The sequence below is a fragment of the Eretmochelys imbricata genome, chromosome 1 (assembly GCF_965152235.1).
Source record: "Eretmochelys imbricata isolate rEreImb1 chromosome 1, rEreImb1.hap1, whole genome shotgun sequence".
Classification (NCBI taxonomy): Eukaryota; Metazoa; Chordata; order Testudines; family Cheloniidae; genus Eretmochelys; species Eretmochelys imbricata.
In genome coordinates this window covers 245,764,465-245,908,643 of record NC_135572.1, presented here as the reverse complement: position 1 = coordinate 245,908,643, position 144,179 = coordinate 245,764,465, and the positions used below count along the sequence as shown (strand labels likewise).

Genomic DNA, 144,179 nt, shown 5'->3' with positions numbered 1-144,179 from the left:
TCCAGATAAATTTACATCAAGGCTAGACAGCTATGTAGTGGTGGCCCATCAAGGACCCGCAGCATTCACAATGGGCCAGAGAAGAAACTCATCCTGCCCCAGCTAGACCTTCCTGAGGATGTCTCAGCCAGCCAGGGGCCAATGGCCACATCCTGTGATTCAACAGACCATGTGATATGCTCATGTAAGCCTGGACTCCATCTTGGGCCAGTAACTTTCCACAAACGGAGGTTGCGGGCTTTTCTTGGGACAGTAATTTTCCATGCACACAGCAGAGGATATAAAAAGACACCCTGAGACATCTCCATTTTGCCTCTTTCCTTGCCCTAATTCTCTGGACTGTAGATTTACAACTAAAAGGAGCATCTTGAACTATAGACTGAGGATCTTCCAATCTTTTGGAGGTTATCAGAGACTTTACAAGCCAGCAGCCTATTCCATCACTGCTACAAACCTGATATAAGGACTTTGCAATCATTTGTATGTATATAATCTATTAACCAAATTCTGACTCTCTTCTTTTCTTTTCTTAATAAATCTTTACTTAGTTTACTAAGGATTGGCTGATGGCATGATATTCGGGTAAGATCTGAAATACAAATTGACCTGAGGGTATGTGTCTGATCCTCTGGGATTAGTAAGAACCTCACATATGGTGAATTAGGTTTTCAATAACCCCTCACCATACTAAAGCTGTTTATCTGGTTGGGAGCCAAGGGCAGGAATGCCTAAGGGGAACTGTGTTTGGCTTCTGGTTAACTAGTCGAGTACCTCAGAAGCTCTTTTGTTACTGGTTTGGTGAATCTAATTATAGAATAAACCACCAGCTTGGGGTTTCTCTGCCCTATTTCTTGCAGTCTGCCCTGAGTATGGCATTCTCAGCATGGCCCATTTCAGGCACCCAGTTACAAGTCAAACCCTCAGAATCCACAACAAACAGGTCTCTGTCTCCCTTGGCTGGCCATTCTGGCCCTGAAGACAGACAAAAGCCTGCTAAAACAAAAGAAATCCCACAACAACCACAAAACTAAACAAACAAAAAATCAAAACCCCATTCCCACAGCTGAAAGAAATAGAGAGAACAGCAAAGTACACCCACTCTTAGCCTCATTACCAAACACTCCCACAATTCAGAAAGAGAGAGAGAGAGAGAGACACACACTCACTCTCACACACACACACACACACACACACACACACACACCCCCTTCTTTCTTCCAAGTGTGGTGGTGCTTTCCTCCTGGGCTATTTGTGCCATTCTGGATGGTAGGCTAAAGCCTGAGTGCTGCTTACACTCAAGCTGCAAACAGGACCACTCTGCAGTGTGGACATACAGTCTTAGCCTAACTGCAGACCAATCTTAGCCTAATTGTAAGCACCAGACCAATTTTTGAGGAGAAACACCTTGGATCTTACATAGGGTAGCAGCTGAAAGAGTGAGCAGAAAAAGAGACCTTGCAAACACAAATAGCTCCAAAAATCTGAGAACTCAGCACAATACTTTAAAGAGTAAAAAGCATTCAAATATCCATTCAGTTGTTTTTATTATTACTCTCAGTCATGGATGTGAAGTAGTCTATTAAAGACCCGAGAGAAAGAAGATTGACTGAACCATCATGTCAAGTAATGAAGCAGATGGGTCCAAATCCTGTGAAATTCTGTGTCTCTTCCAATTCCCTTTGATTCCATGAGAATTTAGGGTGCTCAGCATCTTCCAAGTTCAGGCTCATAGCTACTGAGAGCTTTTATCAGACACGAAGTAGAAAGACTTCCCATATAAACAGCTTTTCTATGTCAAATATTAACATACAGTATATGGCCCATATCACATTAACACATATACAATGCATAGCAAGATCCCTCCCTTGGACGTGGGAATCTACATCCAGGATTAATAAATTCTAGCACTAACAGAAAATTCTATACTGCTAAGAATGTAAAAAAAAAAAAAGTCATAAGACCTTCAAAAAAACCTCACAAGAAACTTAACTTCAGAGTAGAAGGCCTTTCAGTGATCATTTGGTAATTGAATATCAAAATGTTGTTTGCTGGTAGTGATATTTTTCTTCAATAAGCAAAACAAACTCATTGAGATATTGGAATGATAAATTGAAAGGTGGAACCTTAAATTTCTCTCTCTAAAAGTTCAATGAAAAGCAAACATCTATCAAAAGGTCCTTCTTGAAAATCTCAGCCTTACAACACGTGGTTAATGGATAACAGAGGAGATAAGTATCTCCCCCCATATAAACATCATGCCTTTTACTATCTTTGCCATTTTCTAATTTTGTCTCCTTCCTTTTTCCTTCTACCAGGAGAGCTCAACAAGAAGAAAGCAGCATTTAACAGGCTAAATAGATTGTCAGGGGAACTTACGTAGGTATGGTCTCAGATGCCCTACTGCAGGGGTGGGCAAACTTTTTGGCCTGAGGGCCACATCGGGTTTCCAAAATTTTATGGAGGGCCAGTTAGGGGAGGCTGTCTCCTACAAAATGGCCAGATGTGGCCTGGCCCCCACCTCCTATCCGACCCCCTCCCCTGCTTCTTGCCCCCTGATGACTCCCCCGGGACTCCTGCCCCGTCCAACCCCCCTGTCCCCGATGGCCCTCCCGGGACTCCTGCCCCATCCACCTCCCTCTGCTCCCTGTCCCCTGATCACTCCTGGACCTCCCACCCCTGAATGACCCCTGCTGCCCCATCCAACCCCCCTCTCATTCCTGACTTGCCCCCTGGGACTCCTGCCCTATCCAACACCCCTTCTCCCTGTCCCCTGACCACTCCCCCCACAACTCCCCTGCCCTCTATCCAACCTCCCCTGCTCCCTGCCCCCTTACTGCGCTGCCTGGAGCACCGAGTCAGGCCATGCCTCTGCAACTGCCCAGCCCGATTGCACAGAGGATTGCACCTGCGGTGCGGTGCGCTGAGGCTGCGGGGGAGGAGCCGGGGACTAGCCTCCTGGGCCAGGAGCTCAGGGGCTGGGCAGGAGGGTCCCCTGAGCCGTAGTTTGCCTACCTCTGCCCTACTGTCATGCTCCTTTTGTACTTCCTGGTTTCCGTCATTACTCAATTTGCAAGTCCTAAATACTTTACAGCAAAGAATATTTCAAAATACTTCCAATATGGCTGAAACTAGGAAGCATCTTATAAGCAAGCTTGAGCTCATGATATTTCCAGCCCATTTTCTAGAACATAGAAGTTCTGAAATAGTCTGATAAACATCTGGATTTTGCATCTAGTTCTGAGCCACACTCAGAACCTTGTTTTGAGGTTCACTCACCACTGTTTATGCTAATACTTAACGAAAATATCCAGGCAAAGGACAACAACAACATATCAGAACGTTTCAGAGTAACAGCCGTGTTAGTCTGTATTCGCAAAAAGAAAAGGAGTAGTTGTGGCACCTTAGAGACTAACCAATTTATTTGAGCATAAGCTTTCGTGAGCTACAGCTCACTTCATCGGATGCATACTATGGAAAGTGTAGAAGATCTTTTTATATACACACAAAGCATGAAAAAATATCAGAACTTGTTTCCTGAACTGGATGTTATCAAAACTGCCACCAGGTCTACAAGTGCTAAGACACAGTTCCATAGGAGAAAATAACTAAAAATAGACCAGAATGAGCAACTTGACCCAGCATTGCAAGGCAACAACAAAAAGGAACCAGAATTTAACACATTGTCCAAAGCAGTTAGCAACCAGGCCAACAACCATTATATATTAAATAGAAAACCCTGCTTTATTGCACTATATAGAAGCTGAATAGTTGAAGTCAAATACCAATTTTGCATTTTTTGGGCTGTTTCTTTAACAATCTTATATATTTTATAGTAGATATATTATAATATAAAAAATAATAGGTCAAGTTACATATTTGACCAGAAAACAGGAAGAGGAAGTACTAGATGGATGTGTAATGTGGCTGAGTTAACATCCCTTTCAGCCTTTTTGAGATTTTTTTTTTAAACTATGGAACCCTAATGTTGCAATAAAGAATATACTTCTATTTCATTTCCTAGGGTTGTCTTTTTGATTGGCTGTCTATGACTAATTTAGCATACACACTTAGGCTTTGATGCCCACACCTCACTGAGGTAAATGGGTGTGGCCAGAATGCAGTCTCATGCAGGACCTTATTTCTGTAATCATTTATTGAAAACGTACATAATATGGTAGAATTTTGGATCCAAAATTTTCAGGAAACTTTAAATTATGGGATCTACAATTTTATGAATACCCCAAACTCTCCTGACCTCAATATCAAAGCAATTTTGTATTGGCAGTTTTGCTCTGTGTGTTTCAATCATCGTCATGCAAATTGTTCTGAACAGCATTCCCTGATCCTGCCTAACTACCTGGTCAAGTCAGTCAGTGATGCAAGACCTACAAGAAATCAGGACCTGATACAAAGTCCAATGAAATCAGTTGGAATCTCTCCATTGAGTTCAATGGACTGAGTTCAATAGTTGAGTCTATCCGACGATAGCTAGTTTGAGGGCCAAGCCAGATGAGCTGATATTGATAAAAAATTTATTTATTAACTTACTCAGAATCCAAACTGCTTGGAACCACCAAATTGTGCACAAAAAATTATAGATAATTGTGTGATTTTACTGTTACCCTGTTCACCAGCCCCCCCTTGAATCATCTCTCCTATTGTTATATCTTGTGTCAGGTTTCAAAATACATTATGAAGTCTTTGGGGGTAAGGACAATGTCTTCGTATGTGTTTGAACCTCAACCTAAACAGAGCCTTTTGGCACAACTGCAATTCAAATAATAATTAAAATTTTTTCTTCCCTCTACCTCCATTCTCTTCCTCCTTGAACTATAGTCATGTGAAGTTTCCCATTTTGACCCTATTCTAGTAAGTGTGGCTGAGGGCGGGGGGGTTGTTTTGTTTTTATGATGGAAGGATATTTTTTCCCCACACTCTCATGACTCAAAATTGTCTGAAGGAATTTTTTTTTAAATTACACCTTTAGTCAAGGACTAAACATAAAATATTTCAATCCAAAAAGTGACTTTCAGAAAGTTAAGAACATATGAAATCAGGAGGTTATTATGGAAGTTGTTTAGCAACCACCGTAACTGAGGTTGTTATTAGTAAGTGACAGTAAGCCAGAGTATCCAGAATAATGCAAATCACTATATATCACAGTAGTTACACCAGGAACGTATTTGGTCTAATCAGCCTGCATTTATATAGCATCTTTCATCCCAAAGGATTCCCAAAGCACTTCACAAACTACAGCCAAAGTTTCCTACTTAACTGGTGGCTTTGGGTGCCAAGTCTGAGACACCTTAAATAAACCTGATTTTCAGAAAGTGTTAACACCAACTCTCTGAAAGTCAGGCCTCTTTAAGGTGTCTCAAATTAGAGACTCAAAAATTAAATCATCCAGAATTACTAGTTACTTTAGAAAAATCAGGCCAGAAGGGCCTGATCCTGCAAGTGCACCACCCACAGAAATGCCATTAAAGTCAAAAGGATGTCTGTTCAGAGTGCCTGCCAGATCAACTTTTCATGGATGAATCACTATTTTGAAGGGGTTAAATATGGCAGGTACTTAGCAGTGCATAACAGCTCTATACCACACAAAGAAAAGAATCCATTATCCAATGAAGTAAGTAGAATGCAATTGCCAGCATCAGGGTTAATAGCTATACTCTGGTAAAAAGTGCAGAAAGAGCTTTCAGGAAGTGGTCAGGATCTTGGTTTTAGTCTCATCCACACTATGGCACCTTTTGAATCATTGGCGTCACTTCCTGGAACATCTCAGTTTTCCTTTGAGATCACCCATGAGAGAGAACGAATTATCTTGATCCTATTTATCACACAAGATCCCAGTCTCAGGTGATATAGCCAGGAACATGTCTTCACAAGATGCAAAATAAACAGACCTTCCCTCTCGTGTCTACAGAGAATGGGTTAAAGTTCTAATGTCAGTTCTTGGGGAGACATTTGAATTAATGCTTAATTTCAAGCTAAACTTTCAACGTTCCCACTTGATATGATTCCGTTAACAGTCAAATATTTTCATTCTAAGCCATTTACAATTAAAATTCAAATAGTTTCAGGTATCGTTAGATATTTATGAGAAAAGGAATCCAAAATTAAATATTTTTGTTTTGTCAACAACTCAACTTACAATGCGGCTCTCATTTCCTTTTAATTGTAAGTGAACAATAATATTAATAATACTCAAGACAGATAAAACAGCAATATCATCATTATTCATTTTAATGTTATTATTACACAAAAAGTAAAACAAAAAAAACAACCCCAAACTCTCAATCTCCACTGCCCTCCCCCCCAACTCCTCAAGATATTCTTTCTAATCCCATAAAAGCATCTGTCTTTGATTTCAAGTGGAGTACCTGCTGTGCGGGATGCAATGCAAATCCAATTTGTGTGTAACAAAACCAAATGGGTTGAAATGAACTCTGCATTTTAAAGATGTTTTTGTTTAATCATTGCCATCACTCCTCTTTAATGAATGCATAATCAAGTTAAACTTCAAGCAAAAAAATGGAAACGCTCAGCTCAAGAAAAGAAAAAAATCTTTACAATATCCACTACTGATGATAGTTGTTAGACTTCTCTGTTGGCAGGATTGGAATAGAAAGAACTTCAAATGCATATTATTGTAAGCGGTTTCAAAACACACAATATCAGAAGCAACTCCTATGGGGAAGGAGTGTGGCCTAGTTACTAGAACAGTGGAGCAGGAGCCAGGAGACATGGTTATACTCCTAATTGTGCCACTGAGTCACTTAGGCCCAAATTTTCAAAAGTGACCGCTAATTAGGGGTACCTCAGGGATTTGATTTGATTTTCTAAGGGGAAAATAGTGAGAGTGCTCATGGCTTCCTTGCAATCTACAGTATCTCTTTCCCTAGAGGTGGGCTCGTAACTCATTCATCCTTTGGAAACTGGCTAATTCTTAGGTGGATATCACTCAAACTATCCAATTTTCAGAGTTTTCCACAGGCCACTGAAGGGCAGGGAGATACACTAGAGAGGAGGGAAAGTTTCTGGTCATTGGGGGAATGGGGCTCTTAAAAAAAGAAAGATCCAACCTGCCTGACAGGTTATGCTCTCCCATTCCCTCAGACACCACAGTTCCTCCCATTGTTGGTCCTAGTTTGCCCAGCTTTGGCTCCCAACTCCTCCCTCAGTCTAGGAACCAGCAGTAACAAAGCAGGACATGTTTGAAGGTGGGACAGGGGCAGCAGCTGCGCAGTATGAGAAAGCAGCAGGAGAATCTCTGGCAGCTATGGGGAGAGATGCTTCAGGGCTTGGAGAGTGACAAGACTAGGGCTTAGGAGCTGTGAGAGGAGAGGAAGAGGGAGGAAACGGGGGGAAATTGGGTGGGAGTGACCAGGACCAATTCTGGATTTTGTGGGGCTGTATCTGTAACACCTCTGAGTACTAGTCTTGTTCCCGCCTCACCTGTGACCATGCACTTCTACCCACTGCCTTCTGCAAAATCGATGCCAGCTCCAGCTGCAGTCCCTGCACAGGCTGAGATGACCCTCTGTGCTAGAAGTTCTCCAACATCTGAAGACTCAGCCCAAGAAGCCAAGACTGGAGCCAAAGATTATCCTTCCTCTGAAAAGGAAGCAGGAGAGTCCAATTTGGGAATTTGGTCTCTCCTGCTGACATTGGACTCAAAGGAGGAATTGCTCAGAGGACGAAGGTGGAGGTAGTATGGAGCCCGACAATCAACTGACACAGTGTTACTGACAGGGTAAAAGTCAGAAGCCAATGGCACAGGGCTTTTTTGGCTTACATTCCCATGCTGTGGAACTCCCTAACAGGGTACAAGATTTGCTGAATCCTTGCCATGTTCGGTACACAATGCATTTTAGTCTTTTCACAGAAGGCCTCCCCCCATATAGTGGGGTATGCAAAGAGCTTAGCAGCAGCACTGATATAGAAGATGATAATTAAAACAAGGAAAGACTGGAGGACTTTGGTACTTCATTGGCCAGAACTCACAGCAACTCATCTTGTAACAGCCTCTCGATACCCTGGTGGTGGGTAGTTTTATATAAATGCCCTCTCTGCCTCATATGGAAGGCAGGAAGATCTCGTGGGCCTCTCCTATCGAAGCTGTCACAAACTCATGTCGATAAAATTTTTATACCCCACTGTCATCTCTCTCCATCTCTCTTATTACATATATAGTATTTCAAAGAAATGATATTTCTTGTGAAAAATCTTTGTAATGTGATTTTCATGGTCCTCATTACCATAGTATTGAGCACTTCACAATCTTTAATATAATTGTCCCCACAACAATCCTGAGAGGTGGGGAAGTGCTATTATCCCCTTTCTACTGAGGAAAAATGGGGAACCGAGGCAGAGAGAGACTCAGTGATTTGCCCAAGGTCATGGAGGAAGTCTGTGGCAGAGCCAGAAGTTGAACGCTGGTCTCCTGATGCTGAGGCTAGCGCCCTAACCATGGGAATTCCCCTTCCTCTCTAGTCTGTCAGCTCAACAGCTCTGGAAATTGAAGCAGTTTAGACAAGAAACAAAAGCCATACAAGCTTCCCCCACATATTGCTCCAGCCGAGTGTCACCACCCTGACAAGGGAAAACCAGCTCTAAAGGTGAGAGGACAGATGTATTTTCGGCTTCAAGCCTGAAAAAAAAAATCACAAGTCCAGTCCTAAAAATAATGAAAATGGCTTAAAAATCATGATATTAAAAAAATGGGCAGGGGTCTTTTTGTTTGTCTCCTTGTTTCTGAGCATTTAAGTTGCATTCCCTTTCTTGTTTTCAAGCTGTTGTCTGCAACCATAAGAGCTAAATATGTACTTTTTTCCTTGAAAAAAAAAAAGAAAAAAAAAAAAAAGAAGAAGCTGAGATTCTCATTGCAAATCTTGTAGTTTTAGAGTGCATAAAAATGGTAAGAGTTGGCAATGCTGCGACAGGGCAATCATCAATTTTTTCTCTGCTGAGACTGCTAATGAGTGAGTCAATTAGTGCCAATTTTTACCGTCGCTTTTGTGAAGTATACATTAGACACTGACTCATTCCCCATGAGCCATCCAATAGCCAGCCAGAAGTAACATGTATACCAAATGCTCCTATATTTTACATTTAACAAAATAGCTATAGTTTTTCCCCACTCCCTCCCCAGAATGCACCTCATGGATTTAGACTGCAATTAAAAGATGTCCCCTTTTCTTCTGCAAATGACCCAGTTTATTGGTTTCAAACGCTGGTAGGTATGAAACAAAATAACTTACAACACGCACACACTTCCACAAAGAAAGAAATCAACCCCCAAAGCAATTTCTGTCAGCCAGTTTACAGCAGAATCATCTGTGGTGAAAACAAGTCAAATGCATTCTTAGGAAGATAAGAACACTTGGAAACCCTAAGCTTGCGAGGGATTCAGCTGCAATTAATTAATGCTCCAATACGTCTGTTAGTCTATAAGGTGCCACAGGACTCTGCCACTTTTACAGATCCAGACTAACATGGCCACCCCTCTGATAATTAACCCATGTGACCACTGGATGTCCCCACTGTTCCTCAAATGCAGCTGAAGCATCACTTAACTGGCAGTGACAGAAAGAAGCGGTAGGACAAAGAGTAGTGAGAGCATGCCACTGCATTGGGTTGTGTTGGAAACATTGCTTTGATCACCTCCTCCAGATAGAAGAGACCTGAAAACTACAATCACTGAAAAGATGCTCTTCTATACCAAATCCTACAGATAATGCTTGCTTATTTTTCTAGTCCTTCTCCAGTGCTCAGAGTTTGTGAATTCCTGTAATATTACAGTGCAGAACAAGTCTGGGTAACAGAGTATGTGAAAGAGTTGGGAAAGCAAGTGCTCCCACGAATGTTTGGGTTGGAGAGAAGAACAGAGTGGGGGCAAAATGGGACATATTATAATGATGCATAGGGGAAGGGAAGATGGGAACACAGGGTATTCCGGTGATGTTGCAGGGGATCTCTGAGGTAAGGAATGCCAGGGGAGATCAGCACACAGGGAAACGATTGTATTGGTGCAGTTCTGACCAAAATGATGGGGGGGGGGGCTGTGTGGTAAGGATAAAAATTATTATTACAACGCAAAGATAATAGGAGTTTTCATATCATTTCTGGAAAAAAAGACTCACAGGACAGTGTTAAAATAAACCCTCACATTGTGGGGATGTAGGGATCTGAGGTTTTGATTTATGTTGCCATATGACCAAAAAAAAAAAAAAAAAAAAGACCAAGGATTGTTTTGTCAAAAGTGAAGAAAGTTAGTACTTTATCTATGGTTATAAGAAGAGCTGAGAGAACAACATGAGTGTGTTTGGAGGAGAGGGGGCAGAATTTCCCACTAATGGTCATTCAAAAGCAAATTTCAATTCAATTATGTTCCCTTGTGTACATTGTCATGCTCTGTTAGCACCAGCATATCAGATTTTTTCAAAGTATGGACCATATCTTAATAACAGGATTGGCTACCTTCTCTCTCACTCAGTATCATGGAAACTACCTCCCAGCTGCTAGGGGTTGAATAATATCCTTGTGGCAACTGCAGCAATTGCTCACACAAAAAAGTATTCTTAATGTCTAAAGTAGCACTAAATGCTTAGTTACTTCTGTTGACTTTTGCTCTTCATTTGTCTACACTATTGCTTAAGTCAGAGGCAGGCAAACTTTTTGGCCTGAGGGCCACATCGGGTTTCCAAAATTGTATGGAGGGCCAGTTAGGGGAGGCTGTGTCTCCCCAAACAGCCAGGTGTGGCCTGGCCCCCACCTCCTATCTGACCAGCCCCTGCTTCTCGCCCCCTGATGGCTCCCCCGGGACTCCTGCCCCATCCAACCCCCCCTGTCCCCTCCCGGGACTCCTTCCCCATCCACCACCCCCTGACTGCCCCCTGCTGCCCCATCCAACTCCCCTTCTCATTCCTGACTTGCCCCCCGGGACCCCTGACCCATCCAACCACCCCTTCTCCCTGTCCCCTGACCACCCCCAGAACCCCTGCCTCTGGCTGCCCCCCCGCCGCCCCATCCAGCCCCCAGCCAACCCCACTGTTCCCCGCCCTACCCCCTATCCACAACCCTGCCCCCTGACAACCCCCCCCAACTCCCCTGCCCTCTATCCAACCCCCCCTGCTCCCTGCCCCCTTACCGTGCTGCCTGGAGCACCGGTGGCTGGTGGTGCTACAGCCGCGCCGCCCAGAGCACCGGGTCAGGCCTCAGCTCTGCAACTGCGCTGCCCGGCCGCCCAGAGCATTGCGCCGGCGGCATGGAGTGCTGAGGCTGTGGGGGAGGGCAGGCAGCGGGGAAGGGTCTAGCATCCCAGGCCTGGAGCTCAGGGGCTGGGCAGGAGGGTCCAGTGGGCCGGATGTGGCCCACGGGCCATAGTTTGCCCACCTCTGGCTTAAGTCGATGTAAGTTACGTTGCTCGGGGGGGGGCCTTTTCATACGAAAAGGCCACCCCCCCTGCGCAACGTAAGTTCCATCAACTTAAAGCGGTGTCTCCTGCCGACATAGCTTCTGCCTCCCATTGAGGTGGAATAATTATGCTGATAGGAGAGAGCTCTCTCCTGTCAGCATAACATGTGTTCACCAGAGGTGTTACAGCAGCCGATGTAGCACAGTAATGTAGACTTGCCCTTAGTCTCCTGCTTGTATCTGAAAACAAAGAGGAAAGAGAGAAAGAGCCACTACTGAGAGTACGTCTATACTGCAATCAAAAGTGTGACTGCAGCTTGGGCAGGTGTACCCTTGGTAGCTTTACTCTAGCTAAAAATAGCAGTGAAGATGTGGTGGCACGAACCCCAGTGCAGGTTAGCAACACGCATACGTAGCTAGGAGGGCTTGTACAGTCCTCACAGAAGCCATTGCCTCCACAGCATCATTGCTATTCTTACCTGTATCAGCTAGATTAAAGCTACCATAGGTATGCCTACCTGAGCAGAGCTCACACCTTTGATTGCAGCAGCATAGATGGACCTTAAGGGGATGCGGATACTGTGAGCTGGAGGCGAGAGTCCAGCTCAAGGAGGCATGTTTACTTTCAAGCTGATTGAGCTAGCTCTCTAAAAATAGAGTGTAGTCACAGCAGCATGAGCCTTGGGAGGGGGCTAGTGAGATGCCCAGCATCTTGGACAGGCACCTACTAGGGGCAACTAGCCTCTCCTGCTATACTCTGTTTTTAGTGCGCTAGCTCAAAACTTGGATACGTCTTTTCTAGATGGAAATTATACTCTCTGCTCAAAGTGTGGACATACCCTAAGTGACGAAGGCCTTGGCTACACTAGTTTAAGTCGATGTCAGTTACCCAACTTAAGTCGATGTAAAGTACGTCGACTTAAGGCGGTGTCTACACCACGCTATGTCGGCAGGAGATGCTAGCCTATTGACATAGCTACCATCTCTTGTTGAGGTGGAGTAATGAAGTTGATGGGAGAGTGCTTTCATCAACTTATCGTGTCTTCACCAGACCAGTTAAATCAATGCCGCTGCATCGATAGCAGCGGCGCCAATTTAGCCCAAAGTGAAGACAAGCCCCAACAGCGAATCCTGGCCCCACTGAAGTCAATGGGAGTTTTGCCATTGCCTTCAGTGAGGTCAGGAATTCCCTTCAGGTATCAGAGAGCCAGAGTGTGAAAACCTGTAGTAGCACAAATACAAGCGAGGATGGATTTGAAGCTTGATTAGCGATGGAAAACAAACATCTAATTGAGCATTTGATTGTTATGTTCTATATTTGCAATTTGTGCTATTACCAATCAGGGAACAGAAACATGCCTTATGGATGGTAACTGACACAGTACAAGTGTCATATTTCAGACAGTCAAACTGAGTTGTTCAGAGAAAGGTGGAGGGTTTTTTTTGGAGGGGGGCAAATAAACATGAATAAATTGGAATGGTGAATTAATTTGTCAATTTCATGTCTTGCACTTGAATAAATGATTTGCTCTGAATTAATGGCCAGTGACTTTTCTAATTTGTACTATTTTGTTTGAAGAGACACCTGTAAATAAACCAGAAGCCCTGGAAAGAGCATTTGGTTGCTTAACCTGTGCCTCTGTAAATTTCCTGATCAGAATCTGGTCTTGCTAAACACACTTAGTGTAAGGAATACTACTGCTAGAGAGCTATTAGCCAAGGCAACGATTAGTACTTTTTAGGGTGACTGCTTGTATTTAGTATTCTCTTTTCAGGTACATTGTCCAACACAGAAAATTCACGTGTATATTTGAGCATTCCAGAAAAACAGTTACTATCATGACTCTTCATCCAAAGATCCCAGATTGCTTAAAAATGTCAGAGATGCTTTATGACAGCTGTTCCAATTCTGAGCAGTTTCTTTATGTTTTTTGGCTCTAAAGGACAATAAGTAACAAATCTAATCCCAGGCCCTGACTACTTTCCCAATTTTAAAAATGTGTACAGTGCATTCACATTATAGACTCCATGTTATGAAGCTAATTTGCTCACTCTTACTGTAACTCTGGAAGGGTCTTCTGGGTGTTGAGTACCTTCTTGTGGGCCTCTACACACTCTCAGCTCCCTCTGAAATCAATTGAGATCACTCAGCACCTTGCAGGATCAGGCCCATACAGTCTATTACAAGATACTGTGTTGGAACAATCACCTGACCAGACTCATGGGCCCAGCTCAGGAGCAAAAACAATTGACCACCTGGGCTAGATGCTTCTGGGGCTCAGTAGTTTCAAGCGATCTCTGAAATTCAGGGCAGGTCTACACTTAAAATGCTACATCAGCACAGCTGCACTGATGCAGCTGTGCCACTTTAGCGCTTTAATGAAGATACTTAAGCTGACGGGAGAGAGCTCTCTGGTCGGCGTGGTTCAGTCCCCTGTGTGAGAGGCAGTACCCATGTCTGCAGGAGAAGCTCTCCTGCTGACATAGCACTGTAGGCCTGAGACCTGATCAATCCTCCTACCCCCATATTAAGGCAGCCTTGGGTGAAACTTGGGGAATTTACCACTAAAATTGAAAAAACAATGTTCTGCTGCTGATAAAGCACCCCCACCTCAGGAATGTCCCTAACGAGTGTTATAACCACCAAGGTTGTAAAGTGGAGACATCCAGGCGCTGGGAAATTAGGGAGGATACAGAAAGAGACTCAACAAATGGTAAAATAAGCTCAGACCAGCATTTTTATGCTGACCATCTGCATAAACAGAAGGTCACAACACAGTTACAATTTGGGAATGAAAGATAAAATGTAAAGGAAGGAGGACACACAGGTGCCAGCGTGTAACAGGTTAAAATTTTTGTTATGTAGGAGTATGGGATAATGTGATAGGTTTAGTAAATTTGAAGGAGGGAGCTAGTTTTACCTATATAATGTAAATGAAAAACAATGCTCTTTGGGAACCATTTCCAGGCTGCAGTTCAACATCAAGCTGCTGGAACTCTGACCCTCTGCACGACCATGATGTGCAGAGGCATCGCCTGGAACCCCCAGATGAGTGGATCCTGACGGGCCATAGGGTGAAATTTGTCTGTATATTGGAGTGGTGAGCATAAGAGATTTGCTTGGTATATTTATTCTATGTGTGGTGCTAATAAATAGATGATTAAAGCACAACCTTGTAAGGCTCTTTCACTGGGAAAAGGTTCTGCAGACCCCTGAGACCGTGGGAAAGGACAGGTACTTAAACTGACCATGTTTCTTCCTGAGTCCCGTGGATAAGGATAGGAGCCTTACATCCTGAGCCTTTGGAAGGGAAAGGGTGGGGGTGCCTAAATTGATTGGGTCTCGTCTTGAGCCCTCGGTAGGGTATAGACAGGGTGCCCTAAATTGCGCGGGCAACAGTGCTGGTAAAACTACATCGCTCAGGGGTGTGGATAATCCACACTCCTGAGTGACATAGTTATACCAAATTAATTCTGTAGTGTAGACCTGTCCTCAGTTTCCCTCTCTGGCACTGAACTCAAAGGAGGAAGAAATTTAGGTGTTATTTTTATAGTTGCAATACTGACTAGGATGAACATGTCAGCCATAACCTAATTTCCCACTTTCCAGTATCTTGGAACCTAACCCTGATCAGTCTAATGGAATCAATTCTTGGCCCTGTTCTCAGGATGAGCTCTTGGCCCTGTGCTAGTTAACATTTTTATCGATGACCTGGAAGAAAACAAAGTTATTACCACTAAAGTTTGCAGAGAACACAAAAATTGGGGAAGTGGTAAATAATGAAAGACAGGTCACTGATACAGAGCAACCTGGATTGCTTGGTAAATTGGACACAATATGCATTTTAATACAGCCAGTCTTAAAATTATATATCTAGGAACAAAGAATGTAGGCCATACTTGCAGGATGGGGGACTTTATAAAAAACTTGGCAACCATGGTGGATAATAAACTGAACGTGAGCTCCCAGTGCAGCTCTGTGGACAAAAGAACCAACACAATCTTGCATGAATAAACAGGGGGAATAGCGAGTAGGGGTACAGAAGTTATATTGCCTCTGTATTTGGCACTGGTGTGACCGCTACTGGAATAGTGTGTTCAGGTCTGCTCTCAACAGTTCAAGAAGGATATTGATAAACTGGAGATGGTTCAGAGAAGAGCTACAAGAATGATGAAAAAATTTGATAATCTGCCTTATAGTGCTAGAGCTCCCTGAATCTGTTTACCTTAATAAGGAAAAGGCTAAATGGTGACTTGATCACAGTCTAAAAGTACCTACCTGGGGAACAAAATTTGATAATAAAGGTCTCATCAGTCTAGCAGACAAAGGTCTAACAAGATTCAATGGCTGGAAGCCAAACAAATTCAGACTGGAAATAAGGAGAAAATTTTTAACAGTAAAGGTAAACAATTTATTAAGGGTTGTGGTGGATTCTTCGCCATGGGCAATTTTAAAATCAAGATTGGATGTTTTTCTGAAAGACATGCTCTAGTTCAAACAGGCTTTAATTCAGGGAAGTCCTTTGGCCTATGTTATACAGGAGGTCAAGTTAGATGATCACAATGATCCCTTCTGGCCTTATAATCTATTTCTAGGCTATTATATCTCTTCCCTTTAGAGATGAGATTGAGCCCGAATGTTAAGATTCAAAGGCTAACTTCCCCGAAGTTCAGGCATGCTCCTATGTAGAGTTTTGGTTCAGTTTACCTCTAGCATTTTCACTAATGTAGCTCCCTGTGAACCAAACACGGTTGCATCAGGATGATGTCTATAGACTGTGCCAAAAGTCTATGCAGTTCCATCTGATTCGGTGGAGGAAAGCTGGTCCTGGGGCTGAAGCAAGGAATTGGAAGACAAGGAGTCTGGTTTCTGCCACTAGCTCGGACACAAAATAGCCTGGGTAATTAACTTAAATCTCCACTGCTGTAAAATGGTGATAATACCAACTGATCTCACAGGGGTGCTACCAGGTTAAGTCTACCAATATTTCTAAAGCACAAGAGAAACTCACATGAAAAGTGCTTTGAAGGGATACATAAAAACAACAGACTTCTCTCCCATCCTCCACAGAAATGACCCTTCCTCTCAGTTGTTGGAACAAAGAAGAACGAAGTCTAAAGGAGTCTACTGAGCACAAATTTCCTAGGCCAAGTCACCCGTGCTCTAATTTTATTCAATTTATCCCTGATCTAATGTCAATTAACTCAATTAAATTAGACCAGGAGAGAATCTGGCCCAGAGGATCAATGTTTAGCTCTGAATCCTCTGGGCAGGGTAGTTTTGACTAGATCTAAGTAATCAATAACAAAGTCATCTACAAAATCAACATGTCTTCCAGACAGAAACTGCACTGATAAAGACATTTATGCATGATAAACTGACGTAATGCTACATGATGAGATTCATGCTGCAGGAAACATTCTCACAAATTTAGTCTGATTTTTATAAACAGATTGCTTCTTGGGTTGTTATTATTAGCGTGAGCTGGACAGCTTGAATTAGAGGATAATTTATTCCCTGTGCATTTCTAATTACGGCAAAGAGGTTCACTCACTGACACACTTGTCCATCTTGTTCTTTCCTGTCTTTCAGGCATGGCTGATTGAAGTTAAATAGACAGACCAGCGCAAATTGCACAAGCAACACAACTCTGTCAAAAAGGGACTGAAGTGTTACCATTAATTATTCTGGACCATGTGCTCATTTACCACAGATCTAACATGAGGAATATTCTCAGAGGTGTCAAGCAGCCTTACTTACGTATGTGCAGGGGTAGCACTGACTACACATTTGAGTGACTGGTGTTATGTGACCTGCCAGAGAGCCACTCTTCCCCCCGCCCCCTGCAGCTTGGGGATTTAATGTGCAATTTGGGTTTCAGTGTTCAATAAATAATTTAAATTGGGCCACTGTCTCTAAGTATTTGTAAAGGATCCACATGCTTCATTCATTACCAGCGTTCTGTGAATACCTCAGAAAGGTATTCACAAACGTTTGACTAAACCATGAATTTGCTTTGCTGATTATTTGGGACCCTTATATCGCTCTCCATGAATGTTCCAGGATGTGCAAATGTTTGTGGAAAGGGCATGTGTCACGCATGCTAGTGAGTATATGAATGTACTCAAGTATGTATGTTGCTAGCTTGAAAGCTCTTTGTGATTTTGGAAGCCATTCAAAACTGGAGAGCAGAAAGGATATTGTTACAGGTTGGGTTAAAGCTCCTCAAAGCTGGTGGGGTAATCACCACCTTTTATTTAACATAGTTGTAAGAAACCATTAAGTCCATTTATGGAAGCTGAAACAGGAACCTCCAGTCAGAAACAGATCCATGTGGGCAGAGGTGTTTCACTGGGTATTGTTTTACTAGAAAGGTGTGCGTGACAGAAAAAAAATGTAAGAGAGTCAAAGAGAAACACCAGAGAATCAGAGACAGCACCAGCAGAAAGTCATGGACACAGCTAAAACTAGCACTGGGAACATGCTCTGAGGGGGGGAAAAAAACCAGAGGGAAAGCTTTTGGTTTAAGTGCCGGCTGGAAAGGGGCTTGGAGCTGTGCCCCATCTGATTCCTGCAGTGTTCAGGGAAACCGGATTTTAAGTGCATTCTTTGTAAACAACAGGATTGCAAGGAAATACCTGACTCCATCATCATTTTCTCCCCTCCTAAGAGAAAACCTGCAGAACTCCAAATTTTGGCTAACTGCACAGGTCAGAAAGGAATAGCAATATCATGTGACTTAGCTGACCAATCACACACTATGAATAGTATGTATTCAAAGTAATAATGGCAGAGAATGGTTTACATAAACCATTAATCAAATGACAGGTTTCAGAGTAGCAGCCATGTTAGTCTGTATTCGCAAAAAGAAAAGGAGTACTTGTGGTACCTTAGAGACTAACCAATTTATTTGAGCATAAGCTTTCGTGAGCTACAGCTCACTTCATCGGATGCAACAATCAAATCATGAACAAATATGCAAAGGTTAAAAGGTAATTCACAGATAGAAAAATGTGCTGAATTCACTATGAATACTTCAGCCAGCGTTATCTGTAGAACCCTCTTCCTATTATATATTTCAGATATGAGACATTCATCCATTACATGTTCACACTCTCCCACTAATAGATCTTAACCCTAATAGATGCAATTCAGACTGTCAGCTAACTTGACTGTCCTGTTCCAAAGAATGGAACACAGGAGCTGTTTTCGAGCCAGGAGGAAGGCAGCCAGTCGCGGCAGCTGGTGCTTGGGGAAGGACAAACACCAGAGGAGGTTCTCGGTAAGTGGCTTTTATTTTGGGAAGGAAGTTGTTCAGTGCAGGCTTTTGGGGTGGGGAGGGTTAGGGCTGCATGCATGCCTAGATGCAGAATAGGGTGTTGATGTGCTCTCTCACATCATGGTATTCGGCCTCAGTGATCTTTTCAAAGGTCTCATCCAGAACTTGGGCAATGGGCCTATGCAGGTTTCTCGGGTGAGCCACTGTGTTCCTTGTCCCAATCAGGCTAACTTGTCCACACCACTGTGCCGTGAGGGACGGGAGGACCATTGCTGCACACAGGCGAGCTGCATATGGGCGAGAGCGGAATCCGCATTGCAGTAGAAGACCCTCCCTTGCTTCCCAGGTCACCCTCAGCAGCGAGATATCTTCCAGGATGAACTCCTGTGGAAAATGTGGGAACAGTGTTCGGTATAGGGGCCCCCTGCTGCTGTTGGCTCTCCCCAAGGCACAGAAACCCAGAGGACAGTGCAGTCGTGAAACTATCAGTCATGTTTCAGAGTAACAGCCGTGTTAGTCTGTATTCGCAAAAAGAAAAGGAGTACTTGTGGCACCATAGAGACTAACCAATTTATTTGAGCATAAGCTTTCGTAGCTCAAATAAATTGGTTAGTCTCTAAGGTGCCACAAGTACTCCTTTTCTTTTTGCTAATCGGTCTTGCTTGACCCTGAGCTTACTCACCATTTTGGGGCTCCTGTGGGTTATGTGTGCTCGCTTTGGGATGGGCAAATTATGCTCTTGTGTAGACTGTGCTTGCCCTTAAGTACAAGGGAATCATTGCTCTGACTGGTGTGAACAATGCTGCCTCTGTTAGGTGTTGCATTTGCCTTTACAGATGCAACCTTGAGATCTCAGCCATCCGTGTTATCACTGGCTGAAAGACTCCAAAGAATCAGAAAGAGGCCACGTAGAAGCAAGGAAGACATATTGCATGAAGTAACGCAGCATTCAAGTAATGAAAATCGAAACGTGCAGGAGTGGCGGGACAGTGAAAGGAGGATCCGCCAGCAGAATGAGGAGCACTGGCACAAAAGCATGGTGTTCCAGCAGCAAAGCACGGATCGGCTGATAAGCATACTGGAGCACCAAGCGGACTCGATCCAGGCGCTCGTAGCCATGCAGGTGGAACACTACCATGCCCGACCCCCCCTGCAGCCCTTGTCCCAAAACTCTTTCCCTTGTGCCCCCATGTCACCTCCAACCCACTTTCCCCAGCATCCGGGTTCTTACTGCCACCAACTGCCTCCGACACCTGTAGCTTCACCACCCACCCCTGAAAACTACGACCCTCACCTTCTGCACTCAACCCCCATCACCATGCAGTATAGACATCCTGAAGTGCAGCACTCATTGCACAGCACTCCAGACAGGAAGGCTGAGTATGATAACAGGACATATGCAAATCTGTGATCATACCGTTCCCCACCCCACCCCCTTGCCCTTTCTGTTTCCCAAGCAGTTGTGTTTCTTTTCAATAAATGGATTTTTTCGCTTTGAAAACATTCTTTATTATTGCATAAAGAAAAAGGTACCTTAGCCCAGGAAAGAAATGGGCACTGCAAGTCAGTGTAGCAGTTCCTACTAACATTGGAACTACTGCTCTTCACTCCTGTGCAGGGCACCAGACATTACTGGTGGCTTTCAGCCTCAAATTGCTCCCCCAAGGCATCCCTAATCTTTGCAGCCCCGTGCTGGGCCCCTCTAATAGCCCTGCTCTCTGGATGTTCAAATTCAGCCTCCAGGTGTTGAACCTCCGAGTTCCATGCCTGAGTGAATCGTTCACCCTTTCCTTCACAAATGTTATGGAGGGTACAGCATGTGGATATAACTGTGGGGATGCTGTCATCGGCCAGGTCCAGCTTCCCATACAGAGAGCACCAGCGGCCCTTTAAACAGCCAAAAGCACGCTCCACAATTATTCTGCACCGGCTCACCCTGTTGTTGAACCGCTCCTTGCTGCTGTCAAGGCTCCCTGTGTAGGGTTTCATGAGCCATGGCATTAAAGAGTAAGCAGGGTCTCCAAGGATCACAATGGGCATTTCAACTTCCCCTACGGTGATCTTCTGGTCTGGAAAAAAAGTCCCGGCTTGCAGCTTCCTGAACAGGCCAGTGTTCCGAAAGATGTGTGCATCATGCACCTTTCCGGGTCAGCCTGCGTTAATGTCAGTGAAACACCCATGGTGATCCACAAGTGCCTGGACAACCATTGAGAAATACCCCTTCTGATTAACGTACTCGGAGGTTAGGTGGGCTGGTGCCAGAATTGGAATATGTGTGCCATCTATCACCCCTCCGCAGTTAGGGAAACCCATTTTTGCAAAGCCATCTACAATGTCATGCACGTTACCCGGAGTCACGGTTCTTCTGAGCAGGATGTGATTAATGGCCCTGCAAACTTGCATCAACACGTTTCCAACGGTCGACTTCCCCACTCCAGACTGGTTAGAATCGTAGAATATCAGGGTTGGAAGGGACCTCAGGAGGTCATTTAGTCCAATCCCCTGCTCAAAGCAGGACCAATCCCCAACTAAATCATCCCAGCCAGGGCTTTGTCAAGCCTGACCTTAAAAATATCTAAGGAAGGAGATTCCACCACCTCCCTAGGTAACGCATTCCAGTGTTTCACCACCCTCCTAGTGAAAAAGTTTTTCCTAATATCCAACCTAAACCTCCCCCACTGCAACTTGAGACCTTTACTCCTTGTTCTGTCATCTGCCACCACTGAGAACAGTCTAGATCCATCCTCTTTGGAACCCCCTTTCAGGTAGTTGAAAGCAGCTATCAAATCCCCCCTCATTCTTCTCTTCTGCAGACTAAACAATCCCAGTTCCCTCAGCCTCTCCTCATAAGTCATGTGTTCCAGTCCCCTAATCATTTTTGTTGCCCTTCACTGGACTCTTTCCAATTTTTCCACATCCTTCTTATAGTGTGGGGCCCAAAACTGGACACAGTACTCCAGGTGAGGCCTCACCAATGTCGAATAGAGGGGAACGAACACGTCCCTCAATCTGCTGGCAATGCCTCTACATAATCATCCCAAAATGCCATTGGCCTTCTTGGCAACAAGGGCACACTGTTGACTCATATCCAGCTTCTCTTCCACTGTAACCCCAGGTCCTTTTCTGCAGAACTGCTGCCGAGCCATTTGGTCCCTAGTCTGTAGTGGTGCATGGGATTCTTCCGTGCTAAGTGCAGGACTCTGCACTTGTCCTTGTTGAACCTCATCAGATTTCTTTTGGCTGAATCCTCTAATTTGTCTAGGTCCCTCTGTATCCTATCCCTACCCTCCACCGTATCTACCTCTCCTCCCAGTTTAGTGTCATCTGCAAACTTGCTGAGGGTGCAATCCACACCATCCTCCAGATCATTTATGAAGATATTGAACAAAACCGGCCCGAGGACCGACCCTTGGGGCACTCCACTTGATACTGGCTGCCAACTAGACATGGAGCCATTGATCACTACCGATCAGTAGCTGTCTGGAGTTGCCAGCTTCCAGATTGCAATAGCTACCCACTTCTCCACCTCAAGGCGGCTTTCAATCTCGTGTCCTTGCACCGCAGGGTGGGGGCAAGCTCCTCACACAGTCCCATGAAAGTGGCTTTTCTCATCCAAAAGTTCTGCAGCCACTGCTCCTGATCCCAGACCTGCATGATGATGTGATCCCACCACACAGTGCTTGTTTCCTGAGCTCAAAAGTGGCGTTCCACGGTGGTGAGCATGTCCGTGAATGCCACAAGCAAACTCCTGTCATATGAGTTACTCGAATCTATATCATCATCGGAGCCCTCACTGTCACTTTGGATCATAAGGAATAACTCGACTGCCAAATGTGATGTGCTGGCGAGACTCTTCAGCACACTTCTCAGCAGTTCAGGCTTCATTCCCACAGACAGAAAGGGAAGACAGAGCGCGCAGTACAAAAAATGTTGAAAGATGGCTCCAAATGTGGACAGAAGCACAGGGATTGCTGGAATGCGAAGCGATACACCACAGGGCGTTGTGACAGGACCCAGAATGCCCTTCATCTCCCACCCCCTTCGCACAAGCCACAGCACCAGAATGGGAAGAGGTGCTCTGTGGGATAGCTGCCCATAATGCACCATTCCCAGTGCTGCTGCAAGTGCTGCAGATGTGGCCATGCCAGTGCGCTTTCAGCTGACAGTGTGAGCACACTGCAGCGCTTTCCCTACTGTGCTCTCCGAAGGCGGGTTTAACTCAAAGTGCTCTACATCTGCACGTGTAGCCATGCCCTCAGTTACAGAGATAAGTGTTGGATGTGCTGCTGTAAAATGCTATAATGCCTGAAAAATGCCAAAATACAAAACAGCAAATTTTTCTACAATGAAACAATAATATTTTTAACAAGGTACCACTTTCTCAGCAAAGTCATTTGAAAGGAGAGGGAGGGGAATAAATTGTGATTTCCCTTTTGTGGAAACTACCTTTTCCTTTTGCAATATCTACATAATCTGCACCTTTGGGATTTCTTCAGTGAAGTTTCCCATTGAAGTCTTCTTATTCCGTTGTATTCTGTGTTCCCATTTTCAGGACACAAGCACCATTTGCTATTACTCAGCGTCTTACATGTCTCCACCACTGGGGATGTGTTTTGCATCATATGCATCAAATACTTCAAAACAAATGATTCAAGGACTGTAGGAAAGAGCTCCACAGACCGATACAGTGAATTTTGGAATCACCAGAATTTTTTTATTTCAATTGAACAAGCGAGTTTAAAAAACAGAATTTTTGCCCTGGTCTGTTCAAATTTTCAGTTTATGTACAATCTAGTGTTTTGCTTTGTAAATGAATTTGTGATTCAGTTTGCTTCCTCCTCTTTTCAACCACACTAAGGCAAACTGCCTTCTTTCTTGGAGGTTGGTTATTACTTTAGCCACATTATTTCCAGAAGGCCAATTTCACTGCAATAAGTGACATAACCCTACCTCCTCCTCCACCCCAATAGCTAGGCTGAAAGAGACTACAATGCATTTTTTACATAAACTCTTCTGCAGTCCTCTTGTCGCTACCTCACTGCTGGTACTGCTAATGCAATGCTGGTGACGTAATATCAGCAAGAGAAGTGTATTGCCAAACACATGAAGGCACCCCATAGGAATTTGTTTTTACAAGGTGTCATATAGACCCAAAACTAGAACTAACCAAAGGATAACAATTCCATTTGATGGCAACTTTTAAGATTTTGAGATTTGTTTTCATTCTACATTGGAACAAAACCAAAACCTTTAAAATGTTTTCACAAAAAAAACAGCGTTTCTCTTCTGAGAGAGGCCTTTGTGTGTTTATCTGGGTCTGGGATGCAGATAACCCAGGTTCAAATCTCAGCTCTGCCTGATTCAGGGGAGAGCTTTTCCTCCTAGATCATGACAAATTAGAAAGAACAGGCACTTAAACCAGGATCTCCCACATCTCAGACCAGTACCCCAACTCCCAGGCTACAGTATCTGTCTCTTGCTCTCTCCTGAAAACCTTCGTAAAAAAAAGTTAAGTGGAAACCAGTACTTTTCTGTGAAACGACAAAGGAAACACAGTCGATCTAATTTAACTAGATTTCAGTAAGGCGTTTGATACATGGGGAATTGCCACATGGGGAATTATTAGTTAAATTGGAAAAGATGGGGATCAATATGAAAATTGAAAGGTGGATAAGGAATTGGTTAAAAGGGAGACTACAGCGGGTCATACTGAAAGGTGAATTGTCAGGCTGGAGGGAGGTTACCAGTGGAGTTCCTCAGGGATCGGTTTTGGGACCAATCTTATTTAATCTTTCTATTACTGACCTTGGCACAAAAATGGGAGTGTGCTAATAAAGCTTGCAGATGATCCAAAGCTGGGAGGTATTGCCAATTTAGAGAAGGACCGGGATATCACACAGGAGGATCTGGATGACCTTGTAAACTGGAGTAATAGTAATAGGATGAAATTTAATAGCGAGAAATGTAAGGTCATGCATTTAGGGATTAATAACAAGAATTTTAGTTATAAGCTGGGGACACATCAATTAGAAGTAATGGAAGAGGAGAAGGACCTTGAAGTATTGGTTGATCACAGAATGACTATGAGCTGCCAATGTGATATGGCCGTGAAAAAAAGCTAATGTGGTTTTGGGATGCATCAGGAGAGGTATTTCCAGTAGAGATAAGGAGGTGTTCGTACCGTTATACAACGCACTGGTGAGACCTCACCTGGAATACTGTGTGCAGTTCCGGTCTCCCATGTTTAAGAAGGATGAATTCAAACTGGAACAGGTACAGAGAAGGGCTACTAGGATGATCCAAGGAATGGAAAACCTGTCTTACGAAAGGAGACTCAAGGAGCTTGGCTTGTTTACCCTCACCAAAAGAAGGTTGAGGGGAGATATGATTGCTCTCTATAAATATATCAGATGGATAAATATCAGAGAGGGAGAGGAATTATTTAAGCTCAGTAGCAATGTGGACACAAGAACAAATGGATATAAACTGGCTATCAGGAAGTTTAGACTTGAAATTAGACGAAGGTTTCTCACCATCAGAGGAGTTAAGTTCTGGAATAGCCTTCCAAGGGAAGTAGTGGGGGCAAAAGACCTATCTGGCTTCAAGATTAAACTGGATAAGTTTATGGAGGAGATGATATGATGGGATAACATGATTTTGGCAAGTAATTGATCTTAAACTATTCATGGTAAATAGGCCCAATGGCCTGCAATGGGATGTTAGATGGGGTGGGATCTGAGTTACTACAGAAAATTCTTTCTTGGGTATCTGACAGGTGAATCTTGCCCACATGGTCAGGGTTCAGCTGATCGCCATATTTGGGGTCGGGAAGGAATTTTCCTCCAGGGCAAATTGGAAGAGGCCCTGGAGGTTTTTCGCCTTCCTCTGTAGCATGGGGCACAGGTCACTTGCTGGAGGATTCTCTGCACCTTGAAGTCTTTAAACCATGATTTGAGGACTTCAATAGCTCAGACATAGGTGAGAGGTTTATCGCAGGAGCGGGTGGGTGAGATTCTGTGGCCTGCATTGTGCGGAAGGTCAGACTAGATGATCATAATGGTCCCTTCTGACCTTAATATCTGTGAATCTATATTTCAAATTTCAGCAAAAAGTTCTACCCAAAACCTTCAACTTTAGGAAGAGTTTAGAACCAGCTCCAGCAATCGCTAGTCACTTTGGAATTTAATATATTACAACATGTTTTAATCTCAACAGGACATAAATAAAAGCCACCAGGCCACATGGTTTTTAAAAAGATAGACCTTTTTGTGCAACCTATATGGTGGATGTATAACATGATAGTTATGGTGCTCCAATACAGTGCTCCCACCCCACACTATAGCATGGAGCAGCCTGCAATCTCAGTAGGCCTAGAAACCTCAGGATCTTCCCCGCCAAAAAAAGCTTAATTAGTTGAATGTTTTTTAGTTTAACTACCATATATTGGTAAAGCTGAGAGAATTGTGTACAGTAAAAATGTGCAGGTCGTCTTTAAGACTTTACCATGTGCCAGTACAAACATATTGTGTAAATCGTGCAATAGAAATAGAAAACTTCTTTGAATCAAGGAAAGCTATATTTAGAGAAGCAGTCACAGGTGGAATCGGATTTTTAAAATCTAAAGGATTAAAGGGGCTGGGCAACTGGAATAGTCATTCCAAATCAAAAGTTGATATAGACAGGAGAGTAGAAGAGAAGTGATAATTTCCATTCGATTAATGACAAAGAGGCCTGGTGAGGTGCCTTACATTGGTTTTAAAGTGGACTTACATTAGTGACAAAAGAGAAACCATGCTAATGGAAACATTCCCCCAGAAAGTACCTCTTGTGAAGCAAGAATGTAAGGCAAACTTACAGTGAATGTTGTAGTTTCTAGAAAGTTGATGCTTCTGGCTTTCCAGACATTGAAGATAAAGGAAATACAAACAAGTTTAAAACACATACAGTTCTCTTCTAAGCATGCAAGCAAAGCTTTCTTCTAAATAACCTCTCCTCCAGAGCCTAGAAGCAGAACAAGACCCATTTTCTGGTCAGATAGTTCACATCCCTCATTCATGAGGATTTCAAGCTCCAGTGGTAGGTGCAATTAAAAAAAAAATCACCCCATTAAAGAACCAGAGAACTTTGCTTGTCTTTGTGCCACTTATTATTGTAAGCGTACAGCAGACAAAGAGCAGGTGTTCCACAAAGGCAAAGTATTGTCACCTTAAGACCTTAAGTTTCTTTGTAAAGATCATTGGAGAGAGCTCCCAAGACCCCCAGGAACATTATTCTTCATTTTACAGATTGGGAAAGTGAGTCAAACAGATTAAGTGACTTACCCAAGGACACACATGAAATCTGTGACAGAGTCAGGGCATAGGACCCACATCTTCTGAGTCTAGTGCTGAGCCTTAACAACTCTGTCTTTTCTCTGCAAAGCTGCAGACTTCAGCAAACAAAGCATTCCTTTCAGCTAATTGGTATTATGTGGAAACTGAACTGGTCTTATTTACAAAACTACAGATTTGTGTCAAGCAAAGCCAATTACACTTAATGTTTAAACTGTTGCAGGTGCTCAATGACATTGTTGCTAGGCATTGGAAGTGAAATTGCTCTTTTAATGCATCTTGTTCCAATTGGGAGCATGTGTTCTATCATCAATGTAAAGTTAACAGATGGATATCTTAATCCTCGCCAGTGATCTCTCTCCACCCTCCCTTACCTGAAATGTTGTCCCACACATTTTGTCTTAACTGTGGTGCCCAGGAAACTGTTTGGAACAGAACCGGTCTCTTTTTTGTGTTTTGCACCATATACAGTTGACCTTTTAGATGAACACTTGATAACCAGCAACAGCCATGAATATTAAAATGGAATTTAGGTATATTACTTACTGTGTACACAGCAGCAATTTGAGTAGCCAGGCTCTGGGTTGCTAGACACCATACCCCTTAAATCAAGACTTCTGGAATGATGCATCCCCTTAAGTGCACAACCTCTGCTAGGTGGTTGTTCATTCACAACATGCTTCAGACTGGAACTCTTGTATTGAAGAATTAGAGTACGTATTCCTGGATTTACTTCTCACAGTACAGTACAAATATCAAATAAGACAACAAGCATAGGCAATTGGGGCCTTAACATTTGTTTTTTCCTACCACAACTATCATAGATTGATAATATCCTGGACAAGGAGAGGCTTTGTTGACATTCCAGAGCTTCTCTTTAAGTTACTCTACACACTCATTCACCTCTCTCGCCCCTACATTGCCCCCTTGGCCTTTGTAACTAACCGGCCCAGCTCCATGAAGAGTACTTGGCTTCTTCCAAAGAGGAGACTGAATCAACAGAATCATTTACACTGATCCCAGTGCATGCTGGGACAAAACATTGGAAGAGTGCTGTGCAATTACACATGCAGTGGAGACCCTGATCAATAACTCTTGGTGATTTAGAGTCTCAGTATTCTGGTTTAATGAGCTCCTAGCCACCTAGGAGCTTGTCTACTAGTTTGTCAGGTATCATGCTCAGCATGGTATAAATACTGTTACGGGTGGGTGTCTTTTTCTCAGGGTAAGTGTAAAAAGCAATTGAGCTCCTTTATGGAACAAAAGAGCTGAAACAGGAGCCACCAGCCAAAACACAGCACAGGCACATGACAAGGCTTGAGCAGAAACTGAACCATGTGGCCCATGGGGTTTCTATGGACTGATATAGACAATGCAGGGGTTAGGGCACTGACTGGTGGGGCTGTGTGTCTGTGAGATATAGGCAGTGAGAAGCACCAGAGGAGGTGAAAGAGAAGCAGCAGGAAGCCAAAAACAACCACAGAAGAATTGCTAGTGTGATCCCAAGGGAAAAAAAAAAAGCTGGAAAGAGCTTTTGGGCTAAGTGCTGCTTGGCTGGAAAGAGGCTTGGAGCTGTGAACTTCTGTGAGCAAAGAACTTGTCTCCTGTTTGATCCCTGCTGCATTCGGGGAAACAGGACTTGAGGTATATTCATGATAAGTAACAGGACTGAATCATAGAAACATCTGATTCCATCCTCCTAATGTAAAGAATCCACTAGAACACAAATTTTTATCACCACTTGGGCTAAGAAGGGGTAAAAAATACCTTACACCTATCCTACCTCTCCATCAGGTGCATGGCCACTGCCTTAAAGTCCTTCCTCTGGAGGGAGGGAACCTCTATTTTTTGGTATTTACTTCTTTAGCCCTCTAGCCAAAAGCAAATCTACTACTGCTGCCTACCCAATCCTAGAAACAGGGTCCTCTTCAGCCCAGATTCAGGATGCAAGTGAGATTCTGCTGCGTGGAAAGGCACCTCCCAAAGCCCACACTCCTCCTTTCACATCCCCCCCTCAATAAGGTCGAGATGCTTGCTCCTCCCTTCATGACTGAAAGCCTTCAATCTGTGGCAGCATTTCTTTCCTTTGCAGGGAATTAGTTAACTCTTTCTTCCCCTTCTGAGGGGAAGGGGATAAGGTTACATCCACCATCACAGCAGATAGTTTGATATTTGTAGTTGGAACGCATTCTATACTGCCACCAGGTGTCAGACTTTTCCTTCTGATATGAACTGTTCTCATAAAGTTTGAAGCCCATCAGTATGGGTATATAAGAGACTGTAGATATATACGTACACAGCCATCGTGTTCATCAGAGGGAACTGAACCCAGGTCTCCACCCCTTGACCAAAAGGGAGATCACCTTAACCTATGGTAATAGAAAGCTGAATAGTTGCTGGGACCAGTCAACAGTGGGAAACAAAAAGAAAAGAAGGACTTGTGGCACCTTAGAGACTAACAAATTTATTTGAGCATAAGCTTTTGTGAGCTACAGCTCACTTCATCGGATGCATTCAGTGGAAAATACAGTGGGGAGATTTATATACATAGAGAACATGAAACAATGGGTGTTACCATACACACTGTAACCAGAGTGATCACTTAAGGTGAGCTATTACCAGCAGGAGAGCGGAGGAAAAAAAACCTTTTGTAGTGATAATTAAGGTAGGCCATTTCCAGCAGTTGACAAGAACGTCTGAGGAACAGTGGGGGGTGGGGGTGGAAGAATAAACATGGGGAAATAGTTTTACTTTGTGTAATGACCCATCCACTCCCAGTCTCCATTCAAGCCTAAATTAATTGTATCCAGTTTGCAAATTAATTCCAATTCAGCAGTCTCTTGTTGGAGTCTGTTTTTGAAGTTTTTTTGTTGAAGAATTGCCATTTTAGGTCTGTAATCGAGTGACCAAAGAGATTGAAGTGCTCCAACTGGTTTTTGAATGTTATAATTCTTGACGTCTGATTTGTGTCCATTTATTCTTTTACGTAGAGACTGTCCAGTTTGACCAATGTACATGGCAGAGGGGCATTGCTGGCACATGATGGCATATATCACATTGGTAGATGTGCAGGTGAACGAGCCTCTGACAGTGTGGCCGATGTGATTAGGCCCTATGATGGTGTCCCCTGAATAGATATGTGGACACAGTTGGCAACGGTAGGTTATCACTTTACAAGTAGAGCTAGGTCAACGTTTTTGGACAAATAGTTTGTTCACTGAAAAATGCAGTTTTGGTTGACCTGAAACTATCTGCAAATTTGACCCAATAGTTTTGACTGGGAAAATTTTTTTCAGGAGTAACAAAGCATGCACAGTTGTTGGTGTGTATGACTTTATAATCTTCAGCTCAGGAGTTAGGGCACTTACATAGAACAGGGAGATCCAAGGTTTAATGACTGTTCTGGCACAGGGACTTGAACTCAGATCTCTCCTGCATCCAGTGCCCCAACCACTAAGCTATAGGCTACTCTGAATAGAACTCAAGCTCATCTATTAAACTGTTACACTTTGTATAAATATCTAAATATTCATAGGTCAACAGAGAGAGAATGGCTCTGTAGCTGATGATTAAGGCACTTAGTTACGAGGTAGGAGAAGTGGATTCAAATTTTCTCTCTGCCTCATCCAATGAATATTTAAGTATTTATACAAAACAGAACAGCTTCAACAGGAGAGACTGAGAGCAACCCACTCCAGCATAGACTGCAGGCTGGTGGTTGGGGGTGCATCGGGGGGAAGGGAGGAAAGGGCGAGGGCTCAAGAGGGATATGAGGTCAAGTGCCCACTCCAGAGCTGGAATTCAAACCCAGCTCTCTCATATCCCAGGCAAATGCTCTAGCCACTGGACTAAGGATTATAAAGGGAGGGACGCACACAGTTTGCTGGCACAAAATAGATTTTTCCAATTGCTGACAAATGCTGAATATTTTTGGAAAAAAAACCCAAATATTTCCCCTGATTTTTCAGTTTGCAGGCCAAACCAAGAAGATCAGTTAGTCACTCCATTCTAAATACAAGGCCAGATTAATTTATTTTTCTTCCATTACATCATCAGAAGAGTCCATTTAGTACAGTAATCAGTCAATAAAAGTATTTGCATGTTATATCTTTCTAGGTAGAGCTGAGCAGATTTAAAAAATTGGAAAAAATTAGTTTTGGGTCAAATTACATATTTCACTTATCTCAAAATTACCCATTTAATTTAGTTGCTGAGTGTTTTTAACCTTTAAAAATAAATCTGATGAAATGTATCAAAAGGAAAAGTCAGAAAGATTGTCCAAAAAGTATTTTTTTTTTCACCAAAACTATTAGCTGAATTTGACCCAGGCTGGCAAATAGTTTTGGTTGATCTAAAACTGCATTTTCCAAAGAATAAACTATTCAGCTGAAAAATTTCATCCATCTTTATTTCTTTGAGTGACTCAAAAACTGTAGTACACAGGAAATAAATTGCATTGAATTAAAGGAAGTCTTGTGTTTTTGAAAGTTGTTTTCCAAGGCAATGGTTTCATTTTCCACAGAGAAATGTGGTGTCAAATGCCAGAGACTTTCAAGATTCATTTTCCCTTGAGATGTACAAAGACTATACTTTGCAATCTACATTCATTTTTCTATTTCCCTACCATCCATATTATGCTGATTTGGTATTACCAACCTCAACCTTTAAAAATTATGAGTCAGGCCACAAACATCATGAGATTTATGTAAATGCCTTGAGATTAAAAAAAATACATTTTGGGGTCTCTGCTGCATGTTTTAATTTTTCAAGCTTCTCTCCGCAACCCTGAAGACTAGAAACTTACTTTTTAAAGAATGAAATTCTCTGAAAATTTCAGATAACAATTCCAGCAGCTGGTACCTTTGTAAAAACACCATGTGATGCTGTATGGAATATGGGAGATACTTTATGATATTGTTGAAACCAACATTGTAAAAGTGCAGTGAATCTTACCAGATATACCGTGTAAGGTATCAGTGGAGAAGTTCTAATTCACTCAATACGATAATCTTGTTTGTTTGTTTGTTTGTATCACCTTTGTATTGTGGGTAATAGATATGTAGGGAATATCTATATTTACAAACGTGTGCTGCGTTTCTGGATAACACTCCAGATAGATCGGCATCAGCATTGCCTAGCCTGTTCGATGGCCCATCAACTGTACAATAAACCCATTGAAAGACCAGGGACTACACCTTACGAGTCAACAAGATATGTAGGGGCACGTCTATGAACAGAACTCTAAGGCATTTTCGTGCCAGATTACCATGTGCTGTGAAGCTTGTGTCTGGGACACAGGAAGTACCAATCACATGGCAAAAGAATGTAAAAGGCAGCTGCATCTTCTCCATTTTGTCTTCATTTCTGCTTCTGACCTCTGGAATGACTTTTCTACAACCTGAAGCTCTGAACAAAGGACTGAATGACCCAGTCAAGTTGTGGATATGTTGCAGAGGGACTTTCAAGCCAGCAAACTTACCAGTACTGCTAAGAACCTGATATATGGACTTTGTAGTCTCTGTATGTATCTGATTGCTTGACTATTTAACAGCTCTCTTCTTATTCTTTCTTTTTTCTTCACAATAAACCTTTAGTTTTAGACACTAAATGATTGGCTGACAGAATGGTATTTTGGGTAAGATCCAACCTAATATTGACCTGGCAATATGACTGGCTCTTTGGGGTTCAGAAGAACATTTTGCAAATGTGAGCAGAGTTTCAAAATAACTTCTCACTGTACTGGGTCTAGGTACTGATTGGGACCCAGAGAACTGGAATGCAATAAGGGGGCTGTGTGATTTCTTTTTTCAACTTCTTGTAATTAGTGTGAGAAATCAGAAGTACAGTCTGTAACAGGTTGGTGAGTTTCACAGATATTAAGGTCAGAAGGGACCATTATGATCATCTAGTCCGACCGCCTGCACTACGCAGGCCCCAGAATCTCACCCACCCACTCCTGCGTAAAACCTCTCACCTATGTCTGAGCTATTGAAGTCCTCAAACCGTGGTTTAAAGACTTCAAGGTGCAGAGAATCCTCCAGAAAGTTACCCATGCCCCATGCTACAGAGGAAGACGAAAAACCCCCAGGGCCTCTTCCAATCTGCCCTGGAGGAAAATTCCTTCCCGATCCCAAATATGGCGATCAGCTAAACCCTGAGCATATGGGCAAGATTCACCAGCCAGATATCCAGGAAAGAATTTTTTGTAGTAACTCAGATCCCACCCCATCTAACATCCCATCACAGGCCATTGGGCCTACTTACCATGAATATTTAAAGATCAATTAATTGCCAAAATCATTTTATCCCATCATACTTCAGTGTTAGCCACCAGTTTTGGGAGTATCTGCTCTCCCTTTTGCAGCCTACCCTGACCTTGGCATTTTCACTGAGGGCTGCCCCAGGCACACCGGGTCACACACCAAATATGGTGACACTGCAATAAGCTCTTTGGGGCAGGGACTGTCTTTTTGTTCTTTTTCCCGAGCACAGTGGGGTCCTGGTGTGACTCCTAGGCTCTACTGCAATAGAAATAATACATAATAAGTCTTGAGAGTTGACAACACGGTAGATTTTCTGAGGGATTTAATCAGATCCCACAAGCTTAACAGTGACAGATCTAGTCAGTACTTGGATGGAAGCCCTATTGCAAAAGAACCTGTCACTTTTATAGACAGCAGTTCTCTTCCCTCCAAACCACTATGGGTACATACATCTACACAGCAAAAAATACTGCAACAGTGAGTCTCAGAGCTCGGGTCAACTGACTCAGGTTTGTGCCACGCAGCAAAACATAGTGTAGATTTTCAGGAGTGGGCTGAAGCCTGGGCTCCAAGTCCTTCCCCCTCATGGGATTTCAGACTCCATCCCAAGCCTGAATGACTACATGGCTAATTTTATCCCTTATCACAGGCCTGAATTAGTTGACCGGGGCCTCTCGGACTCACTGCTGTGGTTTTTGTTTTGCTTTTTGCGTGTAGATGTACCCTGTATAGCAAATCCCCCAGCACACTGTTTAAGGGAAGAGAACTGTGAAGCTAACTGTTCCATGTTCCCAGTGAGACTTTAAAAGGACCTCACCTACTTGTACTCATTAAAATCCCATGACACTGCTGACAAGGGAAATAACTCCCTATTTTGGAATTTGACATGTTGACACTGGAGTTATGTCAACATGTCAAATGCCAAAATAGGAAGTTATTTCCCTATCTGTTGGGTATGTTTTGGATATAGTATTTTTACATTTAAAAACTCCATTGTATTTTTGCCAGGTGAAGTTGTTAAAGAGCTGCTGTATTCCAGAGGTGATGAGTGAAGTGATTTCTGTAAATGCATTTGATGAGCAAAATAACTGGGTTATTTAAATAATTATAATAGTACCACCTAACTCTCACACAGAGTGCTTTTCATTAGTAGCTCTTAAAGTGCTTTACAAAAGAGGTCAGTATTATCCCCATTTTACAGAGGGGGAAATCAAGGTCCAGAGAGGTGAAACGATGGCCCCAGGTCATCCAGCAGATGACCAGGAATAGAACACAAATCTCCTGAGTTCCAGTCCACTGTTCTGTCTACTAGGCAACTCTGTCTCCAAACAAGATATTTTAAAATTGTTTATATGTAAATGTGTGATGCAATGATTTGCTAAACAAATTTCTAAGCGATTTATTAAGTTTAAGCCATAATTAAATACACGTTAACACCTTATACATTTCCCCTCACCATTTAAAAGGCTCTGCTCTGTAGCCATTTTGCTTGTGGAGCTCTCATTGACAGCAACTGGAATTATGCTGCTTGAGCAGCTACAGGGACAGACCCTAAGCTTGCAATTGTTTGTGGTACTTGGTAAAAAAAAATATAACAACTCATTGGTATTATTGCTAAGGCCAAGGCCATTCATAAATACATATGAATTTCATTAAAATATGCCAGATGACTGACTGCAACAAAGCCTGTAGACTGTTCTCTGATGCCAGGTCTGTCAATTAAGGGTAAAATTTTATAGGGCTGTCTCCATAGGAGAGAAAGTGGAAGAATATTCTAGGACACTGTCATAAAACTTGGGAGACTTTTCATGCTGCAGAAGTTTCTTGTCAAGGATGCTTCCTCTGAACCCTTGGTCATATTCTTGATTCAGATTGCTGTATCTGCAAATGAAAACAAACAAACAAACAAAGCAATATGACCCTCCTTTTAAGGATTTGCTCTTCTGGGGTTTTGCTGTGTGACCTTGGGCTAGTCACTTCCCTCCCCGTGCCTCAGTTCTCCCCATCTGTAAAATGTGGATAATAGCATTTTGAGATCTACTGATGAAAAGTGCTGTAGAAAAATTAGGTAGTAGTCTATAGTCGTGATAATGTAAAGGAACAGGCATGAAATAAATTAAAAATTAGGGAAATACAGTACTTTATGAATAATTCATACTTGTATTTTTCAGCAATGGGCCTCAAAGCACTTTACTGAACTTGTGGATAATGATATTCCACTTTATATGGGGGAAACTGAGATACACAGAGAAGAAATTGATCTATCCATTGAAAGAATCGGAGTCAAAAATATAGTCCAGAGCTAACCCTCTAGATTAGCAACTAGACATTGCTGCCTCCTGGTATAAATTCAGATTTGGATTAGGCATGGCATTTATGTGGTTGGCAAGATGCCTGCGTGGTCCTTGGTGTTGCCAAGTTAGGGAAATCTGTAATAAAACAAGTCAGATTTTTAATCAGGCCCTGTTACTAGAAACACATTTCCCTCAGAGGTATTCACTTCAAGAACAACAAGGAGTCCAGTGGCACCTTATAAGACTAACAGATTTATTTGGGCATAAGCTTTCGTGGGAAAAAACCACTTCTTCAGATGCATGGAGTGAAAATTACAGATGCAGGTACTATATAATGACACACGAAGAGATGGGAGTTACCTCACAAGAGGAGAACCAGTGTTGATAGGGCCAATTCGATCAAGGTGGACGTAGTACACTCCCAATAATAGATGCAGAGGTGTCAATTCCAGGAGAGGCAAAGCTGCTTTTGTAATGAGCCAGCCACTCCCAGTCCCTATTCAAGACCAAATTAATGATGTTAAATTTGCAAATGAATTTTAGTTCTGCTGTTTCTCTTTGAAGTCTGTTTCTGAAGTTTTTTTGTTCAAGTATAGCTACTTTTGAAAAGGACAGTAAACTATCTAAACTCCTACACGCCATAGGGGGCTGCAGCAGGGGTACCCTCAACTCACCTAACAATATTGTTAATCTATCCAACCACATACTTAGCTCAGTGGAAGAATCTGTCCTATTTTGCGGACACTCTTTCTGCCCCACCACCCCCATGAACATGATACAGTTCTGTGGTGATCTGGAAGTCTACTCTCATCGTCTCCCACTCAAGGAATATTTTCAACACACCACTGAACACTGCACTGATCCACAGGAACCCTCCTACCAACACTACAAGAAGAATAATTGTGTGTGGACTTCTCCTGATGCTCGAAATGACAGACTGGACTTCTACATAGAGTGCTTCCGCAGATGTGCACAGGCTGAAATTGTGAACAAACAGCATCAGTTGCCCCATAACCTCAGCCGTACAGAATGCAACGCCATCCACAGCCTCAGAAACAACTCTGACATTATAATCAAAGGGGCTGACAAAGGAGATGCTGTAGTCATAATGAACAGGTCAGATTATGAACAGGAGGCTGCCAGGCAACTCTCCAACACCACATTCTACAGGCCAATATCCTCTGATCCCACTGAGGAGTGCCAAAAGAAACAACACAAGCTACTCAAGAAACTTCCTGCTACAGCACAGGAACAAATCTACATGGACACACCCCCAGAGCCCCAAACAGGGGTATTCTATCTGCTACCCAAGATCCATAAACCTGGAAACCCTGGCTGCCCCATCATCTCAGGCATCGGCACTCTTACAGCAAGATTATCTGGCTATTTGGACTCTCTCCTCAGACCCTATGCTACCAGCACTCCCAGCTATCTTCAAGACACCACCGACTTCCTGAGGAAACTACAATGCATTGGTGATCTTCCTGAAAACACCATCCTAGCCACTATGGATGTAGAAGCTCTTTACACCAGTATTCCACATGAGGATGGACTACAAGTGGTCAAGAACAGTATCCCTGACGAGGCCATGGCACACCTGGTGGCTGAGCTTTGTGACTTTGTCCTCACGCACAACCATTTCAGATTTGGGGACAACTTACACCTTCAAGTCAGTGGCACTGCTATGGGTACCTGCATGGCCCCACGGTATGCCAACATTTTTATGGCTGACTTAGAACAACGCTTCCTCAGCTCTCCTCCCCTAGCACCTCTCCTCTACTTGCGCTACATTGATGACATCTTCATCATATGGACCCATGGAAAGGAGGCCCTTGAAGAATTCCACCTGGATTTCAACAATTTCCACCCCACCATCAACCTCAGCCTGGACCAGTCCACACAAGAGATCCACTTCCTGGACACTACAGTGCTAATAAGTGATGGTCACATAAACACCACCCTATACCGGAAACCTACTGACCGCTATACTTACTTACATGCCTCCAGCTTCCATCCAGGACACATCACACGATCCATTGTCTACAGCCAAGCCCTAAGATACAACTGAATTTGCTCCAATCCCTCAGACAGAGACAAACACCTACAAGATCTTTATCAAGCATTCGTAAAACTACAATACCCACCTGGTGAAGTGAGGAAACAGACTGACAGAGAAAGACGGGTACCCAGGAATCACCTACTACAGGACAGGCCCAACAAGGAAAATAACAGAACACCACTGGCCATCGCGTACAGCCCCCAGCTAAAACCTCTCCAGCACATTATCAATGATCTACAACCTATACTGGAAATTGATCCCTCTCTCTCACAGATCTTGGGAGGCAGGCCAATCCTTGCTTACAGACAGCCCCCCAACCTGAAGCAAATACTCACTAGTAACTACACACCACACCACAGAAACACTAACCGAGGAACCAATCCCCGTAGCAAACCTCGTTCCCTACTCTGTCCCCATAGCTACTCTAGCGGCACCATCAGAGGACCCAACCACATCAGCCACACCATCAAAGGCTCATTCACCTGCACATCTACTAATGTTATATATGTCATCAGGTGCCAGCAGTGCCCCTCTCCCATGTACATTGGCCAAACCGGACAGTCCCTACGTAAAAGAATAAAAATCGACACAAATCAGACAACATACAAAAGCCAGTAGGAGAACACTTCAATCTTCCTGGACATTCTATAACAGATTTAAAAGTAGCTATACTTGAACAAAAAATCTTCAGAAACAGACTTCAAAGAGAAACAGCAGAACTAAAACCCATTGCAAACTTAACATCATTAATTTGGGCTTGAATAGGGACTGGGAGTGGCTGGCTCATTATAAAAGCAACTTTACCTCTCCTGGAATTGACACCTCTTCATCTATTATTGGGAGTGGACTACATCCACCCTGATCGAATTGGCCCTGTCAACACTGGTTCTCCACTTGTGACGTAACTCCCTTCTCTTTATGTGTCATTATATAATGCTTGCATCTGTAATTTTCACTTCATGCATCTGAAGAAGTGGTTTTTTACCTATGAAAGCTTATGCCCAAATAAATCTGTTAGTCTTTAAAGGTGCCACCGGACTCCTTGTTGTTTTTGGGGATACATACTGACACGGCTACCCCCAATACTTGACTTCAAGAATATTTAGTGCCCACATCAAGCTACCAGCCTTCCAGCAGAAGAATCATGATTTAGTTGCGGATTGGTCCTGCTCTGAGCAGGGGGTTGGACTAGATGACCTCCTGAGGTCCCTTCCAACCCTGATATTCTATGCTTCTATGAATCATAGAAATTAGAATTAGCAAAGTTCAATTAGCTTATCTCAAGGGTTCTCCATTTTTTCATAGTGTGAATCACATTTTGATAGAGAGTTTATCTGTTGGACCCCTCCCTTCCCATTTGCAATGGTGTGGGCTGCTTGTCCTTGTGTCGGTGACTGAATAGCATCCCTATGGCAACTTGATTACAGGGGAAATATTAGTTATGTATTTAGTGTATTTTTGGATTTTAACGTGGTTCAGCAGCTGGAAACAAGGAGGTAGAGACAGCACTATGTCCCCAGACAGCTTTGCAGACATTATTGGTGGTCCTATTGGCCAGAGTTTGGGAACTCCCAGATTATACAATCTATGGCCTACTGGCAATATAGAATTTCTGCATTTGAGTGCCTTGAGTCATTTCACCATCTCCACCAGGGAGTCTAGCTAACATTAGTATATAGCTGAGAAGCAGGAAACATTCCCTATGCATTCCTTTGCTCTATTCCATCCCATTATACTTACATTCCCCGAAACAGTTCCCTTCCATCTTTAGTGTTTGCATTCTTCACAGAATTTTAGATTTTTAAGGTCACTTTAACAGCTGGGACAAAGGATGTATATTTTGTTTTTAATCTTATCCCAGTCAAAGTACTTTCAAGCCCCTTCTGTCCAAGGGGGAGAGAGACAATCCTCAACTCTGACCCTCTGCATGGTAATCCAATGAAGTACCTCTAGGCTGCTCAGTCAGCACTGTTTTGTTATAAGGTTTATTTGTAATTTTAATAACAAATCCTACACACACTAGTGAAGTGTCAGATTATCATTTTCTGGTACTTACCTATGTGAAATGGTCCAGAACCCCAAGGTGTTCACCACCATTAATGAAGCCAAGAAGAAGTAGAATCTCTCCAAGTTACCCTCATTTAGGAAGTTTGGGAACCAATTGCCTAGTGAAGCAAATATTTGAAGCAGTGTTAGTTTAGTCAGCTGGCTAAGAGGTAGGTCACATATAAGTTATTGAAATATAAGCTTTTGTAAGAGCACCCAGATCCTACAGTGATGAGTGATTTGAATTCTATCATAGATATTTATATAGCCCCATTACCTCAGTATCTGAGCACCTCACAGTCTTTAACACATCTATTATACCCTTTTACGGATGGGTAATTTAGGCATAGGGAAACTAAATTACATATCCAAAGTCACAAAGGAATCTATGGTGGATCAAGGAATTGAACCTGGGTCTCTAGTTAGCACCCTAAACATTGGCCTATCCTTCCTCTCTGATCATCTTCTATATGCTTGTATTACACACACACAAATATACATTAAGAGAACATTATTAAAGTTGCAAAGTCAAGTATTCTAAAGTTGGGAAATGCAGAATTAAGGTTGCCCATACAACCTTAATTAAACCTCTTGTGCATATGCCTTATGATGCAGTCTTTAATTACATGCTCACATACTATTTTTTCCACAGGACACTCACTGAGTGCACAGAATGAATGGTGTTCACTTTGTGAGAAATTATTCAACATTTTGTTTTTTCCTCATTGAGCAATAGGTGCCCCCAGGCCTTATTTATGGCACCCTATTAAACCCTACTTTTGAGACATTATTAGTTTCTTCCACTTTCCACTCCTCGGATGTCTCATCCCAGTCCCACTTTCCTTGCCTAGCAAATCCTAGTCTCACCCCAGTCTCCTCCTAACTCCACTCCAGTCTCCTTGTCCAGCCAGTCTCAGAACCACACCCCCCACTTCCAGCTCCTCATCCAATCTGTCTCTTCCCTCACCCTGGCACCAAGCCACTCCCCCTTGCTCACATTCCTGTCCTAACTGGCTCCCAGTCCCAGTCTCTGTCCCTGAACTCCTCATTCAATCTCAGTGTGTTTCCTCCCCACCTGCTGCTCATTATCTCAGGCTCATTGTCCAGCAAGTCCCAGTTCTCCCCCCAACACCAATTCCTCCGCTCCTTCCTCCCTTCTTTTCCCTCCACACGGGTTCCTAGTCTCCATCTCCTTGCCCAGCCAGTCCAAGTCTCCCTGTAGCTCCTCATGCAATCTTAGTCTCCCTCCCACCTACTGGCTCCCAGTCCCAGTCTGTTCACCCAGACATTTTCAGTCCCCCCAACACAGCACCCAGATCCAGTCTTCTTGTCCAGCAAGTCCCAGTCTCTTTCTCTCTGCACCCCCCACCATTTGGAACAAAACCACATTTTTCAAAATTTGCTGTGAATGGGAAATGTGCTAATGTATATCTGAGAAGGTAAAGTCAAAGTGCTTCAGGCCTTCCAGCAGCACCACCCACCAGTCACTGAAAAAACAGGAAGCTTTGCCTTTTTGTTGCTTAACATACTGGCCATGGATCTGCAACAGCTAGGACTTTCTGGTCCTCTTTATGCTGCACACCATAGCTATTTGTAAATGCGCTAAAAGCACAGACCCTTACCACTTGGCCTTTTGGTAGTATAGAGCCTATGACACATTTCAGCACTTCAAATTCCAGCAAGTAGGGGTCAATGGCACATATGCACATACCCCAAATTCTTGAGGTGTTTTGGACAGTAACTGCAATACTTTAAAAATTCCCCCCTGCCGGTCAGATATGCTGTGCACATCACAATTGCAGGAGCAGATTTGCTCTTGGTAACTGTAGAGATTGGGTTTCACAGAAGGAAGCCAGTCATTAGTTAGCCTGGATTTCCAGAAGTTGAGTTCTTGAAGGATGATGAAATATAGTTAACACACAAAACCAAACTGAAACCACAGAGTGACAGAGGAGCTAAAATATCAGAACAAAACTCTACAAGGCAGTATCAAGCCCTTATTCTAACTGGGAACTCAGCCTGCTTATCACCAAGAAAAACAACAGCTTTCTTCACTCCCCCGTTTCCAGTGTGAAGTCCTCTAGCATTAGAAAGCAGCTTTTCCCCAGAAGGTTTTGCTAAAAGGGGAATAAGAAAAACATAGCTTTTCCTTTTGCAGTTGTGCCATTGGAAACTAATAGCCTTAATTGACGTAAGCTGTCTGATGGCATTCTTAGCTCAGTTTGCAAGAGCTACTTAACCTAATTAGAATGAGGAGGAGAAGGAAACTACTTCAGTTTGAGAGAGTGACCAGTCAACGGACTGAAAAAAGGATCTCTGCTTTCCTCTTTTATCCTCATACACTTTCATCCGCACCTCAAAGTTGTAAACATCTCTTGGTCCACTAAGCAGTCCCCTTTAGATCTCTATGGATTAATAAGGATCAACTGTAATCAGTACAGTAGTTTTCCCTCCTCCTCCTCCAAACTTTGTTCTGCACAGTGATGCCTCTCCGCCTGTCAGAGAACAGCACCACCTCACCTCTGCATATGTGGTTCCCTTTGTGGTATTACCTCAGAACTAGTTTTAAAATGTATCATTTAACATTGTCAGTTGACTGAGCTCCCAGGCACCATAACTTCATTTTAGTATCATATAAACTTTTACTGTCATAATTCACAATCAGGCAGTTTTTCATTTTACATCCCCCAGTGGCCGATAGAAAAAGGAGGGAGAGTGAGTGTATCTGATGAAAGGAAAAGCAAGCATGGGGTTCTGTACTACAGCTTTTCAAAGCAGAGTTCACACTGTCTGTTGGATTATTTACATCTGTGGGTCTAACTACGTGAGCAGCAGGAGCTTCGTAATGGAACTGGGTTTACAAGGGAATCCAAATAGAAAATATGTCATTAAAATACCACTGAATTATAAGAAAAATGAATTTAGTTCCACGCCTGTGCTCTGTAGAGTTTGTGGCTTCCAAGAAAACAGACCCAAAACAGAGTCCCTGAGACTGAGTTTTCAATGCTGGTGAAGGACTCCAAATTAATAATGTTGGAAATGGAAGCCCTCTTTTCATCTGCAGAACAAGTATAGTGATAAGCAGCATGATCTAGTCGATAGGACAGTGGACTAGGAATCAGGAGACCTGGATTCTACTTCATGCTGTGCCACTGACCTCCTGCGTGACTTTCAACAAACCACTTCTCTCTGGGTTTATTTTCCCTCATGCTCTTTCTCTGCCTTGTGTTTGAACAGCACCTAACCCAGTGGGGCCCAGATCTGAAGTGGGGTCTTTAGACAATAGTGTAATAGAAAATTGACAAGGAAAGCAACAATGCAAGCTCTCCCTCCTCTGAATCAGAAGGGATAGTTTTGGGGTGAGAAAGTTGTTCTGTCTTCAGGGCAGAGGTAAGACAATAGGCACACTGTGACAAGGCTCCACTTCCCACAGCCCTGTCCCTGTGTCATGCCCCCCGCTGCACTCAAAGTGGGAGGCAGCACTGGGGCTTCCTTACCCCTCTTCCCACCACTAGTTCTGGCAGCAGGGGCCATTCTCTTCCCAGTAATAGCAAAGATCCTCCTCCAGAGAGGCAGGGGTGGCAGCAGTACTGGGAGTCTTCTAAACACATACCTAGTACCCAGCATGTATTTGTGTGGGAGGCCCAGGCCTGCTGCACAAGGAATGGTCCAAAATTTTCAGTCAAAACTGGTTTTCAACTGAACATTGGTCTTGTGTTTAAAAAAAAAGTTCCACAGAAAGTTGAGACTTTCTGGGGCCGGACGAGTTGCATCCGAGAGTGCTAAAGGAATTGGCGGCTGTGATTGCAGAGCCATTGGCCATTATCTTTGAAAACTCGTGGCGAACGGGGGAAGTCCCAGATGACTGGAAAAAGGCTAATGTAGTGCCAATCTTTAAAAAAGGGAAGAAGGAGGATCCTGGGAACTACAGGCCAGTCAGCCTCACCTCAGTCCCCGGAAAAATCATGGAGCAGGTCCTCAAAGAATCAATCCTGAAGCACTTACATGAGAGGAAAGTGATCAGGAACAGTCAGCATGGATTCACCAAGGGAAGGTCATGCCTGACTAATCTAATCGCCTTCTATGACGAGATTACTGGTTCTGTGGATGAAGGGAAAGCAGTGGATGTATTGTATCTTGACTTTAGCAAAGCTTTTGACACGGTCTCCCACAGTATTCTTGTCAGCAAGTTAAAGAAGGATGAATGCACTATAAGGTGGGTAGAAAGGTGGCTAGATTGTCGGGCTCAACGGGTAGTGATCAATAGGGTCCATGTCTAGCTGGCAGCCGGTGTCAAGTGGAGTGCCCAGGGGTAGGTTCTGGGGCCGGTTTTGTTCAATATCTTCATAAATGATCTGGAGGATGGTGTGGATTGCACTCTCAGCAAATTTGCGGATGATACTAAAGTAGGAGGAGTGGTAGATACGCTGGAGGGCAGGGATAGGATACAGAGGGACCTAGACAAATTGGAGGATTGGGCCAAAAGAAATCTGATGAGGTTCAATAAGGATAAGTGCAGGGTCCTGCACTTAGGACAGAAGAACCCAATGCACCGCTACAGACTAGGGACCGAACGGCTAGGCAGCAGTTTTGCGGAAAAGGAACTAGGGGTGACAGTGGATGAGAAGCTGGATAGGAGTCAGCAGTGTGCCCTTGTTGTCAAGAAGGCCAATGGCATTTTGGGTTGTATGAGTAGGGGCATAGTGAGCAGATCGAGGGACGTGATCGTCCCCCTCTATTCGACATTGGTGAGGCCTCATCTGGAGCACTGTGTCCAGTTTTGGGCCCCACGCTACAAGAAGGATGTGGAAAAATTGGAAAGCATCCAGCAGAGGGCAACAAAAATGATTATGGGTCTGGAACACATGACTTATGAGGAGAGGCTGAGGGAACTGGGATTGTTTAGTCTGCAGAAGAGAAGAAGGAGGGGGGATTTGATAGCTGCTTTCAACTACCTGAGAGGTGGTTCCAGAGAGGATGGTTCTAGACTATTCTCAGTGGTAGAAGAGGACAGGACAAGGAGTAGTGGTCTCAAGTTGCAGTGGGGGAGGTTTAGGTTGGATATTAGGAAAAACTTTTTCACTAGGAGGGTAGTGAAACACTGGAATGCGTTTCCTAGGGAGGTGGTAGAATCTCCTTCCTTAGAAGTTTTTAAGGTCAGGCTGGACAAAGCCCTGGCTGGGATGATTTACTTGGGGATTGGTCCTGCTTTGAGCAGGGGGTTGGACTAGATGACCTCCTGAGGTCCCTTCCAACCCTGATATTCTATGATTCTATGATTTTCTTTTAAACAAAAAGTTGAAATTTTCCTTGGCGGGGGTGGGGGTGTGAAATCTGCCCAGCTCTATCCTGCACTCACACAGCGTCATCTACTGGGGTGGCCTCCACAAAGCTGTAGGACTTGAAGTTAAAATTCCATTGAGACACATGGGGGAGCTCACTCTGCTAGGAGCTATTGCTTCGGGATGTCTGAAGACTCAAAGCCTCCCTGCATGGATTAAAGTCTGTTCATGTTTTCAAGTTTTTCTTCTACACAATGAGACACAGAACCTTACTTGGTCTGTTTTGATTGTTCATTGTTTTAAATGGAAGCTGAGACTCTATTGTAATCACAGAACTCCAGGAGCTGGTGTCTCAGACACTGACTTGTAGTGTCTATGCTTTTAATTGGCAGTATCTCTACACCCCGGGTCAAGTCCTTGGCTTTTCTACTGAGATTGCCAACAAAAGTCCCAGTTGTGGGGATGGTTTGTCATGTGGATACTGGCTCACTGGGAATTAGACTTGCACAACAGTTCCCCTATTTCCAAGTTTATTCCAACATGAAAATTCTCATTGTTGATTCATGCTGTTAAATGTTATCAGCTACTTCTAAGCACGGATAGATTGAGATCCTTTTCCTTTTGGGTGTCAATGAATTGTGTGTGTTCCATGAGTGATTGGAAGAGTTACTTAACCTAATTAGAGCCATTGCAATCAATTTTACACAGAAGATTCTCATATACTACACTGATGGGTGGCAATATAAAATGCCTCACAGCCTTAGTGGGGCTCAAGCTAGCATGCTAAAAATGGCGATATGGGCATTCTGGCTCAGGCTGGAGCTTGGGCGGGTTTCAGAGCCAGAGCCTGAGCCACTATGTCCACATGTCTATTTTTATCACTCTTTCTTGAGCCGTGTTAGCAAATCTCTGTCTACCTAGGCTGGGAGGCTTGCTCCCAGCTGCAATGTAGACCTAAGACAGATGGTGTCTGTCTTGCACATGTATACAAAGAAAGAGGTAGTGGGTTGGGTTTTGCTCCATGCAAAGCCTGGCCTAATATGGGGAATGCAAGGACCACACTATGCCAGGTTTGGATGGAGCGCAAGGCATATGCATGAGGCTAGTGCTGTTGCAGGCACTAGCCTCTCCAAAGCCGGAAGGGAAAGGCAAGGCTGTAAAATCACCATTTGTCCAAACAAGTTAGCAGGTCCACCTGGATACAGAGAAAAATGGATGCTGCATCTTCAGGGCTGTGCCTGGAGCTCTAGCTACACCACTTCCCTTGCAGGGCTGTATCTTGAAGGCACAGCAGAGCCCCAGGCTGGATGAGTAGTGTAGTTTGTTTACTGTCATATAGATAATGCCATAAACTCATAGTTAAAGGGTACAGATAGAACACAGTGAATACATCCCACCGACCAGTCTATCCTGAATAAATCCCAGATACTTACCTTTAACCCACTACTGAGACTTGGAGTAAAAAAAAAAACAAACCCCACTTAAATTCAAATCTTTCAAGAGCCTCATATATCCCTCAATCAATCAATCAAGTGATGGGATATAGTTAATGCTTATCACTCCCAAGTCTAAGTCCATGCTGTCTCTCATCCTTATCGGTTAAACAGGTATCAGTGGACACTGCCATCTGGACGGTAAAACATCTTTTGGCAGTATCATATTTTGCTGCTAATCACACAGGTAAATTAAGAATATTGGTACCAGAGATCTTAATAGAAAGAGGCAATCTGGACTAATTTCCTCCCCTCTGACCCACCCCCTCCTTTACATACTTGCATTACTACTTTTAGATACATTTATTCTGAAATGATTAGCAAAGGAGGACAGGTTTAGTTTTGCATCTCTTCCATTAAAACGTCAGGAGAGGTAAAAGATGCGAAAGAGATCAGTTTCCCAGCTTGTACTGAAAATATCACTGTCACCCGTCATCTGTTTGCACTCATCAGATTTCAAGAAGTCTTATTTTATCATATTCACACCATCCTCCTTAGAGGAGTTAAAATGTGATTAATGCAGCCTAGACTCTGTGTGACTGATAGCTGATCAACTGTGCCAATAAAAAATACCCTAAGCTAGCGATATGGAGCACGATCCAAAAAAGGTTTAAGTAGTTTAATCAACACCTTTCATGCTCAGCGGTGTAATTCACAAATTTTATCCTTTCACTGACTAATTCAGTATGTTCTGAACAGCTTCCCCAAGAGCATGGGTACCACTGAACTAGGGGTGGGAGAATGCAAAATAGTTTAAGCTCTTGTTCCAGTAAACCTGAATCATGGGACAATGCACAACACACCTTGTTGCATTTAGCTCCACAACAGCACAATTCATGTGTCATCCTGCTTCACTGTCACAGAAGGAGGTCTGGACTTCAGAACCTAATCCAGGTTCAGCTGGCTTAAAAGCAACCGATTGAAGTTGGTTTGCCTTCCTCCTGCACCATGAGTTGTTCAGATATTGATTATTTTTTTCAGAGTAGCAGCCGTGTTAGTCTATATCAGCAAAAAGAATAGGAGGACTTGTGGCACCTTAGAGACTAACAAAGTTATTTGAGTATAAGCTTTCGTGAGCTACAGCTCACTTCATCGGATGAAGTGCATCCGATGAAGTGGGCTGTAGCTCACGAAAGCTTATGCTCAAATAAATTTGTTAGTCTCTAAGGTGCCACAAGTCCTCCTGTTCTTTTTGATTATTTTTTAGCACTCTTTATCATGGAACTTAGCTTTCTGAGGGATTGGGGTGTAGCTGATGTCAGTATTGGCTAATTGGTACTGGCCCTTAGTGTCATTCTCAGAAGTGTTGCCTTTGAGGAGAATAAGTACAGTAAAGTGGTTCCCTGCATTGTTCATACCTTCAATCTTACATCATGGAGACCAGTGACGGGGTCCACGCACCTCCTGTGAATGCCCTCTATCAGCTATGTGTGTGTCTGTTCTCTTTCAGCTCTGCACTGCTCATTGTGCCTTCCACTGGCATAGTACCTTCCACTTGCCTGAAGCCCCAGCACCCTCACTCCAAGGCTGAAGTCCTGCTTGTGTCTCTTCAGCCAGCCAGGAGCACCTTCCTTGCTCCCCTAGTTCCTGCCAGCAACTGAATCAACTTTGACCAGCAGCTCCTTGGCAGCTTGGAGGACTTATCCCTACTGCTTTTTCCTGGGGTGGGGTGTGGTCAGACCATGAGAACTCCAACAGGTGTCCCCCGAGTCTACTACACCTCATCACAAGACTATTAAAAACAAAGATGGAAGGAAAAGTGAGTGAAGAGTTGGTCCTGATTCAGTTTACAAAGTCTCAGGGAACCAACAAACCCTGAAATTAGGGAACTAGACTGGATCTTTTATACCCCTTCTTTATGTAACTATTTGAATCCACAACCATATTTGATCATCTTCCATTACCATAACAAGATTAATACCTATCCATTATCCATATGTGGCATTGCGGACTTCATTAATTAATCTTCTACTCTTTAATATTAATATATTGTGTCAATCATTTCTTAGTTCCTGTACATCACTGGGGTCAAACTGCCTAGTTAACATATTGCAGAAGGCCCCCAAGTCCCCTCTAATTTGCGTAACTTGCAGTCACCTGTTTACCTGCACAGCAAGAGAAGGCATAAGTGGTTACCTGGGTATGTCCTCAGGCCTATATAATTTTAACAAAAAACCCCTGCCTTTGCCTGATTAGAACCAAGACTCTCATGCTCAGCCTCATACCAATAAAACAGGCCACTAACGATAATAAAAGCATACTAACACAATTATTTATATTCACCTACTTCCTATTACAGCTTCAATAACTTCCATTATTATTTCTGTAAGCATGCTTAGCAGATATATAATATTTTACCCCAAAACTATGGACCCTCCATGATCAGGTCAGAGGTCAACAGTCAACAATAAGCAGCTCTGGAGGTTTTTAAAGCAACAAGAACTACTTTACTCATACCACTTGTAGCAATACAACACAAGCACCAAGAAAGGTAATCAAGAATGACATGAGAGTAACAGCCTAATACAGACACTTTAATCATGCAAAAATAATGGAATAATTTGGAAAAGGGCATCATGTCTGACACTGTTTCCAGAAAGGGCATCAAAACATAGATGGAGCAGCAGTGAATTCTTGCATTCCTTTGGAAATGAGGCAAGAAAACCTCTGCTGGTTTCATTATAATTTAAACTCAGCTCAAAAGGTCTGAATTTTTACAAACAAGCCTAGCTTAATTCATGGTTCAGAATCAAAAGTTGACAGAAGTAAGTAGCAAGTATTACAATATTCATAAAGTCTCCCATTTAAGAGGTTATACAATAGAGATACAGAAATATTTACATTATATTTAAAGGTTGTGTGTCTGTCAGAGATGCTAGTGAGTGGCCACCCATGAGGACTATTGTGAGGGGCAGTCCAAGTCTCTGGATCCCCTGAGGAATGTTAAGCCCCTGCAGCCTGAACAGAGTCCACCCACTACCCCAAATTCAGGGTCCCCTAGGCAAACTCTCAGACCTTCTAGCTGGCACCCCCTTCTGAGAGTTGGAACTCCTGTCCATCCACCTGGGCACACTGCTGACCCTTGAGACTCCCCAGTACTTAAACACAGTCCTTTACCAAAAGTTCACCCTAAAGGTGTGAAGCTTCTGCTTTATTACTTGTCATGCAGTAGTTGTCAAACAGTCAACACACACACTTCACATAGTCTAACACCTTTATGCTCTTTTGCACTTAATCATGTACAGCACAGGAGAGTACAGAACAAATAACACAAACATATTAAACCTCAATGTCCCTTACTGTCAAGCTCACCATCCCCTTGTGAGTCTGTGGGGAATTAACTGGGTTCCAGCAGGCAGTGTGTCCCTACCTCATGAGGTGTTACATGCTAGGTTGCTTCTTCTTCATGGACAGGAGAAAAAGGACACCTGAGCAGTACAGCTTCTGTCCTTTTAAAATCTCCAGTCCCACTGTGTCAGGTGATACCCTTGCCAGCCTCCCCACATGAGCACAGACCCTTGCCAAGTGACTTCATTGCAACCTTCTCACTGCTTAACTAGTTTTTCTTGACCGGGACTAGTCTTGTCTACAGTGAAATGAGCTCCAACGATAGGGTACTTAAGAGTCAGCTACCCTCTTCTGTTATTCTTTTGCCACCATCCTTTGGAATTTCAATCCAACAGAGGTAAAGAGACCATGCAGAAGGCAAAAAGCTGCACATTCAAAATGGTGTTTGCAGCCTGACACAGACACATAAGGTTCATAATTTCACACAGAATTCATAAATTGTACAGTCATATTCCCAAATCACAGTATCATTCCAGGAATGGTTGCTAGGAATAGGTGAACTGGTTCTGGTGAGGGTCGAGGCAAAAGAACCTCAGAGGAATCTCTACCCATTTTTAGAATGGAACTTCTGAGGCCCTAAAAATATATCAATCACATGAGAATGAAAAAGAGTAATATAAGTGTTCTCACTGGAAGAACAGTAGGACACCATTTAAGAACAATATTCCACTTGATTCTCATTATAGGTTTGCAGACTCACAAGGTGTGAATAAGAATCAGTCTTTTGAGGGGCTTACCCAGGCCAAACCCCAAACCTTATGAGTTCGGACAACCACTGAACCACCTCAGAAATAATCCCCCTCAGTAGCTGTCTTCAGTTCTGTGTTCACTCACAGGAAGGCAGTAATGCAGATAAAGATGTGGGTTGAGATTTTGCAAAGATGACTATGGGATTTAGCCACACAACTCCCATAAAAATGTAAGAGGTGAATGGCTAAATCAGCCAGTTGCCTTTGAAAATCTCAGCGACAGCTGGTTGAAACTCAAAATTTCCTTTCCATGGGAAATTCTGACAATTTTAAATATTTTTGTTCTGAATTGGAACAAAAAGTTGATACTGCAAAATTGCTTGCGAATCAAAAATTGCTAAAAAAAAAGTTCTTTTGGATCAAAGTGTTTTGTTCCCCTGCCAAAAGAATTGTTTCAGTTTTGACTTTTGTTTGATTTTATATTTTTTTAAATCAGTAATTTCCTATTATAATTGGTATAACAAAAAATATAAAATGACATCATGTTGTGACATGACATGAGTCTAAACATTTTGACTTTTATAACATCATATACATTGTTATATTTAATTATAACAAACATCAAAATGATAGTTAAAATAAAACTTTTTTCCTCAACAAAACAAAATATTTCAACTTTTTCAAAAAAAATCATTTTTATAATTTTATCACTGAAAATTTTGACAAAGTTGATACATTCTGGGAAAATGCTGATTTAATGAAATCAACATTTTAAAAGGAAATGTGCTTTATTGGAAAATTTTTGACCAGCTGTAACCTCAACTATTAGGCCTGTTGGCCCTTCTGCTTGAAGACTTGTAGGTGACTTGTTGAGCTAGGCATTTTAATATCCATTTTCATTTCTAGATGGAACTCATGGCTTGAAATAATATTCTATCTAGTTGAAGTGTTAACTTAAGCAAATATAAGAGAAACTTCATTACAGAAGTGAAACAGATTAAGATACCAACTACTTGTACATCCAGATCTTGGAAGCATGGATTAATATTTTCTGACACATACTTTTTCAATGCTTCACAATCTTTTTAACTGCACTGTTCCCCAGGATAATGTCTCTTGGAGACATAGGTTCAACCCGAGTCGCTCTGAAAATTGGCAGCTGTTTGTACTACAGCCAGCAACAGTAGCATGTTAAAAGAGTGCTTCTTGAAATGTGGTAATGATCAAATTTATGGATGTCAAGCAATCAGCAAAACTGGTACCAAAATATGGTACCTATTTTGGGCATATAAACAAAGACCCTATCCTTTTGCTCTAAGTACTTCCTGGCGTTTTAAAGGTAATTATAAAATAGATAAGTCCAACATCCTAACTGCATCTAACAAAGGTTCATCAACAAAAATGGTATTTTTAAGAACTGTGTGCCAGATTCCTACCATGACCAATTCAGAAGAGTAACCAGGTCAGATTTATAATAAATGCTGTCAGTTGGTTGAATGTACGGAATTGGCTTAGAAATGCCATGAGAATGAGTTTTCTGGGAATGCTAGCTCTTTTCTAAGTGGGACAGAAATACTGTGAAAATATCTTGTCACAACATTTTCTTATTTTTGGGTTCTGGCAGCACCTGGGCATGTGTGAAAAATGAAAGAACAAGGAAATATTTAACTTCAAAAGAAAGGTTCAGTTAGAGCTTGGTTTCAGCTCTGGGATGAGTTCAACTTCACCCTTATTTTGCTGGCTGCATGAAATTCGAGGTTGAGCTTTTCATAGCTGACTAAGCATCAGACTGTGCCACCTTTACTCACACCGAGTAGTACCTTATACCATTGATGCTCCCATTAAGGTCAATGACTATTTGCAGAGTAAGATACTACCCTGTGGGAGATAGGGTGGCAAAATATGGCCGTGGAGGGAGTTAGCCACATATTTCTTGTTATTTCAATAGGAGCTGTCTCTCTAAATCTCCCTGTCAGTTTTGCAAATCTCCACCCATTTTTCTTGTCCTTACACTCAGGACCCTGGTACAATGTACCTACAATATATTCTACTATTCCACCTTTTGTAAAGCACTGAACACACATTCTGGTGGCTCAGATGATCCCCAAGTAAATGTGGCTGGGGATGCACATGTGCTGAGGGTGCTGGAGGATGAAGGGTGCTTGATAGCCAATTTATTGCCCATGATTTCAGAATAGAAAGCATTGGGCTCCTCACAGATGCCATTCTCTAATTACACCACCTATCAAAAGTAAGAGGACTCATTAAAATTTGATGAATATAGCTGCAAGTCTATTTCCTATCTTAATTCTATCTTAATTGTGAAAGTAAATCAATAAACTTTGGCAGCCACTCTTATGCTGTTACATGCTTCTCCAAATCAATAGCCAATAGGATTAGAAAACTCATCTCTCAAACATACAGCATGAGCACATTCTTACCTTGAGAGCCTACGTATGTTGTCTGAACAATAAAGGCTCCCATAAAACAAGCAGCTCCATTGAAGATGGTCAAAAAGTGCATGGCGATTCCTCGAATTCTTCCCGGCACAAGCCTGAATGTTAGTAAGGAACCTTTGCAAGGAAGCAGAAGATAGTTACAAGTTACACAAGGAAATAACCTTTCAGGGATGGTGAGGTGAATGATACAATTATTAGAAATCCAATAAATTTAAAAAAGAAAAGAGCGCAGAGTCTACTGCAACAGGATACACCATGAAGCTTATATTCCACTACTTTTTAAATATACAGTGAAACCGGCTCATTATGTAAGGGCAACCACAACTGATAGAATGTGACACTTCAATAGGTTAAGTTAAGCCTGCTTAAAATGATCATACAGTTGACCATCCCAAATCAGTCATCTAGTAATACTGCTACTTTGCATGTGTGTATTCCTTTCCATCCAATGATCACAGTGCCTTTTACAATTCCTTAATTTAGCCTTAAGTGGGAAAGTTCTCGTTTCTCCATTTTATACAAGAGGAAGCAGGTTGTGAGATGCTGTATCTGACCTCAGGCAAGTCACTATAAGTGGCGGAGCTAGGAATAGAACCCAGATTTTCAAGAGTGACTAGTGATTTTGGGGGCCCAACTTGAGAAACCTTGAAGAGGCTTGGATTTTCAGAGCATGGAAGATCAGTACCTCTGAAATTCATACTGCCAATTTAAGGTATTTGATGCCAGGTACCAAAAAACATAAGGACCTCTCCTCCACAAAGTGACTAGTCAGTTTTGAGAAATCTTGCCTCTCCATCCCAACTTTCAGCCCACGTCGTAACCAAAAGTCTGACCATCTCTAGTTGAGGGATCTTACTAACAAAACAAAAACAGCAGACATTACATGTGGTAGCTTGGGGAGGCTTTAGAGAGATTAGAGGTGTTTCTTAATGCACTACATTGCTTTATCTACACAAAAGTTTTCCACCGTTACTAACAGCAATTGCACTAGTGCTTCCAACAATTGGGGGTGCTAGTGGAGACAAGGCTGCCATGGTTATCAGTGTTTTTAGATGGTGTCATTTAGATTTGTTTTGAGCAGCATTTAATGACATGTTAACAATGCTAGTGGCTTCAGCAGCTTTGCTACATTCATGCTCCCCACCTGATGGGTGGAGATGCATCAGTAGGCGATTTTTGCACCTTTCCCAAAAAAAGTTTAGTATACAGCCTAATGCTACAGTAATGTTCAAGCATTTCAGAAATGGTGCAGGGGAATTTAATCATCACCCTGTTCCTTTGCAATGGCTTTGCTCAGTGGCCAGAAGAGTCAGTAGAAAATAAAAATAATCAATAAAAGACCATTTTTTTTCATTTAAAGTAGAACAATATTTTTGTGCAATGCTATTAAAGCAAACTATGTGGCTCTAGAGATCAAAATTAGAATGTGGAATAGAGCCTTTAACCTTTAGGTGACCTATGTAAATGCAGTCCTGGATGGCAGTGACCTACACTCCTTACTATCCAAAGACTCTTTGCTGATACGAAGAGAGACCAGCCTGGAGACCACTGTTGGCAGGGAACCTTGTGAGCAGCCTTGGAGAGACCCCAAACCCAGTATTGAAACAATCTTGTATCTCTAAGGAGGAGCCTCCTCTTTCATGGAGTAGGCTTGATTCACCTCTCTGTGCTATACCTCTTCTGTGGAACAAATAGAGAACTCAGTCTCTGTGGTTGTCAATGCCGCACCATAAACAAGCAGTAAATTCCCACTGGTAACTCGTCATTTGCCACGTATTCACTCCTTCACAGTGATATTTAGGTAGTTGCACCTTTAGTACAAAACTAGCAATTACTTAAAAAAGAGTGAAGCAAACTAGTTGGTTGCCTTTAGCCTAATTACAAATGAGTTATTAAACTAGATTATTAGGGAGGTACAGAAGGAGTCTCTATGTGAACAAGCCAAATTGAACAAGGAACTTGCCTCCTCCTGGGTTTCAATTTTTAAGCATATCAGAGAAAAAACAGTTGATAATGAGCAGAACTGCTTCTTTCATCATGAAAAGTGACCCATCAAGACTATTTGCCAATTATTAACTATGGACTTCTGCCTCAGTAGAATTTCTGCTGTGATTCACAAATGTTTTCTGCCCAGTTTTTTGCACAGTTGTTTGTTCTCTTTGGTATCAGCTTCAGCCATTGCCAAAGTCTCTTGTCTTCATAATCTCACTTTTGGAGCTCCTGCTACATCTACTCCCATCAACTCCAATCCTCCATCTCCTCTCCCTTTCCCCCTCCTTAGTGGATATTGCAGCAACGTTCATGGAAAGAATTCACAATGCGAAGATTGTCGATAGGAGATCCCAATTCCACATTTGGATGCTTGAATCATCACGGAGTATAACTGACACAATACAATCACTGTCCCCATCCTTGATTTTCAAGTCCAAATGAAGGATTTGGAAATCTTATTAAGAATTTAGGTTTTGAACCAGATTTCAGTAAGTGGTGCTTTTAGCTCACTCAGTAGTGCAACCAGAATTTGTGGGGAAGGGGAAGGTGACCATATGGCGTGCTGTGTGTATGACAGTACAGTCTATGGCCTTGTCTTCACTGCTGAAAAAAAGGTGTGTTTTTTTTAAATGAGGGGTAACTAATGGAAGGGCTATTGGATTGTTTAATTGTATCATGAGATAAACCATGAGATAAATGTCCCTATACCCACTCCAGGGGTTGACATTGGTGAGTTTACCTCATTGTAAAACTGAAGTTCCTGGTCTTCACTGTGTGTTTTTTAACCTCAGGATAGCTCGCACACATTAGTTACCCCAAGATAAAAAAAAAGACACTTATTTTAGCAGGGAAGACAAAGCCTAAGAAGTTGTAAAACCAATATCCAGACCACTTGTAATCATTAAGTGCAGATGGAGCTTTCTTTTTGCAAGACTAGGGGTGTAAAGCACACGTCCTGGCCAAATTCAGCTCTGGTAATTGCATTCTGCTTACCTAAATTACTCCTGATGTTTCAATTGCACTCTGTATTCTTCACTTCTCCCACAGTGTTTCTGTGAGCTATTAAACAGCTGCTGCATTCTACCCTAGAGAGACTATTCCGTTTCAGTGGTGGGCGAAGTGATCCCCTATATATTCCTTAACTAAGAGACTGTTTGTTATGAGACTCAGCATTCACAAAGTACTTTGAGACACTTGGACTAGAAATGCAGATATTTTTGCAATGCATCAGACATAGCAGATGTGGTAACCCTTTGTTTGACAAAACAATCACAGTATATAAATTCTCTATTGGCAGATTAACATAGCTAGTGTGAACTAGTTCAGGTTGTTCATTTAGCTCTATTGTATCCTTGCTCTCTCTTTTGTTGACTTTTTGCTCCCAGCCTGTGTGTGTCTTTAGCCATAACTACCAATCAACATATTTGAAACATGCTTTAAATTTAGCACATTTTAAAAGATGAAAGTACTGTAAGTACTGTAACAAGAACTAAATACTCCTTAATAAAGAACAGGTATACTTTTTGGGCTTGAAACCACCCCACAAAACCCCTTGGAGATACTGAGTGCTCCTAGAAGAAATTATTATAGGAGTCCTATCTTTCAACTCTCTGTAGATTTTTTTTTAAAGGAACAGCATTAAGAGTTTTTGAGGAATAAAGCCATAGGCAGCCATGGATTTGTTGCAGAAATTTAGTTCCTCCTGAACAGGTTCAGGATTTGCATTGGCCTGGTAACAGGAGGGTAGCTGCTTCAACTAGCAGCCTACATCCAGGTCACATATGAGCAAAGTTCCTCTGTTTAGTTGTAGGGGTGAGCCAAATGCTTGGAACCACAGGGATAAATTTAAAATTTTCAACTGGATCTTAAGTTTAATGCAACCATAATAATATGTTTGTAACTTTAACAGAACAGAAATTGCCTGAGGAATTCACCAGTTTTGTCTGCACTCTGCAGCGTTGCGGTGAGAGTGGCAAACAGCAGAACTCCATGGGCTGCACTTTATTCATGCTTGGCTTAGAAATATCCAGAGGAGTAGAAGAATCTCTTAGAAAACTGATGGAAGAAGTGGATAACAGCCTAACACTACCAGTTATTCCATTAGCTTAAGTGGCATATGTCTGTGCAGTGGATCTAAAGATCCTTAACCGGCTGATGACTCATGGCAGGGTGTGTCGTGCATATGTGCGTGTTGTTCCACACGATGGAATTTGTTTATTCAGGTTACTTTTTTAAAAAGCTTAGGAAATTACACTGTAAAAAAACAGCTATAAAGAATATGACGGTTGCAAAATCAAGCTTTCAAGAGCCTTGGCAACCCTACGAACAGGATGCACCAGCAATCTTAATTCCACCAGTTCCTATCTTTTCAGAATTTGACCTCCCGAATATCACAAGCCATAAAATGCTACCAGGCAGTTCCTGCATCAAATCCATCACTCCTAGTTGAGCTAGAGCATATTTTATAGAAAGCCATCCACTCTTGATTTAAAGACTGAGTATTGGAGAACCCACTACATCCCTAGGTAAGTTGCTCCAATGGTTAATTACCTTTATTTTTAGGAACTTGTGCCTTATTTCTAGTTGGAATTTATCTAGTTTAATCTTCTAGCCATTGGACCTTGTTATGCCTTTGTCTGCTAGATTAAAGAGCCCTCTACTATCAAAAATCTTCTCCTCATACAGATACTTATAGACCATGATCAAGTCACCTCTTAACCCTTTCTTTTTTAAGCTAAATAATGAAGGTCACAATTTTCTGATACACCTGCCTCAGTGAAGTGCTTGAGATATAGGGATGAAGATGCATTATGTATGTGCTAAGCATTAAATCCAGGAAAAATTATCCTCTGGGTGAGACCATGACCCTCAGTTCCGAGAAATCTAAGAGTATAAGAATGAAAATTCAAATGCTCAAAATATTCAAGCTATTTCCTACCCCTATGTAAAATCTGAACACTTCTGAAATTGTTTTAGAACAACAACAAGAAGAAGAGAAATATACACAATATATTATTCTTTCTGTGGAATTCACCACTTGAGAAGGTCATTTAGTCAACTACTGTAAGTGTAAAACAACTGTTTTAAAAGAGCTCTGAATACCTTTTGAAGGCTAACAACATTTGTAGTTATGCAAGCTAAAATAAGGGTAATCAAATCTCTTGCTTCTCACTATAAATTAACAGCTTGCAGAGGGTAGAAAGTCAACATACAAGTGGGAAAGGATGGAGTTTGCCTACTGTAGTTATTGGCTCCACTGCTCATGGGTGGATTACAAGATTTAATGGTCCAATGGTCTGACCAGGACTGACAAATTCTAAAATCCTCCTAATCTCAGAGAACATTATTGTTCACTGTGCAGTACAGCAAAGAACAGAAATTAAGCTCCTTCAGTGCAGGTGATGAATAAGCCTATTCAGAAAGCCCGTGGAAGAGAGCCAGGGGTGAGAAATCAGATGACAGTCATTTTAATTCTTGTGAAGTTAATTTAATTCCCTGTTAGTTGATAAAATGTACTTACAGGTGGGAGTTACCAAAGCTTCAGCCACTCCAAGTAAAATGTACTGAGGAGCCAGATGAAAACAAGGCATGGAGGAAACTGGAAGCACCTTGCCTGACAGAGTCTGTTCCACCTGAGGGAAGCGTTTCCTGTGTATTTCAGAAAAGCCAGCGACCATCACAGACAGAGCCGCAGAGAGATGACCTACAACTGGGTAAATGGAGCAAATAGGGAGAGAGGCTTTTTGACAAGAATGAAGTTATAGGATTCCAGTATATTCAAGTGACGTATGATTTTAATGTATTCTTTTAAAAAACATGGTAACAAAATGTAGTTCAGTGGGTTCTTAATTATCCATGCATACAGCATAACACATTTGCACAGCACTTCAGAACATAGATAAGAAGTGTTCTCTGCCCACAGGAGCTTACAGTCTAAACAAGATATGGCAAAGGGCGACAGCTGAGCACAGGGAGTTCAGCTTTGGGGGTCCCCAACTGTGAGAAAAGAGGAGGCATTTTTTAAAGAAGCATTTTAAAGGAGAGAGAAGGTGGTAAGTGGAGGAGGAAAAGGAGACTTTTGAAGGTATAAGGGGTCACATGAGTGAAGGCATAAGGCAGGAGGAGAAGAGGGTGGGAGTAAGGTGAGAAGGCTACAAAGAGCATGGATACACTTTACACTGCCAGTAAAAGGGTTATGGTCTGATCAAGGGATGTACCCATATGACCTGTGTCTTGTCAGCCCATTCATCAGATGTGGAAGAGCACAAGACCCACTTAGGACCACTCAGAGCTTTTTGAAGCTCTTATTAGACAGGTATAATTAGTGGCTCCATAGTTAAGGTTGCATTTAATTTAATTTGTAAAGGTGGTTTTAACCTCCTTTTACCCTGATTCTGAACTGCAATATACACTGTCAGACCCCTGGCATCCTCATGGAGCCCCCTCAACTTCAGTAAGGCTCCACATGGGTGCAGAAAATCTATTTAGTAGCTTAAGAAGGAGGATATTATTTGGTCACACGGGTCACACAGGTTCTGTGACTTTAACAGGTCTCTGTGACTTCTTCAGCTTCAGTTTTAGCCCCAGGCAGCTGAGCTCTGGCTGTCAGCCCTGGGTGACCAGGCTCTGGCTTCAGCTTGAGCCCCACCATGACCACACTCTGATTTTGTACCTTTTCCCCCCATAACAGTTCCATGAATTTTGCTTAGTTTTACCCCAACAAAATTGTATTCATACTTATGAGTTAAGAGTTAAAATATCTTATTTAACATTACAGGACATATCTTTTTTTTTTTTTGGGGGGGGGGGGGGGCTTTAACTAGTTCACCCTTTTCACACTGTCCAAATACATATTAATGGAGCTTGGCTTGATCTGGGTGAATTCTACTGACCTAATCTTTTGAAAATACATTTATTAGAGATACACCTTTTTGCTATATTGTTTAACATTTTAAGATAAGGTGAGGCTGCAGTACTGGAAAAGAAAAGTAATCTCATTCTTAAATAACTGTATTTATTTTTGTTATAGTGAAGCAGAAGTTTTCATCTGAACCCAGATCCAGGCAATCCCCTTAAGTTTGGTTCTGAACAGAGAGGAAATGGCATAAAAACTATAATATGGATTTGAAAGTTCACAGCTCTCTAGTTTCCACTCATATCTCAAAGATCTTGATCACAAGAGATCACATGACTACAGTTGCCTCTGAGCATCCAATAGTGTCACTGGATGACTCATGAACCACTGTTAAATGCTGTCGTACTAGTGATTAAAAGTGGGGTCTGCTTCTCTACTCACCTTCCCCACCAGTGCAAGATAAGTGCAAAGTAGCTATAAAACACTATCCTTCTGACCTGGTGGTATTTGAAATGCTATGGACTACAACATAAGTGTGAGGGATGGTACTAGCAACAGTACTTATGCCACCCATTTATACTATTGGGTATCTATTGTGTAGACAGAAAGAAACTGTTGTAACTCCACAAATCTATATTGAGGCCCAAATTTTCAGAAGTGACCTCTAATTTTAGGTGCCCAATTTGGGACACCTGCATTTCACAGGTCCTGGGCACCTGCAACTCCAACTGACTTCATCTAGAATTGTGAAATTTCAATATCCCTGAGAATCAAGCCCTAAAATACCAGAGCTGGCTGCAAAAAATTTTATCGGCTTAGAATCATAACTTTTGACAGTTCAGGCCGAAATACCTGAGCTGTGTGCTAAGTTTTGCCTTGGTTTATGAAGCTTCATGCTGTTCTCTGTCCCAAAATTGTTCACCTTCTGCAGTACAATATTCAAAGGGTGGTTGTTTCTGAGACTGTTTAAATTATACCAAAGTCAAGATTACACCGAAGTTGAGACAAAAGAGATAGAACATTGAAGGTTTTGGTATCCACATGACCCAAAAAGTCAAGTCCTTGTGTGGTCTCCTTTCCCCCAGCAAAACTCCTTTCTAACCCCTGCCACCAGTCTGAAATTTTCCTGCATTTCTAGAACTCATAATACACATTTTTAAAAACAAAAACTGCATTCTGGGAAGATTTTATCATTGATTAAGGCCCCTTTAGTGTTTATTAGGAACCTGGATGAATTATTGCTTGAAAATCAATGACAGGAGAGCATTTTATAGCAGATGCATCATGTCAAGGATAGGTATAAAGCCCTCAAGGAGCTTCTTGCAATCTATTATGTCAAAAGTTCCCCAAATAAAAAGCTATGTTAGTGTTGGGCAAGCCACAGAGGATTCAGACAGACAAATATTACTACTTGGTATTTTATATATAGTGTTTTTCACCCTAGGTCTCAAACTACTTCATAAATACTTATTTAATACCTGAATACCCTACTATGTTAGGTATTCCAGGAAGACTGAAGTTAAGAGACTTGCCCAGGATCACAAATCTGATAGAGCCAGGAACAGAGAAACCAAGAGAGACCCAGCTTCCACTCATCTCTTCTAGCCACTGGACCTCATTCCCATATCTAACTCCCCCCCACACACACACCCCCCACACACACAAAGAAGAGGTTTTGGATACTTATCCAAAACTTGGATTTAATACTTATGACAGCAGGTTGTCTTGAACCCTTCAGTCATTCTTATGATTTTTGTCTGAACCCTCTCCAATTTTTCAAAGTACTTCTTGAATTGTTGACACCAAAAATGGGCACTATATTCCAGTGCCTAATAAAGAGAGAATATAACCACCTTACTCCTACGCCATATTCCCCTGTTTATACATCCACAGAACTCATTAATCTTTTTGGCTACAGTGTAGCACAGAGAGCTAATGTTCAGCTGATTGTCCACCATGACCCCAAGTCCTTTTTAAAGTTACTGCTTTCCAGGATAAAGTTCCCATCCAGTAAGTATGGGTAATGTTCTTTGTTCTTAGATGTACAATATTACATTTGTTAGTATTAAAACACACAGTCTTTGCTTGCACTCAAATTACCAAGTGATTGATACAGCTCTATATCAGTAACCCATCCTCTTCACTATTTACCACTCCCCCAATCTTTCTGTCATCTGCAAATGTTCAGTGATGACGTTTTGTTTCCTTCTAGGTCATTGATAAAAATATTAAATAGCATAGTGCCAAGAACCAATCCCTGAGGGACACCACTACAAACACATCTAGTTCCTGATGATTCTGCATTTATGATTATATTTTGACCTTTGAATTAGCCAGATTTTAATCCATTTGCTGTGTGCCATCATTCTAATTTCTGAATCAAAATATCATGCGGTTCAGGTCAAATGTCTTACAAAGCCTAAGTACAACACATCAACACCATAACCTTTATCAACCAAACTTGTAATCATATTTTAAAAAAATATATCAAGTTAGTTTGACAGGATCTGTTTTCCATAAACCCATCTTGACTAGCATTAATGTTACCTTCCTTTAATTATTTATTAATGAACTCCTGTATCAACTGTTCCATTAATTTGCCTGGGTTCGATGCCATGCTGACAGGCCTACTGTTATCTGGGTCATTCCATTTACCCTTTTTAATTATTAGAACATTAGCTTTCATTAGCTTTCCTCTGGAACTTTTATAGTGTTCCAAAAGTTATAGAAAATTATCGCTAATAGTTCAGAGAGCTCCTCAGCCAGCTCTTTTAAAATTCCTGGAAGCAAGTTATCTTGATCTGCTGATATAAAAATGTTTAGCATTAGCAGCAGCTGTTTTACATCCTCCTTAGTTACTGATGGAATGGAAAGTAATAAACCATCTGGCTTTTCCCCAAATATAAAACAAATATTTATTGAACACTTCTGCTTTTCTGCATTATTATTGACAATTCTACCTTTTTCATCTAGAAATGGACCTGTACCATGGTTAGAATTTCTCTTATTCCTAATATACTTAAAAATAAAATGATGTCCTTACTCAGCTGGCCAGAGAGTTTGCCTTGTGTCCTTTTGCTTCCCTTGGCAATTTTCTACAATTCCTAACTTCTGGTTTATAGTCATTACTATCAATGTTTCTTCCATTTGTTATATGTTGTTCTTATTATAACTGCTTTCCCTTTCCCTTTAAGCCATTTTTTAAAAGTATGGCCTTTTTGCTTGATTGTGACTTTTTGGATATCTAGTAAAATGTTCTTAAACAATCCTCAATTATCATTTACATTTTTCTGTTTAAATTATTTCTCCCAATTGATTTAACTCATAGTTGGTTTTAGATTTATGAAATTTGACCTTTTAAAGCACCAAGTATATTTATTAATTGTTTGGACTTGATTAAATTTATGTGCAAGCAGAATAAAGTCATGATCACTAGTACCCTAAGCTACCACTAATATTTAGTTCTGTGATCAATTCCTCTTTATTTAACAAGACAAAGTCTAATATAAAATTCCCTCTGTGCTGGATGCAACACTTCTTGAGTTAGGAAATTGTCATCTATAATTACTTAGAAATTCTAAAGGTGTTTTCATAGTGGCAGGCTGAGACCTCCTTCATACATCACTCAAGGACTGGCTACATGGTAGGGTAGTGCACACAAGCTTGCTAAGCAGAAACAACCTGCATAGACACTGCTACGGTGCAGTGAAAGCCACGGAGATAAACTGGCCACCAGGAAATTTAGACTAGAAATTAGACGAAGGTTTCTAATCATCAGAGGAGTGAAGTTTTGGAACAGCCTTCCAAGGGAAGCAGTGGGGGCAAAAGATCTATCTGGCTTTAAGATTAAATTCGATAAGTTTATGGAGGAGATGGTATGATGGGATAACATGGTTTTGGTAATTAAATATTCATGGTAAATAGGCCCGATGGGATATTAGATGGGGTGGGATCTAAGTTACCCAGGAAAGAATTTTCTGTAGTATCTGGCTGATGAATCCTGCCCATATGCTCAGGGTTTAGCTGATCGCCATATTTGGGGTCGGGAAGGAATTTTCCTCCTGGGCAGATTGGAAGAGGCCCTGGAGGTTTCTTGCCTTTCTCTGTAGCATGGGGCACGGGTCACTTGCTGGAGCATTCTCTGCTCCTTGAAGTCTTTAAACCACGATTTGAGGACTTCAATAGCACAGACATAGGTGAGAGGTTTTTTGCAGGAGTGGGGGGTAAAATTCTGTGGCCTGTTGTGCAGGAGGTCAGACTAGATGATCATAATGGTCCCTTCTGACCTAAATATCTATGAATCTATGAGTGTGGCTTAGCATACTGCTCTTTCATGGACAGCTGGAGAGGATGCTTCTGAAAAATGACCCAACTGGTCAGGGAAATGTTGTGCTCCTACTATGAGGCCAGGGGTTAGCTGTGGGTAATAAATGCATTGTTACCAAGAAGACTACTAAAATATGTTTGTGTATTGAGTTTTATGAAGAATTTACAAGGGGAGCTGTTCCTCAATGAAAATTTTTAGTCAGTTTTACCAAAAAAATCTATTGAGGTAACAAATAACATAGGTAACAAATTATATTAATTGAATAACAACAATTAAACATGAACACAGTACAAATTTAAGACCAACGGAACTATAACGTTGCCAAACTATGGAGGGCTCACAATCTCCTGTAAGTGATGATGTGTTTGAAAGTGTTCTTCTCCATCTCCAGGAGGTTGGTGGGGTGGTATTAGTAGCCAACATTTAGTGTGACCACTAGGGGGCATAGAACAAGGAGCTAAGACTGTGTAGGAAATAAAGTCAGTCTTCTTTTGCATTCACTCCAACTACGGGTGAGTCTGTAATCTCTACCTCGTGTCAGAGTGGGATTAAATAAACATCCATAAAATCACAGAACACCCCTATGAAAAGCGGGGGAAAGGAAACAGAGAAACATGCCCTCCAGACAAGCCAGAACAGGCAAAAAACTGCACAGAGCTGGGAGAAAAGGCAAAGAAGCCTGAAAACACAAAACCTAGAGAAACCTGTTACAGTGAGTCCAGGCTGCAACAGTAAGTGAGGGTCAGAACATGAAGCTAAAGCTAGGGACACAGCAACAACTCCCTTAAAGGGCCACATCACCTCAATCCACAGAGGCAAGAATAAAGGGGGTGGGGGTGGAAACACACGATAGTCTGGTAAAGTAATAGAAGTGGCTACATTTTACCCAGCATTTTTTAAAATCCCACCCCCAGCAGAATTTGATTTTCATTACCCTGAAGGATGGCCACTCTGGATAAGCAGATTCCAGACGTTTGGTCAAAATTCCAGTTTACATCAGCAATTAGAGGACAAACAAGTTAATACCCTGCTGTATACAATGGGATCTGTAGACGAGAATATTATCTTTCCCAGGAGCCTCACAGCAGCTCAGTTGAAGTAGTTCAATACAGTTGAACAATTGGAGAAGTATTTCTTGCCACACCACAATGTAATTTTGAGCAGGCACCATTTCACTTATACAAGCAAGAGAAGGGGGAGTCAGTGAATGATTTCATAAACAGCCCTGCACAACTTAATCCAGTGCTGTGGCTATGGGGAGATGAGTGAAGAATTTATCAGAGACAGGCTTATTCAAGGGCTGAGGGACAGCCAACTATCAGAAACACTTCAAAATGATCCTAACCTCATACTAGAAAAAGTCAAGAACATAGTCCTGCAAAGTCAATACATAAAGAAGCAAGAGATTCTTCTCAGGAGTAACTTTGAGGAAGAATCCACCGTAGATACCACAGACATTGGGAGGAAAATATCTCAGGATGCCCAGAAACCTAACTTACCCAGACCAGTACAAGTACAAAGGGACCCAGAGAGAGCGATTGCTAACATGGAGTAAAGAAAAGGAATACAGCAAGAGCATGAAAGAATGCCCATGGTGTGGCAAACCACCGCACAGCAAACAGCTTTGACCAGCAAGAACACCACATGCAGGAAAGGTCTTTTAAAAAGGGACATTTATGCAGCAGTCTGCCAGTCTAAACATATGGTTACACCTGTCTTTCAAGAACATGACTCAGAAGACACTCCTACTTTGGAGCCATAGGAGATAACCAAAAAGAACCACAATTGATCATCAGGAATTGCCTTGGGAAAATATAAAGCAAACTCCAAAATAGACAGGAGTTGATGTAAGTGATTCCAGAATCGTTTTTCAGTAGGATGAAACCATGAACATGTCAAGAACTAACAAAAAGATATTGAAAGTCCTAGGACAGTCCCCATTAAATGTGAAAGGAAAATTTTTGACCACTGAAACTCAGAAAGAAAGAAGACTATATCCAAAGAGGTCTACATTGTAGATGGCCTATGCACTGTGCTACTAGCCACCTACCAATCATAGCCCTAGAACCTGAGATCAGGAAGAGGTTCCCAAAATTATTCGAAGAACTGGGGGAAATGGAGGGAGAAACCACATTAAACTTATACCATTTGCTCTGTCGACATCTAGTAGAGTCCCCCTCCCATTACTGCCCAGGGTGAAAGAAGAGTTCAGCTGCATAGATCAGATGGGTGTAATTTCCAGAATGGACACTCCACCTGATTGGTGTGCTGGCATGGTAGTGGTCCCAAAGCCAAAATGACAAATAGTGGGATCTGTGTAAACCTTACCAAGATCAATAAGAATATCTGCAGAGAGCAACATGTACTCCTATATGTTGAACACAGTCTTGGATAACTTACTGAAACAGATGTCTTAAAATTGGATACTCCATCTGGGTTTTGGCAGATACCACTTGCTGCAGAATCTGCAATGCTAATGATCTTCATGATACCTTTTGGAAAGTTTTGTTTCAATAGGCTACCATTTGGAATACCATCTGCTCCTGAACACTTCCAGAGGACAATGTCAACTCCTGGAAGGGGCTTTCTGCCAAATGGATCCTTATCTTGTTATTTACTGATCGACCCTACATGACCAACATCTGTTTGCAGTCCTGGAAAAACTGGAGAAAGCAGGACTAACACTTAATGACAAATGCAAATTGTAAAAAGACAGAATCTCATTTCATCATTGATGGGCAAGGATCAGATCAGATCCAGAGAAAGTGCTTTACACAGGTAAAGGAGCCTCAAAGTGTCAGTGAAGTTTGTTGATTCCTGGGTATTGTGACACTCCTAGGAAAATTTCTACTTCACCTGGTGGTGAGTTTGAAGCCATTATAAGATCTCATGAATTCACAAAATGCTTGGTATTGGGGAACTAAACAGAGTCAGACATTCAGAGAAACAAAGCAAGACCTGAACAATACATGAGTTTGGGTCCTATGTTGTCAAGGTTCCTCCCCCACTCTGAACTCTAGGGTACAGATGTGGGGACCTGCATGAAAAACCTCCTAAGCTTATCTTTACCAGCTTAGGTCAAAACTTCCCCAAGGTACAAAATATTTCACCCTTTGTCCTTGGATTGGCCGCTACCACCACCAAACTAATACTGGTTACTGGGGAAGAGCTGTTTGGACGCGTCTTTCCCCCCAAAATACTTCCCAAAACCTTGCACCCCACTTCCTGGGCAAGGTTTGGTAAAAAAGCCTCACCAATTTGCCTAGGTGACTACAGACCCAGACCCTTGGATCTTAAGAACAATGAACAATCCTCCCAACACTTGCACCCCCCCCTTTCCTGGGAAATGTTGGATAAAAAGCCTCACCAATTTGCATAGGTGACCACAGACCCAAACCCTTGGATCTGAGAACAATGAAAAAGCATTCAGTTTTCTTACAAGAAGACTTTTAATAAAAATAGAAGTAAATAGAAATAAAGAAATCCCCCCTGTAAAATCAGGATGGTAGATACCTTACAGGGTAATTAGATTCAAAAACAGAGAACCCCTCTAGGCAAAACCTTAAGTTACAAAAAAAATACACAGACAGAAATAGTTATTCTATTCAGCACAGTTCTTTTCTCAGCCATTTAAAGAAATCATAATCTAACATGTACCTAGCTAGATTACTTACTAAAAGTTCTAAGACTCCATTCCTGGTCTATCCCCGACAAAGACAGAATATAGACAGACTCACAGACCCTTTGTTTCTCTCCCTCCTCCCAGCTTTTGAAAGTATCTTGTCTCCTCATTGGTCATTTTGGTCAGGTGCCAGCGAGGTTACCTTTAGCTTCTTAACCCTTTACAGATGAGAGGAGCTTTCCCCTGGCCAGGAGGGATTTCAAAGGGGTTTACCCTTCCCTTTATATTTATGACATATGTAAGCCAAATAAAACCACCACAGTTTCAGCTGATGCCTCATCTTATGGGATGGGGCAGTCCTCCTTCAGGAACAACCACCACTGTGGGGTGCCCAGAAGCATGTGTCTCATGAGCACTAACCAATACAGAGCAGCACTGCACAAACAGAAAAAGCAGCCCTAGCCACTGCATAAGCTTGTGAACATCTCTGACCATAATCCTCAGTTTTCCTCTCGGATCCTTGAGGGTCTACATAGCTCACAGAAGCGAGCTTCCCAGCCTGGGTCAACAGACTTGGATTTGCAGGGCTTGTGCTCTAAAAACAGCTGTGTAGACAGCGCTTTGAAGTTGTGGCTCAGGCTGGAGCTTGGCTCTGAAGCGTGGGGGTCAGGACGTGGTCTTGACCTTTGTAACAAAAGGTGCTCCATCACAGCTGTTTGCCTCTGCATTGTGTCCTTTTCTAGGGTCAACTACTCCATTTTGAGCCTTTATGATTGCTCCAGGAAACCTTTTCTCCACACTTCCCCCTTTGCAGTCCCTCATTTCTTGAGCATATCCTTGTGTCTTTTCCCCCCCTCCCCTCAGAGGTTTGTCAGCCTCTCAGCAGGTGAGAAGTCCCCTGTATGCATGGAGCAGCGTGTTACGGGTGCTAAGGGAAGTCAGAAAAAGCACAAGTACATACTGTAGCACCCCTAGTCTCCAGGCTGACAATGATAAAATGTTGTTTTGCCTCGTAATTTTGGAATGTGGAATTCTCTTCCCACTCTGGTTCATTTTGAGATGGTAAGACATTTTCCAAATTACTTCCCTCTTGTATAGGACCCCTTTAAAAATGCTGGGTGGGTGAAGGGGTCAGCAAGGGCTGGATTGTTAATTACAAGTGCACCTCTGCTGGCTGTCCTTCTGTTGGTGGATGTTACCCTCAGGCAGGTCCCCAGGAGACATAGAAGAGACTTGTTCAGAAAGGCAATGGGCAAACCCAGAAGATATGCAGTGCTGCTCTTGACCAGGAAGATGTCCCTCCTAGCTGGTGCAAGAGTAGAAGGGAAACACTAGTTATATAAGCAGTCTTGAGAGAACTACTTTGCCTTGCAATGTGCATGCCAAAATAGGGATTTGGCTTTGACTTAAATTCTCTTTTATGTCACTCTCCAGTCAGCATAAAGTATACTGCAAAACAAATAGAAACCAGCAATAATTGCTCTAATTCCAAGGAGTTCTGATAACCATGAATGCCTTAAAACTCCCCATGCATTTACCTCAAAATTTCAAGTTCGCTAAAAGCTGAGGGCACTAATGACAGTGTGAGCCAAGCACAAGGGATGCTGCTGTGGATGATGGGGGAGGAAAGGAGAACATCTCAGGAAGGGGGAAAATGAAGCAGCAAGTGTTGCTGATGGTTGTGGGATTTAATACTCCAAGGAAATAAAACTCTCTCTTTAAATCTGTGACACAAATGCCATTGAGCAAGCTGCAGCTTGAAGGGGTTAAAAATCCAGCAGAAAGAGAAAGGCTACTGGTGTTACCTGACATGGCAGTGGATAGCTGGTACCCAGAAAAAAAGTTGTTTGAATTCCTCTGTATTGTTGTGCTGTAATACAGCACACAATAATTAGTGGTACAACTCTCATCCACTGCATTTTCAGGTTGGCTGCTGGTAGAGCTCTCTCTTCAACAGCAGTTTCAGTATGGCTAGCCACATGGAGTTCTTGTATAATCTCTGAATCTGCTGTGTTGTACTGTTCTTGGGTGCCCAGAAAAATCTCTTCCTGATCAGACCTCCTCCTACACATGGGGTCGAGGGCCCTTTCCATATAGTCTTCGACACTTTGTGGAAAACTGTCTGCCATATCATTCTTGGGAGTGCTGGTAGCATTGCTTGTAAAAATGCCAGCCAGGTCATTGTAGTATGGGCGGGTAGTGGGAGCATTACCGGAGGCCCCACTCTTGTTTCTTGCTTTCGGGTACCTCTGCTGGAGCTGCTTTGCTTTGACTTGGCACTGAAACCAGCCTTGGGAGCATGCTGGTCTTCATTTGGTCTGACTGTGTCCTGAAGAGGTTTGCATTCCGGTAACTTTGTCAAATGGGACTAGCTCTCTGAAAAGGTCAATCAAGTCCAGGAGCTCTGCAGCGGTCTGTAGGGAAGCAGGCGTGCTTTAATGGGTTTGTGACCTTACCACTACCTGGCATTGGGACAGGACACTTCTGACTGCATGCCATCAGTTAAAGGGAGAGGACATCTGGCCAAGATGACCCCGAAGCAGTGGATGGTACAGAGAGAGGCCAATCCAGGTGTGGGATAGCAGTTGGAGTACTGCCAGAAATGGAGTAGTTAGGAATTGGATGTAGTGGTAGTCTTAGATGCATAAACAGGGGAATATTGAGTAGTAGCAGGGAGGTAATATTACCTCTGTATTTGGCACAGGTGTGACTGCTGTCCAGTTCTGGTGTCCACAATACAAGAAGGAGGTTGAAAAATTGGAGATGGTTCAGAGAAGAGCCATAAGAATGATCAAAGGATTAGAAAATATGCCTTATAGTGACAGACTCAAGGAACTCAATTTATTTAGCTTAACAAAGAGAATGTGATTTGATCATAGTCTAAGTACATACATGGGGAACAAATATTCGATAAAAAGAGCTCTTCAGTCTAGCAGGCAAATGCTGGAAGTATGAAGTTAGACAAATTCAGACTGGAACAGTGAGGGTAACTAGGTATTGGGACAACTTACCAAGGGTTGTGGGGGATTGTTCATGACTGGCAATTTTAAAATCAAAATTAGTAGGTTTTTTCCCTAAAAGATCTGTTCTAGTTCAAAGAGAAATTCATTCAGGGCAGTCCTATGTTATGTAGGAGGTCAGACTAGATGATCACTGTGGTCCCTTCTGGCCTTAGAATTGATGAATGTGTAGCATGAACCATCATGCTAACAAACGCACTCTGAAGTGGAGTTACTCCTGTTCCAAAGGGGATTAATTACTGTGAACTAAAATGCTGAATAATTCACTTTAAAAAAAATGCTGTGTGTGGACACAAGGCACTTGAAGGTGAATAAACTTAAATTAATGCGATGTGTGATCCCTGTGTAGCCACGCCCTTAGGGATAGAAGAGCAGGGTTTTAGCTGAGGTTTTTCCAAGAGAAAGACACCTGAGTGCAGTTTGTGATCTTTGTTCAAAGGAAAAGAACTTGTGCACATCCTGTAAACAAATTGCACTAATATCTTGATTCTGCCTTACCTATTTTCCGGTGGGAAAACTTTTGCCTGCAAAATTAAAGAATCCTCTAACAAAAATCTCTAAGAGCCCTAAAGTATGTTATTACCTGGAAAAGAGACAACATTTCCTACCTCTAGTTGAGTCTGTAATGCATTAAATATCAACCTAATCTAAGAATTACTATGTAGTCCATCTAATCCAGTCTTATCTGCAACATCAGCCAATTCCAGTTGCTTCAGAGGAAGATGCATGAAATCCTACAGTAAGCAATTATGGAATAGAGAAAGTTTATTCCTAACTCCCCTTTAAATCCTGCAGCAGAAGGATTAATATCACTTTATTTTTAAAAATCCTTATTGTACATCTGGATATTATCATTATCCACATATATGGCCAATTCTTTTTTGAATCCTTGTCACTTTATTGAATCAAGAAATATAAGAATTCCACATATATGAGAAATAATCTTAAAGAAATTGACTGAATACATACACGTCTCAGAGAGAGGTTCAGGTTCACAATAAGTTTGGGGCTAAGATTTAGGGCCACTAATTTTTCATATCAGTTCATTCATCCCTAATTTATAAAAAAAAAAACAATGTTTTTGGAAGATTTAATATAGTCTGTTGAGTAAATAGAATTTTTAAACATTCTGCATATAAGGATTTACATGACAAACCACAATAGTTCCAAAGGTAATGTTACTGTCGGATTAATAATGCATAGTTTATATTATTTATGCAGTTACATCTTTAAAGATTTTTAGTCTTTAGCCAGGTTCTTTGATATTAACCTGATCACGAATAAGTAATATATAATGTACTAGGTTAATGTTTTATTGTAACTTTGTCAATTTTTTTTTAAAAAGTTTCTTTAATAACGCTGTTATTGGGTTTCTTTTCTGTTATGAAATTTGCATTTGAATGCATTAGGACCTGGCTTAAAACCAAAAGCCTATTTACACTTTCAATTTTGCTCCTGCAAATAATTGTGAACCTAATTAACTTTTGGCACAAAATGCTGGCACTTACAGCTCTAGCAGATTTGCAGGTGCAATCATGAGTTAGATATCTAACAGACATCGCTTGCACCCACAGTTAATTGCACCTCAAGTTATTTGTGGGCACAAAACGGGAGGCTATTTTTAAAAATGGAACCATTAAGAATAAGCTACCTCATGTATTCTGCAGCAGGAAAGCACAATAGGATAGTACCCTAGCACACATTTGGAATTTCCATGGTTTTAAGGAACCCATTATTATCTGAATGTACTTTTTGTGGTTTAATGTAGATTTTTTTTAAAACCAGGGTTAATTGTGACCTGCTGGGTTATACGCTTCTAGTTTGTGTAAGACTTAATAACAGCCTTAATTGGTCTAACTTTAGTCAGATTAATACTTCTGCGTTTCAGCACTGACTGTGTTCCATGCCACAGGGCACTGCATTAATACAGAAGAGGAAATACTGGTTTATGAACAATTTTGTCTGAAAAGTTTATATTGCAGGGTGGATGATAAACCAAACAGGAATAGAGTTCGCTTTGTCTGGAAATCCTTCTGACTGAAGACAGATTTAAATAATGGGTGAACACTGTTCTTCTCAGATATGAACTGACAAGGGATGAGTCCCAAAATTGCAAAATTTGTCTCTAGATGTGAAATGCCCCAACATTTAGGGAGAGATTTAGAATCATGGTTATTGCTTGACCTCTTACAGAAATAGAGCCTATTGGGAAATTCATATTTTGATCCAGATTTAGACTGGAGAAGGTAGCCGAGACACTAGGCCTGACGAGCTCTGACTCTCAATTGGACTGCCCCATCGACCCAAACAAGAACGGCTTTTGCTCACTTTGAACTGTAACTGTTACAGCCTCTGTACCTAGACCAGCTGCAAACTTTTCCTTTCCTATCAGCCCCAATAAAATACCCTTTCACTTAGGCATTTGTCTGAGTGGTTATTGGTCCCCACCAGGGCTATTGCCTACAAGGGCTAGCGGCTGAAGCACCTACATTGGTTGCCTCTGAGTTATGTACCCCAAGCACACAACTGGCACCCGAGGACTTTGTTGTATTCTAGCACTCAGCAGCCACAACCATTACAAATTTGTAAATGTTTCATGGTTATATTTACAGAGGGTAAGACAAGACAACTTTTCATACTTGGAAAACCAGGCAATATAGAAATCAAACTGGAACTAGCAGAAACCTTTTAGGTGGTTAGCAAATTCTCACTCAGGGACTCAGGACTGTCCCTCTAGCACATCTTTGAGTGCTTTGTCTCAAAACTTTGTCAGTTTTTAGTGGCTCAAGGCAAAATGATTTTCCCCAACCTATCTCTAAATGGAGGTGGAGATGTTTTCTTAATTACCAGCATGTTTTCTTGGCTCAGTTACAGCCAATCACTTCAAGTGGTATCCACCTTGGGGACAACCTCAGAACAGTTGGCTTTCCATCTCTGTGTTCATAATTCCAAATACACTGATCACATCATCCAGCAAGTGCACCCTTCTTATCCATCAGCTAGTTTACTATTTCAATCAGGAATGAAATGCAGATGAAGACCATATACATATGTATTCATACTCACTAATGTAAACTGTTGGAAAGCGTCTGCCTCTCTTGGAACTCAATAGATGAGTATTGATGCATTCCAAAACAGGAGCAAGAATTAATAAGGGTATGATGCTTATCACATTCATTGCTGCAATTGGCAAGAGAAATCCATTCAAATTCAAGTTGGAATTCATGGTCTGGAGATAATATCCTGAAGGAATCTGCATTGGGGAAAAACCCTGTTTATTAGTATACTACTTTTAGGCTTTTTTGCAGGGACAAAATTCTAATATATTTGAAAACCTCTTCCAGATGGATCTTTTTCCATCTTCTCTTCTCCAAGTTGAAATGACAGTAAACCAAATATTTGCAGACCTGTTACTAGACTCTCAAAGGGAAAGCCCAACCATAACAAAATTAATCAATTATCTGCCTGTTGTTGTGATGCCGTCATTGTGATCCTCTGCTGAGAGCAAAACTTTTACCTCTGTTTCAATTGCCCCTCAGAATAACAGGATCAGCAAATATGACCATTGCATATCAGCTTCTTTGTCTATGCCTTGTTAAAGCGATTGATTGAACTCGTAGCAGTAACTCTGTGAAAGAAGTTTTAATTGTTCCTTATACTGAAGCAAAACAATTTTTTAATAGAATTGATCAGCCACAAACTTCTCATAGGAACATGAGATATGAAATTATTTTACAGAAAAAGACAAGCAGGAATAGATCATTATAAAAACAGCAGTAATTTTTTAGATATCCTTGTTAGCAAGTTGTATCTAACAGATGCACCAATACGATGTACAGGATGAATACTTGGCCATGCTCTTTAGAACCAGACTAAAACTTGATCGATAAGTATAACAGAATAAACAACATTTCTCTGTATTTCTAGTTCAGTAAATGAAGAGAGAAACTGATAATTGGAGGGAGAGAGAGGGCCACTAGTGCCATTCCCCTAAGGCCAGTGAAATCAAAGTAGGTTTATAGGACGCGATAGGTGTATCCCACAGCAACAGGGGACAGTTTGTATTTCTTTTGTATCTTACAATGAAGGTCTATCTAGATTTTTACAAAGTCACTCATCATCATGGTATCAGAGCAGTTCCCACCAAAATTAAGAAACAAGTCTCTTTCTTTTCTAGCCTCAGACTTTACAAACAATGATGAATTAAGCCTCACAATCCCTACGTGCAGAAGGGAAGTATGATTATACAGACTGATAGGGAGAGAGAGAGAGATAGGGGACTTACCCAGGTCACACAGAACAGTTGGATATAGAACCCAGATCTCTTGACGCCTACCCCTGTATCTTTACCACAAGTCTATGCCTGCTAATCCTGCTAAATCTCCAGAAGAAGATGAATCTCTCAGTAAACCCAGTTATCTGCTGATAAACCCAATGTAAATCAATTCAATTAAATGCATTTGAGCAATAATCTCTGATTTGACAAATGTATGAAACTAATGTTATATACATTAGCTTTGTTTTCCATAATTCGTTCAGAAGAGACATACAACTGAGGTCTGGAGCACTTACACAGAGGACCCCATGGTGTTTCCCATAAGATCATCATGTTAATCTTAGTTTCCTGGGGAGATTCCAGCTCTGATAATTACTTTCCAATTACTTAAGACTCTTGCTGCTTCAGTTAGAGCTAGTATTCAATTGCTGTCCTACATTGTTGCTCAGTGTTGTTAGGCATTCCTAAAACAATTGCCATGTTTTCACCTTTGGGATGTCTGCAAGTCAGTGGCGGACAAAATGATTCCAGTGTGTTCAGTACTTTTAGGGTTATTCAGAACGTTAAATCTTTAAAAAAAGAAAAAAAAAGATTTTCCACTGCTCACCTCCACAGAAGGATATAAACTATGCAAAAACTTAAGGTGAACAAAGAAACGGTGGCTGAACTCCGAAGGGCTGCCGCACAACTTATAGACCTCTGATTTCTGTTACCAATTGCCCATGAAAATCGATGTTATTAATAGGAATAACATTACCAGCAGGAATCATGGGCACTCAAATCTGTTCGTAATATAGAGAGTGTGCTATTCATCTTTACAGAAGCAATATTAATCTATCGCCTAATCAAAGAAAAGGCTCAAGCCTTGAAATCCTTGCTTCCTCTGCCTCAAGTACAAAAATCCCCTTCAAAATTTGACTCCCTTTTCAAATACATGCCTGAATATTCTGACTATAATCAGTGTCAATAGAGGTTCATCGTTGACATTACTAGCCACTACAAGGTAAGTGTCAACATCAACTTTTTTATTTTTAGGAAAAGGCTGTCTCAGGAATGACTGTCAATAATAGCAGTATAATTAAGATATGGTATTTTAAGATTTTTTTCCTCCAGCAGCCTGGCACTATGCACTAATTTTAGCACCAATCAGTGGAAGTGAAACTCAAAGCCTGCTCAGTAACATACGGCTCAGCAGGTTGCCACAGGGTAAACTACCTTGAAAACTTCTGCTTAACCTGGAACATCCAGTCAAAAAATCATGTCTGCCTAAGTAGATCTGCATGACACTTTCACATTTATTCAGCACCTCTTCCCTAGAAGCAGAGAAACCCATACACAGGCCGTGAAAGGATCCCATTGTCCACCACTGAAATACACCCACCTCTGGGGTGGGCCATACCAGAAACACATCCCCTCCAGCGCAGTATAAAGAGCATATCGTTAGGACTACAGAGAAAGTCTGTGGGGGAAAAATCAAATGAGTTACTGTTTGTTGAGGAAATTGGAGATAACGGTATTTCTAACAAGCACGGGTATTCGGTCTTTAATAACCACAAGTGTGTAGGTCCTCACCTGAAACACGGCGACTCCAGCAGCAGAGCACCCTGGCACTGGGCACTAGAACAATAAGGATGCAAGGAAAAAAGTAGCACATACTGGTCTTCCTGCATCACCTGAGGCTCTCTCCCAAGTGCTGATCGAGCCAATCCTCCTTAGTTTATGAGAGTCAATGGGACCATAGCCTGGTTAGTTTTAGTAAATCCAGACTACTGTACTGGTAAAACGGCTGTTGAGGACCACACCAAGAAACTAGATATACAATTGTATTAAATATATTTCATCAGATTTTAATAATCATGGGAATTTAGGATTAAAAGCTTGTTACTCACCTGCATGATGCACATTCTATATAGAATTTGAAAGGCAAAGAGTGGAAAGAGCCTGACAAGCAACTTCGTGCTTTCCACATGAGTCTCACTGTACCAGCCACCATAGCTTTCCTTGGCATGATCTAACCAGCTTGTCACATCTCCACTAAGGTGGCGGTATCTTACACAGCACATTTTCAGTGCATTAGCAACTACCCCAAAGGTGGTCAGCTGGGAACTACCTGTGAATGATCAGAGACATCATGCATCAGTACGTTTTACTTGCTGCCAAACTGAAGACAAGCCAAGTCACTTTCGTAGCAAAATACAACTTGATATGATTTACCTTGGTCATTTCCAAAGGGTAGAGCAGACCAGATTTGTTCCAATGCATTCATCTTTACAAGACAACTTAAACATATAGGGCCAAGTTTGGTGGCAGCATCCACACTAAACTGCCCTACTGAAGGTACGCAGGTTATGGCCTTTGTCTTCAGTAGGAAGAATGATATTATTATACCTGTTAACACTTTGGAATGATTTATTGTTATGGCTGAGCAGATACTGTATTAATATTTTCCTTTGAATGTGTTTTTTATTGATTTGATCTGGGTCGTTTTCCATGCAAGCCAGTAGTGAGCTATTGTATGCCAGCCAACAATACTGTCAATAAAAGAGAGGGAGGCACTGGTGAATTGAGGTAAGGCCCGGGGGAATGCTAATGGGATAGAGAACTTGTCATGGTCACGTTTCATGGTCAGGTTAGTCATTATTAAAAATATTACCTTCTGATGGCCATGTGATAGGCTGTCTGAAATAAATTTGGGGTTCTCAATCTAGTTCCTAGCAAAACAACAAAAACCTCAACTGCAACTACCATTCTTGTTGTCAGTCTCAGAGAAACCAGCAATGGTACAAGTATAGAAACTTAGACAGGAAGGATGGTTCAGTCATTCGGACCTAGCATAGGGCTTGGGAGTCTTGGGGTCACATTCCTACTCTGCCTGTGAGACCTCAGGCAAGTCACTTACTCTCTGTCCCTCAGTTCCCAAACGTCAAATGGGGTAATAGCACTTCTCTACCTCACAGGGGTGTTTGAGTCACTTGGATACTACAGAAAAGGAGGGATAATATGAGTATGATAGATAGATAGATGATTAGATAAAATAGATAGATTAGATCGATATATCGATCTTAAATGCCTTTATCCCACAAAGGTCGTCCCAGGGTTGAGACATACTGACAGGGAGGTCTGAGGTAAATTTGCACTGCTGCTGCCTGGGGACTATTTCTTTTATTGATGGTAGAGTTCATCTCCTGAGTTGGCACCTATCACAAACACTGTATTTATTCACTTAATGTCAGGAAAGAACTAAGAAAGCAATGGCTATTGGCTAATCAAGATTAAATCCACTCTCTGGCTGCTTAGTATCCACAGCTGGACTGTTGGCATTGATAAATAAGATCTCCCTAACAGAGAGGAAAATATAGAATATGGATCCAAGTTAGCAAATATCAAATCTTCTGGCCTATGTACTCTTTTTTTAAAAAAAGTTTTGAGGTCCAAAAACATAACCAAGAAGAAAAAGCAACCTTTATAGTAGTGTTCAAATTAAGATAAACTGATCAGAAAAAAAGGAAGAGGGTATAGATTCTGGATCCTCTGGTCAGTATGAAGAGGGTTTTTAGAAGTGAAAGTGGACATTAGAGAACTAGTGTAAGGGCATAGTTTGTACCAGCCATTGTGGTTCGGGGCTGTAGCTAGCTATTTGATGTTAACACACCAGGGCTGATCTCTAACTTTTTGCCCCCAAATTGACATTGTGTCATTACAAAGAATGCACTCATCTACAGCAGGTGCAGTTACAGCCTAGTCCTGTGAGAAGTCAGGAACCCTAGACTCCTCTTGAAATCCATCCTTTTGGGAGATTAAGGTCTTAGACAGCTTTATCCACTTATTAAATAGGTGGACAGGATGAATAAAGAAAAATGTTACACCTTAAGAAATGTTTGTGCTGCAGCATATCCAATTTATTGCAGATTACACCCAAGATCATTTTTATTCCTTGGAAACCACAACCATTAAAGAAATTAGACTTATGTTCCTTTATTCACATTGGAAGGAAGATTTAACATGGATGGCAGGTTATTGTCAAGCCCTGACATGTCAATACATTTCTTATTAGACCAATTTCCCTCCTCTCATAATACAATCTAGAATCAACCGCCTATGAAAATCTAGAAAATATTTTGTTCTGCACAAGAGTAAGAATGCAATGATATATTTACTTGCAATATACTAGTTAGCTACTAGATATTTCTGAACAACGTGTAGAGTTCCAGACAGGTTTTGGTTCCTCCCAGGTAAACAAGACAGACAAATCGGGAACTCAACCTGTGTATGAAGCTTGTTTATCTGTAGTTGCAGTTTTGTTTAAATGAACAAGTTGCATGAAATTCTGACCTCAGTGATGTCAATAAAAGCTTTGCCACAGATATTAGTAGTGCCAAGGATTCACCCCTCCTTTTTAAGGAGGAGTGTAATTTCAGAGAAATACACTGTTCGAATTTCGACATTAATTGAAGCAGTAATTCAGGAAAGTATGGGGTAAGAAGGGCAAAGGGAGACGGTACAGAAATCGTATGATGTGCAGCACTATCGTTGCAACAGATATATCTGTTCTACAGACATAACCGTGTACCTCAGCATATATCAACATTATCCATTTCATGTTTATACATGTTGAGATTTTTAATGTTTCCTTGGAAATATTAATCTGTTTAGACACTAAAATAAAAACTTTTATAAAGCAATCTTTCCCCTTCTTTATACTTAACAGCCTTTGGCTCTGATGTTCTGCTACTCTGACCTTGATCTAATCATGAATATCTATGCTACTTAATTATAATAAAAAGCCTACATTGTACTCTAGATGGTAGACACACATTTTTTCCCATCTTTGGTCACCTGCCAGTTCTTAAAATTATAGCAGTGGGAAGCAATGCAAATGAAGTCAGTGCCTGACCGCTAAACATAATGGAATGCATGGTCCACATTGGAAAAGTTACCTTAAAATAAAAGGGAGCATATATAAAAATCATTTATTTGAGGTCACCTCTGGATTTGAATTATGGCTCTAAAGAATTTCGAATGTAATCATTTTATTGGACGGAGCCAAAATAAGGATTCAAAGCCATCAGAATATTACTCAAAAAATGATCAGTTCTGTTGAGACTTGCAAAATATTAATTAAACCAAACAGCATTTGTTCAGAAAAACATTGAGCAATGATATTCAAACTAGTGCTGCCTGTGCTGACTTTGTAGGGCAATTAACATTTTTGTAAGGCCACTTTTGTTACCAAAAAGTTCTTGGTATCACTTGTTTTCTTTGCTGTGACCATAAGGAACTGAGTAAATCTTGCCAGTGACCTTGGTGCTATAATTTTTCCATAACAGACAGGCTGGCTCAAGCTGCAAAGTTCAGATACAAATTTCCTAATGCTAAGTACATTCAGATCCACGGCTTTCATTCAGATATGTCCTTGGTGTCAACGTGTGATAAGCCAGAATCTCCACTGTCTTCAGTTTCTTGCAGGAATTTTAAAAAGAGTCCATTGAAAAAAATCAAAGGGATTTGGGTGCCTAACTTCCTGAGGCTCCTCTGAAAATCCCATCCTCTCTTCTTTGCACCTGTACGCATTATGTGCAACACTACCAATGTGATTTGATAGGGCTTATACTTGTGCAAAATGGGAGTAAAATACTATCCACAGCGCAAAGTAGTAGAGACTCAGAAGAGGTGTGTGATTTGCTGACTCGTTTCAGGTGACATTATCCCACCTAGAATTTAGGGCAAGGGAATGTTTCTCAGAGGAATTCAGCATGGGGGCTGAGCAGCCCTGGCAGTAGCCAGACTTGTGGGGAAGACTAGTTTTATTCACAAATGGAACTCAAAAGGAAATAGCACAAAGCCCAGGGAAGCAGTAAGCTTTATCTTGTTTCAGCTTAGGTAAATTGTATTTGAAGCAGGTAGGAGAAGCCACCTGATCACGGCATCATGGGGTTGAATCTTAATCTCACCTTGGAACTCAAAGATGCTTCATATATGTGAGTAATTAATGTGTCTGAAAATTCCAGAAACAATAGCCATCATTCAAAAGTAAGAGATACAAGGTGAGTGAGGTAATAGCTTTTATTGGACCAACCTCTGTTGGGGGATGGGACAAAGTTTTGAGCTTCACCAAGGTCTTTCTCAGCTCCGTAAAACTTGAAAGCTTGTCCCTTCCACTAACAGAAGTTGGTCCAATAAAAGATATCACCTCACCCACTCTCTCTCTTATCCTGGGACCAACATGGCTACAACAAAACTGCCAACATCCATCTAACATGTGTTTCTGTTAACTATATTTTTCCACTGATTAAACTATCAGGGTTTATTTTAACTTTAAGCTTCTATTCTCTCTTTTGGTAGGGTCCCCCTCCTCCTACTGCATACAAATTGCATTTTACAAGTTATAAAGCAGAATCAAAATACTTTAAAGTGAGTTGCTATATGTTAAAATGTTGCAACAAGCTGGAAGATGCAGTAAAAACCTCTGTGTACAAGTACATCTGTCGTAAAGTACTCAAAGCTAAAACTCCACCTACCTAAACACTGCACGTTAGAAACGGTTCAACATGTCTAATATTTAGTTTTACGGATACAGTAGACCTTCAGAGTTATGAACACCAGAGTTATGAACTGATCAGTCAACCACACACCTTATTTGGAACCAGAAGTGCACAATCAGGCAGCAGCAGAGGCAAAAAACCAAAAACCGTAAACTACTAGAAAAATAAAGGGAAAGTTAAAAAAAAATTGACAAGGTAAGGAAACTGTTTCTGTGCTTGTTTCATTTCAATGAAGATGGTTAAAAGCAGAATTTTTCTTCTGCATCGTAAAGTTTCAAAGCTGTGTTAAGTCAATGTTCAGTTGTAAACTTTTGAAAGAACCATACCGTTTTCTTCAGAGTTACGAACATTTCAGAAAAAAGAAAAGGAGTACTTGTGGCACCTTAGAGACTAACCAATTTATTTGAGCATGAGCTTTCGTGAGCTACAGCTCACTTCATCGGATGCATACCGTGGAAACTGCAGCAGACATTATACATTTCAGAGTTACAAACAACCTCCATTCCTACAGTGTTTGGAGCTCTGAGGTTCTATTGTAGTAGCTTACATTGCAGTAATGATAGCTTTAAAATAGAAAATCAGCATCAGATCTCCCATGATGCAGCCACCTCCCAGTAAGGCCCACTTTAACTGGTTGTGTGTGGACCTGATTCTGCAAAGTACTGAAGTTAATGGCAGTAGAAGATGCTCAGCCCTTCACAGGAGGCACTCAGCAGGATTAAGTCCAAAATGAGTGCAAACAGAACAGATGTAGCTTTGGGGAAAGAACAATTTTTTTAAGTCACGTTTAAAACATTTCTAAGAGACAGATATTTACATCTTACCTTTTTTGGGCTGGTAAATCATTTCACTGCGCACCATGTGAATTGTGATCAGGGCCATAAGCACAGACACAAATGGGATAAGAAAACCAAGGTTCTTGGCCACAGATTGCTGGATATAAGAAATGCTAACAAAGACAACTGCTGAATTTAAGTTAATCAGCCAATAAAACCTATGGTAAACAGACAAAAGTTATTCTAAGAGGGATACCAGTGAAGAGATGCAAGTAATTAAGAATGCAATTATGTTGCAAAAAGTACAGTTTTAAGCATTCTGAAGTTAAAAGGTTTACTTACTTTGCCAACAGTGAGTGGGGTATACTTACACCCATGTGGTATGCCCCAGGATCCTTCATAGCCTGACAGTCTACAACATGAACTTTCACTTGATTATGGGAGAGTCTCAGCATTCACTTATAAAAAAAGAGACCAAGTTTCTAGCCCTCATGGTTGTAGAAAAACTACTGAAGCCTAAAGGCTCAAAAGCAAGAAGTCAAAAAGTACCCCATTTTTTTAAACTCATGATTTTTAAGTCAATCTCTTGGTTTATGGATGCCTGACTAAGGTTTGTGAATGTGTGGCGTTGGCGACACAATTTCATAGGAAGATGAAAAAACCCATAATGCCCTATGCCAGATATATAATTCTATACACAAGGAGAAAGTGTTTCCTTTCTGACTCTAGCACAGTGGTGGGCAACCTGTGGGCCGCATATGGCTGGCTGTGAGACATTTTGCAGACATTGGCGGTTCACAGGCATGGTCCTCCGCAGCTCCCAATGGCTGCAATTCTCTGTTCCTGGCCAATGGGAACTGTGGGAAGTGGCGGGATGCAGGGACGTCAGACATCGCAAAATGTCTCGCAGCTTGCAATCAGCTTACCCTGATGGGCTTCATGGGCCGCAGGTTGCCCCCCACTGATCTGATCTGACTTCCTGCATAACACAGGACAAACAAATCTCACCCAGTAATCTCTGTATCAAACTTGAGACACATTATTTTCAGAGAGTGGATGCTCAGCATGAAAATGATAAAAATCAGGCCCCTTTAAAATGGGTCTCAAACTTCTGAAAGGGTTTAAAAAGCTAATGCTTACATTCTTTAAAATAGCAAGAGCTCAACAATCTACAGAGCACATTGCTTAGATTTCTTTTGTAAGTAGTTTTAGTATTAAAACCACAGTTGTCACCCTTGCTGAGAGCCACAGTACTGAGAGCAAGGACTGACTGAGCACTTGGGTCGGAGGCGCAGGGAGCAGGACTTCAGGACGACACCATGTCTGGGATACTGTGGTCCAAAGCCATTTTTGCTGGCTATAAGCATGGCTTCCGAAACCAGAGGGAGCACACTGCCCTTCTGAAAATTGATGGAGTTTATGCCCGTGATGAGACTGAATTCTACTTGGGCAAGAGATGTGCCTATGTATACAAAGCTAAAAACAACACCGTGACTTCTGGTGGGAAGCCCAACAGAACACGAGTGATCTGGGGGACAGTAACGCGTGCCCATGGAAACAGTGGCATGGTTCGTGCCAAGTTCCAGTCCACCCTTCCTGCCAAGGCCATTGGGCACTGCATCAGAGTGATGCTGTATCCATCTCGGATCTAAATTTTCACTAAAAATAAAATTCATAAACTGTTAAAAGAAAAAAAAAATAGAAATAACTGATTTCCCACACCCCCTCCCCACACACAAAGATGGACTCTGTGTACTGAGATGGAGGCACACTGAGGAAGCCTGGAGGAGCTTGTATTGCTATTGCCTTGGGTTCTACCTGTCCTGTGGACAATGAGCAAAGAACTTGAGTCTTTTGCGCTGTCAATCTAGCATGAATCATTAGTCTTGAATTCACTTAAAATAAACAAGCAGGAGAGATGACCTTAGCTATTCTTGCTCACCTCACCCTTATTGGTTCTACAACTTTTTATCTTAAGCACGAGTGGGCAGGGAATACTATCAGCTCAGCTGGAGCTGCAAATCTGTCTAGTATCACTGGCCTCTACATAAGAGAACATGTATTAAAGATCAGCTCAATGTTTTGGCTGTGAACCTTGGGGGGGGGGGAGGGGGCAGTTGCTATTAAACACCAAAGGTCCATCTGCATTGACTCGGCTTCTTCCCTTTAAAAGGCTCCTTGCTAGTCTGTTGTAATGGCCCAGAAAAAACTGCAGTGGCATCACTGTAAGTTACAGTGTTGGGTTCATTACCGTCGTGCTTCTGACCACTCTGTCATTGACCTAGGTAGCTAGAACCAAGAAGAAAAGCCTTGATAATGTTGAAGACATGGAGGAGTGACAATACCCAAGTTTGTTCAGCTCAAAACAAAATACTCTCTCTTGCCTTGTTAGGGAAGAAGAGAATCTGGCAGTGGCTTAGAGCAGCAGCGGGCAGGAGAGCAGCAAGCCTAGTGAAATACAGGCAGCGGGGCCAAAGAAAGAATAATGACAAATCCAATTTGGATGAACTCAGTGCTGCTGAGAAGCATTTGGCAGCTGTCAGGAGTACAAGGAATACTATGTATGCTGGGAAACAGGGACTTCCAGGCTTAAACCATCCTCCAAAGCCATCTGAAAGAGTCCCTGAGAATTTCAACTTTAATTCTTTTTAGCTAGTGCCGTGTCTTTTAAACCATTTCTGTCATGAGCTACGATACCACTAGAGGGATTTTTTATTTAAATGTAAAGCAGTTGTCTGGGGTTTGGTCTTAACCACTTTGGAGAAAAGATATTAAAAGTTATGGAAGCGTTTTGCATACAGATGCTTTGGCCCTCCTTTGGCAATTTTGTTTTTAAGTTGAAAATTGCATGATAGGGACAAACAGCTCCAAAAGCTGGCCAGGTTCAAGATTTCAATCCTTGTCTCCAGAGCCCGCTATGAGATCAGCCCAGGCTGTCTCACTCTAGATGACTATAATGTCAATTGTGTTTCACTGGAAATGGCAGCGTAAAGAATGAAACCCATATGTGCAGGAGATGGACTTTTTTTCAGCAACTGGAACTCATTCTCAGAAGAAATTAGGACCTCCATAAATCTTGGTGCCCTGAGATCAAAATTTAAAACACACTTCCTTGATCTAGCTTTCTCACAGTACTGCCACCAAAATAAGTAAAGAAAAAATATCCAGTCTTTGATGACTAGAGGGAAGAGAGAAAGAGAAATGTATCTTGATGTGCACATTTCAAAATTCTGAGAAGTGCTCATGTCATAGACCAGAAGGGACCAACATGATCATCATGTCACAGTGATGGGTTACATACAAGAACCTTGACAGACAGACATGACCCTATGGCTTGTTTCTGATTTTGATGCCCCACCTCCTTTCCTGACATTCCACTGCATTCTTCAGAGCACCTGAGAGACCACTTCGGGATAGAGACAGGCAGGATCCTTGAGATTCAAGCCCTGGATCCAGCAGCCCTGGATTACAGGCACCAGTGCAGCAAACTGACTGTTGGAGACCATACATCTGCCGGAGTTGGCTGGGGCTGTGTTTGAAAGGCTCAAAACTCTAATAATTTAGTGCTCCCTCACATTTCAAACATTGTTATTGTGTTGGTGGAATAGCTCCCCCGCTGAGGATGATTATAATGGAGCTGTAGGGCAAGTGGTCAGGATAGTAGTGACAGAAACAAGCAAACAAAAAGTCACCGTGGAAGACCTTGAACAGTTGACAAATTCTATGACAAGGCCTCAGATTGTGTGGCACTCTGATGTAGCAGACTGGAAGTTCTATGGTAGCGTCGTGAACTAGCTCTGAACAACCCACCAACTATGGATTATGCTGCCTTGGCAACGAGTGATGAGGAATCACCCCCAAAAGGTGGATGAGGAGAAGCTCTGTACCCCAAGGCTGGGAGTATCATAGCTACTACTCCCAAAAGGAAAGATAGGGTAGTGGTTTCGGTGACTCCCTTCTGAACTGCTGTTGGCCTGACATGGTATCTCATGAGGTATGCTGCCAGGGGCCAGTATCCGAGATGTTACTGAGTGATTGTCGAGGATCATCCAGACCTCTGACTACTATCCCATGCTACTCATCTGTGTGGGCACTAATGATACTGCAAGGTATGACCCTGAGCAGATCAGAAGTGACTACAGGGATGAAGGGCCTGGAGGTGCAGGTAGTGTTCTCTTTAATCCTTCTGATTAAAGATAGAGGTCCAGGCAGAGACAGATGCAGCCTAGATGTGAATGCCTGGCTATGCAGATGGAGTCACCAAGAGGACTTCAGCTTTTTTGACTATGGGATGCTATTCTGGGAAGGTCTGCTGAGCAGAAAAAGGGTCCATATATTAAGGAAGGGGAAGAGTATCTCTGGATGCAGACTGGCTAACCTAGTGAGGAGGGCTCTAAACTAGGTTGGATGGGGGCAGGTGACAAAAGCCCACGGGTAAGTCAAAAACATGGAGACTTGGGAGAACGGTCAGAATCTGTCTGGAGCATGGGCCATTATAGCAGGGGCAATGGAGAGACAAGAGGGAAAATAGAGGGGAAATCAAATCAGTATCTTAGATGCCTGTGTACTAATGCAAGAAGGATGGGGAAAAACAGGAAGTACTAAAAATGCTAGTGAATAAACACAACTATGACATAGTTGGTGTCACAGAGACTTGGTGGGATAATCATAGAATCATAGAACTAGAAGAGACCTTGAGAGGTCATCTAGTCCAGTCCCCTGCACTCGTGGCAGGATTAATTACCTAGACCATTCCTGACAGGTGTTTGTCTAACCTGCTCTTAAAAATCTCCAGCGATGGAGATTCCACACCCTTCTTAGGCAATTTATTCCAGAGCTTAACCACCCTGACAGTTAGGAAGTTTTTCTTAATGTACAATCTAAGCCTCGTTTGCTGCAGTTTAAGCCCATTGCTTCTTGTCCTATCTTCAGAGATTAAGAAAAACAATTTTTATTTCCTCCCTCTTGTGACAACCTTTTACGTACTTGAAAACGGTTATGTTCCCTCTTAGTCTTCTCTTTTCCAGACTAAAGAGACCCAATTTTTTCAATTTTCTCTCAGAGGTCATGTTTTCTAGACCTTTAATCATTTTTGTTACTCATCTCTGGACTCTCTCCAATTTGTCCACATCCTTCCTGAAATGGGATGCCCAGAACTGGACACAAGTCCAGTTGAGGCCTAATAAGAGCAGAGCAGAGTGGAAGAATTACTTCTTGCTTACAACACTCCTAATACATCCCTGAATGGTGGTCACTTATTTTGCAACAGCGTGACACTATTGACTCATAGTTAGCTTGTGGTCCACTATGACCTCCAGATCCCTTTCTGCAGTACCCCTTCCTAGGCAGTCATTTCCCATTTTGTACGTGTGCAACTGATTGTTTCTTCCTAAATGGAGTGCTTTGCATTTGTCCTTATTGAATTTCATCCTATTTACTTCAGAGCATTTCTCCAGTTTGTCCAAATTATTTTGAATTTTAATCCTATCCTCCAAAACACTTGCAACTCCTCCCTGCTTGGTATCATCCACAAACTTTATAAGTGTACTCTCTCTGCCAGGGGTGGGCAAACTTTTGGGTCCACTGCCACATCTGGGTATGAAAGTTGTATGGCGGGCCACGAATGCTCATGGTTCCCGGCGAATGGGAGTTGCGAGGGCAGCACTTTGGGTAGGGGCAGCTTGGGGAGCCCTTTGGCTGCCCCTGTGCATAGGAGCCAGAGGGGGGACATGCCGCTGCTTCCGGGAGCTGCACAGAGCCCTGGCACGTGCGGAGCAGGGCAAGCCCCAGACCCTGCTCCCCGTTGGGAGCTCGAGGGCCAGATTAACACCTCTGAAGGGCTGGATGCAGCCCCCAGGCCGTAGTTTGTCCACCCCTGCTCTATGCCATTATCTAAATCATCGATGAAGACCTTGAAAAGAATCGACCCAGAACTGATCCCTGCGGGACCCCACTCGTTCTGGCCTTCCAGCATGACTATGAACCACTGATAACTACTCTCTGGGAAACGGTTTTCAAACCAGTTTTGCACCCACCTTATAGTAGCTTCATCGAGGTTGCATTTCCCTAGTTTGTTTATGAGAAGGCTATGAGAGACAGTATCAAAAGCCTTACTAAAGTGAAGATATACCATGTCTACCACTCCCCCCGCATCCACAAGGCGTGTTACCCTGTCAAAGAAAGCTATTAGGTTGGTTTGACACAATTTGTTTTTGACAAATCCATGCTGACTGTTACTTATTATCATACTATCTTCTAGATATTTGCAAACTGATTGCTTAATTATTTGCTCCATTATCTTGCTGGGTACAGAAGTTAAGCTGACTGGTTTATAATTTCCTGGGTTGTCCTTATTTCCTTTTTTATAGAGCAAATAAATCAATTTTCAAACACCTAGAAAATAATAAGGTGATAAATAACTGTCAGCCTGGATTTGTCAAGAACAAATCATGTCAAATCAAACCAATAGCTTTCTTTGACAAGGTAACAAGCCCTGTGGATGTGGGGGAAGCAGTAGATATAGTAGATCTAGATTTTAGTAAGTCTTTTGATATTGTCTCACATAACCTTCTCATAAACAAACTAGAAAATTACAGCCTAGATGGAACTACTATAAGGTGGGTGCATAACAGGTTGGAAAATTGTTCCCTGAGATTAGTTATCAGTGGTTCATAGTCAAGCTGCAAAGGCATATCAAATGGGGTCCCACGGGGATCAGTCCTGATTCTGGTTCTGTCCTATATCTTCATTGGTGATTTAGATAATGGTACAGAGAGTACATTTATAAAGTTTGAAGAAGTGGGTTTTTTACCCATGAAAGCTAATGCTCAAATAAATCTGTTAGTCTTTAAGGTACCACTGGACTTCTTGTTGTTTTTGTGGATACAGACTAACACGGCTACTCCGGGATACTTATAAAGTTTGTGCATGATACCAAGCTGAGAGGGGTTGCAAATGCTTTGAAAGATAGGATTAAAATTCAAAATAAACTAGAGAAATGGTCTGAAGTAATAAGATAAAATTCAACAAGGACAAATGCAAAGTAATCCATTTAGGAAGGAACAATCGGTTGCACACATATAAAATGGGAAATGACTGCCTAGGAAGGAGTAGTGCAGAAAGGGATCTAGGAGTTACAGTGGATTGCAAGCTAAATATGAGTCAATGGTATAACGCTGTTGCAAAAAAAAGCAAACACCATTCTTAATGTATTAGCAGGAGTGTTGTAAACCAGACACAAATAATTCTTCCGGTCTACTCTGCATTGAGAAGGCCTCAGCTGGAGTATTGTGTCCTGTTTTTGGAGCCACATTTCAGGAAACATGTGAACAAATTGGAAAGCAACAAAAATGATTAAATGTCTAGAAAAGATGGCTATAAGAAATGATTGAAAAAATTGAGTTTGTTTATTCTGGAGAAGAGAAGACAGGGGGGGATGGACATGATAACAGCATTCAAGTACATAAAAGGTTATTACAAGGTGGAGGATGAAAAATTGTTCTTGATAACCTCTGAGAATATGACAAGAAGCAATGGGCTTAAATTGCAGGAAGGAAGGTTTAGGCTGGATATTAGGAAAAAATTCCAAACTGTCAGGGTAGTTAAGCACTGGAACAAATTGCCTAGGGAGGTTGTGGAATCTCCGTTATTGGGGGGGGGGGGGGAGCGGTTTAAGAACAGGTTAGACAAACACCTGTCAGGAATGGTCTAATTATTATGTACTCCTTCCTTGAGTGAGGGGATTAGATGACCTCTCGAGGTCCCTTCCAGTTCTACACTGCTATGATTATTACATTGTATAAAGGAGATTTTAAATGAAGTGGATCTGAATATTAATATAATTAGCTGCTTATTTTACTGATTCTCATTTGATCCGAAACAGTTGACATTTAAATCATATTTAGTTTTCAGAGTTAATCACTGAAAAGAATGGATTCATTCAACTCTTCAAGTATTGTTTCAGACTACCTGCAGATTCAGGAAGACATCTTTGCATTGATTTGTACTATCTTCACAACCCTGAAAACTAGAAATATATATGTATATAGAAGAGAAAGCATTCCTGCTAGAGTATTATTCTATAGCAAAGCATGGGTTCAAGAGCCACCTAATCCAAAGGCCCCTGGCTCTACAAAACACTACAAAAATGACCATCAATACAATCAACCTATAACCTAAGAGATCCTGCTAAGCCTTTAGGGAGAATTATGAAATGACTATAGAACTACTTCAAGGCCAAGTGGGGAGGTGAGACATCTCCACTAGCATCTTCCAAACAACCTAAATTTGCTTCCTTTATTAGTAGTTCTTCCCATACAATATGCTGGGTAAAAAGGGCTATCTTGCAGGTGGGGCTAGTCTGACGCAACATGATTCATGTGATTGGTGATGGAAGGTGGGGAGGGGAAAAAACTGGTTGGAATGTTACACTGGCACTTTGCTGCTGGCCCCACCAGTTTGTGTTTTCAGTTTTAAGCAAGGCTGTAGGTCTATTGTGAAGAGCACCATCCAAATTTGAATAGCTACCACGATGTCCAATAAAGTCCATAGACATCAAGAAAGACAACTTCTTTCTGATGAGAACTACCCTATTAATCTCAGTCGGGTGTTAGCTTAGCAGCTTTATAATTACAGTTTAAATGTCAGCATCTTAAGTATTTCACTTCAAATAATTATACCGGGAATAGCCAGATATTTTATGCTGGCATTTGAGTGGAGTAAGAAAATGTTAACCCCATTCTGCTCAGCCTTTGATCACAATACTTGCTTCTGCAACCTCTTACTCTGAAGTAGTTTGGCCATTTACTAGTTGCTTTAGCATTTCTCATGCACCAAGTATTACAGGATTTCCAGTGATATTTTGGTGGTACACTTTCAGGTCAGATAAATCAGTCCTGGCATGTTAAGCTTTAATCCTTTAACAAAGATATTCCAGTAGGCTCAGGAGTCTGAACCTCAGGTTTGCTTATACTCCCTGAGATCACAGGTTCACATTCCAGCAGTGACAACTCCAGCCTTCATACTTGCCAGGTAACAGCTTGATTTCCTTTCCGAGATATACAAAGTTTTATTGGAGAAAAGGGGTTGGTGGCCACTTTTTAAAAAATGAAGTAGCACAGATTCTGCCCCAAGGTTCTGTCTAGAAGTGATGGGAAATTTGACAAAAATCAAAAAGTTTCACAGGACCATACCACTTAGGCCAACATTTTCAATAAATTAGCCAAATGTTTTGTTTTGACTTTTATGTATATATTATATTCTATAGGGTCAAAGTGATGTGCTTTGGAATGTTTCAGTTCTTGAAAAATTCTGAGTTTGACTTTTGATCCTGAAACACGTTGAAACAAAATTTCAGTCTCAATTTTCTGTGGAATAGAAATTCTGTTTTTCGACCAGCTCTGTTTCTGACAAAGTTAGATTAGGAGAGCCAGGGTTGCCTAATGGATACAGCACTGAACTGGGACTTAGGAGACCAGCATTCTATTCCTGACTCTGCCATGATCTGCTGGGTGATGTTGGCCCACCCCATGCATCAGTTACCCCGTCTGTAAAATGGAGATAAAGATACTGACCTCCTTTGTAAAGTGTTTTGATATCTACCGATGAAGAATGTTATACAAAAGCTAGGCTAGCTATAGGCAATGGAGTTTGGACTAATATCCACCCAAGTACCAGATAATTGTTCATTTCCAAACCTATGCAGAAACATTTGTTTACCATACTTCTCTTCATTTGACAATGAGGCTTTGCAGAAAGGGAAGCCATTCTGACATCTTGCAGGGTACAACTATTCAAGGGCCATGGTAGCGAACACAGGGAGAAAGGAACAAAGAGATAAATATAAAATAGGAGTGATGAAAATAATTGAGAGATTGAGTTGAGGCAGACAAAAAAGGAAAGAAATATTAGTAGAAGGAAAAGGGAAACACCAAGCAAGATGGAGAAGGAATAGAAGACAAGGACAGATATAGAAGTGATCCTATACAATCCACAATTTTCCAACATCTCAATGCAATTTCGTTTTACTAGCTCAGTTGTTGGTGAGGATTTAAGGACCATATTCTGTCCCCAGCCCTTTTGCTCAGCTCCCATTCATAGCAATGGGAGTTCTCATGCATCAAGAAGTAGTACCAGTCTATGGTCTTAACTTATTGCCCCAGGCTTCAGACTCTCAGGGCCCAGTTCTCCTCTTTTTAGTTTAACATTGGTGAAATTTCATTTATTTCAATGATTTTACACCTAGTTTGTTCCAGAGATTGGATTCAGGCCCTAGAAGTGTGATGCAGCCCTCACCACACACTAGGGTTAAGATGATAGTTATTCACTCCTTTGCAAGAAGTCTGATTTTTTAAAAGCTGTTAGGCCTGATTTCTGAAGTAAAGCAGGTTGGATAAGAATCTAGATTTTGCTAAAAAGCAACAGTGTGCAACTGTCTCATTAAATATATATATGTATTTTAAACATTTATTCTCGTGATAAAGAATCTACCAAGAAGAGAAAATAGCGTATGATTATATACTTATGAGGTTGTAATGAGACTAGGCAATGTGAAGAAGTAAACCCCATTTTGTTAGTTTTAAGATTGCAAATCATATGGTTCCTGCTTCAGATGCCAGACAACTGTAGAAATTAGTTTCTAATCACACACACACCTTTCCTGATACTTCCAAAGCCCCAAAAACTGACCCGTTTGGATTCCCCCAAGGAAATACTTTATTCATTCTGTCGTTATGTCTCCTTTGTAATCAACACTGAGAAATGTCACTTTGATTAAACACAACTCTGTATGACTAAAACCACAGTACAATAAATTCTCCAGAGCTATCTTTCAGAACAACTGATTGCTCTCCAGTCTTAATCCTCCAGAGTCTTATTTAATCAAAATGATGTTGCTAATTAAGGATTAAAACTCAGAATAGAATCGAAAAGGAGGATTTTTTCTCTCTCCTTTGGGCAGGTCAAGGAGGCAGAATCTGTTTTAAGGAACCAAACAGTCTTTTCCACCTTTGTAAAGCTACACTATTCACTAAAGTTTGGATTTAGTCCAAAGATCTGCAATATTAACATAACTGGGGGGAAGGGAATAGCCCTGAAAGCCACCCCCATATGAACAGAAATATGACCTAATAAATTCATTAATTCATCAGTGATGCATTATCAATCTTCAGATTTGCTCAGTTTCAGTTCATAATAGATACACTTTGATTTATTGTTGGTACTACCAACAATGCTTTGCACATGTATAGCACCTCTCAATCAAGAATTTCTGGATAATTGGCAAACATTAAGTATCACAAAACTCCCTCTGAGGTAGGTAAATATTTGTGTGTATCTAATAAAGGAATTTCTGTCCCAAGGGAAATTCCAGTAGATCATAATTTTGTCCCAAATCAGAAGAAAAATGTTGAACTGTTGAAACTTTGTGGAATAAAGTGTCCAGAAAAAAATCTGTAAATGTCAAAGTGTTCCATTTCAGTTTTTTAACCAAAAGAAAACAGTTCACTTTGGGATGACAAAATGTTACATGTCAATTTTTCCAAGGAAAATTCTTTTCCTGTAGAAAATTGTGATTTTGGTGAAGCCCCATTTTCCAGCCAGCCCTGGTAACTATATAGATCTTTAAATTGAAGAACAGAAGTCAAATGACTTACCTGATGTCCTAACCTGTCAGTCACAGCTGGAAAGAGAATCTATGAGGCCTATCTTTCTATCACCACTACTCACATGAGGAAGACTACCACCTCTTGAAGTAAATGACAGTTCCATATGTGATGTTTTTATTTTAGTGCTGGTACTTATATGTGTTCAAGGAACTTTGCCATCTCTACAGAGTCTACTCAACTTAGAGCAAAGGATTGAGACCCAGCAAGCAACTTCACCACATCCCTGCCAGGCCTTTCGGTACCATAGTGTAAGAACCTAAATAGAATAGCTTGGTTCTACACAGCAACTAGCTCATTAATTCTGTGTCAAGTTGAGCAAATCACTTGACCTTGATTCACCCTGGGTGAAAGTCCCTGGCTTGTGTTATGCAGGAAGTCAGACTAGATGATCAGAGTGGTTCCTTCTGGCCTTAAGATTTATGAATCTATGTGCCTGGAAGGAAATTTAGGTAGTCCATTTGAAAACTAATTGTTACAGCTAAAAATGAAATTTCCTATATAAATTTGTTTTTAAAAAATTGAGATGCACTTGAGTTTTTAATTAAGCTCCATCATCTCACACAGTTGTGCTATTGCAATATTAAGAAACTCACCAATTGAAAAAAGAAAGAAGTTCCTTTGGTTCATAATCCTCAAGGTTGTATGCACTCAGTGGACAAACTACAGCTCTTATGCCTCCTGATCCAAAGCAGGCTGTTAATAGCCCAAAGTAGAAGAGTATTTTCTGCTCCTTTTTGGCTAGTGGGTGAAGGATATAGCGTCTGTCTATATAAAAATCTTCAAAGGGGAAGGCAACAAGAGGTAGCAGGGCCGTACCTGGAATGGGGAAGAAAATGGACATATATAACTGGTTAAAATGATGAAGCATTGAATCCAGTATTTATTTTCTAGATTAACAGCTATATTGGAATGATAGTCTCTGAATTAGTAAAAAAAATCCACACGCACAATGAGAAAGAAAATTATTCATTCCTTTAGAGTGAGATGTGGGTACAACTACAAGTCCAGAACTTTTCTGAATACTACTATTAGGCAAGAATATTGAGTACATATGGCAGAAGTACTTGAACTTCGCTGCTTTCAGGGCTGGCCTGGGGCTAGAGGGCTGCAGTTAAGTGGCACAGAAGTTCTCTTACAAATAAAGAAAGATTACCATAATTTCTGCTACTCTTTTAACTATCAAGATGGATTAATAGAAATTGCTTGCTTGAACTCAAAAGCTGTAGTTTATCACTATATCAGATAATCTGGCAAATGTTATGATGTATTCTCAGATATGCTAATTGGTTATTTTTACTTATTGCATCGGTTTTACTCTTCCCTTTGCAGCTTCAGAAAAAGTTAGCCCCAGAACACATTTTAGGACTCTGCAGTCAAGATTTGGCACCTCCAATCTACGGCATTGTTCCTATAAGCAAAGTGAGGCTCCCATATTTGATGAGTTACATAGCCTTCTAAGTGCATTTTGAGAGAGATTGAAAAATACATCATATACATAATATTTGCACACACGTCTGCTTCGAGCATGGCAACAGGGACCAGGATTGTGATACTAAACATCAAAATCTGAAACCCCAGCCCCAGGATGATGGATGAAGCAAAATTTGTAATAAGCTCCCACGATAAAGAGTCACATCCCATGCATCGTACATACACTAACAAGTCTAGTACCAAATCATCATCCCTGACTAATATTTTATATTTATTTACAAGAAACTTTCCCTTGCTATAGTGACATTCGTTCCTCTTTGGAAAATGCTTTGTACTACCTCTGACAGTTGTCAGTGGAGGGCTAAGTGGTCAGATGCTATATATTCAGTATACAGTTCAACGATTTATCCTCGTTTTATCATTAGAGTCAATTTGTCCCACTTTGATGCCTTATTTTTTTTTTTGTAATCTAGACTCAAAGGGCAAGGGGATTCCAAACAGGAAGTTTATGGAGTAAGGAAGGGGATCTGAAGGAGGTCATCTTCTCAGGTAGTTCGTTCAGTGCCTTGGACCCCTTCTTTCTCTTTTCCACAGACCCACTTGATCCTCTGTCATTTTTTTCTTCTAAATCCTTGTGACGATTTCTCTTCAGTCATCCACAGCAGGTGCTTTCAATCCAGAATTATTTGCTGCTGCAGCAGCATTCTAAAGGAGGCACTAGAGTTTCCAGTGCAAAGATGTCTGAAACATGACCTCGGGGCACCTGCTGCGCACAACTGAATTCAAACTCGCACTTCTGGATCGAGGTCAAGAGGACAGAAATGTTGCCTCGAGAGACCCATTCAGAAATTATCTCAATTACTCCAATGGTATTCTGATGCCTAGCTAAATAACAGCTTATTTGCCTGCATGCAAAAAAACACTTGGGATGAGTAAATGTGAATAAGCTTGTGTGTCCGCTACATGAAGTGGCTATGCAATTGATATATATTTTAGTATAGAGTTATGGGAATTTCCAATGTCTATGTAATGTGGCCCTGGAGCGGCAATAATTTGTTCTGCCCTCATCTTCTGCCTGTTCTGGTCACTTCAAAGTTGGTGATTTTATTAAGTTAATCTGGTAGTTGTGCAGTTTAAAGGACAGGCTGCAGCATCAGTGGTGACTGTTACTGTCTAGTTGTACCTGCCTGATCTGAGCAGCAGTCTTAAGGTCCCTGCTTCATCTCAACCCTGACCTAGAGACAAAAGATAATTCAGTTTTTATATCAGCTCAGCTTAGGCTGAGAAAGCAATGGTCAGCTGTGACATTTACTAAATTCCACATGACAGTTGTACAAAGTGAGCAGAGACTTGCAAACTCAGTTTGTCTAGGAAGGGGAGTGGCTCCACCCCCTATTCCACCCAATCTCCTTCACAACCCATACTAATAGCTTTGCAGATCTAAAGTTTCAGATTGTCCCCCATTCCAGCCACTATGTGGAAGATTATTAGGAGGTGTCCATACATTACATTTCTGTGTATTGAGGGGACTTCAAATGTACAGAAGATCATAGGTCAGTAAAATTCACACATGTAAGTTACCTAGAAAAATATTTAAAGAAGTTTATCTTAAAAGATTTTAGCCCATTTGGTGGGGGAAGGAATCAGATAGTGCTAATATGAGTCAGGCCCTAAAGGTAAGCATCAAAGTTTGGCTTCTGAGTTCAAAGTTTGTCGAGGCAACATGTACGTCTTATTAACAACCATGTAGCTTTTAAATACAGCAGAACCCCATAAATTTGCACCAACTGGAGAAATGCATTGCAAATTATGGACATTAACGAGTGGTTAGATCATGGAATTTCCCAGAAGTGACTAGTGATTGCGGGTGCCCAACCGGATACCTTAAAGGGGCACAGTTTCAGAAAATGTTGAGCGCCTGCTTTCTAAAAAAAGTCAAGTCACTTTAAGGGGTCACAGTTTAGGCTCTCATCAGACTGCAGCACTCAAAATCCGTAGTCATCTTTGAAAATTTAGATCTTATTTTACAAACATTATGTAGTGGTGTTCAAAATAATGCTTCATTAAAGTATATTAGCACATATACTCCAGACTAAAGAAAAGCTAAGTCCTTTGCTATTAGAGAAGTTTGATGAGGCCACCACGTTGGAGACAATTATTGGATTTGCATATATGTGAGGAATAGTATGTTTCTATGATACTTTTAAAAAAATTGACTTATTAGAGCAGAATTGCATACAAAAAGCACATTGTAAATGAAATAATCATGGCATAGCACCTACCTAGAAAGTGGAGAAACATACAGATATACACCAGCTTGATTCTCCCCACCAGATGTTCAGCAAGCCAGCCCATGAACACAGGTGCTAACATGGAGGCACCTACAAAGCACATGTTTATGATGGCTGCCTGGTAGTTGGGATAGCCAAGTTTGATAGTGCAAAAGAGAATCATGTTGCAGACAATGCCAAAGAAAGTGAACCTCTCACACAGCTCCATCAACAGCAGGCAAATGGCCACCTGAAGTTTCTTCTGAGACTTGAACCCAGATGAGTCTCCAACATGCTTGCCTTCCTCGGGGAATTTCCTTTTCTCCCTCTCAGCAGTGTAGTTCAGAAGTTGTTTTTCTTGTAAGTCTCTAAGGTCTGTAACAGGCATACTTAGCTGTTCTGAGCAAGACTAAATTGAGTGGGTTAGATTGTATGTACACTTCTGTTATCCTCCACTATAATTAACAAACTGGTAAGACCCTTGCTTTGAATTCCACACCTTACTACCACAATTCCTCAGGATACCTATCACTTTAGTGCTGTTACATTCAAGATCAAGGAGCATGGGGGACACCAGTATTTAAACTTCTCTGAGTGCACAAAGTTGCTGAATCCAATCTGTTTATTTAATTAGTTTGTCTGGTTGTGAACAAGACTCCCCCCCGCAAATAATATTACCCATTAAATTATGTGAATCCAATACAATATATGCCAAATTGTATCTGCGTGTTACAGATAAAGGTTTAAATACTGAGAGAGGCTAAATTGTTTCAGCAGAATTCAAGTACTAGATCAAGAAAATAATTTGGGGCTAATATTATGATACCTTAATTAAGCAATAAGTGAGAAACTGCAAGCAAAGAGATAAAGATAGAAAGAATGCATGTTTTTAGGTGAACAATATCTTATCATTATTACAATTCTTGTTATTTTTGGTTGAAATTCAGATAAGAAAGTTAATTAGAAAAGTAAGAAATGCTAGTAAATTTAAGTACAATAAGCAGGTTTTACAAGAAAGTAATTCTGGTGTATTAATGAAGAGAAAAAGCAATAAAAAAGCACCCAAAACCAGCACAGCTTCTTTAGCCTGACCTTGTACCACAGCTACAACATGTCATAGGGAATCAGAATGGCTTTGGTTCCTGGGTATTAATTAGAAACTATATAGTCAACTTAAAGAGAAATTAGGAAGGTTCTACAAGTCTACAATATCCCTGGTGGGCAATCCACTAAGAAGTTTACAGAAAATGTGTCCAACCTCCTAGACATAATTCTCCACTACTGTGTATAGCCATTTATACCTGTCCCAAATGGTAGCGTTCTGCATCCACTTTGCACAAGTGTAAATGACTACACATGGTTAAAGGCAATGGTGAATCATACCCACTGTTTCTAAATAGAACGATCAAGTCCTCACTTTCTAAGCTGTTGGAACAGAGACTCTTTTTTAGTTCCACCTAACTATACAGATACTTACATGCACACATGCTCCCTACCCTTTAGCAGCTCTTATACCTACCTATTATTAAGTAATAGAGATGCAGGATAGTATATAAATGACATGCATAGGCCCAAGTCAGAATCCCAGATCCAAAATTAACTGAACTTTGGTATCAGGTGTAAAGGTTACTGCCCTAACTTTTTTCTGTAATGGCCTATAAATAACAAATCCAGAAGCCCTGAAACACAGATCCAAGCATCCATAGAGCCCCTTTCTTAACCAGTGTTTTTAATTCAAAAGGGGTTCTAAAGCCAGAACTTGGCTAGAGGTATCACAGAATTTGCTTAGCTCTGGGTAAGACTGTAGAGGATGAGAAAACTTTGTATCATACCAGTATCTATGTCTGCCACCTTCTCTAAAAGAGACTAGGCTGAGTTTCATTCATGTTTGATGGCTAGAGAAAAACAAGCTACAGAGATCACCTGCAGCCCCAGCTGGTTTCTGTTTCATAGTTTAACAAACCTTGTCCCAAACCAAGCCACAGGGAAGGAGAAAGTACTGTGACCAAAGAGTGCACACCTACCCTGATCTGGGGAGTACCTCTTACCTAGCTGCTGGTGCATTAGGGTGCCCTTTCTTTACTGTACTGGAAGATATAACTGTAGTATAAAACCAGATTGAAAACACTATAGTAAATACACTCTGCTTCCTACACACATTTTAATAGGGAATATTCCCAACTCCAGTGTAGATTTGGGGTGGGGTAGGGGCACCTGTTTCTCAGGTGTTGCTGATTGAGCTCAAATGAGCTCATGGGAAGAGGGGTAGAGCTAGAAGCTTTGCTAATTGGGTTAGATGACAACAATTCCTTATTTGATGTTAGTTTGCCTTATCTTGGGGTCGGGCAGGGAGAACAACTGACTGCTTGGTTGGTTAACCCCCATAAAAACCTCAAGGTAGGCTGAAACAGGTGTGTGAGAGCGGGTTTCTATTTATGTGATTGTTTTAGAAATGGGTCTGGCTCATTTGATTGAAATGTTTGATACTCTGAGTATATATATCTTCTAATAATGGTGGCGTGCTTTGCTGATGAGAGCCTAGGGAATATGTGTTCTATACCTAGCTCTGCAGCTGACCTGCTGTATGGTCTTGATGAAAACCTTTAGTCAATCTGCTCACTGGTTTACCCCTTAATATAGTACTCAGATTGCTTACTGAAAAGTGCTTGAGGAAAGGTGGTGGTAGACCTAATAATATATTTAGGGTTACACCAGTTTTGAAGCAGGTGAGATTTTTAAGTGGAAACCAACAACACCAGCTCAGGACCGAAGTGGGCTCAAAGAGGAGTCCTGCTTCTGACAAATCACCTTGGCCCGCAGCAAAAGGCTTTGGGTCAGATTGACAAAGGGACCTAGGACTACTAGCTTATAGGATATTCTATTGAAGTTGTTCCAATTTACTGAACTGAATAACTCAATATTAATTGGGCCACTGAGACTCACCCTACAGCCCAGGGTGGGGGACACTCACCTGAGAGTTAGTAGATCCCCGTTCCAAGGTGGTATCCTTAGCAGGTAGAATAGGGACTTGAACTGAGGGTTTTTCACATCCTAGGTAAGCACCCTAACCACTGGATTGGAGGTTAGCCCTAGTCTTACTCTCCTCTGCCTTGGCTGTTTTATGTGGCCTCTGAGCACACCTACTGGATCAGGCCCTGCACATGACTCAGGAAGAGAAGTGCCTATTTTCCCACAGTTCGTAAATTGAACTGGGGCTTATATGTGAGATGAGCATGTGTACTTCCAGAGGGAGGCAGCAATGTGCATGCCCCCACCCAGAAACGTAGGCACTGGGGGAACTTTTACTGCACAAACTTAGGCACTGAGTGAGTTAAGGCCCCTTCAGGGTTCGATGGCAGACAAGTGGGAGTTTTGTGGATCACAGTGATGTATAAGTTTGAGGCTTAGGTGCCTGAGTACCTTTGTGGATCTGGATCTTGAAATCCTTGAAAGTATCTTCTGTGAAGATGGGACAAGTAGTTCTTGCAGTGGGGTTTGCTATAAAAGCACTTGTTCTTTCCAGGGCTCCTAGTGGTCACAGTCTCTGTAACAGAGGGCTGACTGTCTGTAGAAGTTGTATTTTGGCAGGCCATCTGTCAAATGAATAGGCCAACACCAGAAAGGAAATCTCTTGGTTCTAGAGTCCATTTAAAATAGTAAAATCTGGCCAGGAAGTAGCTGAGGCACTTGTGTTTGGCTCAACTCCAGCTAGTACTAACCTACCACCTGCTTTGACTTGGTTGAGTACTGGTTGCCTATGTGGTTCTATGGCTAAAGGGCAAATGATCTAAACTTCTCTTCATGTGCTGGAAAAGTCAAATTAGCTCTTGCCACGTTTCTTGAGGGGAAAACTTCATGGACATTTCGCTGACTTCTTTGGCAGTACAAGTGTAATTTTTTTTTTTAACACAGGTCCAGATTTTTAAAAGTACTTAGGCGTTGCTCTGCTCAGTGTTGCCAGTCCTAGCTAACTTAGGTTCCTCAGTGGCATTTTCAAAAGTGATGTAAGCCCAGATCCTCAAAGATATTTAGGTGCCTAACTTCCACTGATTTTTTCAATGGAAATTAAGCACCTAAAGACCTTTGAGGCACTTAGGCATCTAAATCCTATTGACTTTCACTGAGACTTAGGAGCTGAAGTGTCTAAGTAATTTTTGAAACTTAGACATAGAGTCCTATGTCAGTGAGGCTTTGCAACACTGAGCAGAGCAACACCTAAATACCTTTAAAAGTCTGGACCACAATGGTTAAAGCAGAAATATTCTATGGCTGAAACACTAGCCATCTTTGAAGTCAATGCCAGAATTCCAGTTGACTTCTGTGGGATAAGGGTTTGGTCCTGTGTATACTGATCCAGAGACTGCAATGTGATTAAAAGGGTGACCACTTCAGTGACGGGAAACAGAGATGTGATACCGGAGGCAAAGACTAGAATCTTCTGTTTTTGAAAATTACCACTTTAATCTTTCTTGTGTGTGTGAGAATTGTTTAACTTAATGTAGGTAGTAGTTGTGACTAATTCATCTCCCTGCCAATGAAGCATTGTTCCCTACAAGATGTTTTCTAGTAAGAATAGCTGAATAGACAGGCACTGTTGCTAGATGCTAGACAGGCACTGTTCATAACTACTTTGTTTTAGGGGAGTGCACAGTGTCTATTTCCACACCTCAAAGAAAGGGTCACTCTTCCAATTTTTATGTGAATCCTCCTCTTGTTCTCTCTGCAGTTGATTCCCTGATAGGAAAGGAAAAAGTAGAATAACTTTCAGTCTGTCTGAGACACAAAAATAATTATTGGAAGCAATGGTCTTTGACAGTCTGAAGATAACCTGCTACTTATGTAGTTGTTTCAGAAGACTCCGAAGTGGCTCTGAAAATAAAATAAATTAAAAGGCATGATAGGATAGCCATGTGGTTAAAGCACAGACTGGGAAACAGAAGAATTGGGTTTGAGTCCAGCTTTGACTCAAGCTTGTGGCGTGACCTCAGGCAAGGTCTCATAAGCTCAGTTTTCTCCATCTGGAAAACAGGGATGATAACACCTCCTGCGAGTGAGGTAAGATTCAATAAAATGTGTGACTGTTGTAAAAGCCTCTGAGGAAAGGCTATATGTAGGTTAAAAAAAATTATAATCTTCCACTTAACATATCCATTTATGAGATTTCTGTATTGCTCATCCCCATGGTATTTAGGCACTGTAGTCTATAAGCACAGAACCTTGAATCTGGATTTTGAATAATTGGAATAAATCATAATACACAACAGTGCTTTTTTGGTATTCCTTGTATTTACTATGTATATCTGATGCTGCTGATAAATCTTGTCGGCAGCAATGAATAATGTTGAATAATGTCCATAGGACTATGAACAATACGTCGCAGAAGAGCAAACACATATCAAAACCAGAATGCTTTGCAAATAGTGTTAAAGACCAATTAAAACCCTGAAATACAATTATCAAGGAGTTGAGAAAGCATATTTGTGAAAGTGGGAAAACCAACACATCTATTCAAAGTTCTCTAAGCTATAAACAACTATTAAATGTGATAAAAGTACACTTTGAAAGCTGGAAGATAACAGCTATGAAATCACCAGTTTATTAAGACTATTGATTATAAGAGAACTGCTCTGTGAATACCCTCAGAAGTTATATGGTTATGCTACTAAATAACATTTGCATAGTTTTATTCATTCTTTGGTAAGTGTATTCTCGAAAAACTTTCAACTTCTTAGAGGAAATGGAGAACCCAAGGCCTGAATTTTCCCTCCCCCTCCCCACTGCAGGATATGAATAACCCATTTTTCAAAGACAGTAGCAAAGACTGCCCCTCAGAAGTGCAGCACCAGTAAAAGGTACTTGATTTAAGTCAGGGGCAGGGTAATATATATCAAAAATGTTTGTTTATTTTTTCGCTTTCCAGCAGAATTAAATTGGGACTTTTGGGAAGCCCTTGCAATTCTTGCTTATTCTGCTAGAAGGAAACACCACAACAGATGGAACCAAATCCCTGAAGTGAGCTTTCCTCCAGACCAACAGTGAAGTGTGCAGACAGGACCAGTTTCATATTAACTCTCAAATGAGAATAATCTGTAGCATTCCTATGGGGGTTAGACATCGTATCACCCACTTTTTGAGTGGAGTCTGGATAATGTTGAGATATTTTTATGATTGCTTCAAATATCAGATCCCAAATCTGAAAATATATGAAGTGAACTTTCATAAGGTAGCAATAAATTTACTTGTCTTCCTTTCCCCTTGTGTTCTACACTTTTCTTTCCAAAGAGTACTGTGTCCCTTTGCCCTCAGAATAATTTTTGATCATTTTAAAATGCCCCAGTTTATATTTTTCCCTCCTAAAACTAAGGACCCAATCCTGTGTCTCCTGTCATGTGAGTCAATGGAATTTGAAGGTTCCTGTCACCTTGTAAAGTCAGGCCCTAAATAACAAAGAGTCAGGAGACAAGACTTCTATCATGATTCTTCTGCAAACGTCTTGTGTGACCATGGGCAGGTCATATTTACCTCATCTGGGCCTTACTTTCTCCATCTTCAGAATTGGGATAATATTTAGCTACCTCACCGTAGTGGTATGTGGCTAAGTTCACTAAAATTTGTACAATGCTTTGAGATCCTAGATGAAAGGAGCTTGGGAAGTACAAAGTATTATAAATAACCTGAATGTTTTCTATTGCCATCCTTACAGGCCAATCCAGCAGGTACTTCAGCACATGTGTAATCTTAAGTGCGAGCAGTCCTACAGACGTGAATGTGACTACTCACTGCTTACAGTTATATAGGTACTCTACCTTGCTGAAATGGAACTATTGAGAGAAAGCAAAGGAGGGGAGAACATAGCTACTGGTTCTGCTGCTGAGTACATGGTTTATAACTATCAGAGAGAAAAGTCAACTAACTTTGCCTTTATAAAGTCCTCTGCAGGGAGCTGATTTTAAAATTGCTGATCCAAAACCCATTGCTATAATAAGAATGATTTTGGCATAATTACACTGTTCCTTCAAGCAGCAGAGGTTTTATTTCTTGAGATTTTGTTCAAACATATATAATTATCTATGCTGAACAGTTTTTCATATGTTCTCAGGCTCTTGTCTTACTGCACCTATTTGATGTTTTTATAATTCAGGAGTAATTGTATTGCAATTGTTTTTCATGATGCATGGTGCAGTTTTAAATCACATTGCTGGCAGATATTCTTTATGATGACATTTGTTCTAATGGGAAGATTAGAACTAGTTCTATCATATAGAAAGATGGCTTTTTTTATGTCACGCTATAGTTTGTAGATGGCACTTAAGATATTCTTTTCTGACATAGATTTTTAGGTAGAGATTGGAAATAGCTTCTAAGGCTGTGTCTACTACTGAGACAATATTATCTGTGAATCCGAGATGGTTCCTACTGTTCTCAGAAAATAATAGGTCCTTTTATATCCCAGCTGTGTGGCTTGGAAGAACCCCAGTCTGGAGGGAAAGAAGCATGGATCTCTATCCAAGAGAGGTAACAGCTGAGAGCCGGGAGCCTGGAGTGGGTACCCTTGCTGAACTATGGAGGGGAAATACAGGCACAATTGCTCTGAACTGTGACACCCACAAAGTAGACTGCTAACTGCAGAGCTAATCTTACTCAAACCTGCAACCTTTCCGTTATCTTTTTCTAGTTCAAACCCAGATAGCTTGCAATAGTATGGATTTGTGTGTGTGGTTCCCCTCCTCCTCCTCCTTCTTTTTTGTACAGTTCTAGTCAATAGCTTCTGTCTTTTTTTTTTAATTGGGCTATAATATGCAGTAACACTTAAACTGAGATAATTAACATTGACCTTTTGCCCAGACAGTAAAATCAATTGTGTCGGGTGCCCAAAGATCTGTGTGCTTGGATCCCTGCTTTTAATCTGTGTATGCACATCACTGTCAGTAATTGAATGAATCAATGTGGATTTGAAATTTCATTCCTATTCTAATGATACATATGATAGGGTGAATTTTAAAATAGTTCTAATATTTCTCACATCTTTGTGCTGTTTGCTTGGCTATCCAATATAAAGGCTTAAATGTCTAGAGCTTTAATTCAATTCAGCCAAACCAGAGCTGTTGCTTGTCCAGTCAAGATACTGGCTTCCATCTTTTTTTGTTTGTTTGTTTGTTTGTTTTTGTAACTGTCTAATGAAGTTCCTTCTAGAGATAGTCCTGAATCAGAATCATGGATCACCCTTGAACTTTGGGAAAGTTTGGATCTCAGTAGGAACTTCCAGGCTCCAGCACATCTTTATTCTCTTCTTAGGCTTTGAAGCTTAACATATGAATTATATATCTCTGCTAGAGTGAAAATATCCCTCTACTGCCTTAGGAATACTTCTTGATTGCTAATGCACGGAACCATGTTTAGGCCTCTATTTTATCTCCTTTAGACTGTGGTAATGGCCTTTTGGCTGATCTCCCAGCACACACAATTAACAGACTTCAGCTGGTACAAAATACTGCTGCTAGGATCCTATCCAACTCAAGGAAGAGTGAGCACCACGTAAGTGAAGGTCTGTCTTAATACACAGAAATCAGAAAGTAAAAGACTACTTAGGCTGCTCCCCACAACCTAATTCAGGATTGTTCCCAATAGTATTTTCTTCAGGGCTGTGTGAAGGCAATCTTAAAGTAAACTTGGGCCTGAACCAAAATGCTAGATCCAAATACTCCCAAACTGAAGCACGAGTGTTAGGAGTCTGGCCCATCTCTAGTCTCATGCAAGGTGGCTTTAAGACGTCTGTGTGCCCTAGGATTCCAGAGAGGCCCCTCGCATAAATTTGAGCACCTAGAGACTGGTCTAGTTGATAGTTGCCTCTTATGGGTTAACATTGGGCTCATCCACAGCATGGTACAGCCCAGAATTCTTAAAGTGGCGTGGCTGTGGAGACTCCCCTAGTGCTCCAAATATGTATCCTTCCACTCCTGGCATTTCATCTGTGCCAGGGCTTATGTGAGGGCCTGTGCAGGGCCTGCACTGGAGGAATTCTTCCTAACTGACTCAGGGGCTTTTACAGCTGCTCTATGCTAGTACCAGTGTCTTAGTGAAGGGGAGAATCCCTCCCTTTATCCATACCCAGGAACCAAAATAAGAATGACCTGACTTTTTTTCAGAAGTAGTAAGTACCTGCAATTCTTACTGATGCCCAGGGCAGTTGTGGCTGCTCACAGCACTGACAATAGGGAGGGAAAGTGGGGACAATTGTACGGGGGCTCGGCGCATCTGTATTGTCTGAGTAAATAGAGTGAAATGGGAGGGGTGGGGCCCCAGTGAACATAATGTACTGGGGCCTCAAATCTCTCTGACTGGGCCTGCTGCTCAGCACCTCTGAAAATCAGGCCACCTATTTAGATACCTAACTTTTGCCATCCGCACTTAACTCCAACTGAATTGCAATTTTTATGTGTTATTGGCTTGTGTGCCTTGCTACTAACATAATGAAATGCTGTCACTGGCTCCATTTAGTAGCTTCTCTCTGGAGCCTGCTAAGCAGATGTGAAAGGGATACTGATTCCCCTGCACTTATTTAAAAACTGAACAAAACCCAAGACACACTTGTTTTCTTTCTGGCTTTGACTTGTTAGTGTGGCACTGAAGGATGCATCATTAAACCATTGCAAAGATTTTTATAAAGCACCTTGGGATGTCTCTCAGCATGATAAGTCACAATACAAGTTGTTGTTTTAATTCCAGAGGCCAGTTAGATCAGTGCCTGTCACATGTTTCAAATGCTTAGGCCAGTTTAATCTTTGTTCCATCATTGCTATCAGCTTCTTCTTAAAAAAATAAGAATAATGATCATCTCCTTATTTGAAATCACTGAAAAAGGGTCAGATATCAAGTTAGCAGTTAAGAGAGTGAAAGTAGGATGTTAGGCACCTAAAACACCTTTTCAAAATCTGGCCCCTGAAGAATGATTTAAAAGTCTAAAAGACCCTGATCATGTCAGGTGCTAAGTACTCCAGGTTAGATGCCAGGTGATCTCAACATCTATTGACACTGACAGAAGTTGGGAGTGCTCTGTTTACAGCTCAAGATATACACAGCACTCTATAATTACTCTTGAGTTTAAAAAAATTAATCCTATTCAATTTATATCTAACTACCCTAAATGTATTTCCACTTAACAATGTAGGTGGAAAAACTGACCAAAGTTTGTATACCAAAACACAATGGATTCCCCCCCTTCCCCCCAACCAGATAGTTTATAGATTACCTTTGTGTGTGTGAATTTCTCGAAGGTTTTTTTCAGCTCTTTTTTTTTTTTTAAAAAAAAAAACACTGTAGCTACACAGTCTCGGTCTAACTCTCATAAGCTAAGCAAGGTCTGGCCAAATATCTGGATGCACAATGGCCAAAGAAAAGTCAGGGTGCTGCAGGAAGTGATGATGAAGATTCAACAGCTAGCAGATCAGTTGGTGTTACATCAATAACTAAGGTACTGAGATAGATACTGATCTAATGCTTCAGGTCCCTGACCATTCATGGTTATTTAAAGATCCCACAGAATTTCTGAAAGGTTAGGTGGTATTACTTTGCTACCCTGACCAAATTCAATCGGGGTGATTACATTTTTACCGATCTAAAAGTTTCCCCTGTATTCACTTGGAAGAAGATATTCTTCACTTTCCATTTTCAAATTGCCAACTATTGTTGGTGCAAAATACATGTTGTGTTCTATTCAAGAAATGTGGGTGAGCAATCCCTACATATACAATCTATAAAGCCTTTTTGGATCTTTCTGGAGAAGGTGCATACAATTTCAAGATTATTTATCTTCCCCATGTCTGCAATATCCTTAAATGAAGGATAAAATCAGTGAACTTTAAATCCCACTCTTAATTGCTGGGAGCTGGGATTGATGTCAGAAATACCATTGCTTATTCAAAATTATACAGTACTGTATTTGGGAAAAAATCAAGACATTTCAAGAAATACTACATTTTGAAACAGATTTACTTTTCAAAAACATACACAAACTTGAATATGTAGTTCCAAAATCATATAATCAAACTAAATGGCTTAATCATAGATAATATATGATAGCAATTCAAAGCTTTTAATGCAAATGCATTACAAATGGTTATACACTTAGCAATTCTCTGTTGGTTCTAAGAATGTACATTTCTGTTTACAGACTGCCACAACAGGTAAAAGAACAAAAAATTCTTTTGACTGGTTAGCAGAGGAAGAGTTAGTATTGAAACAGAGAGGACAAAGGACTACTGATAGCAGAGAGATTAGGTAGGATACAGTACGGTGTCAAAACATAATTGATAATGGCATAAGAAGCAGGACTGGTATGAATAAATGGAGACGAGAAGACAACTGGAAAGAGTAAAGGATAAAAATCTGCTGGTACAAGATGCTTACACTGTATAATTAACTATACAAATGTTTGTGCAGTCGCAAAACCTTTGTCACTTTCACAGCAGAGGTGGACCCAAAGCCTGGATCTGAGCAAGTCTGCATCTGGATTCACACTCTGAGCTTTGCTGTTCATTGCTGTCTCGGGAATGGACCTGGCCAAGATCCCAAATCTGAACTGGCCAACTGAGAGCCATTCCTAGCATGGAAAATAGATGGCAGGCTTTGAGTATCATTTCAGCGGTATGCGGGAAACACAAGAATGTGCCATAGAAAAGCCCAGGAGGAAATTAATAGTTCCATTTTCAGATCAGGGTTTGAAAGGTGTGCAGTAAATAAGTCCTGGGGCCACATTTGAACAACAAGGTGAAAACAATATTGAATAGGTGCTCGTTAAGTGAGCATTGTCCACCCTGTGCACCGAATGAGGGAGGGGTCCTGTGGGAAAATATAGCGTGTGATCATGTAATTATAGACTATCATAATACATACAGACAACAGGGACAAATTAAGGTTGCACAGGAAACCTTTATTCTAACATTTCCTAATTTTGGAGTGTTTGATTTTGCAAACATGGTGTTCTTTTCATGTAGTTTATTGTGTAATACTACATATGTTTGATTTTTTTGGTAGTAATGCAGCTTCTATAAAATGCTAGGTCTTTAATATTGTCACCTGTTCTGAAGTGAGTGGATACCCAAAGTCTGGGGTCTTGTGGCTTGGCCTCATTAGAAGGAGAAATTGATGATGCGGTTGGTATTTCTTTGATGCAATTATATTTATTGACAAAGAATGTACATAAAGTCCTGTTTACCATAACACAGGAGGAATCAAATAAGAGAGAGCTTCTTTGCTCACAGCTCCAAACTCCTTTTAGCCAGCACTGGGCCAAAAAAGCTCTCTCTAGGCTTTTCTCAGAGCACAGACCCAGTGCTTGTTCAGGCTGTGTTTGGTGCTGAGAGAGAAGGCAGAAAGGAAGCTTCTCTGCCATTTCTCCTCCTCTTTCACAGGCACACGAACCTTCACAAAACAAGAGCCTGCAGAACCCCTCTGCTTGCATGTGCCTTTTATTTTGGGTGGAGGCTACTCTTGTTTCAGCTATCTGGTTCCATAAAGGAGCTTAATGGTATCTTACAACTATCTTAAATGAAAGCCAGCACACCCCTCAGTTTCAAAGAGGTTTAACCAACCCAGAACAATATAAACATTATGAACCTGATTCTTCCTTCCATAAATGTTACCCGTGTAATCTCTTGTAGTCCCACAGAGTTGCTTAATTATTTACACCAGTGTAAATGCAAGAAAAATCAGATCCAACTTGTCTACCCATAGCAAGAGCATCTGAAGCAAATATGAATTAACCCTGTGATGTTCCAGTTCTGAGATCAAAATGTGTCTGGCAGATTACAGTAGGAACATTTTTTAAAAACAAAACGTGGATTTTTATCACAATGTTGGTGAAACACTGGAATGCGTTACCTAGGGAGATGGTGGAATGATTTAGTTGGGGATTGGTCCTGCTTTGAGCAGGGGGTTGCACTAGCTGACCTCCTGAGGTCCCTTCCAACCCTGATATTCTATGATTCTACGATTCAAAGAAGACTGAGTGCCAGGCACCTGGTGGTGATGGGACTGATGCTGAGCCAGGACATGACGACAAATACAGGGATGGCTGCTGGTGTAGGACAGATTCTGAAGCACTCAGAATGCTAATGCTATTCAGAATTGGAGGACAATAAACGAAGCTCAACAGGAGCAACATCGCTACAAGCCCCTTCATATTAGGAGATTCCCTCCACAGGGAATGAAGCTGAGCCCTACAATTATAGAATGAGTGATCACTATCTGAAAGAAGAAAAGGGAGACTACAAACCTAGTGGAATCTCAGAGATGATTGTGTGTGCAACGAAGGTGACAGAGGACAGATGGGAAAACTCAGGGACATTTTCTGCTGCCCTGTTCAAGACAGCAGGGATTGTGGAAGTGCCTTACAAAGCAGGGGAGTAAAATATGGCCTAACGCTGGGAGAAAGAAAAGACCGCAAGGAGAGCACTTCAGCTGTACACTGTGATGTCATCCTATCAAAGTCAGTGCAAACCCCAGAACAGTGAAGTCAGTACTGAGGTAAGCACACCACCTAGGTGAGAGATGACACCTGGTGTGCCTTTCTAGAAGAGACTCAGGAGCAGCTGAATAGAGTGGGAGCACAGTGATTTGGTGCAGTCACACACTGGGGAAGTTAAAGAAGGAGGAAAGAAACTAAAACGTATAAAGAAGTGATTTAGCAGGCAACATGGGAGAAAAAGGAAGAGGAAGCCAGAGAAACACTTATAGATAGGTACAGATATGTTCATTGTGTTAAGAACATGGGTGTGTTTGTGTGTGTATGTGTAGGACACAAATGAAATTTTTTTCCTGAGTAGTATATTTACCAAAAAATGCAGTTTTGGTCAACCCAAAGCTATTCTCAAATGTTTGGACTAATGTTGTTAGTTGTGTCCTCTTTATAACTTTTAGCGCAGTAGTTAGGGCCCTCACCTGGGATGTGGGAGACCCTGAATCAATCCCCTCTGCCTGATGGGTAGAAAGGACTTGAACTTAACTACCCTAGTCCTTGGGAAAGCTCCACCCCAGCATACCCCAAAGCCCACTCTCTCTTGGTGAAGCTGCTCCACTTTGTATAACTAATTAATCATTGGGCAAGGACATGAACTGGGGTCTCCCACATCTCAGTTAAGTACCCTAATCACCAGGCTATAGAGTCCTCTCTCCCTGTCCCTAGGCCCCCATGACTTAACCATTGGAACAATTTACCAAGGGTCATGGTGGATTCTTCATCGCTGGTGATTTTAAAATCCAGACTGGATGTTTTTCTAAAAGATGTGTTTGAGGAATTAGTTTGAGGAAGTTCTGTGGCCTGTGTCATACAGGAGGTCAGACCAAACGATCACAATGGTCCCTTCTAACCTTGAAGTCTGTGGCTCACACTTGGGGTAGATTCCTAGGACATCAGTTCCAACTCCGAGTATGTCACCTCCATCCCCTTCTGTTCCTGTTGCCTGTCCCCCTGCAGCTCTTGCCCGTGTCCCCTTCCCTGTTGCTACCTCTTTGCCAGTTCCTGCCTGTACCCTCACTGGCCAATTACTGCTGCCCCTGCTCCTTACTGCTCTCTTCCTTGTAGCTCCACCCTTGACCCTATCCTACCCCCCTTGGATCCTGACCGTGTCCCCAATTTCTGCCTCTTTTTTTACCTCTCCCCATTCTGCTCTGATGTTCCCCCATGCCATGTTTTCCTCCACCCCTTTGTTCCTATTCCCCCATCTTCTACCACCTCTGCTTCTGCTCTTGTTCTCCCTCCGAGCTCCTGCACCTAACACCTACCCCATCCCAGGTTCTTATCATTTCCCCCCCCCCCCCACTCCCAGCCCCTTTGCATCTGTCAGGCTGTCTGGTGTGGCTCATGACCTTGAGTGCCAACCTCAGGGCTGATTGTCAAGAAGCAGGGCACAACCCCCAAATTCTATGTTCTATACTTAGATTTCACCAACCCAGTAACAAGTGTGAACTCCTAAAGCACTATTGCAGCCTTACCATGGCGTCACAGACAGTCCCCTCGGGCACTTGGGTCTATCATGCCACCCAGGCAAGCCTGCCTTGGTGATAGATGGTCCCTTAGATCAAACATCACAACAATATTCAGGTTACACCCAGTCCCAAGGCACCAGTAACTTACCCCACTCAATTGTACCTCAGATCTCAAACTGAAGACAACACTTGTAGCCAATCCTATAATACTAACTACAGACTTATTAACTAAGAAGAATGAGTTATTTACCAGGTTAAAGCGTGTAAACATACACAAATAAGACACAGCCTTACGTTCCAAAAGGTAACAGTAGCTGCTATAATATGCAAGCGCTACCTGTCCTTTAGGGCTAACCTAATCGAAGCAGCTTGGGGGATCTCTTGTTTATGCTTAGAAATATTGCCCTCCCTGAATTCCAAGCAGCACAGGGATAGCATTTTTTTTCTTGACAGGGCTTTTTATCCCCTTCCCCCAGAGCTCACGCTGTTGTGGTATCCTCTTGCACTAAGGATACCTCTCTGGGGGAGGGAACTCCAGTTATTAGGAAGAGGCAGGTATTAGTAATGGGTGTGTCAATCATTAGAAACATAGATAGCTGGGTTTGCGACAACTGGGAGAACTGCATGGTGACTTGCCTGTCTGGTGCGAAGGTTGCAGATCTCTTGAGACATCTAGATAGATTTGCGTGTAGTGCTGGGGAGGATCCGGTGGTCGTGGTACATGTAGGTACCAGTGACATAGGGAAGGATAGGAGAGAGGTCTTGGAGGCCAAATTTAGGCTGCTAGGTAAGAGATGGAAGTCCAGGACCGCCATGGTAGCATTCTCGGAAATGCTACCAGTTTCACATGCAGGGCCAGTTAGACAGACAGAACTGCAGGGTCTCAATGCATGGATGAGATGATGCTATAGAAGGAGGGGTTTAGATTTATTAGGAACTGGGGAAACTTTTGGGAAAGGGGGAGCCTAAACAGGAAGGATGGGCTCCACCTAAACCAAAATGGAACCAGATTGCTGGCACTTAACCTTAAAAAGGTCATAGAGCAGTTTTTAAACTAAGAGATGGGGGAAAGCCAGTAGGTGTAGAGAAGCATGTGGTTCAGACAGAGACATCCCTTAGGGGAGGACCTATTAATGGAGATTCTCTATGTCCTAGTAAGGAGGAAAGGATGGAAGATGATAAAATACAGGTAGGTTCTGATGAGAACAGTCAAATGAAACAAAGTCCCATTCAATTACATCATGTAATGGCAGACAGCGAAAAAGTGACAAGTTTTTAAAGTGCTTATATACCAATGCTAGAAGTCTAAATAATAAGATGGGTGAACTAGAGTGCCTCATATTAAATGAGGATATATTAATAGGCATCACAGAATCTTGGTGGAATGAGGATAATCAATGGGACACAGTAATACAAGGATACAAAATATATCGGAAGGAGAGAACAGGTCATGCTGGTGGGGGAGTGGCACTATATGTGAAAGAAAGCGTAGACTCAAATGAAGCAAAAATTTTAAATGAACCAAATTTTAAATTCTATGTATCATAGAATCTCTTTGGATAGTAAGTCCATGCTCTAATGAAAAGAATTTAGCAGTAGGGATATATTACCGACCCTCTGACCAGGATGGTGATAGTGACTGTGAAATGCTCAGGGAGATTAGAAAGGTTATTAAAATAAAAAACTCAATAATAATGGGGGATTTAAACTACCCCCATGTTGACTGGGTACATGTCACCTCAGATCGGGATGCAGAGATAAAGTTTCTTAAATGGCTTCTTCTTGGAGCAGCTAGTCCTGGAACCCACAAGAGGAGAACAATTCTTGATTTAGTCCTAAGTGGAGCACAGGATCTGGTCCAAGAGGTGAATATAGCTGGACCACTTGGTAAATAGTGACCATAATATAATTAAATTTATCATCCCTGTGGCGGGGAAAACACCACAGCAGCCCAACACTGTAGCATTTAATTTCAGAAAGGGGGACTATACAAAAATGGGGAAGCTAGTTAAACAGAAATTAAAAGGTACAACACAAAGTTCATGCAAGTGGCATGGAAACTTTTTAAAGACACCATACTAGAGGCTCAACTTAAATGTATACCCCAAATTAAAAAACATAGTAAGAGAACCAGAAAAGTGCCACTGTGGCTAAACAACAAAGTAAAAGAAGCAATGGGAGGCAAAAAGGCATCCTTTAAAAAGTTGAAGTTAAATCCTAGTGAGGAAAATAGAAAGGAGCATAAACTCTGGCTAATGAAGTGTAAAAATATAATTAGGAAGGTCAAAAATAATTTGAAGAACAGCTAGCCAAAGACTCAAAAAGTAATAGAAAATTTTTTTTAAGTACATCAGAAGTAGGAAGCCTGCTAAACAACCAGTGGGGCTGCTGGATGATTGAGAGGCTGAAGGAGCATGCAAGGACAATAAGGCCATTGCAGAGAAACTAAATCTGTGGTTCTCAAACTTTTGTACTGGTGACCCCTTTTACACAGCAAGCCTCTGAGTACAACCCTCCCCCCCCCTGTAAATTAAAAACACTTTTTTATATATTTAACACCATTATAAATGCTGGAGGCAAAGCGGCGTTTGGGTGGAGGCTGACAGCTTGCAACCCCCCATGTAATAACCTCCTGACCCCCTGAGTGTCCTGACCCCCAGTTTGAGAACCCCCGAACTAAATGAATTCTTGGCATCGGTCTTCATGGCTGAGGATTTGAGGGAGATTCCCAAACCTGAGCCATTCTTTTTAGGTGACAAATCTGATGAACTGTCCCAGATTGAGGTTTTGGAACAAATTGATAAACTAGACAGTAATAAGTCACCAGGACCAGACGGTATTCACCCAAGAGTTCTGAAGAAACTCAAATGTAAAATTGCAGAACTACTAACCTCGGTCTATAACCTATCATTTAAATCAGCTTCTGTACCAAATGATTGGAAGATAGGTAATGTGATGCCAATTTTTAAAAAGGGCTCCAGAGGTGATCCTGGAAATTACAGGCTGGTATGCCTGACTTCAGTGCCGGACAAACTGGTTAAAACTATAATAAAAAACAAAATCGTCAGACACATTGATGAACATAATTTGTTGGGGGAAGAGTCAACATGGTTTTTGTAAAGGGAAATCATGCCTCACCAATCTACTAGAATTCTTTGAGGGGGTCAACAATATGTGGACAAGGGGGATCCAGTGGATACAGAGTTCTTAGATTTTCAGAAAACCTTTGACAAGGTCCCTCACCAAAGGCTCTTAAGCAAAGTAAGCTGTCATGGGATAAGGGGGAAGGTCCTCTCATGGATTGATAACTTATTAAAAGACGGGAAACAAAGGGTAGGAATAAATGGTCAGTTTTCAGAATGGAGAGAGGTAAATAGTGGTGTCCGCTAGGAGTCTGTACTGGGCCCAGTCCTATTCACCATATTCATAAATGATCTGGAAAAAGGGGTAAACAGTGAGGTGGCAAAATTTGCAGATGATATAAAACTACTAAAGATAGTTAAGTCCCAGGCAGACTGTAAAGAGCTCCAAAAGGATCTCACAAAACAGGGTGACTGGGCAACAAAAGGGCAGATGAAATTCAATGTTGATAAATGTAAAGTAATGCACATTGGAAAACATAATCCCAAATATACATCTAAAATGATGGGGTCTAAATTAGCTGTTACCACTCAAGAAAGAGCTCTTGGAGTCATTGTGGATAGTTCTCTGAAAACATCCACTCAATGTGCAGCGGCAGTCAAAAAAGCGAACAGAATGTTAGGAATCATTAAGAAAGGTATAAATAATAAGACAGAGGCAATATGATATTTTCTATATAAATCAATGGTATGCCCACATCTTGAATACTGCATGCAGATGTGATCGCCCCATCTCAAAAAAGATATTAGAATTGGAAAAGGTTCAGAAAAGGGCAACAAAAACGATTAGGGGTATGGAACAGCTGTCATATGAGGAGAGATTAATATGATTGGGACTTTTCAGCTTGGTAAAGAGACGACTAAAGGGGGATATGATAGGGGTCTGTAAAATCATGACTGGTATGGAGAAAGCAAAGAAGGGAGTGTTTTTACTCCTTCTCATAACACAAGAACTAGGGTTCACCAAATGAAATTAATAAGCAGCAGGTTTAAACAAAAGGAAGTATTTCCTCACAAAATGCACTGTGGAACGCCTTGCCAGAGGATGTTGTGAAGGCCAAGATTATAACATGGTTCAAAAAATAACTAGAAAAGTTCATGGAGGATAGGTCCATCAGTGGCTATTAGCCAGGATGGACAGGGATGGTGTCCCTAGCCTGTGTTTGCCAGAAGCTGGGAATGGGTGACAGGGGATGGATCACTTGATGATTACCTGTTCTGTTCATATCCTCTACGGCACCTGGCATTGGAGATTGTCAGAAGACAGGATACTGGGTGAGATGGACCCTTGGTCTGACCCAGTATGGCCGTTCTTATGTTTTTATGATCAGATGGGGGTTTGTCCACATCTCCACTTCATGGGTGTGAGGAGAGCAATCTACAATGTTGTTGTTTTGTCCATTGATATTCCACAATAGCTAGTCTGATGTCTATTTGGCCTTCTTTTCTTGGGGAGAAGATGACATCTCTTGTGGTAAACTAGTATTTTACACTTGCTAATGCTTCTTCCCTGAGCGGGGAGGTTTACAGTCTTAGCAAACATTTTTAGAGTTACAAAACAAACAGATATTTCCTTATAACATAGGGTACAGATATTATTAGTGAGATTAATGCATGCAGCAACTAACCAGTATTTCATAAAGCCTAACCACTAAACACATTCTTATAACTGAACATTTATAACAACAATGCTAACACACAGGTGAGTCAGACTGGTTTCCAGCTATGAATTTTTTAATGCTGAGTGAGACATAGGGGCCTTTGCATGAGTTGGCACCTGGTCAGCCAGCATCTCTTCCTCTTTTCCCTATCGTCCTCATCCTTTTTATGTTTGTCAGGATTTTTTCTTCTTCTCCAGTACAGCTAGTTGAAAAAATTCCAATAATTCTTTGGTCAGATTTTGTCAGTTTGTAGAACTTTGAACCATTTTACAGAGACAGTTTGATTTCAACAAAGATCTGACGGATCTCAGGCGGGTTTGCATCAGAAATCTATTTGGTTCCTGCCAGCCCTCGACAACCCTCTGTAGGGCTACCTTTGGATCAGGGATCCCGGGGCTTCTAGGGTCCACATCCCTGAGGCAGCCTGCCACGATGACTGTCTCAGAGCAGGGGCTCCATTCCGATACATGGAAAATTTTTGGTTTTCATTTCAAACTCTGATGAAACAAAATTTTGAAATATCAAAATCCTCTCCAAAATGGAATTACCTTTGTCCTCCCAGCTCTACTCTCCGTGCTGCTTGTGTGGAGGAACAAGAGCCCAGGATGGACAGTCTCCATGCTCTTCATTGCAGTGCCCAGAGACACAGTGCTTGGAAAGAGCCAGGCAATCTTAAACACAGGAATCACAAACTGGACCAGCTCTACTAGAGAGAAGACATTTTAACCTCCCCACCCTCACAAAAATAACCGTGAGAAGGCTAATATAGTTCTTGGGTGCATTAACAGGAGTGACCTATGCAAGACATGGGAGATAACTGTCCTGCTCTACTTGGCACTGGTGAGACCTCAACTGGAGTACGGTGTCCAGTTCTGGGTGCCATACTTTAGCGAAAATATGGATAAATTGGAGAGTCCAGAAGAGAGCTGCACTGATAAAAGGTTTAGAAAACCTGATGTATGAGGAAAGGTTAAAAAAAACTTGGTATGTTTAACCTGGAGAAAAGAAGACTGAGTGGGCACTTAGTAACAGTCTTCAAATATGTTAAGGGCTGTTATGAAGAGGATAGTCGTCAATTGTTCATGTCCACTGAGGGTAAGACAAGAAGTAATGGGCTTAATCAGCAGCAAGGGTGATTTATGTTAAATATTAGCAAACTTTCTAACTATAAGGGCAGTTAAGTTCTGGAGCAGGCTTCCAAAGGCGGCTGTGGAATACTTGAAGGTTTTTAAGAACAGGTTGGACAAACACCTGTCATGAATGGTCTGTTTATTGGGTCCTGCCTCTGCACAGGGGGCTGGACCTGATGACTTCAAGGTCACTTCAAGCCCTCCATTTCTATGATTAAAGTCCTAAACCCAAGTCTTATGTGACAAATCCACCCTGAGCATCCTATCTAGTGGGCTAGTTCTGTTCTGTGGTTCAGCATGGACAGCAGCAGAGAATGTTTTCTTTTAGCACATTTTAAACTACCCATTCTCTACAAATGTGGCAGATCAGAGATATCTTGAATTGAGAGTGACTCTGTGTTATAGCACAGAGAGAAGGAAACGTTCTGAGGACCTACTCCTCACATTTCATAGCTGTTAGGTCACCACTGGGTTGTCTGCGTGGTGCACCCTACTTGACAGTAAAGGGAGTTTGACTGCAGGTAACCATCATGCTTATCACTGTACGGAAGCATCCTCGCTCCCTGAGCTCCTATGTAAAAGCCTGCTGTGATTTGACCCAGTGAACCCAGTAACAATATGGTTTTGGTGGTGCTTGTAAGGACGCACCCAATCAGGTAAAAAAGGAGTAACAGCTGCAGTTTGTTGACCAAGCAACATGTAAGATTTTTCTAGACCTTTTCACACCTTTACGATTGACTTTCTTAGAAGTAGATCAGAAAGCTTCTGCTGCCTACTGTAACTGTTATTGGTATTGTGAACAGGGGTTCACTTTCAAGCATATTTACATTGCAAGTTCCTTAGAGAATGGGATCCTGATCTTGTTTTGTGACTGTCAGAACTACCGGTATATAAATATTAAATAATGATAATAAACATGATTTGAGACAGATGTAACTTATCAGGCCCATCTGAACACCTGAAATTTCTTCTCCCCAAGTCATGTTATTTTCTTTAAGATTGCATACATTTGTCTGATTTTTAATTTGGAAGACAACTTGGTCAACTATTGAGTACAACCAGGGCCCTTAGAATTCAGGACACTGAAATACTAATTTCTGCAGAAAAGGAGAAATTTCAGAGGCACTTTTTAAAGACTTTATTGACTAGATCCATTGCCTGGCTCTGTTCACTGGTATGCTCTCCAAGCCAAAGAAATTCTTATTTCTCTATTTCATTTAACTACTTTTCCATTTAAAAAAAGGGGGAGAGTAAAATGCAATTCCCTTCTCAACCACCTCACCCCTGGCCAAAAGACAAAACAAAAACAGAAAAATGTGAATGCAAGGTTGAAGGTCAAACACTAAAAAGTTGTGACGTTTCAAAATAAGGTTGCCCCATATTGTTACACAGCCACATTGCCCCAAGTAATATGTTTTCTGTTTTCTAAATCTAATCCTTAAGATATTATGGTTTGTTATGAATGTATTTCCATGACATAATATAGGAGGTGTGATACAGCCAAGCGAACATGGTAGAAGCCACTGTAGCTTTTACAATCTCTTCACTTTTGTGCTCATGATTTCAAAATGAACATGTATTAATGCTTGAATGTTACATTGTATTTTAATAATAATTAATATATTCCATGATGTTATTTGGCTCCTTCCAAGGAAAGGATGAAATAAGCTACTAGATGGCAAGAAGCTGAAGAGAGATGTTTTTAATTCAGTTACAAGATCTATTAATATGCAGACAACTGATAAGAAAAAATTAGTAGTTTATGTAGCTCCACTGGGGAGATGTTAGATTTTAACTCAGCCTCTAACAAACTTGTGTTTATTCACACACTTCAGTGGAATTTTGTCCAGTCATTCAAAAAGAATTTACACTGCAGCGCTGAATTGATGCCAGTCAAAACTGGGTCAGCAAGCAAGAGATCCATAATGAAAGCTAAGCCCTGTATCATTCATGTGTGCTGTGCAAGTAAGTTCTGGCAGTTTTGTGATGACACGATGATGTATGGCATTTTGCAATTAAAACCACTTACCTTTGGCAGTCACGTACCGTACTTTCACGAGGTTGCCATATCCTGAGGGGAACTGTGATCAAATTGAGTTTCCCTAAACTGATCTCTTCTCACAATCTGTGGTTTGTTTCTTCTATGGATCTTGCAGGTTGCTCTGGGTGGGTTTGGCAGATTTTCCCCATCTCCCTCTCCCCCCCAAAAATGAGGAAGATGGAATAAAACAACCAAAACTAATTAGGGTTGTAAATTGGGTGAGAGGGATGAAGGGAGGGAGATTTCCATTTCAGAACTTCTTTATACCAAAGTGATAAATAATATAAAATGATGGGTAACTTCCCCCTTCTCAAATATTATAGCTTTGTCCTTACATATAGAAACTCTTACCGAAGGGTCTCAAAAATACTTTATGACCATATACGCCTAAATTTTTTAAAGTGAGAAGTGATTTTGGGTGCCTCTGTATTTGGGGTGCCCACCTTGAGATACCTTAAAGGGGCCTGATTTTCAGAGGGTCTCTCAAGTTGAACATCCAAAATCACTATAGTCATTTTTGAAACTTTAGTCCTCTGCTAATTAAGGCTAGAAAATTCCTGACCGGTAAGTAAGTAAGTAGTAGTATTTCCCCATTTTATAGATGGGTAAACTACGGTGCAGGGAAGTTATGGAAATTACCTAAGGTCACATAGTCTAAGTTATAGAGCCAAAAATATAAATAAAGAGCCCTGATCCCAAACCTCTGATTTGAAGTTTTCTCCAATAGTGATTTAAGACTGGGACAGGAGAGAGGGGGAAATACTGTGCACCAGCCTGCAAAGTACTTAATGCCTTTCAAAAGGTGCTGATCACACCAATTCCCACTGAATTCCTAGGAGCTGCTCTAGAACATTATTGGAAGTTATCAGATGCTGTTATTGGAAAAGGTCTCCCTAATTCTGTTAATCTGGATGAATAGCACTTAGATCTCGGGGAAATGCTTCTCTGCTATGGTTCATTTCTTTCAGCTGCTGCTGCTATTACCATAAAAATCTGTTCTCCCTGCCTGAATCTATTTTGCCTTACTATATCATTCATGATTTATGTATTTATTTTACAGTAGAACCTATAATGTGCTAGACACTATCTATGGTTTCTGCCCTAAGAAGCTCACAGTCTTTGATTTAGGTCTACACATAAAAGTTCTACTGGTATAAGCATTTTGGTTAAGAGTGTAATTTTTTTTAAATGATATAGGAATGCCAGTAAAAGTCTTAGTGTGGACACAGTGGATAAAGGTGACTTATATCAGTATGTTTAGTCTTCTTCCCATCCATGGATAACTATAATAGTAAAAAAACTCTTATACCAATAAAACTGCATCCACACTAGAGGGCTGGACCACTTACTTAAAGCAATACAAATTCTATGTGTAGTCAAGGCCTTATTTACCACTCTGCGCAGCTGCCATTGAAGGGTTATACCCCACAAACAAATGAACCATTACCTGATGCCAAAGCACTGCTTGCTCACCACCTCATTCTGCCAGCCCCTATATCTATAGGGATCCAACAAAGCTTCACAGGGCTGACAGTGAGATAAGTGCACAGAGCAGCTGCTTTTCTACATTGTTCTAAGTGCTCCTATACCAAGTTTAGAGTGAATTTATAATCTAATTTAGAGACAACCTGCTTCAATACAGAAATAAAACCCCCTCTGACTGCATACCCCAGTTGTCACCTACCACCCCATACTGGGACTCATACAGGGGATCATCAAACAACTAAAACCCAACTCGATGGAGACCTCCATCCTGAAAGAATTTTTTCCTGAATTCCCACTTCTGGCCTACAAAGAACCACCCAAACTCTCCAAGCTCATCATCAGAAGCAAGTTCCCCCACAGACAAGGGCACACCAACTCAAAAAGGCACCAGACCCTGTCAGGACAACAGATGCAAAACCTCCAGACATATCTCTACTGCTACAAAGATCAACACAACACACCTTTCAAGATCCATAGCTCCTACACACACCTATCACAACATGTGCTGTACCTTGTCCAGTGCACTAAATGCCCCAAGAGCTAGTTATGAGGGCGAAGCCAGACAATCACTATGCTCTCAGAAGAACTCAGACAGGAAAATGATAAAAGACAAACACCCTATCTCCTGTGGGTGAACACTTTTCACAAAGTGATCACTCTATATCTGACCTCTCAGTCCTCATCCTCAAAGGAAACCTGCACAACACTTTCAAAACACAAGCCTGGGAGCTTAAATTCATAACTCTGCTAGCCACTAAAAATCATGGACTGAATAGAAACACTGGATATATAGCTTATTACGATCTGTAACCCAATCCCCTTCCACCCCTCTTTTTTTTGCCCTATGACCGCAGCAGTGTTAATGGGCCACTCCCTGAATGATCCCGTAGAATGTATGCTAACTACCTGTGCAAAAATTCCACCTAGTATTTAACTGTAATCTTCTTCAGGTCTGGGAAAGATACTCTGATGAGCTCTGTGTAGCTCGAAAGCTTGTGTCTCTCACCCCAACAGAAGTTGGTTCAATAAAAGATATTACCTTGTCTCTCTAATATTGGCTACAACAACACTGCATACAAGTTTAGAGTTCAGTATTTAGTGTAGCGATGGGTGGATTTATTTTATTTTATTTTATTTATTTATTTAGGCAAAACAAAAGTCTGCTTCAAAAAGGAAACAAAAAACTTTGCCAGAATTGTTGTCTTCCTCCCCATTTTCCAACCAGCTCTACTATACAAGTCTTGACACTGGAAGACTTCAAACCAAATTTTTAGTGAGCATGGTTCATAAGAAACTATTCTTGAAAGGGACACTGGGCTGTATTCTCTGCACCCATTCACTGGGTGCAGCAGGGGAGGGGGCCACAAAGAAGCTGGTGGCTTCTCCCTGATCTAGAGTCAGGTTCTATGTCCAGTCTGGTTCCAGAGTTTGTTAGAGGAGCCTCTGCCAAGGGACCATCTGTTGGGAATTGGTGAAGTATAATAGGCTTTGGTCATACTCCTATGTTCACAGGATCGTGTAGGAGCCTTCTGAAAATCCAACCTCTTTGTGGAATCTGGCCATTATCTGGATATTTTGGTTATCCATCAGATCAGTTAATATTTAGGCTTAAGAAAATAGAGACAGGACTAAATTTTGCCCTGCAATATGCACATGTGACTCCCACTTGAGTCAATGACAGACATCATGTGCATCTAAGAGCCAAATTTTGTCCATCACAGGTTTAGATTAAATATGGGGATTGCATTATGTGATCATTCTCTTGTGAGGCTAGTAATGCCTGTTTCTCTTTAGCCTTTTCCGCTGAGGGGATTATGGTTGTGTTAGAGAACATTATTATTTCACTGTATTTGTGTTGTGATTATTTCTAAAAACCTAAATCAGACTTGGACCCCACTGAGATAGAATCTGTACAAAAGGATGGCCCCTGCCCTAAAGATTTCATAATCTATTTTCTGTATTGATCATCAACATATACTATCCAACAGCTTTTCATATTAATTCATGCTCATTTTAAAAAAAAACTTTTAGAACGGTTAGAGTTGGTTCCCTCCTTCTCAATATATGCAAAAAATGCTATAGAAATAAATATAAAAATCTTTATACTGGTTTGAGTAAAATACCAGTAAAGATCTCTAATCTAAAGCAGAGTGCTGTGACACAAAATCTAGCTCTGAAAGACCTCCAGTAAAAATGTCTGTTTTACTCCCAAACACAAGTTGAACAACCTAAGAACAGTAAAGCAGAAACTCTAGTTACTTAACATGTATTAAGGCCCCCATTCAACATGATACTTAAACATGTGCTTAACTTTAACCACCTGATTAATCCTATTGACTTCAGTGATTCATATGCTTAAAATACACATACTTCGGTATCTTGTTGAATTGGAGGGTGGGGGTGAGGGGGACCTTGAGTGACTTTATTGAATTATATGGGGCTACTTGGGATTTGTACCAGAATAACTGAGAGTAGAGTTTGGTCCAGGATGTTTTTAAAAGAATACAGTGGACCAAACTCTACTCTTGGCAACACCAGGGCAAACTTCAGTGGTGCTTCACTGGTATAACAGAACAGAATTTGGCCTGATCACTAGAATCTCCCTTTTTAAAACTCTGTCTCCAGCCCTTCTAAGACTTATTTTGGAGGAGGGGACCAGCACTGAATAAATGAGTTTCATGAAAGACCACTGGAACGTTTCATAGATTCTTCCAGGCATCCAGAGGAGGCCAATAAAATACTCACATTTTTACTAGCCTAGTGCTTTGACATCAGGTGCATCCTTAGAAAATCAGACTAATAACTATATAGTATTTAGTACAAACTATTTTAAAACTGTTAAGTTTATTTTCCACACACTAGATAGTTTCTAAGACAGCTGATGGTGAAGATTTAGTGAAACCCTTAGCCTTGGGACAGAAAAAAAGTCAGACCAACAGTAAAAAGCTATCAGCCTCAGCAAACCTGCAGATATCATGGTTCACTGAATACCTAAATTGCATTCATGCAGTTTGGCATAGCTATGATCAGGAGAAATGTGTCATCTAAGTTCAGGGGCAGGTTAACCTGCCACTGATTTATAAACTTTACTAGTAACCGACTTCCTGCCTGAAACTTTTCCTGGAAAAGATTTTTTAAAATTATTATTATTATTTATTAAAAGCATTTCTGAAATGAGTTAAGTGCTAGTGAAAGCAGCTGGATGGCTAGCAAAAAAGTCCTTTGTTTTTAAACTGAACAAGAAGCAACAATACAAGCTCTCTCTTGCAGCCCTGGCTAGTGCACCTCAATCCTAGATAGGAGAGACTCCTCTCTAGGGGTATGTCTATACTGCAATTTAAAACTTGTGGCTGGTGTTTAATTGCAGTGTAGACGTTCGGGCTTGGGATGCTGTGAGGTGGGAGATTCCCAGAGCTCGGACTCCAGCCCAAGCCCAAACCTTTATACCACAATTAAACAGCCACTTAGTCTGAGTCTCGAGAGCTTGAGTCAGCTGGCACAGGCCAACCACAGTCTAATTACAGCATAGACATACTCTAAGATAGTGATACTCAGGGCTTTTCTACACTACTGCTTAAGTCCATGTAACTTACATCACTCGGGGTGTGAAAAAGTCACCCCCCTGAGCGATGCAAGTTACATCGACCTAAGCACTATCCACACCAGCACTAAGTCGGCAGGAGACACTCTCCCGCCGGCATAGCTTCTGCCTCGTGTTGAGGTGGAGTAATTATGCCAACAGGAGAGCGCTCTACCAGCAGCATAATGTGTCTTCACCAGATGCGCTACAGCGGTGCAGCTGCACCAATGGAGCTGCGTCGATGTAGCGCAGTAGTGTAGACTAGCCCTCAGACCTCAGTCATTCAGGAATGAAATTAGCAATCAACATTGCCCAAAAGAGTCACCGTAGTGTGAAGTCGTTGTTTCATTTACAATGTTGATATAATTCTCCCAGAAAAATGATTGACCAAGTGTTATTATTTTATCAGCTACAATTGGTTAATAACATAGTAAAAGCATCCTAACTGGCTAATAATTAAATCACATAGTGTTTTAATTTTGTGCTGCAAAGAGCTGCAGGAGATACATTAAAGGGCCACTTGCCTCAGTCTGAGTATTACTGTCCAAAGAGGTAAAGGGTAGTTTAATCTCCATACCCCTTTCAGTCTTTGGCCTCTTGGCTGAAACTGCCAATCAGGGGTCAATTAGCACCAATTGTGATAGTGTGTTTTATAATGCTGAAGGACCGCAGGGCACAAAAAGTGGGCTGGGAAAAATGCCTACAAACCCCACACAGGGTTGCACAAGGAATGCAGAAGCAAACTCTAATTTTGTGAAATATCTACCCGCTGAGAAATAAGAAATATTGTAAACCTCCTTGGGAAAATTCAGTTTTTGTCTCTTTCTCTTGTTTTATATAGAGTGCAGACAATGAACACACACACTGTAATATTCCTATTTTAAGGGTTCTGCTTTTTTCAGCCTCTCTACCTCAGACTTGAACTTTAAACTTATGACAGCATTGCATTCATTAGAATAAGAATTACTTGCTATTTCCATTACAAAGCATCTTTCTCCCCCCAGAGGTTATCTTAGCTATTTTATGAATCACATTAGGAGGAAAGTTGACACAACAGTTGACAGCCCACCAGAGTTATTCATTCCCCCCCTTAAGTGCCTTAAAAAAGGAGAAAGGTACTTGTAGAGTCTCGGGGGTTTCCGGAGGTCAAGTGTCCACATCCACTACATCAATTCAGCCATGAGTAATGAGGGCTTCATTCTACTCCCACTGAAGTTAATGGCTTGGCTCCCATTGACTTCAGCTGTGCCAGATCAAGCCCTAATTTAGCACCTTTTTGGCAGTGGCAAAGCCTCAATGAGCCATGAGGGTAAGTTACTCCATCTTCTCCCCCTTAGAGAAGGGCAGTCACTGCTGTACTTATTCTGTTGATGAAGAGAATTTGTTTAGTGTCTAGGATGTGGAGGCCCCAGTCAAGGACAATAATACAAACAGTAATAAATCAAAGACTTGGTGCTGTGGCTATAGTGTGTGAGTACATTTAGTCTATTTTTTTTAGTGAATTTATTTGAAATATTTACTTAAGTCACACTCAGTAGCTAAGTTCCATAATAATTGTATCTTCATCAAGATCAATGTAGAGAGCATGTTAAAAATGCACTGTGGCTTTCCTGTTGACTTCCATGGTGCGTGTGCTGGATCCAGACTTGTGAATCTCATTGCATGTCAGTGGAAGTGCCTCATATTTACAAGGGCATGGACTGTAGTGGTTCTATCGACACTGTAGTAAATTCTGTGGTTTCCAGAGATACTGTGTCATGATGAATGAGCCATTTACAGTATCAATGGGTGACCTGTGATGGGCTCTACTTTGCTTAATTGTGGCAAAAGATCCAGTTTTGAGACAAAATGATGAAAGGTGTTTTATTTAGATGCAGATAATGCTTCACAAGCACTTGTCAGTTCACAACATTGAATATAAGCAACATATTAAAATTGTACTTATTCACAAGATGCTACGTATTGTGAAAGTAGAATGAATTATATTGAAATTATTCATTAAAGAAATGCTGCTTGAAGAGTTTGTTGAAATATAGTTGTCAGGAAGAGAAACATTAAGGAGTGTGAGACAATGGGTCCTCAAACTAATTAACTTAGAGCTCCTACTGAGCTAGGAGATTGGTAAACGTTAGTATGCAAATAAGATAGGTATGTATATTTGTCAGTTTCTGCTTCCTTTTGTCTCCTATGTTAAATTGGCTTTGGCTTATCTGTATAAATAAGTTAGCTTGAGCTTTTGCAGGAGGCTCACATATATCTGGGTGCATTGGCAAAGCGCTTTGCTAACAAACAGAGTGGTCTGACAAATTCAGTGAGTCTTGAATCTGACTTTGACACTATAAAAGGAGGGAGTGCCTCAGTCAAATCCTCTGTCCCAAGCGCAACCACTAATTACCCAGCCTCACATACCCCTTCCACAAGCATCTATCAACTGAACCTCATAATGTCTCTGTGAGGTAGGGATTATCTTCATTTTAGACACAGGGAAATAAGACACAGAGGGGTGGGTAAAAGCCAACATTTCAAAAGCTGCACTTAACTTTAGTGCTTCCATTTTTGTGTGTGCCCAAACTGGGATGCTACTTGAGCATGATTTTTTTTTTCACCAGGTGCTGAGTACTGGCAGCTGCCACAGAGTCCACCTGGGACCAATACAGCTACAACACTGCAAACATCAGGTGTGTACTGACAGTTAAAAGTCGCACGTCCTAAGTCTCCCTAGAGTGGAAGCTGTTATGGGGTACACGGCTTATTCCTGACCCCTTAATGGTACATGACCACCAGAGCCTGATTCAAAGCTCACTGGAGTCAATGGGAGTCTTTCCATTGACTTCCTGGACTTTGGGGTGAGGTCTCAATAGAGATGGAGTGAGGCCAGGCAGAGGTCATAGATGGCACTCATGTGGTAATATCTTACAGCTAGTAAGAGGGAGAAAAATAGGTGACATCAAAACAAAATTGGGGGGCAGTTGATCTAGTAACCACTTCATCTGGTGTAGAAATGGTCTTGGATAAGGATAATAAGACTGTCTTAAATAAAATGGATAGTCTTGAATAGTGTGGAATGTAGAGTTTTCTTCTCCCTGATTCCTAACCAAACAAAAGGGACATTCAATGAACTTAAGAGGTAGCAAATTCAAAACCAATGAAAGGAAATACTTTTTCAAACAACACATAATTAGACTGTGTAGCTCATTGCGACAAGAAGGCATTGAGGCCAACAACTTAGCAAGATTCAAAAAGGGATTGGATTCTTATATGGCTAACAAGAATATCCAGAGTTATCAGAGTGATTGCTAACAAAAATGTTTGCAAGGGATGTAAACCTCATGCTTTAGGCCTTAGGCCAATCTCTGTTAGAGATTAGATGTGATCTAGGTTGTGGGGGCAAATTGTCCCATTTCTGCTTCCTGTGTAGTGGGGATCTTATAACTTCCTCTGAAACAACATGTATTGGCCACTGCCAGATGCTGGACTAGACTGACCTAGAGTCTCATCAAGCATGGCAATTCCTATGCACCCATTTACTGGGAGGCTGAGGATTAAATGAGCCTGTAGATTGAAGTGCCCTGCTTCCTCAAGAGGAGGCCCACTCAGATCAGGTTGAAGACACAGCAGCAAACTGGAGGGTTGGCTGGGAAGCTTTTGCTGCCACTCCCTGTTCCATGGATAACAGAGATCTCCAATCCTTGGGTCCGCCTGGCCACCTCTCAGGAACCCTTAATCCACATGGAAATATGCAAGAGATAAATTTTAAGACAATGATTCCTAGGCTGGTGAGACCCAAGAGAAAAAAAGACACTGAAGAGTGTCTACCAATACTTTTCCTTTGCTAAAGGACATGAGGAAGATTAGTTATTACCAGTAGGAGAGATGGGTGTATGCTTAGCAGCATGAAGGTGCTATTCCCAGCTACCACAATAGCCCTCTCACTGGGTTAAATGTTGAAAACAGACTACCAGGCAAATACAAAATCAATATTGAGTTTGCTGTAAAGTGACAAAACCAAAGAAATTCAGAGCTAAAGCTGCTACTGTGTCTTCAGGAGAGCCCATTGTTCCTAGGTGTTGTAATAAGCATAGGGTGAAATTCTGGCCCCATTGAAGTCAGTGGGATTTTTGCAATTGACATCAGTGAGGCCAGGATTTCACCCATGGTGTGAAATCACCACTGTTCTGACAACCATGAGATAGTTAAAGATCATGACCTTGCATTTACGTAGTTCCTTTTATTCCAAAGTGTTGCACTAATTGTTAAACTACCGTATATACTCCAGGCTCCACTAAATGCAGCCACCTCTGAAATGAAGCTAAACAGCAATCAACAGCCTAGGACTGGAAGTGATTAATATAATTTCCAGTGAAACTGAAGTAAGAATGTAAGTAGGCAGAATTGGCCATGGTCTTCACTTAGGCAGAGCCCCTTTGACTTCAGTGGGAATCTGCCTAAATAAGAGCTAAAGAAATATTAATTGAAACAAAACCTCAGGATAGGGCCTAAGGTAGTTACCATGGATTGGGCTGAACTGTGCTCTTATGACATTGATATTGCTTCAGTGGCAGCTTCTGGACACAGTGTATGAGACAGTCACAATGGGACCAATTCACGGTTGCCCTGTAATGTGTGTAGTCCATATATCTCCATGCAAAATCTTCCTATCACAGTGGTAGCATTGTATATCCTCTTTGCGCTGACGTAAATGACTGTGCAAGGCACAGAGTGACAATGAACCTGGCCCAGTGTCTCCAGGAGCACAAGTAAAGCAGAGCATCAGCATCACCCTTGGACAGAGTGTAGTGTCCCCCCTCCAACTGGGATGCCAGCTCCTCTGTGCCCCACTGGACTGTGTTTGTGCTAACATTTGCTCAGAAGTCAGAGGGTTGGGGTGTATTCCCACTCTCTCTTGTACACTTTGTAATAGATTGATTCTGCCTGCAGTGTCATTTGGAAAATATATTTGTCACTTCCTGTCTTAAACTGTTGTTTGGGACAGAAAGTGTACAAGGGAAGAAAAGGAGACAAGCTCTTGCCCATTTCTCTTCTAGGTAAAATAGCAACAAATTGTTATGAGTAGGGTTAAACCTTGTTATGAGTTAAAAGTTAAACCTCATTAAAACTGACCCTTCACTTCAGAAGGTTGTGAGACGGTCAAGGGTCCACACCTAAAACAAGGCCTAATAAAGCCTACCCAGAAACTAGCACCATGTGGCGGAGGGTTCCACTATAGTCTTCTGACCACGTGCATGCCTGTGTGGGGGGTAAAAAAAAAAGGACAAGCTCGGGTACAGATACAGAAACAAGAGAGAAACCCAAGCAACAGCCTGTGAGCATGATGTATGCCTGTGGCAAAAACTAGAGAGTGAGTTTTTTGGGTCTGGGGTTGGCTAAAGAGCCTTGGGGCTGCAATCTAAGAAACTATTGTTTCTGGTTCCTCCGGCATTTGGAGAAGCAAGGTCTTGTACATTCTTTGTGAATAAGACTGCATCAAAGAAAATGCTAGACTCCATCATCAATTTCTACCCCAATTGCAACAGTCCAGATCCCAAATTTTTACTAGCCACTCGGGTTGAAAAAGCCCAGTGATACCATGTGCAAAGCCAGACACACTTGAGGTCTTAGACTTGAGCTACAACAACCGGACTACAACCATTACTCTTACAAAGAGAACCATAGATTACACAGAACATACCATATCACTGGAACCCTGATAGTACATTGCAGTGTTTTGAGCACAATGGAATGAGGTGAAAATACTGCTTTGCTTCTCCAGTTTACGCTAAACTCTTAACGCTAGTTTCACATAGTCTTTTTGCATTTCACTACTGTAGACTTCTTGCAGCTATAACTACACTTTTCCCATTGTATTAGCCTGAATTTAATAAAAGAAATGAAACTTTATTAGTTGATATTATATTGAATTTCATTGTTTCTCAAATACAGAGAGTTCAGGAACGTTTCCTACCTGCATATTCTCTGCCTGAGGGCTCTGAGTCATCTTTGTTTTGAAAGAGGCAGCACTTAAGGACTGTCAGTCAACTCAGTTGTTAGACACACACAGCACTTTAAGAATTACTCTGCCTCCTCCTCCCTAAATATAGCTACCTGGTGTGTGAGTCTAAGTGAGCTAGTGAACCTGGGTAAAGGTCTCTTTCCAAATAATCAATTAAAAATCGATCATATTTAAAATTATATGGGCCTTGGGCCAAATCCATCCCTGGTGTAACACCATTGACTGTTGGCTATTCCTGTTAATTATTTGTATTACAACTGCACGGAAAGGCTACAGCTGAGATCAGAGCCCCAGGGTGCTAAGTGGTGTACAGTCACAGTTACAAAGCCCTGCCCCAAAGAGTCTAAGTAGACAAGAGACAAAAATCCTGGGAGAAAGGAAATATCATTATCTCCATTTTACAGATGGGCACATTTTACTGTGAGGTACAGAGAGATTAAGTGATTTGCCCAAGGTCACATAGGAAAAGTGTGGCAAAGCTGAGATTCAAACTCTGCTCATGATTCCCCGTCCAACGCCTTCACCAGAAGACTATCCATCATTTAACACATAATAAAATGCCATAGAACTCTTATGTTGTTGAAAGCTATGATTGCTCCAAGGACCACAGGCCTGACCCTGAGGTGCTTATCACCCTCATCTTCCAATGTTACTGCTTACGTGCATTGAAGGCAGTCAGCCCTGCCTGGAGACATTCAGCACTTTTCAGGATCTGGCTCCATAGGCCTGGCTGTTTTTTAATACTCTTTTAATCACTAACCTAGAACTTAGGGATGGTCCATTTAGTTCAAATAAAATAAAAACCAGTCCAGACATTTGCCAAACCTGTTACCCACCCCCAAAGCAAAGTGATTTTGTTTCAGACAAGAATGATTATTTTAAAAAATCATGGACTGTGGATCCTCAGATTGCTTATAAATCATGATTATTTTTAAGCAAAAAATAAATTGGGATTCTTCCTGTGCCCTCTACCTTTTCTCCACAACCTCAAGGGCTATAAATTTTATTTTTAATGGAAGAGGAGATTTATGTAATCACCTGACTTTCAGGGTGGGGCTTTAACAGTAACACCAAATATCATGAGACTCATGACAATTGCAAGAACTGGCAACTCTTAATGTTTCTTTACCTTCTATAAATTATTCAAGCTACATACTATGGAAAAAATTCCCCCTGCACTGTTGCCATAAGACCTCTTCAAGGAATTCTCCCTGCTTGTCTGGCAGGTACACAGCCAGTTTCTCTCCCTAAACTGAGCCAAGGAAGGGCAGGGTGTAGATGGGGAGTTGCTATGCCCTAGCCCCAGCACCATTGGTGCCAGATCAGTCAATAGTGGCTGTAGCAGTGGGGGTGCAGGCTAGGGTGAGCCCCTGAGCGGGCCTCTGGCAAACCCTCTCAGCCCCTATAGCCCTGTAATTGGATAAAAATAGATTAAAGATGAGTCTTGACTGAATCCTGATAACCAAATACCCCCAGAGTTTGCAAGAACTTCTGATCTTAACTGTTCAGCTCAGACCCATCTCTACTTCAGGTAAAGTATCAGCCTAGTGTTATTATTTATTGCAATAATTCTCAGAGGTCCCAGTCAGGATTGCGATCGCTTTGTACTAGGTGCCGTAAAAACATATGTGAAGGTGTGGGGTGACATCTTCAAAAGGCCCTAAGTGACACTGGAGCCTAAATTCCATTTTCAAATTGAAAGCCAGTGAACTTTAGCTCCTAAGTCACTTGGGTGCTTTGGAAAATTTTACCTATAGCCCCTGCCTTGAAAAGCTAGATGTCTGTCAAACGTCTTGTATCCAAGGGTCTGATACCTTGGAAGTGTCTCTCACAAATAAAATCTGTTTTAAAAAGTCTATATGTACATATAACCCCCCATCCTTTTAATGCAATCTGAAAGCGTGCTGTGCATTGTATATCCTATGCATCAGCACGGTCTTGTCCCCATGACCCTTGTCCCCGTTCCCTCCTCTCCACTCATCTTTTTTTGTTAAACCCACTCATTGCCTCTTGCAGTTAACTTAGGCCCAAATCCTGCAACGACTTATGCATGTGCCTAATTTCATGCACAGCGAGCAGACCCATTGATATAAACTATGTGTAACAGTAAGCAAGTGTGTAAATCTTAGGAGGATCAGGGTCTTAGATTTCAAGCTGTTTGGGGCAAGTGATTATCTTTTATTCTGTTTGTATAGAACCTAGTACAATCCTTAACTGGAGCCTCTGGGTGTTATGCCAATTAAAATAGCAAACAGTAATATCCATGTGGTTCCTATTTCAGCTTGCTATTTTTACAGCATTGATACAGCACCAAAGCTCCAGAAATGAAGCACCTTTCACTGAAAAATCCAGGCTTGATCTTGCAGTATCTTACACAAGAATAGCCCTTACTCATGTTCCTAATACTTAATCAGATAGGTAAGAGGGAAAAATATTAGGAGACATTAGTTGGAAGGACTCTAATAAGCTTGTTTGTTCTTAATACATTTTATACCTTTCATGCTATTCGTTCTCCTGTAAAACAATAGGTTGCTATCCAGTGTCTTTTTTTTATCCTCAGTGTTATAATGAACTTTAGTTGCCCAGGGCATTCACACATACAGCTGACCAGTCTTTCTTACCTACAACAGTGGCTCTTACACAAAGGTGCAAAAGCTGAACATAAGTTTGCTGTTTTGACCGAAAGGCTGCGGTGAACTCGATCTTTGACTGGTATGAGTGGACTAACTAGAACTTTGTCCCTCTAGTGTTTATTCTGATAACGTCAATAATCTGATAATCTCTGACTGTTGTAGGGTAAAGTTACCTGAGCTAATGTAGGTAACTGTTGTCATTGCTCTGCGGTTGTGTAATACTACAGAAAGGCCTGTCATGCACCTGAGCTGCAATCCCATGTGTGAACTCTCTTGAACCTGGGGAAGGTTCAGAGCTAAAGGCCACTCATTGGCTGTGGTCAGCCCTCTAGAGCATGTGTGTAACTTCCATTGAAATCAATGGGACTTACATTGGGGATGATCCAAAGCCCACTGAAGTCAGTGGAAAACTCCCATTGACTTCAATGGGCTTTGGATTCGGCCCATTGTAGTGGGGGAGAATTGGGCCCAATGTGTGTCTGAGATGCCCATTGTCATCAAGGGAAGCTGCTGACATGGATCAAGGACAGCGTATAGCTTCAACTGTACCTCTGGGAAGCTATGCATTGTTCTGCACTTCCTCTTGAAAGATTCTCCTGACAGAATGTGCTACATGCAGAGTGGTAGGGAAGTGAGGTTGATACCATTGGCACGAGGCTGGAGACTGCAGAGGTAAGATAAGACTATTTCTGGTAGCTGCCCAACACTTTAAAAACAAAAGAGCTACGGAAGTTGAAAACCAGGCATGGTGCTGATCCATGGGAGAATATTTTACCCCACCCCTTTCTCCCAAGATACCCATGATAACAATAGCAATAACACAGCACCTTTCTCTCCAGCTGGTCCAACATGTTTTATAAAATGTTCAGGGTTCACTAACCCTTCGCTGTAATGCAGCCTCCTCTGGAGTGGACTACAGTACTCTTGCTGCTGCTGCACCAGCAAAATTTCTAAAAGGCTCAAACCACAAAATTCAGAGTTGGACCTGGAGTTAGAATCCCGCCACCCTAACATTTGACAACATTAGTGTTAGGGGGCGTATTCCTTCACCCACTTCCTTCCCTGGTCCTTCTCGCATGAACAGAGAGCAACAATACCCAAAGTCCAAAGGTGCAAACAATTCGATGTTTATTGGGGTGAACTTCCAGCAAGCATGATTCCAGTTTCCTTCCTTAGTGTCCCCCTGCCCAGCTCTGACACCCCAGAGCCTTACCTGTGACCCTGTTCCCATTTCCCCCTTAGCAAAACATGATTCCCATTTCCCCACCCCCATTCCCTGTTCCCATTCCCCCCCGCCCACTTCCTGATTGACAGCAGACTATATAGTAAACTTGAGTTCTGCTTAGCTATACCTTAACCAATCATTTTCCTGAAATTTAACTACCAATTCTAACATATTGTAACATGATTATTTAACCAATTATATCCCACCACCTTAATTAGTTTACACCCAGCAAAATTAATTATACAGCAGACAGAAACAATCACAGAACAGAGATTATACAGACAAACAATAGGGAAATGGGGACTACAATGATAGAACAACACAGAAACAAGGATTTCACATCCCAGCTATTGATAAGTGAGTTCTTGCCAGACAGGATGCTATCAAACTAAGTTTCCTTTTACTTCTTCTAGGCACGTCCCTTTCTCTGGAGGGGATAGGCATTATCAGGACAGGACTGTATTCCTAACAGCCCAATAGCACCTTCTTTCAATGTGACTAGTTTGGAATGTGAGGATGTGACCGCTCGCTTCCCAGCTTATGGCTGCCTCTGTTGCTTAGCCAAAGGCCTTAGCCTAAGAACAGGGCCTCAGACTGTCACAGTAAGAGAAGGACCTTACACCAGCAGACAGTGATTTTGATTCTTTCTTTTATACCTCTATAACTATCTAAGTGATAAGAATACACCTAAATTCTTAGAGTATAGGCCTTTACAGACAGGCCTGAATATCTATATCCTAACAATTAGGATCCAGGCTTTGGTCTGGCGCTTTGTAGAAACAGAAGTCAGACGCAAAATTCAGACACAAAACTGGACTGGGATTCCAAATGTCCATAAAGTTCCAGGGGATTGGTGGAAAGGGGGGTGGGGTGGTAGAATTGGCTATGTCTAGGGTTTTTGGTTGAGCATATCACTAAATGCTGCTGAGAAGGGAGTTCTTTGGTTGGGGACTGTTTTTTGGTCTTTGTTCAACACCTAACACAATGGAGTCCTGGTTCATGATGGGAGCTCCTAGGTGCGTCTACAATATAAATAATAATTAATAATAAAATGGTAACATTTCTGATTGAACCTATATATAGAATTTTACTAATTTAGCTACAGCAAAATATTTTCTGAATATTTTCTACCAAAAAAGTTCTCCTATGTTGGAATATATGACTACATTGTCTTATTATACACAGGGATAACTTGTTGTCAAAGAATTAAGAACAATAAAATACAGGCTGCATTTAATCTTTTTTTCATGATTTGAAGTGCTGGGAAAAAATGGATTCCCTGGGGAAATTTGCTTCGGTTTAAATTATTCCACTTTGCCAGTCAAAATATTTTTTGCTAACATTCTCAAGCTACTGTCATTAATAGGCTGCTACAATCACCATTCAGAAAGCATTACTCATGCTAAACTTAGTGCACACGGTTCTTTAATACTTTTACACCTTTTATAGAAGGGGGAGATTTTGTTAGTGCTTAAGAATGTAGGAGACTGGTAACTTAGGTAAAATAAGAAGACACCTGAAACTCAAAACAAACCTTTTTTTTTAAGGTTTAGAAAAGTTCTGTCAACTTATTTATTTTCGTTATTATGAGCATCTGTACTTCCAGTTCAGATTTGAAAATTGTAGTGTTGAATTGCCAAAACAGGGAGAAGTGATCCCAAGCTGTAGAATTCATGTCCAGATCTGAACATTCCCAGGTGTTCAGATCTATGTTTTCAGTTCAAACTGTTCAAGAGTTGTCTACACAGGGAAGTAGCCCAGAATAGCTATTGTAGAATAGCTCTTCCACACTAGCTCCCCATCTGGACACTCTTGTTTCACACCCAGGACTTGTGTGTACACAGTGAGTTAGGGTGTGGCAAGCCAAGGTGTGAATCTACAGCACAGTAGCTTGCCACACACTAAGTCGGTATGTGGGCTCTGTTACTGCGCAGTAAAAGTTCAAACAGCAGTAGGTCAAAGTGCAGCACAGAAATGAGACGTCAAAATACACAGTGGAATTTTTAGGGCACTGTAGGAGTGTCCGCATGGGACTTTCCTGCACAGAAAGCCCTCTAGATTCACACCCTGGCTTTCTGTGCACTAACATCTCTGTAGACAAGCCCCAAAAATCCTTTCATGGGGAGTCAGTGTGAAATAGCTATTGGTCTTTAAATTCACACCCTAACTTATTTTTCATTAACCTCCCTGTGTAAACAAGCTCATAGAGTTTAGACAGCAGAGGGGAAATCCTGATTTCATGAGAGTGAATGGAAGTTTTGCCCTTGATTTCACTGGGGTCATAATTTCATCCCAGTATCAAATTCACATCCGAACCTGAATTCAGATTGCAAAACCTTTGGGGTTATGTAGTTCAAGCCCATCTCTGATCACCCCATTTTAAGCAATGTTTGATTAGACTGGATATTTTGTCATTATGTAAGCGGGGGAATAGTCCCGCTATTGTGAGGAACTTTCCTGGCTTCTGCACTACCCCGGTGAGGTGGGCTAGTGAAAGGATCTGAGTCCTTGCTCCCACTTCCTTTACGCAGTGGCCTCCCTGCCCTTGAGGACTCTCCTTCCACTCTCCTGTCTGGCAGAGTCCTTGTAACCCCAACAAGGCTGGGCCCAGGATTCCTAGGGGGCTCAACCCCCAACCCTGCTGTGGTCACCTAGGACAGGGGCTAGGGTGTCCTCACTCCGGGGTACTCTCTCCGCACTGGGCACTTCTCTGACCCACTGACCATTACATACAAGTTAAAGCAAATGCAAGTTAGTTAATCAACAATTAATTTAAAAAGAATAAGGAAAAATGGGAACGGTTAAGGGAAACACATCACCCCACTCTGTGGCAGAGAACATCACAAGCAGTATCTCTGGAATGTCAGGGCAGTTCACAGTCTGTTCCTTGTAAGTCCCAGGCCGCCTTCTTGCTGCAGGGATGCTGTGGGTTGGACACTTGCTCTGGTGGTGGCCACACGCTCTCAGGCTCTAAGTGCTAGGACCCTTCTTCCCAGTTTCGCCCCCACCCTGTCGGAGTTACGATCCAAGCTTGGCCTGCAGAGCCTCTTGGCTGAGGCGTCTCCCTGTGCTGGGCCCGCTGCCCAGGGTCCCCCTCGCTCTTCCCAGCTGCTCACCGCACCCAGTTCCAGACTGCTCCAGCCCCAGCTCCACCACTCGGTCTCAGCGCTGCTGCTGCTGCTCTGCCTCCAGCTCCCGGGGCTGCTTCTTTGGCCCCTCTGGCTCCGGTTGCTGCAGCTCTGCTCCCAGGGCAAGTCTACTCTGCAGGCTGCTTCTGTGACTCTGCTCCCAGCACTGACCTGCTTCCTGGGCTGCTTTTCTGGCCCCTCTGTCTCTGATTGCTGCAGCTCTGCTCCCAGGGCAAGGCTGCTCTCTCTGGGCTGTGCCTCTGGCTTTGGGCTGCAGCTCTGCTCCCAGGACAGGGGCTGCTCTCTCTGGCTCTGGCACAGCTCTGCTCCCCAGCTTAGCTTGGGCCCCTGCTTTCTCCTTAGCTTGGCCCCACGCTGTTTTACCCAGGCAAATCCAGCTCACACGGAGGACGGGACCTCCCTGGCCCCCTGACTCCCTGATTGACCTGCCCGCCCTGTCATTCAGGCTGACCTGAAGCATTGGCCTCTCCCCATTGTTCCTGGGGACTGGCAGTCTCAGGGTCCTGATTCCCCATCGACCCTTCCCCCTTCTTAGTACTGGGAGCTAGCAACTAAAACACGCCCACTGAATGTAAGTAAGGGGGCAACAGTCCCCTTACAATTAGATATAGCATCTATTACCAGGTTACCTACATGCTATCAAAGTAGAAAGGTTTAAATCCATAAGTTATATAAGCCACCTTTAGGTAATTACTGCATATAAATATGATTTAAAATATAAACCAACATGATAAATAAATAAAAGATTAAAAAAGCCAGGTGGTGTTCACAGGTGTGTGTATATACAGTACATCTTCATTATGAAAAACTTTCATTATGAATTTAGCCCCAAAATTGGATAGCAATTTGTTCACACACATCAGAGTGATCATTAATTTCATGAAAGTATTTATCTTTATTATATGATTTAATGGTCTTCATTCCATACAACTTGCCTCAGAAAAATCCTCCGTATCTTTTGGCCCAGAACAATCTCAAACCAAGATCTATTGACACATTGCAGCCGAGAGATCTAAGCACCATCATTGCCAGGAAGCGTTGGAGATGGATTGGTCATGTGCTTTGGATGGAAACTGATTCTATCACCAGAGTAGCAATAAGATGGACACCTGAAGGCAAGCGAAAACGAGGCTGCCCGAAAACAACATGGCGAAGAGCTGTAAAACCTGGGGCACAGCTGGGGAACCACTGAAAGGCTTGCCAGAAACAGACAGGAGTGGAGGAGCTTCATCACTGCCCTAAACGCCAGAGGCATAATAGGAACATGATGATGATGATTTATTACTAGTAAGTACTTACATGAAGTTAAATTCATCCCTGCAGAGGGCTTGCTCAATGCTTATTAAATCCTAGCTAAACCCTATGGCTTATGAATAATAGATAAATAATATCCAGCCTGTGAGTTGTTCATTGATAGATTACCTTACTTTAGGTATAATTTCTGAACAGAATAATTTGTGCTCAAATTTGAGAAACATCCAGGATCTGTGAATATTTTCATGATTTCCAAGCAGTTGCATGAAAACTCACAAATAAAATGAATAATTCCAAAAAGCATAACAAACCTGAGGTTGATGCTTCTATACTGCGGTTTTCAAAAGTACCTCAGGACCTGGGGTAAACATTTCAAAAGCAACCGGGTGACTTAGGAGCCTAATTCCCATTTTCAAAAGTGACTTAGGCTCTTTGGTGTAGACCTGTATAGGAACCAGAATTTCCATTTCACAGGCTATTACATGATATTGAAATTTGTTTTTGTTTTGAGTCAGAAGGAAAACAAAGGATTTTGAATTTTCCCACTAAATACAATGTTAGAAAAAAATAGAGTCCATTGAAATGTTTTATGTATAGGGCTGGTCTACACTACAAAGTTAGGTCATCTTAACTACATTGCTCAGAGCTGTGAAAAATTTCACACCCTATGTGATGTAATTAGGCCACCCGAAGACTCACTAGGTCAACGTTGACCTAGCTACTAGCTAATAACATGGTGGATTTTCTATAGCAATGGAAGATCCCCTTCCATTGCTGTAGAAAGTGTCTATTACGGTGGTGCCACCGTAGTGTTTCTGGTGTAGATATATCCTTAGATTAAGAGGCTGATTCTCATTTAAACAAAGGCCACTTTACACCACTCTAGCAGTGCAAAAAGGCTTTAAAGTGGGTGTAAATGTAATTTATTCTCACGTGAAGACTGCTTTATGCTGCAAGAATAGTGTATGGTGGCCTTAGCATAATAAAGCTCAGGCTTCAAAAATCCTAGTCACTAGTGACTGAGGTTTTGTCTACACAGGAAAGTTTTACCAGTATAATTATACCTGTATAGTAAAATCAATGTAATTATACCGGTAAAACTCCCCGTATGGACACTCTTATTTCAATACATGGGCTTAGCTACTGGTAAAATAATACCAGTATAAGCTAAAGTGTGAATTCAATGCAATATAGTTATACTGGTATAATCCTCCATATGTGCATGCTTATTCTGGTATAGACTAAACCAAAAAAGGACAGTTTATGTTGCTTGAGAAAGGGTTTAAGCTAAACTGAGAAGATCCACTCTTACTCTAGAATGAGTGTGTCCATATGGGGAGTTACACTGATATCATTTTAACAGTGTAACTATACGGGTATAGTTGGTACGAGTTTCCCATGCAGATAGGCCCTAAGTGTTTTTTTCCCCTCAGTTTAGTTTAGCCCCCTCCCTAAGTGATTAACTAAACTGAAGAAAGCACTCTACTGGAATAAGAATGTCAACATTGTGAGTTATACCACTAGAACTATAACAGTTTAAATTCACACCTTATGTACACAGCTATAACTTTTCCATGTGGACAAGCCCTGAAACTAGCTACCATCTGATAGCTGTCTGTGGTCTTTGTGAAGTGACATGATGGCCTGAATTCAGATCCTATTAGACACATTTCCACCATTGACAACAAGTACACATTGTATCAGTCTTAGTCAAGAGGCTTGAATAGACACAGATTGAACTGACCTCCCATCCTTTGTGGACTGAGGCATCAGGACCGAGGCACCTTTTTGGGCCCATGTGGATGAAACTGAACTGCTGCTGTAGTCGCTGTAACTGTTCTGTAGCTAAACAGAGGCATTCACTCTCCTTCCAGGACCTTTAACAAACTCCAAATTCATTTAAAATTGAAAAGAAAGGCAAGGAGATCTTAGGAGACAACTAGTTTTTCAGACACATTTGGATCTTATCTTTTAAATGTACAAATGACTTCAGCGTTTGTGTGAGTTGGAAAGGTTTAGTTTGCCCATCCCTAAAGGATTTGTCTACACGTGGAGTTGTTCCTGATTAACTCCATGCATGGACAGTCTTATTAGGGACAAGAGTGCCTTGTTTCTGGTCAGTTTAATGATTTTGATGCATTCAATTTTACTTAGTTAAAGGCTTAGGGCCTAATTCTCATTTATCCTAAGGGCCATTCACACTGCTCTGGCAATGTGATGGGGCCTTGAAGTGGGTTTAATTTGTAGCTGAAGTTACACTAACAGTCATTAAAAGGCCCCTTTACCCTGCCAGATTAATATAAAAAGGCTTTGCCTATTTAGCATTAGCTATCTTAAATATTTCTGAATTTCTAGTTTCCTACAGGCTTCTGAAGATTTCTAAGTAAATAAAACTTTCATTGGTGTTTATGGTCAAATGGAATGTCCAGAGTGCTTTATAAGACATTTCATGGCAGATCAGTAGCACAGGGATTGTATACAGGCAAATCAGGCAAGCGTAATGTGCCCTTGACCTCCCTTATGTAGCATTAATCCCAATTTATCTGCAGTGCCATTGCAGAATGGGACACAGGCATGATATCATCTCTGAACTGTCCTGAAAACCAATGGGGGTATAATATAAATCAAACACAGTGCAACTGAAAATTCAGTATTAAATGACTGAGGTAACTTCATGAAAGATTTTTAAAAATAAACAGGCAAAGTAATAGTGAATATATAAATATACAGAGCTAGATTGTGCCCTTGCTTTGAGGGGATTTGCAGGGGTCTAAGGGTGCCCTAATGAGTTGTCACATTAGCCTTGACCAGACAGTTGTTCCAAGTGCAGGAGGGAGAGCAGTGACCAAGTACAACATACTCCCACCTCATGAGCAAGTGGACAGAGAATGGGGGTAAACAAGGGGAAGAAAATGGGTTACTCCTGAGGAAATTCTGCACCACTGCACAATGCAGAATTTTGCAGAAATTAATTTTGTGTGCACAGAATTTCCTTTCCCCCACAGAAATGGGCTGCAGAGCTGCTGGCCACCAGTAGGGAGCACTAGACCTGGCAGAGCCCAGCTCCCAAATAGAAGATACTGCCCAGGGGAGGGGGAAGAGAGCTAGAGGGTTCCCAGCAGATTCAGTTTCTCGCATGCCCTGTGAGAAGGAGATGGCAGCATGCAGGAAACTCCATGCAAACCTGGGATTGAGCATCAGGCTCTGGGTCCCTGGGCTCTGAGGGGTAGGGGGGCAGGTGTCTGGGCTGTGGGGGGGGCATGGCTGGACTCTGGAGCGGGAGGGGGGCATGGCTGGACTCTGGGGGGAACCCTGTGGGTTGGCTCTGGGGTGGGGTGGGGAGGTGCGGTAGCTATGCAAGGGGCAGCCCCTTGGCTGGGCTCTGGGGGGGTTCACATGTATTAGTGGGGGGTGGGCCATGGCTGGGCTCTGCGGGGGAGGGGTTGTGGGTGTATGGCCCCCTGGATGCTCTCTCAGAGAAACAGGAACTGCGTTGTCATAGGGGTTTCCTTTACTCTGTACTCCTGGGGGAATTTGTGTGTGTGTGTGTGTGTGTATTATTACACACATACTTGCTGAAAGGTGTTTTGAAATAAATTACCAAAACAATTGTAACTGGCTTAATTATGTTAGTGTTATTTTGACAAATAAAATTTGCAGAATTTTAAAATATTGTGCCCAGAATTTTTAATTTTTGGCACAGAATTCCCCAGAAGTAAATGGGTGCATCCACATGTTAATCCCTTCTAGATCCCTACCAGAATAATTTAAGGAGACACTCGGGGTATGTCTTCACTACCCACCGGATCAGCGGGCAGCGATTGATCCAGCGGGGATCAATTTATTGCGTCTAGTGTAGATGCAATAAATCGATCCCCGACCGCTCTCCCATCAACTTCTGTACTCCAGCACCACGAGAGGCGCAGGCAGAGTCGACGGGGGAGCGGCAGCAGTCAACTCACCGCAGTGAAGACACCATGGTGAGTAGATCTAAGTATGTTGACTTCAGCTACGTTATTCACGTAGCTGAAGTTGCGTAACTTAGATTGACACCTCCCCCCCTCCTCGCCGTGTAGACCAGGGCTAGGTGTGTGGGGAGCGGGTTTACTCCCCACCAACAAAGGGATAAAGTAACTTACTTCTTTTGTTAG

At 41.6% G+C, this 144,179-nt stretch overlaps 1 protein-coding gene and 1 pseudogene across 1 annotated transcript; one reads left to right on the top strand and one right to left on the bottom strand.

Annotated features, from left to right (window-relative positions):
• Positions 1-35,024: 35,024 nt before the first annotated feature.
• On the bottom strand, positions 35,025-99,799 carry SLC15A5 (solute carrier family 15 member 5). Its single transcript, XM_077807486.1, has 10 exons — positions 99,760-99,799; positions 97,748-98,110; positions 94,628-94,850; positions 82,420-82,589; positions 76,943-77,163; positions 73,844-74,030; positions 58,474-58,662; positions 52,944-53,075; positions 39,701-39,809; positions 35,025-35,172 (listed from the first exon to the last, which is right to left on the bottom strand). The coding sequence occupies exons 1-10, from the start codon at positions 99,797-99,799 to the stop codon at positions 35,025-35,027; spliced, it is 1,782 nt and encodes a 593-aa protein (XP_077663612.1).
• LOC144259285 (large ribosomal subunit protein eL33 pseudogene) lies at positions 83,691-84,023 on the top strand (annotated as a pseudogene).
• Positions 99,800-144,179: the final 44,380 nt, after the last annotated feature.

Excerpts from the sequence above, each read along its gene's own strand:
- SLC15A5 (XM_077807486.1), bottom strand. The coding sequence starts at position 99,799 with ATGCACCAGCAGCTAGGTAAGAGGTACTCCCCAGATCAGG. Across the intron at positions 94,851-97,747 it reads TATGTTTCTCCACTTTCTAG|GTACGGCCCTGCTACCTCTT; the intron begins GTAGGTGCTATG and ends TCCCCATTCCAG. Across the intron at positions 82,590-94,627 it reads CTTCTTTCTTTTTTCAATTG|GTTTTATTGGCTGATTAACT; the intron begins GTGAGTTTCTTA and ends TGTTTACCATAG.